Below are 125,553 nucleotides of genomic sequence, written 5' to 3' on the forward strand. Positions count from 1 at the left end.
ACAATTTGTACTTAAATTTAGGTGTGATTTCTTACTGTTCTTTTAAAATTCCTTGTCAAAAAGTATAGAAGTTGTCAAGGTGAATATCCCTTCATAGTTCAAAAAATATTTTCTTTTCTTTAGATTAACCATTTTTCTGATAATTAAAAATGGGAAAGGGAAATATACAATGAAATTTTTTAAGAGTTGAGACAATAATAATGTCTACATATAACAAAGAACAAGTCTGTTCAGAAAAGATTTTATTTGAATTACTTGTTGCCAGTAGTTCAAAGAAAGTAAAGCTGGATTAGTGTTAATGACAAAACAAATAATTTGTATTGTTTTAATCACAATGGGGTCAAAAAAAAAAACCCTCGCATTCATCTAAGATCAAAAGAGAGTTTCCAATTGAAAGTGTAGCTCAACTTTCTTCCAAGTGCCAGGAACTCAGAGCAGTGAGGTATTTTAAATTTTTAGTTCTGCCTATTGTGATCCTTTTACAAAGACTTATTGAAAATCTTTTAGAAAGTGTCATATTTAGGTGCTGAAATGTGTAATCTTATTATTACAGGCTTTGCAACACTCAAGTAACCATTTTAAGGTATGCTCTGACTTGTTAGTTACATATTTGAAATGACACCATTTGGGAGTAAATATTTAAACGATCATGGTTTTCTGCCTACTTGTGGTTTGTGTGGAAGGCATATGGGGTAGAGAATTTAGAAATGAGGTTCTGATTGTGACAGTGTATGATGTCTTGAATTTTTCTTTCCCATTCTTTCCTCCCTGAAACCTTTAGTAAGAAGTCAAAACTACTTCTTGGTAAACTTTCACTCTTTTTTTCAAAGAAAGTAGGACTTTCCAGAAAACTTTTTTTTCAGCAATCTGTATTTTGCTTCTGTTTTCTCAGATAAGGAGTCTGGGAAAAGCAGAGTCAAAATAACCAATAAAGAATAGAAAAGCAAGATATATAGGAGACAATAAGAGACCACCTAGTTAGTTAGTTGCACATGATGAGTTCAAGTAAGTATGCCTAGGTGAACTACAACTTATAATATTAAAAGAACTCTTTCTAGCTCATTTTCACATTCTATCTTCATGCACTCTATATATTAGCCAAACTACCCTATATGATAGCTCATGTACCACATTTATGCCTGTCTGTAGGTTTTCCTTCATATGCTTTCAATTCTCCTTTCTACCTCTTGGATCCAGTAGATCCTTTCAGGATTCACTAAATACTTCCTTTCATATTAGACATTTTGTGATTTTTTCCTAATTTTTAATAATATCTTCACCTGAAATGAATTTGTATTTCCTATTTATATATTTTTTGAGTACTTACCTGGGAATGTTGTTTGCCAAGGTAGAGTGTCATCCTTCAGGGTAGGACAATTTTATTTTTGTCTGAGTGGCAACACTCAGCACAGGAACTGGCTTGTAATCAGTGCTTAATAATTAATTAATAAATTGAAACCTGTAGAGTTTAGTTGAATTGAACTATGACTGTAAGTGCTCTTTGGGAGGTTATAGAGGATGAACAGGACAGTAGGATGGGGGGGAAGCAAAAGTGATCTTGATTTTCAAAAAAATGAAAAGAATGGAATTATATTATCAAATAAAAGGTCATAGATCTTCATTTTTATTCCTAGCAAAAATCTAGAACATATTATGAATATCTTGGTTAGTGTAATTTAAAAATGGAAATCATTATCCCAGAAAGCGAGAAGAGCTTCACCAGAACAGTTCATGATAGAATTACCTTTTTTTTCCCCATTTTTATTTGGATTTGGAGGCAGTTAGGTGAATAGAGCTATGGGCCTAGAGTCAGGAAGACTTGAGTTCAAATCCAGACTCAAACACTTACTAGCTATGTGCCTCTGGATGAGTCACATAACCTCTGTTTGCCTTAATCCACTAGAGAAGGAAATGGCAAACTACTCCACGATCTTTGCTAAGCAAACCCCATGGACAATAATGGGCCAAGGGGTAACAAAAAAATTAGACATAATTGAAACACTTAATTATAGCAAGAACAACAAAAGCAGGTTTAATGGAGCTAATCCGAGTCAGTTCATGAGAGAAGATTGCTAGATTTTCAGTATAAACAATTATACCTGAAAAAAAATCAAAGATCCTACTAATCAGGGTTTGATTTTTGCTCTTCTTTCTAGTTACCTAGAACTAAGAAAGTGTTAATAAGGCAGATTAAACTTAAAAGTGTGTCATGTAGACATTTCCAACCAGAGACAAAAAACCCCACATTTATTAAACTCTCATTTTGTCTTAGATATGGTGCTAAATGTTAGGGATTCTTTTTTTTAAAAAATGAGTAAGAAAGCAGCACATATAGTGGAGTAGTGAGTTAGAGGGCTATTTTGTTCTTAGGAAGTAAAAATGGAGTGAAGGAAAGATATCTGCTCTATATGGCAGGCAGATTGAGAGATGGTTTGGGTGGATGATTAGAGATGATGTGAAGCTAAATCATTCAATAAACATAGTTGGCATGTCTATATGTACTTGTTGGCATGTAGTCACTAATAAACTGGGCTGGGCCCTAGGTTTGGAAGGATTAGATTTGTTCTGGTTGACTCTAGAGAACAGTATTAAGAGCAGTGGGAAGAAGTTATAAAGAGACATATTTAGACTTGACATAAGAAAGAAAAAATCCTGTTGATTTCCAAAAGTGGAAGATGCAACCTGGTGAAATAGTGAGTTCTCACCCTAACAGAAGCACGCAAGTATAGATTGTTTAATAACTTCTCAGATAAGTTTAAAGCTAATTCTTCTTCAACTTTAGGTTTGTTTACATTGCCTCTAAGGTCCTTTATTGGTCATAAATTTTAAAATTCTTTGACAAGGATTATAGAACAAATGAAAAAATATTAAATGCTTACTATGTGCAAAGTATTGTGCTAAGCATTAAGTATACAAATAGAAAAGTAAATCTATCCCTGCTCTCAAGGAGCTGCATTTTAATAGAAGACAAAATGTTTAGGGGCTTCAACTACAAGTCATGTGGAAAGATCCAGTGGTTCTTAGGGTGTAATAGCCAAAAATTATCAGTGGAGATACAAAGATAAACAAAAAACATAGCCACTATCTTCAGGAATCTCACATTCTACAGTGGGAAAAACAACAGGGCAACAATTACGTATGTACAAGATATGTCTAGAGTAGATGGAAAGTGATCTCAAAAGGAATGCACTAATAGATGGAAACTGAGAAAGCTTTCTACAGAAGGTCAAATTGAAACCAAGTCTTGAAGGAAACCTAAGAAACCAGAAGACAGAGGGGTGGAGGGAGAACATTTAAATGCATCTTCTTTAATTCTGTATCTATTTATAAAACCACATCAGTTTCTCATGTTGGACCATTTGAAACTTCCAGGGACTCTGAGGGTTGGAGCTTCTTTCAGAAGCTAAGCCTGAAGGGGAGATGAGGGCTAAGGTCAACAACTCGTGGTGGTGATAGCGGTAGCGATGCTGGCCACTATTGTTAAAAGAGTTGTTCCTCTTCGAATAAACCAATAATAATAATGTGGTTACATGCTACATAAGGCTCTTTATGAGTAATCAAGGAAAGCTTCATGGAGGAAGTATTTTGTTTTTGTTCTTTTAGAATCTGTGCTTCCATTATTTCAGGCTATGATATATTTGTTCTTTTAAATATCATGTTACATTACTAAATCTTAATAAGATACAATACTTTCACAGACTTTTATCAAATGAACTGTTGTCTAGCCTTCCTTTATACAGTATTGGTATATTTTGAGTCTCCAGCTGAGGTACAGGCCCTATGATAATAAGACGCCAGTCCAATACTTCTTTGCAAGCTTTGGGTGGATCAATAATTTTTATGTTGATTAATTTTTTTAATCTTTGAATCAAATAGTCTCATTTATTGGAAAATTTCAAGGTGGCATCATCTTCAGATTTCATTTACTGCATGTTGTATGCAATGAAGAAACATGTAAATAGAAAGAAATCTATAACCATAGGGTCTGAGAGGGAAGTGAATTTAAGTTTATCAAACTTCCACTTCAAAAATTCTTTTTATTTCCTTTTATTGTGCCTGGGCATCCAGATAGAAAATAAAGTGTTTTGTATAGTAGGTCTCAGTCTCTAAACTGCTTCTTTAAAAATTGAATACTAAATTATTAAATATGGAGTAAAACTGCAGGTGTTTGTAGAGAATTTTCCCTCCAGTTTTTCAATGCAACATTTTTGATACTGCTGCTAGAAAATTATTATATCTTACCTCAGAGAATGCTGTCTTTCAAATATACTTAAATGTGCTATGAAACTTCTGAATTGAAAGAGAGAATTAGTCACTATAAAAACATGATATTTTATTTATAACTAAATCTACTGCCACTTGAATTATTCTCTAGTTCAGTATCACAGGGTGGAAATGGGGAGGGGGTGAAGTACTGACATTGCAAATCATTTAACTAGAAATATATGTGTACAAACAAAAATGACTTTTCTGTATGGTAAAAAGACTGTTGTAAGCTGAAGAAATATGTCATTCAATCTTTTACAATAGTATCTAAGTAACTAAGAAATGTAATACTTGAAAATTGTCTAATAAGGTAAGGTCTGACATAAAAGACAACTGTTACCCTAAAATAAAACACAACTAATTATTTAAATCGTCACTTGCTTTAACTTTAAAAAAAGTATTTAAATTTTACATGTAAATAATTGTAAAATTTCACATTCTATAAATTTTCAGTTTTTAAAAGATGTAAGTAAAAGTATACCATCCTTTCCTTGGGACTGGTTTATCATCACTGTCATTTTCTTATGTCATTTAGCACTTTCCTAAGAATTTACTTGGATCTCAATTATTTGGTTCTTGGTTCAAAATCAATATATATAAGAAATTACCTGGGTCTAGCTTATACTCTAGGTAAGTTCCAAGAAGTCTAAAATGTGAAAAGTTGATAAAGATTAGAATGACAATTCAATATAACAATAGGAGAAATGTCATCAGGTTATATATAATTAATCAACAAATGAATAATAGGAACAACAGCTACTCTTAATTTCAGGAAACAAAGTGACTTAAAGTTCCAATGAACAGGACAAGACTGACATGGAAAATGGATTTTAGACTGGATCCTGAATTATCAGAAGAAAATGAATAGGCAAAATAGAAGACAGGGCCTTTCAAGGAGGTATAAAGACTTGAGAAAAGACTCAAAGACTAATAACTGCAAGATGTGTTCAGGGAATAAGAAATAAACCAATTTGAATAGACCAGAGTATACAAAAAGGCGAGTCACTTGAGATAAAGATGAAAAGATTCATTTAAGGACAGATTTCAGAGTCTAGGAATAAAGAAAGGGAATTTTGGATTCATTTGGTCTTACGAGATGGTCATCTAATGAGGAAGCATTAGATAGTAGGAAGAAGGAACAATGTTGGGAGAGGGAGTGCAACATGATCTACATAATATTTTTGGAAGATTTATCAAGCAGTATTATTCAGGATAGATTCAAAAGGGTGGGGGGAAACTTGGGAGTCAGGCAGAAAAATAGGCTATCCAGAGAAGAGATGATAATGGATATTTTATTTTCAATTATCAACTTTTACTAAAAATATAAATAAAAATCTAACATCTAGGTTTCATTTCAAACTTTTATTCTTTTTTTAAAGTTTTTTTTTTGCAAGGCAATGGGCCAAGGTCACATGGCTAGGTAATAATTAAGTATCTGAGGTCTGATTTGAACTCAGGTCCTCCTGACTCCAGGACTAGTACTCTATCCACTGCACCACCTAGCTGCTCCTAAAATTTTATTCTTTTAGAAAAGATTGCTCCTGTCTTTCCAACATTCTATTTAATGACATCAATTTACATGAATATTACCAAATTAACCCTTATACTTCCATTCATAAATTTCAAATCACAAAGTTACATACTTATTAAAGTTAAGAACTGGAAAGGCTTTAGAAAATATTTAGACTTGCTCTCTTTTGAAGATGAAGAAAACAAAACTCAGAGGATATAAGTGACTTGGTTAAGAATACATAATTTGTTTACAGCAATATAGGACAATATTGATATAATGCTCAACTTGATAACTCAGTTGGTAGAGTGCCAACCCTGGAGTCAGGATGATCTATGTTCTAATCTGGCTCAGACCCTTGATATTTACTAACTGTGTGACCTTGGGCAAATCACTTAACCCTGCAATCAGGGTCATCTTCAGTCATCCTGATTTAAATCTGGCCAAAGGAACTAGATGGTGGGAGAAAGTGAGGCGAGTGACTTAACACAGTACCCCCTCACTAAAATCCAATTCACATGCTTGGCATCATCTCCCTGATGAAGGACAAACAGCAAAGTAGTAGCAATGCCAGGACTAAAGCAAAAGTGATCTTTTATCTCTTGGTCTAGATAATTTTTACAGCATAATACCTAAGTTCCTCTCAAAGGCTGACTTCAGTACAATGTATTACTGTTTGACACATTTGATGATGGTCATAACTGCAAAATAAAATTCATTTCTTCTAATCTTCAAATATAATCAAAATTGAATTGTTTAGATATTTCCACTCTATCCAATAAGCATTGAAAGAATTAGATGTATATTTATTTGAGATTAGAATAAAAAGGTTCAATCAAAATTTAAAATGAAAAAAAAAAAAGTATTTCTCTATTGTTTTTATGTTCCCAAAACAAAAATCAAAAATTTCCTGGAGTATTAATGGAACTGTTCCAAAATGGAGGGACAAAGAAGACAATTAATATTTTATTTAAATAATTGGACTATGAGGGCATCGTCCCCTTTTATCACACAGGCTTAGTGAGTTTCAGGGAATTCTTTTTCTCTTACTAAGAGAAATGGTGTTGGCCCAGCCAAAGCTCTAAAACATCTACATATGCTGAGATTCAGCCACTTCAGGCATCTCACAATAGAACCATTGAAACCACCACTGACTTTAAGTGGTTCTTAAGAAGGGTTTTTTTTCCCTCCCTTTAAATTAGTACTTATTTTTAAAAGCAGAGAGAGGCTTTATCTTATGGAAGGAGTTTTTTTTTAAATTTAATACTTCAACTTCAAGATGAATAATTCTTTTCTCAAAGATTGGAATTTTACATGTGACAACTTGAATAATGTGATTGGGTTTTTACATGTTTAAGTATAAGAATATGCAGTCAAAAAACTCTTGAGTAGGCTTTGCTAGCTTCTAGTTTTCCTCCGTTATTGCATGAAATTTGTTTCTGCTTTTAATTAAATGCTCTGAAGTCTGGTAAATTAGAGAACATTTAAAAAAAAAGTCTTCAGAATTGTCCAGTCAGTGCCCTAAAGGCTCTTAAAAGGATGTTTCTATAAGTATTTCAGTAACATAGCATTTTTACAGAGCTATTGAAATAGTTTTACTCAAACATTTTTAAACAATTGATGAATTCTTAAGGCCTTGAACATGGCAGGCCTGAAATAAATGTTTGGAAAATTGAATCAACTCCTAGACAACATTTCCTAGTCTCATAGTGTTAACAATTTAATCAGGAAACCTAAAATGGGATGATGAAATATGTTCTTCATTTGAATTCAGAGAACTAAGTTTGAATCTGTGTTCTGCTACTCACTTTATGTAACTTTGGACAAATCACTTCATCCCCTTTGAGACTCAATTTTTAATCTATAAAATGACTCTATTAAACTAGATGGCCTCAAAGGAGTCTTCCAGGTCAAAATCTAGGATCCTGTGAAATAGATCCAAATTTGCTTTCAAATCTCCCTCTCTTCCTGGATGAAAATGAGTGAAAGTACTTCATCTATCACTATGTAACTCATAATATTGGTCCCAGAGAAGACCAAAAGCCTACACAGAAACAACCTATAAAAAGGAAGATGAAATGGGTTTGATAGAGCATTGTATAAAAGTTTGTAGGAGACTTTTTTGGGTTTAGTTCTCTGCTATTAATCCTTCACTTTGATGAGAAATAATTCAATCATTATTCCTTTTTAAGAAAAAGCTCTCAGCTTCTTTTATACAGTAATTGACAGATTTTTATGACTTTTTTTAGACTGTAAGTATCTGCTTTAAGTGGTTAAAATAACTGGTTATGTTCATTTGAATCTAACCATTACAGAGCAAAGTGGAGTAGAAAAGCAGCCTGACTATGTTCAGTGCTGTAATGCAATTCTTGGACATAATTGATTCACACACAAGAATCACTCACAGAATATGATGACCTTTTGTTCTCTGCCCATATATGCAAAATATTAACGTAGACTTTTGGATCTGTAAAGGGACTTTGACTTCATCTAGTCTAAATCCCTCATTTTACATAGATTTTCCTATGTCAAGAGTTTATAGAATCTAGAACTGGAAGAGGTTTTAGAAGTCACCTTGTTCAGTACTTTTATTTTTCAGATGCTGAAACTGAGACCACAGACAGATTAAAAGTGTTGGCCATCACACTGAAGTAGGTGATCAGTAGGGACAGATAAGTGGTATAGTGGATAGAGTACCTGACCTGGAATCAGGAAGATCTGAGTTAAAATTCAGACTCCAGATAAATTATTTAAACCCTTTTTGCCTCAGGTCCTCATCAATAAAATGGGGGCACACTAGAGAAGGAAATGACAAACCATTAACTTTGTCTAGAAACTACATAGACAAAGTCCCTGGGGTCATGTAGAATCAGATATGACTGAACAATAGAATTTGAATCCTTGTCCTTTGACTCCAGATTCTATACCATTTATGTTTTCATACTTTTATGAATTTACTGGAAGCAACCCAGAAAAGTTTAATTTTGACTTGAGGTTTCTCCCCCTCTTCAGTTTTTCTCTACTTCCCTTTTTCCTTTTTCTATCTTTGTCCTGATCCCGCATTAAAAAGCTGATAAGATCACATAATCAAGAAGTGAATTAACATGTGAATTCTTTTTTTGACAGAAAGTCTATAATTTTATAGCTTTCTTTCAAATGGTCACAATTTGGTAATTGTATCAAAGGTTCTTTATTAGTTTATCCAGACTTATAAAATAATTTTCAGATGTTGTCCAATAGTCTGGTTTTGGTTTGTACAATTGCATAACATTAGGTGATAATGTCATTGTGGTTTTTTTTTTGTTCTGTCTACTGATAGCAATAAAATTCAATCTCTGAATTCATCATTTTATTGAAGATGAAAAATATAGAAATAAACTTCTCATATGCCTTGAACCCAGTTGTCATATTGATACATAATTTTAAAGTTAGAGCTAAAGTTAAGTTTTTTTGTTAATGCTACTATTTTTGGTGTTCAACAATGTTTAGCACAATACCTTAAACTGCAGAGAGACATACATACATATAGTCTCCCTAGTCATTCTCATAGATTGGAAAATCTTTTCCTAAACAGTTTGTGCTACTGAAATTATCAAACCCTGGGTTATTGAATTTTATTGTTTCTGATAATTGCAATTTAGCATTGCTTTTAAACCAATACCAAACATTGTTGATGATTATTTCTCTACTATATAGTTTGAGATATGGAAATAGCAATACCAGAAAATCTCAAATACCTCCTCAAGTTTTTGGTTTTTATTTTCCTTGAAAACTTTGACCTTTTGTCACCTTATATGAATTCTGCTAATTACTCCTTGTGAATTTAATTGAGAACACACTGAATCTCAAAATTAATTTGGTTAGTATCATCATTTTTATTCTGTACAAGCAATGTAGGGTTCAAAGCCCACATTGCTGGGGCTCATCAAGAGCAATAGATATTTTGCCAGTGGTTTATCATCTGTTTTCTTAGATTTTTTTTTTTGCAAGGCAATGGGGTTAAGTGGCTTGCCCAAGGCCATACAGCCAGGTAATTATTAAGTGTCTGAGGTCAGATTTGAACTCAGGTACTCCTGACTCCAGGGCCAGTGCTCTATCCACTGCGCCACCTAGCCACCCCAAACACCACCTAGCTGCCCCCAGTGGTTTATCATCTTATATCTCAATTATTTCTTAATAATCTCAGAGTTTTCACATGCCTGAATTTTTCTGATAGGAGTTCTCTTTCCATCATTTAATATTGTTTTGTTGTTATATAGAAATAACTATTTTGGTAGAGTTGATTTGCATCTCAAAAGCAGGCAGAAGAAACTGAATTAATTGATAGTCTATAAATTCTTTTAAATATACATTGATAGTTTACAAATTTTTTTAGTAGAGGAATGACATGATAGGAATTTTGCCTTAGAATGATCATTCTTAAACCTGTATTAAGGATAGAATCAGAGGTAGGATAGTAGAGGTTAAAATGAAGTACCATAAGGAGAATATTTTAACTAATCAGGCCCTTTGAGCAGTACTGGGGATAAAAGAAAGTGAGGAAAAACAAAAACAATTCCTTCTCTCAGAGTTCAGTCTAATGAGGGAGATAGCAAACTCTGTACAAGTAAGATATACCTAGGATAAATTGGGAATAATCAACAGAAGTAAGGTCCAGAATTAAGGGTAATCAAGAAGGGATTTTTGTAGAAACCAAAATGATGCTCTTGGGTTTTTCTATGATTACCTCCCTGATCTACACTGTTTTTCTTCCTCATTTCTACCTTCTGGTTTTCCTGACTTCTTTCAAACCCCAGCTACAATTCCACCTTGCATAAGAAGTCTTGCCCTGGTGCCTCCTAATTTTAGGGCCTTTTCAATGTTAATTATCCACCATTTATCCCATCTTGTTTGTACATATTTGACTGTTTTGTCCTCTGTAAGACTATGAGTTCCTTTAAGTGAATGTCTTCTACCTCTCTTTGCATCTCTAGCTCTTAGTACAGTTCCTGGTCCATAACAAGCACTTAATAAGTACCCGTGACTGACTTTCTGGCCTCTGAGGATTCTTCTAGCTCTACATCTATGTCTCAATCATTAGGAAGGAACAGGAAGTCCCTAATTGATAACTTTAGAGAGAGCCATTTAAGCAAATTGCTGGGAGCAGAAAACTGATTGCAATGGATTAAGTAAAGAGTAAGTATTATGGAAATAGAAGTATTAAAAGAAGACAACTTTTTCCCCCAGAAAATTATCAGTTAAGGCATGAAAATTTGTAGTTAGTGAAAGGATCAAGGGAAGATACTTGTGTGTTTAGACACATGAGAGGGATCACTGGAAGAGAAACAGAAAGGAAAAAGAAACAAGTTCCTATAAGAAGTAGTTACCATTGGTGCTCTTAACCTCATTCTTTAGATATGAAAAACTTGGACTCAGAAGGATTAAGTCAATTAGTACTTAATATGAGCAAAAGTTTTGTTAAGTTATAGAGAGGAAGGGGCAGCTAGGTGTGCGGTGGATAGAGCACTGGCCCTAGAGTCAGGAGTAACTGAGTTCAAATGTGACCTCAGACACTTAATAATGACCTAGCTGTGTGGCCTTGGGCAAGCCACTTAACCCCATTGCCTTGCAAAAAAAAAAAAAGGGTATAGAGAGGACCCAGGTTTGATTACATCCCATGAATATGTACTAAGTATATCAGAACAGTTTCATTATTTTCTATATTGATGTTTACAACCCTAGAACAGAGAAATTAAAACATTGAAAGTTATATATATGATAATAGAAAGAGAGATGATTTTAAAGGTTTTTGCTAGTGATACTCTAATTTGGAAGACCATGGGGACCAAGGTTGGATATGAAGGTTAGAGGGTGGGTTTAGACTAGAAAAATAAGGATTAAGGTACAGAAGGGTAAGTTGCATGTTAATGACTGATTTAGATAGAGCTTGAGATTGAATTGAAGTGGGACATTTCAAAATTATAGATCTTGGAAATGCTATACTTTTGAGAGATGATGATGTAATATGAGTATATGGCTATGGAATAGAAAAGTAGGTTAGTAGAATTGTGGTTGAAAAATTGTTTGATAACTTTTTAAAAGTGGTCATCAGCCTGAATATTAATATCCTGTAAAAATCACTATTGAAAAGAATGGTACACAAAACTTACAGTTTTCAATTTTAAAAATTTGTTTTATGTTTTATGTTTTGTGCTTTTTTACTCTCATGGGTTGTTTCCTTTTTTTGTTCTGTTTCTTCTTTCACAACTTAATTAATATGGAAATATATTTAACATAGTTATACATGTATAACCTATATTAGATTGCTTTCTATCAGGGGAGGAGGGAGGGAAAGGAGGAAGGGAAGAAAATGTGAAACACAGAAACCTTACAAAAATGATTGTTGAAATCATCTTTTCATGTCGGGGAAAAATAAATTATTTACAAATGAAAGAAAGGGATGTATGGAGAAAAAAGACTGAGTTAGGTACTGAAATCATTAGATAAATGAACTGAAGATTGGGAAACAAGAGCAACAAGGATGGGGAGAAGATGGTATAGAAATCTCTCTCCTTTATGGAGCTTACATGTTATTAGTGGGTAGTAGAACATGTTGCAAAAAGTATAAGAAAAGATTCTATGAGAGCTCAGAGATGAAAGATATTACTCTTTGTTTAGGGATATCTAGAAAAAGCTGAAGATTAAAGGTGGCATTTGAATTGGGCCTTGAGGAACAAATAAGATTTTGACAGATGGAGAATGAGAAGACCATTTAAGAAATGGAGAATTATAGCTTTTTTAAGGATTTAGAGGTGGGAAAACACAGTTTTTATCTGAGAATGAAGAATAATTCAATTCGACTGGAGTGAAGGAAAGTACTGTGACATGAAGTAGAAAAGATAGGCTTCATTATTGCAGAGGCTCTAGAGTGTTAGTCTATGATTTTATTTGGAATTTGGGACATATAGAACATTTTTGAGTGGAAAAAAAAATCACAGCTATACTCATGAAAGATTATTTTGACAGCAATGAGAATGATGACTTGAAATGGGAGGAGACTCAAGGTTCAGTAACAAATAAAGGACCCCTACAAAAATTGACTCAAGTAATAAGGAGGAACTGAATAAGGGTGTTGCCACTGGAAATGTCAAGGGATACTCGATGATTGATTAGATATTGGGAAGTTGAGGAGTCAAAGATGACACCTTCAAAATTTTAATATACCATCATTCCCATCTAATATTTCATTTAAGTTATTCTATAAATGTTATCTCATATAAAAATAATGTATAAAACTATATTCTATGAATGACTATATATGTGCTATTGTAGAAGAACAAGCAGCTCCATCTTCAGGAACTTATCAGTCAAATAAAGGACACAAAAAGCATGTCCCTTTTTGGTAGATAGGAAGCTGATAAAAGAAAGGACACTAACAAAACAAATAGGAATGCTCTGTTAACCTTCACATTTTGTTTTTGTTTTTGTTTTCAAAAGGAGTCAACTATGATCAGATAAATTGATTGTAAATCACCTCTGAGAGGAAAGTGGAAAGTCAAAGCTAAAAAAGGAGAAAAAAAGAATAGTGGAAGATGATTTTTTAAAAGCCAGTACTAGACAAATCAAGGTCTGAAGTACTGCAGCCTCAAGGTATGGGTAGATGTTATTGCAGGATCATTAAATATTATTTGTGTGGATTCTTAGAGGACATAAGTGTCTTTGGCCTAGAAAAAGGGCAAGTGTAGTGCTCATCCATAAAGAAGAAAATTAATAATTAGACTGATCAACTCAATTTGGGCAAATCAAGCTATCAATTTTCCTGACACAAAAGGAAAAAAATACCACTTCTAATAGATGCTTAAAAGAGTTGAAGACAGGTAGACTATAAATAACTAAATTGGAATGTGGTAAGATCACAGAAAATTGTTCTTGCTATGAAATCACAAGTAATAATTCGCTTTTCAATTCTCTTTTCTGTCTCTTTCACCAAGGGATCCTATTCCTTTTTAAATACTCTCATATACCAAATCCTCACCTAGGTCTTTTCTTTTGTCTTTACACTTGCTCTTCATTCTCACTTACTCAAATACCTTTAATCATCACTTCTCTGAAGATGACCTCCAAAGGAGTCTTAACCACTTTCCTGAACTCTGGCTCTGCAATTACATCTGAGTATAATGCATTTCCACTTCTATGCCTTACTGTCATCTAAAGATGTACAAAACTGAAGACATCAGAGGCTTACATAATATTACCTTCTCATTAATTTTCTTTTTTTTTTTGTTGATGGCTTGACTATCCTCTAATTAAAAAATAATAGATAGCATTATCACAGTTATTTAAACCTTGAAAAAACCCTTTTTGTGTGTTACCTTATCTGGTCTTCTCAACACTCCTATGAAATAGCTGATATTATTATCAGCCCCTCATCCACATTTCCAAGTGAGGAAATTAAGGGTGAGAAAAGTTCAGTAATTTTTGCAATCACAAAACTAGTAAATTTCTGATGCAAGATTTCAAATCAAGTCTTCCTGATTCCAAAGCTAGCACCCTATTTACTGCACCAGCCCCCTATGGTAAAATTGCCTTGGACATATTAGGTCATAAAAATAAAAGTCATTTGAATTGAAATCATTCTGCAGGCATACCTAGTCAGCACATGAAATCATAAAAAAATTAGGAGGTATCAGCCGTGATTAAGTGAAAGGTGGAAATAACTTCAGTGGTGATTAACCTTGTAATGAGAAGAATATAAATACTTAGATCAATACCATGGTATCAGCTTGGGGGGAAATTCTGAAGGAAAAAACACTACTTTAAAAGTCATTTCCAGTGAATTTATGCTCTAGGAGGTCTTAATTTTGAAGGGTTCTATTTTTTTTAACAATACAAACCCATCCTATCTAATTACAAGTAAAAATCACAATTAATATAAAACATTTACTGACAAAGTTGTATCTCTCAGACTATTTTCATGATTGTATTATTACAGGTCATCATACTTTTCAATCTAGCCTAAGTCATTACTAAGGTGGGCTAAAAGATTTTTATCTCCAGAACTCTTATTCCTCCTTGTAATGACCACCATTGTTGTGTATTATCTTGTATTTCTCCAGAAGAATAGGGCTTTCTTTCAATGCATGGGTTATCCAGATCACATTTGGCAGTAGGACTATAGTCTATGTACTACTAAATTTCAGATCTTCCCCCACCTCTGCTACTGAATTTACCTCAGGCATAGTTTTTGCTTATAGCTAGCCAAACTATCCCTGGACTTCTTCCAAAGTCTCAATTACCAGAAGTGGTAGAAGGTGTACTGGAGAATTTGAATCTTTCCATATCCATCATCCCTCATTCTCCATGGAGCGTTGCAGGGTTTTTAATTTGAAATTGGCTAGCATTATGTCTATTGAATGAGTCATAGCTTTTTATTATTCATTAGGTACCATAAATATAAACAAGTAGGCATTCATTTTTAATGAAAGATAATGTTTTGAAAGGTAATAATAGTCTTAGAAAAGACACAAGTTTGTTAATATTCTTCTAGTAAAGATTATGATACTTTTTCCTGTAGAATGTAGAATCTCCACATTTTCCCTAAATGTTGACAGAGATAAATAAGATGGCAGGAAAAATCAAAGAAGTGATGATGGAGGCAAATATGTTTTTAGACAGAGTCAGACCTCTTTTTGAAAATAATTTAATTGAAAAATACATTATTTTATCAACTTCCATTTTTGTCTGTGTTTAATTCAAGATTTCCAGTTACGTAATAATATCCAAATCCACTTTTGATCTGGACAATCTTCTGGAAAATGTGAAGCAATAGAAGAGGGAATTCTCACACCAGAATTCTCACATATGCTCCCAGATTCCCATTGTCAATGCACCCTGTTAGGCAATGAGCATGTAGATCGATAAATATCTAGCCTTTAAGGAACATTATTAATGCTGGAAACAGTGGAAGTGAAGGTATATTCAATTAAAAAACCTTTTTGAATTTAATTAAAGTGCATAAATGCATATCATTTCTGAATCACAGACATACAAAAGGAACAAGAATTCTGTATATAAAGAACACATTTAAGAAATCATATTATCTCAAATACAGGATCTTAAGTCAGAGGTGGTTGTTGTTCAGTATTTTTAGTCATTTCCAAATTTGGGGGTTTTCTTTTCAAAAATACTAATGTATTTTGTCATTTCCTTTTCTAGTTCATTTACAAAGAGGGTTAAGTGATTTGCCTAGGTTCACACAGTTGTGCAAATCTCGACCAAATCTTCACTCAAGCAGTAAATATCTGTATTACCTGAGGATAATCATTTATTCTAAGTCTCAATTTTCATTTGTAAAATGAGGGAGTTGAATTAAATGGTTTTCAGGGTCTTTTTAAAAATTTAAATTCAGGTAGTTCCAAAAGTCTTAGTGCAGTTTTAAATGATTAAAACTCAGAACTGTATTAGGATGTTGGGGATATCCTGTATATGTTCCTTATGGTAATTTAAGGGTGGTAGAGCAATAGATAAATAAATTCATTCGTTAGACACACACAATAACACATTAACCTTTTCATAGTTTTGTGAAGCATCAATGGTGAGTGTACAAGGCAGTTGTAAGGGCTCATTTTAAAATTGTTTGAAGGGCTCATTTTAAAATTGTTTTAATGGTTTATTGTTTGTTTTATTTTATTCGTAGATTTGAAATTTATAGTTATTCCATCCCATTTAGTGTATGCTCATTTTGATACAAATCTGTGATAGCATTGTTATAGAGAAGCAGTTTTCAAAATGTGGTCTGTAAATCTCTTGGAAAGTCTGAGATCCTTTCAGGGAGTATGCAAGATCAACAGTATTTTTAATAATGATATAAAGATTTTATTTGCCTGATAAAATACTATTGCATTTTATAACTATTATATATATATGCACATCTATATGAGAGGTCAAATTTTCATATTCTTCAAGCAACAGATTGAGAGTAGAGGCAGATATAAGAAACAATCTTCTATTCAGCCCAATTTTAAAGAGATTTATAAAAGCATGTAAAACAATGCCATATCATATATTTTTCTTTTGGAAATATAGCTATTTTTCATAAAATGTTATTTATGTCAACATATATTGGGTTTATTATTGTTATTTTAAAACTAATTGACAAATGATAATTTAAAATTTATGTTTTAATTTTTAACATGATTAATAGAATCCACATAAACAAAAATTCTTTGGGGTCGTTAATAATTTATAGAATGAGAAGGAATTCTCAATAATACTCAATAATATAAAGGCATTTTGAAATCAAAAAGTTTGGGAACTACTGGACTACCAAGTACCTGGTAAGGAAACTCTACCAATGAAGTTTGATAACTTCTATATAAATCATAAAGGTTTTAGTGAGCTAAATACATCCAGTATGTATCCAAGTTAGTCCTTAAACTGAGATGCATCCACCTCATTGGAAAACTGGCCTACCATCCTCTTCCAGAATATGTTTATTTTTAAGTTGTTTCTTCTTGACAAAAGTAAAATGTCTATGCACAAGTCTAAGCCCTTGAAAATCTATCTAAATTATAAAAGTGCTATAAACACAGAAAATTTTTCATACACACACTTTAAAAGTAGTGAAAACACACAAATTGAGAGAAATTTCCTCAATGGAAATTTGGTATACAAATGAATTCACATGTGGTCTCCCAGACTTCCCTCCCAAAAAAACAGGGTGATTTGTAAATGTAATTCTTATATAATTATTTTCATGAAGAAAATACAATGTGAAAAATTGTGATAGAAATGTGTCATAAATTCTTTAAGTCAACTATTGGCTATACACTTGATACTCCTTTAATGAAAAAGCAAACAACAAATAATTTTCAATGCTTCTGTCTAAAGGAAGAACACTTGATTTTCAAATGTGACATTTAGCTAAGGGTATCTGATATCACAAGAAAAATTCAAATGTCTCATATTCAGAGGTCAACCTTGGATTCCCCAGTTATTTATTCTTAACTATTCTTAATCCAGCAAAGCAGTGATTTCTTTCATTGCACATTCAGCTCCAATGCTACTTTAATTTCTAATTATGAAACTATGGATCCCTGCATACTGTTCACTTTAGGGACAAAACACAAATAAATTGCAAATCCAAAATGTCTCTGGGAATCATTTTTGATTGGAATATTTACATTAGTCAGCTGTTCATAGATCCTTAATTGCATTTTACATTTTTATATTCTAGTTTATAGTCATTCTATTTTCTAATAGTGGATTTTTTAAACATTTTTTTTAGTTTGCATTCAATTAATTTCTCTGTTTTATGCTAATCTGGCATTTGCTTTTCTCTCCATGTGATGAACAGGTGAGGCTATTATTGACCCTACTTTGTGGGATTTTTTTTATTCATGTTCCATGCAGGGGTCAAGCTAAAATAGTCAATAAATCCTTTATTTTGGAATCCCTAGATGCTTTAAAAAAAAGATGAGTTTTTGGATTTGGTGATTTCTGAAAATTAGTCCAAAATCATTGGGAATTTGCATAATAAGAGCATTTTGAGTAAATGAAATAATTAAGGAAGGATAAATAGTATTTATGACTCAAAAAGGAAAATTAGGAAGAAAAAATATTATCCCTCTTGAAAATTAAGCTTTGTTTATTCTATATATCCCACTTTACTGATGGACATCTGTAACTCCTTCATAATTTATAATCTGATAATATTTAATCCAAGACTATTTGATTCCAAAATTTGCCCTATATCTTTTATAATATATTTCCTCTCAAATAAAGTCTAGTCTAAGATTTAACACCAGGTTGAGGTAAAAACTCTAGCATGATGTGCAATGCTTTTTTGGGGGGAGTAGAGAGAGACAGAGATAGACAGACAGAATCAAAGGGAGATAGACAGAGAGAGAGAGAGAGAGAGAGAGAGAGAGAGAGAGAGAGAGAGAGAGACAGACAGACAGACAGACAGACAGACAGAGACAGAGAGACAGAGAGACAGAGAAAATTGATTTTGCTTTGCTCTGGCAAGGTGCTGATTTTGTTCCTAGCAAGTAGCAAGAAGATGAGGTGGGAATTTAGGGAGACCAAGTAACTGTAGGAGATAGAGGTGACTAGATCATCGTGAAAGGTATTTGTCAAATCTGTTTCCTCTGAATTTGAGAATAGTGAGAAATGGAGTCTATTACTGAGGAGTTATAAAGCCTTGGACAGCATAGTCCTAGTGTTGATGGTAATTTCCAATTTCTAGAAGGCATCTATCTGTATGCCTAGTTAATAGTTCAATATAATTTCCAAGGTTTCTCCACAGATGATGTGTTTGACCACAAAGAGTGGATCGTGTTGTTATGTCTAACTAGGAAGACATCTAACAGTGAAATCATATTTTGATCAAATTATCAGATATTTTTCCCTATAGAATGAAAGATAATTAAAGTTGCCATGTCACTGGAGTCCCAGTATATACCACAAAGACTACTTTCAGTAGCGGTTTTATAAGAATTTATTGATTATATGATATCTGAGCACAAGAGGAGTTTTTGCTGAAAAATGTGGTCTGAAAGCAGCTTTAGATTCAAAGTTGCAGGTAAAGTGAAAAGGTGATTATGGGATTTCCTTACTTCTTACTCATTAAAGGGCTTGAACTTACCAAGTCCAGGGGAAAAATGCAAACTGAGAAAGAACTCTACTTGCTATCTGTTAGAATACTGATGGCTAGGCAAGTAGTGTGTCTGACTTTCCACTTTTAAAATTCTGGATGAAATTTGGAAGATATTGTATAATATCGATATTTGGACATCAACTTGAAATACCAGTCAACCAGCATTGCTATTTTATTTTGGTTATCATGTATTAGTCTCATATAGAGCAGATAAATATATCTGCTAATACCTCAGTGAAATTCTACAGAGGAAATCCTATCCTTTATACATTAATCTGTTTCAATTTTCCTTTATGCTTTTCAAGAATCTATAAACATATGATTCAGTATAATCTATACTTATTTGTTGTAGGCAAAAGACAATCAGCTAATATCCATAAACAGGGTAAAACAATGAGAACCATAATTTTATAAGGTCATGTTTGCCATTCTATTTTTTACTATATTGTTTAATTTAAAAAACAGTACCTCCTAGTTTTCTTCAATTACTATGCTTAGGGCTACCTGCCAATAACAAGTGGTATGCTTGATTTTCACACCTTAGATTACCTAAAAAAAGATCAATTTACATTTTCTGGCAATTGGGGATTTACAAATTAGTTAATGTAAATGAATCATTATCTTTAGGGCAATTAGGAAGAGTTCCCCAAACTGTTCTATCAGAGCGCAGGACCATATAATACAATTTTAAGATCCTAGCATAGAGGAAGAAGGACTACCATTGGGCTTGGAGCCAAAGGACATGAATCAGAATGCTGATTCTGACAACTTGTGTGTTTGATACTGGGGATATCATCTTATTTCTCTGGGCTCAGTTTTCTCATCTGCAAAATGATAAGTCGATCCAGATGACCTTTAATATCTCTTCCAGCTCTATTGGTATCATATCTGCTCTCTCTAGATATTGATCCTAATTCTATGTGTCACATACACATACACTTCCACATCCTCATCCTATTATAGAAATGAAAAAAGCTGAAGTAAAGACTGAACAGACTTTAAGACAGAAAAAACCCCAAAAAACAACTTACACTTCACTTTGTAATTTCTGCTAGCTTTGCTCCAGTGAGATAACTCCTTTGCAAATTAATATCCCTGGCACCTTCACTTAGAATTACATTCCACTAATCACGAACCCCAGTGGGATCTATGTTAGCAGGAAGATTCAAAAAGTCATAGAACAAAAAGAGGGATGGAAGAAGGAATTAATTCTGAGGACAAAGCATGAAAAAAAGAAAACAATTACAATCTTCTTCTGCAATTCATAAGAGCATTAAAGAACTTCATTGGTGATCTTGCTTTCATTTGACAGTGAAAGAAATTGAGGCTTAGAGAGGTTAAATGACTTCTCCAATGTCAAGTTGGTAATATGAAGTAGAACTGAGATTTGAACCTATTTATTCTAACTCTAAATTCAGTGGTTTTGCCATTGACTTATTCAGTTCTAAGAGTAAAGTAACCAGAAACTACTGTGATATACAACAGTTCTTCCTTTGTATTCTATGTGTTGACAGGTTGTTTATATGAAGTAGTAAATAAATCAGACTTTATAGATTTCATGGCTTAAAGTAATTAAAATATACAGAGGAAGGTTTGTTAAGTTAAGGATAATGGCAGGGAAATTTGACCTAACAGAGGTGTATGTAAAGTATGAACATTCAATTTAGTCTACCAAAAAGTCTAGATTTCCTTTCTACTGTGTATGTATGATCAGGATGTTTTTGTTTGTTTAATACATATCAGTTTGACTACATGACATCTAAAATGACAAGGAGATAATATGATATAGTGGAACAAGCACAGCGTGAAAATCAAAGGACATGAGTTCAAATTCTGCCTTTAAAACTTGTTTTTGCTGTGAATAAGCAAGTCACTTAATAAATGAGATAGAATATTATGAACTAATTATTTTCTTTTCTTTTTTTTTTAGGTTTTTGCAAGGCAAATGGGGTTAAGTGGCTTGCCCAAGGCCACACAGCTAGGTAATTATTAAGTGTCTGAGACCGGATTTGAACCCAGGTACTCTAGGGCCGGTGCTTTATCCACTGTGCCACCTAGCTGCCCCTGAACTAATTATTTTCAACTAGATGTCCTCCAATGTCCTTTCAGTTATAGATATCAGGTCCTTTTGATCCAACATTGTCTACATTTTAAGTCTCAAATGAGATAAAATTTGTTAAGCATTTAACCTGTACTTAATAAGTCTATACTCAGTGAGTGCCTATACTTAGAGAACAGAGAGTTTACTGCAGTTTAGGTGACATATAGAGTTGTCATTTCAGTCATATGACTCTTCATGATCCCATTTGAGATTTTCTTGGTAAAGATACCAGAAAGGTTTGTCATTTCCTTCTCCAGCTCATTTTATGGATGAGGAAACTGAAGCAAACAGGGTTAAATGACTCACCCAGGATCACACAGCTAATAATTCTCTGAGGTCAGATTTGAATTCAGGTCTTCCTGACTCAAGATCCAATGTTCTAATCACTGGGTATCTAGATGCAGATGTCACTTTGACATTACTTATAAATACTTGTTCCCTTTCTCCTTCCATTCCTGTCATTGCAAAGCAAATTTCTTCTAAAAGGAGTTCATCTTTTTGTTTCATTTTTAAATGATTATTTATGATCTATAATTTTAAATATCCTAGATTTAAATAAACCTCTACCTGGTCATTCACTCTTGCTCTAACCCTGCTTGTTCTAATGGATTATAGAGTAAACTTGTCTGTTGCTATTTTTGGTACCAAACTAACATAAACCCTAGGAAATCTTAAGAGTTGGCAGAGAGAAACTTTGAAAGAGATGAGAGAGCAGAAAGCAGGTGGACGTAATCTGTTAGGGGGTGTGAACTCTGCTCACTATTGATTCAAATGTGAGCCCCACTTAAACCACTGGCAGTGTTGGTTGAAGAAGTAAAGAATCGGGTCTCTTTTCCATAGATTTCTAGTGCCTCTAGTCACACACACACACACACACACACACACACACACACACACACACACACACACACACACACAGCATTTAAAGACATACACACACATTCTTTCCAAAGTTGGCATTTCTTGAATTCCTAAACACGGGATGCCATGTCATATGCTAATTTACTTCTCTGATCTCTGCAGAAAGGATATATGGATTCCATCCAAGATTAATAACTGTACATCTGTTACTTTTACAGTGAAACAGATTTGTGATCAATAGACCTACACATGTATTTGAAATGATCAGCAGTACTGAATGGAACTAACCATGTAATTACAGAAAATGGGCCTTTTGGCAGGTTATCTATGTCTCTCAGTGATTCAATGATGTTTGACTGCTGTAAGATTATGAGTGTTCCAAAATATCCATTCTGGGGGGAAAAACGATTTTTCATATGTCCCCTGTTAATTATTCTTTTTAGAGTGCCATACTTTTCTGAGGTATCCTGCAAAGAGCCCTGAAGGCAGGATACCCATTTGAACTCCCTCAGTCACAATTTCTGTATCTGTAAAAATAAGTTGAGTTGAACTAGGTAATTTCTATTGTGTCTGCTTACTCTAAAATAATATGATTCTGTGGTTAATCGAGTAAGACAGTGGGAGAGAGGAGAACCTTAGATACAAAGATAATATTTTTGGCATAAAAGTGTTATTTTTGGACTGTTGTCCTGTAAACATGAAATTATTTGCCAAGATGACATTGTTGGGAACTTTATTTCTATGGGAGCCTCAAAAATCTCCCTTGCCTTCATATTTCGAAGGAAATGATGGGAGTGGAAAACATATATAGAAATGATGAGAACTTTAATAATGACAGATGTCAATAGGGTTTCTGGCATAGTTTTAGACATGACTGATTTAGAGGAAACATTGCCAATTATCCCTTGAGCAATTCTAGTTTGAATATTGCTCCAATACAGATATAGATATGAGACTCCAAAACAACAACAAAAGAAAATATTTCAGTCCCATAAAAAAGTAAGAAAGCTTTAATTTTTTTAATAGAGGCAATGAGGTAGAATGGTGGGTAAATTGTTGACCTTGGAATTAGAAAGACCTGAGTTCAACTCCAACCATAAATACTTATTAAGTAGGAGACCATATGAAATCACCTGATTTCTGTTTTAGTTTCCCCCCACTGTAAAATGGAGATAATAATAGCACTCACCTCAGAGGGTTATTGGTAGGAACAAATAAGATAAGACTAAAATATTTTGCACTGTGTCTGGCCTATGGAAATTAATACTTGATTTTCCCCTATAACAGTACATATAATATACTAATAATATTTTTTTGGGGGGGCTTTGCAAGGCAAGGGTGTTAAGTGGCTTACCCTCTTTATTATTAAGTGTCTGTGATCACATTTGAACTCAGGTCCTCCTGACTCCAGGGCCAGTGCTCTATCCACAATGCCAACTAGCTGTCCCCAAGCCTAATAACATTTTGCACAAGATTAGATGTAAAATTCTATGCTTGGCATTTAAGGTTCTTCACACTATACTCCTTTTTTACCTTTTTAGATTTTTTACACTTTATCTCCACATACTTTATGGGTTCTTCCTGCAATAATTCATCTAACTCATATACTGTCTTCAAGCCTTTCTACTGGCTGTTCCCCATTTCTGGAAGATTCTGTTGCCTTACCTCCATCTATTGGTTTATTAATCTTCTTCAAGACTTTTATAATTCATTCTCTCTCTCTCTCTCTCTCTCTCTCTCTCTCTCTCTCTCTATATATATATATATATATATATATATATATATATATGTTTTTTCTGGTTTCTCCAGCTCCTAATGCCTTCTATTCCCCCCCCCCCCATGACTTCAGCTTCTTTCTTTGTATATTTTCCTGTAACTAGCTATGTTGTCTCTCTCATCAGAATATATAATCCTTGACTGTAGAAAACATGTTTTTGCCCTTTTAAAATATGTAAACATAGTAAATTCTTAATAAATGCTTGTTGACTGACTGCCTATAGAGTTCTTTCCCATAGATAGAAATCCCATGATATGAAATGTGTTTATTCAGCATCCCATCAACCAGAAATCTCTATTAATCATCTCTCTCAAGTTGTTCATTCTGCATTTAACTTTTATGCAAAATTGGCAATTTCAAGTAAATAGGATCATCCTGAGGATTTAACATTTTATTTGGTTTATATAAGAAAAAGTCTTTATTGAATGACCTGATGATATGTGAGTGATTAGAACCTATTTTTCAATACCTTTTACATCGTCAGTGGGATCAGAAGTTTTGAGTTTCATAATAATCCTGAGTCCTTGAATTTTAAAATAACAGGGGTTAAAATAAGAATCCTCTGACATTATTATTATACATAAATAGTAAAATGATTACTATATGTATATGAGACAACTATTTGGATATCATAAGTAGCAAAGTATTTTCAATTTAAAATTATAGATTTTTAATTGAAGGCTTAGGACCAGCACCTCTTATGCTGGTTGGTTAGGTTTGTCTTTGGTCAATATACAAAGATCATGCCCCAAAGAGACATCAATAAAAGGCTTTAATAGAAAGTATAAAAGTAACATTTAGATTGATTCCATAGTATCTTTTATGCTGAGTATAACAAAATGTTTCTTTTTTCCTTTTCTGCAAAATAAGCTCAGCATATCCTGCTGATAGTCTCCTCATTTATATTCATCGGACTTCAGAAAATTCCTAACCTCTTCTTCCATAAGCATACAGTAAATTAACACTTTTGTTAATTTACAAGAACTTTTGCTTGTTTATTCTCCTCTTTTTTCCAGTCAAATTTTCTCTATAATTGACTTTCTACAATGTCCTCAATTAGAAGAGTCTGTCTTCATCCCATTCTTTCTTGATGTCACCTCCACTTCTGACATGGGACTTCTCCAGCTTTGGGCTCCTGAGTGATAAGAATATCTGTATCTTGTATGTACATTGTTGTTTTAATGTTGCCACTGTCATTCGAATGTGAACTTCTTGAAGAAAAATATGTCTTTGCCTTTTTTTTTTTAAAAGTCTACTGTTTAGCACAGTGCCTGGAACATATTAAATGCCTAATAAATACTTAATGATGATTGTGATGATGATTGCAATGATGATGATGATGATGATGATGGTGGTGGTTGTGGTGGTGGTGGTGGTGGTGATATCTATCCCAACCCAGACCTATCAAGCAATTTGCTCATACCATTTTCACTCCATGTCTACTTAACTGTTTTCATCTCCAACCTGTTCTCTATCAATTACCCTGGGCTCCTGTTTGAAGAGATTCCTCTAAAACTATTCTAAGACCCACCACATTGCTCTCCGATCACCTTTCATCCTATGCTACCATTATATAACCTTCCCAGTCTCTGTCTCTGATTTCCAATTCCTGCTCTAACTTTGCGAACAGCAATTAAATCACCACAATGATTCCCGGAAAGCTTGCATCAATAAATTTTTTTAAGCATGGTTTTAATTATCATTCATCTGGCTTCCCAGAAAAAAAAGCACACCCCTTCCTAACCCCTTTTTTATATGAACTTTCTTTTTCTATTAGAATATAGGTCTTAGAGGTCAGGGAGTATCTTACTTTTTTGTATTCATATCCTCTTAGCACTTATTGTGCTTTCTAGAGTGCTTACTAGAATATAATAAGCACTGAGTAATAATAAGGGCTAGTAGTTATATAGCAATTTAAGATTTGTAAAGCATTTTACACATATCTTTTGAGTTTTTATAAATAATTTTTCAATGATTCCTATGCACAGAAAAGAGTAGGATTTAAGTATCTTGGTGGAAGCACATTGTACTGCAATAAGGAGGCCAGAATTTTCATTATGTCTCTTCTCTCTAAGTAGCTGGGTGACTCTAGAAGTTATTTCTAATCTACAAACCTCAGATTCCTCACATATACAATGAACGAATTGAACTAGAGACTGGAAGTCTCTTTCAACACATTTATTCTGCAACTCTAGCCTATGTATCAAGGTTCAGGTTTAAATTTCTATGAATTTTACAAACATTTTTTATACCCCAACCCTGATTAGAGTATATTACATTCTTCCTCCTACCCTTGACTGGACTTAAAGTTTTCTTTTTTGCTTAGAATTAATCTTTAGAAGAATGATGACTTCTCATATTCCTTTTAAGTATCACTACCCTCCTTTCAGCTTAAACTGTCCAACTTTATATGTTTTTTAAAAAACCTGAGAGTGGTATTTGCTTCATAATATTTAAAAAAACAAACTATAGTTACAGAGTACCTTGTTATGAACTATATTTATATAAATTCTTCATTTCCAAGAGTTTCAAATTATATATATATATATATATATATATATATGTATATATTCAAGAAGAATAAACTCTCTACTGTCAAAATCAACTATAACAGCATAAAATCCTGATTACTGCAGGCATTCCTCCCTTGAGGATTACCTTAAATGAACTTGAGATTACCTTAAAACAATTTTCCAAGAAAATCCTCCAAATTTATTTTCCCAAATACTTCAAAACACATCTTCAAACTATACATCCTTCATGTACCTCCCTTAACATATATATATTTGGTTTCTGGGTTTTGACATTCACGTAGTCATCTGTTCACATTAAATACATAAGTTGTCTAAAACTTGCATCAATGAAGACATTAAATTGACATTGATTTGATATTGAATAAAATATTGAAGTGACAATTAGATTTTTTTTCAATGACTAGAAAGCCAGGTTAGAAGTGAAACAGGGTTTCCAATAGAATTTAGGAAAAGAACTCAAGTTTCTTAAAGTTTATGTCAGAAGAGCTAGTAAGCATTTCAGAAAATGAAATGAAGTAGAGAGGGGTGGCTAGGTGGCACAGTGCATAGAGCACTGGCCCTGGAGTCAGGAGTACCTGAGTTCAAATCCGGCCTCAGACACTTAAGAATTACCTAGCTGTGTGGCCTTGGGCAAGCCACTTAACCCCATTGCCTTGCAAAAAAAAAAAAAAGAAAAAAGAAAAAAAAGAAATGAAGTAGTCAGAATGCACAAGGAATTCCAAGTAGGATGGAGTTTGAAGATATGCTATGGAGTCAATCCCAAATCTTGGATTAGGTGCAATTAAAATATGGAATAAATTGAATCAAGGAGAATTTTTAGATATATAAAACTGTGATAAGCTAACTTTCAGAACAAAGGCCTGTTTGCTCTCAGTAGAAAATGTAAGTTCCCTATGTCGGGAATATATATGGGGGGGGGAGGTGTCACAGAGATCCTCAATGTCTAGCACATTGTCTGGCACAAAGTCTGGGCTTAAGAAATGTTTGTAAATCTAGTTGAATTGAATTTAAAAGGTATCCAATAAATAATGACCAACTTTTCCTACATTAATAAACTTTAAGTCCTAAAATCATGGCCATTACAAAGGAGCACATTGGCTTTTTTTTTCTTAACTCATTTGTAATGAACCCTTTACAGTTCCAACTACTTTCCAATAATGCTTTTGAGATATTTCTTTTTCCATGTGTAAGAACAACATTCATATATACTTCATTCCCTCTAAGGGGTTTGGGGAGGGGTTGCTTTTTTTTGCAGAAAAAATTAGAAGTAATGGAAGAAAAACTATATTGTCTGTTTATTCCAGGTGCTAAACAGTTTGGGGCCTGTTTCCAAATCATCTAGGATGAACAAGCAGCCAAAGGACTTGCAGGAGAGAGAATGAAAGGCTGCCAGCACACAAAGACTCAAAGCAAGAATATAAAAAGTCTCCCTAGCTCCAAATTTTAAATCCTAATCACATTCAGCTGGATTCCAGATCCTATTAGCTCATAAATCAGAAAGTTCTAGAAGCAAGAATGAATTCTACTGACAACTTCTGAATTTTGATATGATACCATGCCAGTTGCCATCAACAAGATTCCATTTCAAAAAGGATACTCCAGGCAGCTTTCAATTCAGTGAGAATTAATGTAATCCATTGTTTGAATTTTTTTGAGTCTTGGCTACTGCCAACTCTATGTATTGGGCAGAGCTCTGGTCCTGAAATCAAAATCTGGCCTCAGATACTTGACATTTACTAGTTGTGTGACCTTGAGCAGGTCACTTCACACTGATTTCTGTGAATCCAGGGCCATCTCCAGTTTTCCTGATTTATACCTGGCCACAGGATCCAGATGATTCCAAAAGGAGAAAGTGAGTCTAATGACTTAGCACAGCACTCCTTCACTCAAATCCAATTCATGTCAAATTCAAATATGTATCATGGCATTACCACCCTAATGTCATGGTCTTCTTTGAGAACAAAGGACAAACATCATCATCACCTATGTAATGAATTGGATAACTCTTAGAACAGTGATTTGGCAGTTTGTCTTTTCCTTCTAGGCAAGTGAAGTACCTTCAGTCATCATAAGATAAGGATGGACCAAAAAAAAAAACCATAATAATTAGAGCAAGTTCAACCAGTTTGGCTCAGTGGAAATCTTTGTTACTGCTGACTAAATGATTTGAAGTAACATTAATGTTATTGCTAGCCTGAACTTGATATTAAAAGACAGGTAGATTTAGAAGAGTCTAGTTCTTTGTTATAGAAGAATTGCATACTTAAGATAAGTAGGTTTAAACTATAGCTGGATGTTATAGTATTGCCTTCATATCCTGTTTTTCGATGACTAGACATTTACTGAAGCATTAGATTCCCATTTTTTCCTGGCTTAGTACATTTCCAAGAAAGAATATTTCATTTCCCTAATGCCATAATTCAAAATTCCTGTATAATTTTAGTGTGTATTACAGTTTTGCCAATACCAATAACAAATATTTCATTTCCCATAAAACAGATTTTGTTTTTTATGATAATGTACACAATTCTAAGATCTTCATAGGATTATAGATCTAGAACTGGAAAGAAACCTAGAGGTCATCTTGTCCAATGGTCTTACTTCACAGAAGAAGATATTGAAACTTAGGGATGTCAAATCCTAGCATTTGAACTCATGTCACTGACACAGAGCTAGGGCTCTTTATTTTGTACCACACTACTTTCCTTTTGTCAAAGGAATAAAATCAAAATATTATTAGTTTAAAATTTTAAAAGAATCTAAAATTTATGATGCTATCACCTTTTATAACTGATTCTTTCATTGAGAACTCCTAAAGAAGTCCACATGTTCCAGCAGGAATCATCAATTTAACTCAACTGACAACTGCAATACATTTTTCAGTGATGACTAAAATCAGTGTTTGTTGGAACAAACAACTAACTTTCTTCCCTTTAAAAATGCATCAGTATTAACAAAACAAAAGAAAATTAAGTCATATAACAAGCCAATAAAGAGAACACAGCAATCAGCGATTAGTTACTTTTTTCCCTTAAAGCCACAGTTCACAGAATCTATTTTTTTTTTATTAATTGTGCCATTCTCACTGCACATAGTATTTTTTTTAATGCTGCCTAGAAAGATGGAGTGGATATTATATATAGAAGAGCAGCTATGGAGTCAAGAAGCCTTGGACTCTTGTATCCCAACATAAAGATCTAAATTTGATCCTCTTCCACAATAAAGGACAACAATCAATCAATAAATCTAATGAATCTATAAAATCTAAACAAATAGATTTTAAAAGTTCTGTGTGCAGAGCCTGGTGATGCAATGATAATAATTTCCAAGGATCCTAGATCATAAATTCAAAACTAATAGAGCTCTGCAAGGGCAGTGAATTAAACCTTCTGATTTTCATTTGAGAAAACTAAGACAGTCAGAACTTAAGTGACCTAACCAGTGTTAGAAACTCTTTTTAAGAAAAGCTTTTTAATTCAGGACTTTCTGACTCTTAAGCCTATTGCTCTATGCCACCTATTTGTTTCATCTTAGGTTCATTTGTAAAAGAGTTTAATACTATATTTTAAAATTTATTTTACTTGAAACATAAAACGGAATGAACATTTCTGTATACAAAAAACCCAATATTTTAAAATTACTCATTTGACACTGTGAGTCTCTATATCACTCCACCTGCTTTTTTTTAAATATATGAAATAAATTCCATTCTGCTTTCAAAACTGTCCTATGTGTCTTTGCTTCCTTCTAAAGGACCTTCTCTTCTGGGTGCATTTGAAACAAATATTTTCAATATCTCTTTTTTCTCCACTCCCTGCCTCTTTTCAGCAACACTGTTGCCTAGTATCCAATACCTTCTTGCTCCTTTCAATATTAGTGTATTGCTTTACTTTTCCTTCCCTTTTCATCCTTCAAGTCCTCAGAACAGACCCAATATGCCCTCCCTTTCTCATTCCCACACATCAGGATCTCCTTATTTAGCTCTCTCAATAACCTTTGAAGACATGAAGAATACTCCCCCCCTCCCCTTATTAGAATGTTCGTCCCACATCATTAATAGAGCTCCTTCTAGTTTCTCAAATAAATTTACCTTCTCAGGTTTCTTAGGACTCTTTGTAATTATATTTCAAAGTTCCTACTTAGCTCTAATCTTTGCATGAAAAAAAAATACTTGAAGGTCCTCTATTCCATTAAAAATCTAATTTATTCCTTGAAGAATTTTTTTACACTTTGCAGTTTAGGTTATTCTTGGTTGTCAACTGATATCGTTGGTCTTTTGGAATACTGCATTACAAGATATCTCCTCTATTGTATGATCAAGTATTGTATAATCCTGACTATAGATCCATGGTTCTTGAACTCTTCCCCCTGCATTCTTGCAACATTTTTCTTTGACCTAGAAGATCTTGGTTGAAATTATGACATTCCTGGGACTTTTTCCTTTTGGGGTTCCAGAGGTGATTACTGGGTTTTTTCCATATTTATTTATCCCTCAATTCTTAGAGATCTGAAGATTACGATTTTAAGATTCCTCAAACTATAACCTCTAGATTTGTTTGTTTTGCATATCATGCTTTTTTAGGAAGTATAATGATTCTTAAAACTATATATCTTTGAATTATTTTCCAGATGTTTTTAATCAGATATTCATATTTTCTTCTATTTTTAATCTTAATTTTGTCCTAAATTTTCTTGTCTCATGGAGTCACAGATTTCTTTTTGATCTATTCTAATTTCCAAGGAGTCTTTTACTTGTGTAAAACCTAATCATTTCTATTCTCAATTGTTTATTGTTCTTCCTGTTTCCTAAAGCTTTACGTTCATTTCTTTATTTCTTATTTGAAATTATACATATATTCCCTTTGAGTCTCTACTTGCATTTGTTATAGTGTACTGTTTCCTTCTAGGTTAAATCTGGGGGCATTTCTGGAACTATTTTTTTAATTGTTTATATGATCTTACTTTATACATCTCTCTAGCCTTAGTTCCTGACCTGGAACATTGTGTTGAGGCCAAGTTCTGCCTCTTACTACACTTTTGAATGAAATGGGCAGTCCTGCTTGATCTTGACCTGGATCATTGGAGTTTCAGGGAAGGCATCCTCCTGAGTTTTTTGGATTCTGAGTGCTGGATCTTTAAGGTCCATTGATATCTCAGAACAGAATGCTAAGGACTTTGGAGTCCTGAAGTGTTCTGGTTTGAATATTGCCATCTATGCCTACACTAGTCACTGCCCATCATAATGAATAACTAGACCCCTACTATGGATGTGGCTTTCTTGAGAAACCTCCCTCTCTTGCTGCTCTAGAACGAAAATTGATCAGGCTATAGGTGTATAGGTATGTATGTGTATACATGTGCATCTATGTATATATATATATGTATATATATGTGTGTGTGTGTGTATATATATATATATATATATATATATATATATATATATATATATATATATATATGTCATCATGCTTGCCTATACCAGTGTTGGCTTAACTCATGGCTTACTTTCTTACTGACCATAGACTTCTATCTAGTGTAGAAAAAGTCATTTACTGTAGTTTCATATTGGGCTTTTAGATCATTATTTTTTTGTTGTTGTTGTTGTTAGAGTAAGTGTAATAGGAGTAATCTTCTTGGTCCTATTCAGATAGTCATCTTAGCTAGAAGTCTAGTCCCTTAACTTTTAATAGTGTCTTTCTTTCCTTACAATTGGACTTCTCTTATGTACTTTTCCTTCAGGAGGAAAATCTATATAGTGATTGAAACAGAACACCCCTTTACCATGCTATGAAAATTTCAGAGAATTGTATGAGGTAGCATATAAGAATGTTCTGTTGTAAACTATAATGATAAAAAAAATGAGGACATAGATATTTTTGTTATTTCTTTGAAAAATAAAGCTGTTTGTGTATTGCATTTTTTGTAGAAAAGTTCTAAGTATTGTCAGACATCATTCTATATAAACAATATTTGAGTTCCTAACATACTCTGTCTTGACTTTATCAAACATGCTCCTCTGACCAAGAAAAAGAAAACATAGGGGCAGCAAAGTGGCCTGGTGGATAGAGCACTGGCCCTGAAGTCAGAAGGACCTAACCTCAAATTCCATTTCAGTCACAATACTTACTTAACTATTTGACCTTGGGCAAGACACTTACCCCACTGCCTTGCAAAAAAAAAAGAAAAAGAAGAAAGCATCAAGGACTTTCAGACCAGGAAAGTAAAACCTATGATAAACAGGTATTCTGAGGTATAGAAAATAATCAAGGGGTTTATATGAAGAATGGTCACAAAATGTGAGAATTAGTCCTTCTGTCCACTTTAAATACTGAAAATATATTTATGAAAGAAATTTTGGGGGCACCTAGTTGGTACAGTAGATAGAGCACTGGCCCTGGAGTCAGGAGTACCTGAGTTCAAATTTGCCCTCAGATATTTAATATTTACCTAGCTGTATGAACTTGGGCAAGTCACTTAACCCCATTGGCTTAAATAAAAATTTTTAAAAAGAATTTTTTTTTTTAGTTTTTGCAAGGCAATGGGGTTAAGTGACTTGCCCAAGGCCACACAACTAGGTAGTTATTAAGTGTCTGAGGCTGGATTTGAACTCAGGTACTCCTGACTCCAGGGCCTGTGCTCTATCCATTGTGCCACCTAGCCACCCCAAGAAAGCTAGAGAATGGGCTGATTAAATTTTATTTTTAAATTATAGACTTATAGACACACTACTAAAAATTAAGAAATAGTTTCTCTCCCCCAGAAACAATAGAAGGAATAAATGTTCTTATTAAGCAAGAATTAAAGAATTAAAAAATGTAGAACTGATAGAAAGGGGATAGAATTAATGAAGAGGAAAAAAGTAAAGAAATCCTAAGAGGGAAAAAAGTATAGTTAGAAGTAATAATCAAAAGAAATCTGAGAAGAGGAGAAGGAAATTTGAACTACTCACTTTACTAAGGGGGGAAATCATGTACAAAAGGAGACGAAAAATCAGAAAATCAAATTTTTAAAACGAGTTAAAAATTAAATGAAAGTAAGATTTAAGAACTAGTAAACAGGAAAAGAAATGGGATGGTGTAAGCCTATGAAAATAAGATTGCACTACCACAGGGACAAAGTATTGACATAAAAGAAAGAGAAACACAAATTCCTAAAAAACAATTGGTGTACAGGTATATGTACACACACACACACATATATGATATATATTTATATGTATATATATTATATATAACACATGCACAAACATATATAAATACATACAAATGGAGGAATCCATAATAGCTTTAACTTTACTTTTCCCCCAATTTTAACTGTGAATGGATTCAGCAATCCAATAAAATGAGTATTACAGAATGGATACAAATTCAAATTTCTGCAATATGTTAATTACAAAATTTATGAAAAACAAAGATATACATAGAATAAAAATGAGAGACTAAACCAAAATTTCTATTCATCAAACAAATACAAACATGCAGGATTTAGAACCATGCTATCAAGCTAAGCAAAATCAAAAATTCACATACACATCACAGAAAAAAATAAAGTATATTAAACTGAAAAGAAATATAAGAACCACTTCTGTGAGACCCTTTTCTCACTATTGAATCCTTTTTTTTTTATATCCTCAATGTTTAGGAAAAGTCCCAGATCAACCATCATCCATGCTTCAAATATTACTATTACTCAGTAGTCTCTTAACTGCCCTCCTTTGGTCTTCCATATCAAAAATAAGCCTGGGCTCTAAATTCATATAGGAAAATTAACTGTTTCATGAATACGTAGATAGTAACACAATATGCATATAAGATCATCAAGTTTATCTCGCAGTTTATTTGCTGACTTCCCAAGGATGTTTTCCAGTTTGTATTTATAATGCAGAAACTTTTTACCTATCAGGTCATGAAAGATAGCAAGTTTATGACAAATAATTTTAGTCACAAGGATATATATTATTAGGTATTAAAGTAGGCACTAAATTCTTTGCAGCATGGTGATGTGTTGCATAGTTTCTATCATTTATTTGTGTAATTTTTATTAATGACTAAGACAGATTTTCTTTTGGATGACCATTCTGTAATTTCTGCTGCTGCTGATCTAGTCCAGAATTGCCATTATGGACTTCTCAATCCACAAGTAAACCTGCATAGTAGTCATTTTTATTGACATACTGTTGCCTGAGGTCATGAAGCTGTCATCCATGAAAGGCCTTTTGATTTCATTTTAGGATCTGTAATGTTGAAAAGTGTCTTTTGGAAATAAAATATTTTCTGCTACCTTTGGTAAATTCAATGGCATATATGTATTATCAACTTTTAGTGCTTGGTAAAATGATACTTGTTGCAAAACTAATTTCTTAGATGTTTATCTGTTTATGATATACTTTAAGAATATCTATCAATTCACTTCTTTCTTGACTCCCAGGTGGTACAGCCGGGAGTCAAGAAGTACTGAATTCAAATCTAGCCTCAAAAAATTTGCTAGCTATGTCACCCTGGGCATATCATCACTTAACCTCTATTTACCTCAGTTTCTTCACATATAAAATGGAGATAATGATAATTACTGTGTTACAGGATTTTTGTAAGGATCAAATATGATAACATTTTTAAAGTGCTTAACACAGTCCCTGAAATATAGTATGTATGCATTTATTTCAGAAGTCTCTCCTATTTTTGTAAGGGTTATTCTTTCAAAAGTTTAATTTGTTGATAATTCCTATATTTCATTAATTTTGTTATGATTTTTATTAGAATAATTTATAAATATATTATAATTCATTTTGAAGTTCCAACAGTATACATTAAGACTGATATCTCTTTAAATGTATTCTCATTCAATTTCCAGTAAGTCTTTATATATTCACCAATAACTTCTGCTTGGTACCTTTATGTTTGATGTGTTGTACCTTGAGATGGTCAAGGTATTTCTGGTATTGTATTTATCCACCGATTCAACAGAACCACTAGATTGAATCCCAAATACTACTTTCATTTTCTTTGGTCTACATGAACTTAACACTTACAGACTTCAAATGACATTTTGATATCATTGAAGAAACATTCCACTGGACAAAAAAGATATTTGAGGCATTCTTTGTTCAAATTATTTTATTTCTATTTCTCCTAAGAAAAATGCTTGATGTACTATTTTGCAAAAGTATTGAATTTATTTTATACATTCTATTAACTACTGGGTAGGGGGAATGCCTTTATTCATGATGGTATGAAGATAACTATTACAAATTAATCTGCTTTGATACATACTAGTATGTATACTTGCTGGTATTCTTCCCAATCAAACAAAACAATTTTCATTTCAATTCTAAGTATTACATCTTGTTTTATAAATAATTTGAGATATTGATGTTGTTTTGTTAGCTTTTGTCATTGAGAATAACTTTTGGAATTTTTATTAGAAAGATTTTTAATGATCATAAAATCATTAATTTTCCCTCCTCAGATTTTAGTAGTTACTAGATTTTTATTCCTTATTTCCTCTGATCTAGGATTAGGAATGTAGTCTTATTTTCATTTATTTGTTTGTTTGTTTACATAATTGGCCTACATTTGTCAGCAATATGGCTTAAAACTGAGGGTAGTTGGGGTGGCTAGGTGGAGCAGTGGATAGAGTACCAGTCCTGGAGTCAGGAGTACCTGAGTTCAAATGCAGCCTCAAACACTTAATAATTACCTAGCTGTGTGGCCTTGGGCAAGCCACTTAACCCCATTGCCTTACCAAAAAAACTAAAAAAACCCAAAAAACTGAGGGTAGTGGTGACAAAATTAATATCATGCTTTTTTTTTGCCTTATCAATATTTTCAATACTTTTCATTCATGGTTAATAGTTTGCCATTCTAGTGATTAAATTGTTCTGTTTGTATGCCTTGGCCTACCATAACATTAAGGGCAACTACTCATTCCACCGTCCTCCATTTCAAGCTGGTCATTGTGATGGTTTTTTTTAAGAGTTTCTAAAAATTATTTATTATTATTAGCTGAAAAATGTTAGACTTTCAGATAAGATGGCAAAGTCAAAAAGTACCAAAATGAATTGTGATGATTCTTAATAGAAGCAGTCTTGAATCTGAGGCTGACCTGTCAACTTCCTAGATCCACTGGAGTACTTTCATCACATTGGTTGGGTTTCCAAGACTATCTATAGTATTGTCAGAGCTCAATTAGCTAGTATTTCGTGATTCCTACCAGGTTTTCATAGCTACTATTAAATAGTGTTAAGAAACAGAGTCTTTGTTGTATATTACCCAGGATGGTATTGTCTTAATTTGTTACTGCTTTCATTGTCCTTCCCTGTCCACCCTAGTCCATAAATGACATGGATATTAAGTTGAATTGTGAAGAGGCTTTTATTGTTGATTAATACTAGTGTTATTCTAAATGCAATTATGTAAAGGATATGTACTATTTTGAGAAGTGCTATTTTAATTCTCAAGTAGACATACAATTTCATACTAATTATTTTTATGGAAAAGAGAAGTGTTTTCATTTGGGGTAGCTTAATACTGTATAAATCTGAACTAATACCTCTAAGATTAGAACTCAAAGTTCTAATCATAGTCATTGAGTCTTTGTGGCCTTATTTTCTAGTGCTTAGTTTGAGTATTTTTGGTACCTCATGTCTTGTATTTATGAAGCAAATAAGGACAAGATGCCTTAGATCAGAGATATCATACATGAGACCTGCAGGATGTTCATAACTGCTAAGTATGGCCTGAAGTGGATTAAATTTTAATATGGGAATATTTGACAAAATAAATAAAAATAAAATAAAGCAATGTTACATTTTAAAACTAAGTCAATATATGGGCCACAGAGATACTTTTGTATGGAATAATGGTCCTTTTTCTAGTTGAATTTGACACTACTGCACAAGACAATTGTATCATGTTTCTCTGCTATGGCTACTTTTAAATTAAATAGAATATTCCTGATTTTTGTTACTCACCAGCACCATTTATTTTTCAAGATCAGTAGTAGGAAGGAAAACACATTACTTCAGTAATAACTATTGCAGCATAACTAAAGTCTATTACTTTTCTCATAATGGAATCTTTGAATATTAAGATTAAGAAGTACTAGTATAATTTATTGTTATTGTTTTTCAGTCATTTTTTATGACTCTATTTGGGGGGTTTTCTTGGCAAAGATATTTTTGTCATCTCCTTATCTAGTTTATTTTTACAAACAAGGAACTTAAGCAAACCAGGTTAAGTGACTTGTCCAGTTTCATACACCTATTCCTGAGGCCTGGAATAATTGATAAAATTCTATATATGTATATATCATTCAATGGTGGATTTTGCTAGGCTCGGGAAATCAATCTGAGCTCTTATCTCAGAGAACTTGAAATCTAAATAAAAAAAAACAAAACAAAACAAATCCACAGCACAATACCCCTTTTTTTGTCAGAGAAGATTTATCAATGATTTAGTGTCAGAAAAATTGGCTCTAACTAGAATGTCAGTTTTGTTCATCATTGACTTTTAGTTCATGGTGTCTGTATACTTTAAGAAGATATCTAATTTGTTGTTTAAAAATGAATACTTTGAATTTAAGCATATCAAGATTAAAATAATTTTGGACTAGAAAATCATTCAATGCAACTTAACATTAGCAAAACAACAGGGAAAAGCTAACTTATTTTAACAATATTGCTTATTACCTGGGGGAAGATTTGAAAGGGAATAAAATTAATTGCACTGGTTCTTCTCATTTCTATCTGTCTCTGACCTAATCCTAAAGTTTTATCCTGGCCATTGCCAGTGTTGCTACTAATATCAATCCCCTTGCTACCTCTCTTCACTACATTTTCTATTCATCAGCTAATGCCACCATCAAGAGAATTCAGTAGACTACATTGTACTATACTGATCCCTCCTAAACCTGTAAAACATTTTTTTTTTAGCATAGTGAAGACTGCTTTGGATACAAGAAAAATTTTTTAAAGCAATTTAAAAAACTGGCTTGAACAGTGATAAATTACTGTGACCAAAAATGAACTATCAGAGAATTAGGTAGCATAGACTTGGCATCAGTAAGACCTGATTTTCAATTCTGTGTTGGACACTAGTTATATAACCTTACCTAATCACTTCTCTAAGTCTTAGTTTCATCATTTTCCTAAAATGGAAATATGAATAGGATCTATCTCACAGGGTTGTCATTGAGGATTAAAGGGGAAGGGAGAAATAACCAAAAATACTCCAATTCTAGAAAAATTTTACAATTCTATATTAAGAGGAGCACACAGAAAAGGCAGTAGTGGTCATTAAAAGCTAACATGGTTTCATCAAGAATAATTCTTGCTAGATTAGCCTCATTTCTTTCTTTTTTTCTTTTTTGACAGAGGAATGCTTCAGACATGGAGTATATCTTCAGAAAAGCATCTGACAGAATTTCTCATGTTCTACTTTTTGAGAGAAAATGGTGAAATGTGGACATGTTAGCAGAGTTTAGTAAATTTGGAAGAGGTTGAATAACTAGACACAAAGAGTAGTGATTGCTGCATTAATGCCAAAATTAGAAGAAAAAAAATTTCTAGTAGAGTATGCCAGGATTTGTTTTAAACTTTCTTTGGGTCAATATTTTTAACCCATAGTAGATTCTTACTAATGTTTCCTACTGAATGGCTGAAGATAGGGAATACATGCTTGCAACATTCAAAGATGATACTGAGGGGCAAAAATGCTGACTTTTCAGAAACAGTGCTAAATTAATATAAGCCATAGGCCTCAGTTTCTATTTCTCAAGAATCAGGTGAGCGTGAGAACCTGGATCTCCAGCTAGAAAAATCATGTCACCCTAACCATATAAGGTGTAAACAAAGATAGACTCTCCGAGGAAAACTTAGGTATGCTTTCCTCTTCATACCATCAAATATGACCAATTGACCAATTTTGTAAGGGTCAGCAGAAAAGAGGAGGGGAATGGGTTGTGGTTTTTGTGTTTTTTTTTAACCCTGCTTCAGCTTCTGTAATTTGGCTTTTCCTGCTCTCTCTCTCTCTCTCCCTCTCTCTCTCTCTCTCTCTCTCTCTCTTAGAGACTTAGGAACTGCCCTGCTTCTTGCAACAACCAAATTACATTTTGACTCTTTGCTGCCATTTTGAGAGGACTCCGAGTAGTCATTTTGGGTTAGGGTCTCAATACCCCACACAATACAAAGTTTGATGAGATATCAACACAAAGAAGGACAGCTCTTAGATACTCTTAAAATATCTCATCAGACTAGAAAATTGAGCCAAATTGAATAAGATGAAATTTAAAGGGAATAATTTGGCTTTAAAACCAACTTCACAAATATTTGATGGATAATTTTGGCTAATAGTTCATTGTGAAAAAAAAATCAAAGGAGTTTATTTAACAAGCTCAATATAAATGAACAGCATGACCTGGCAACCAAAAGGCTAATATTAACCTAGTTTGGATTGAAAGGTTTTGTTTCCCGAAAAGGGAAGTTAATACTTCACTTATTCTCTGCCCTATTAAGGCTACATCTGATGTACTGAGTTTTTGTTGTTCAGTTGTTTTTTCAGTCATGACCCCATTTGGGGTTTTCTTGGCAAAGATACAGGAGTGGTTTGCCATTTCCTTCTCCAACTCATTTTAGATTTGAGGAAACTGAGGCCAACAGGGTTAAGTGACTTGCCCAGGGTCACACAATTAGTAAGTATCTGAGACTAGTAAAATGCCTTCCTAACTCCAGTCCTAGTAATCTATCCACTGTGTCACTTAACGTCCCCTAAGTTCTGAGTACCATACTAGCAAATAGACCACTGTAAAGTGTCCCTAAACAGACAACCAGGATGGGCACATGTCATAAAAGAATTGATTGAAGGATCTTTTGCTATTTATCCTGGAGAAGAGAAGGATGATGTAAAGCTTTGTTTGACAGGTTCATCACATGAGGTTTTCAAAGGTTGCCTGACTCCAGGAGGACAGACCTAGGAGCAATAAGAAAGGAAAGAAGTACATATTAAACATTTACTATATGACTTACATATATTTTCATCTGATCCTCACAACAACCCTGGGAGGTTGGTGTTTTTCACATTTGTGGAAAATGAGGCAGGAAATTTACTTGGCCAGCATCACACAGTATGCTAAATCTCAGGCTGGATTTGAATCCAAGTATTTCTAATTCCCTCTATTCACTGTGGCTACTTCTTGCCTTTAATGTCAATTCATCTCTCTCTCTTAATTATCTCATTTGTAAAGTAAAAATATAAACTAAATGAACTCTATACCTCTCCCATTACTATTTTTCTCCTTCTGTGATACTAACTTTTCAACAAGCCAGTTGAGGCTTGATTCAAGCAAAGACATGGTAAGAATTAGGGATCCAGTAGTGAAATGGTCTACTTTGGGAGATGATGGAGTTCTCCTCAATGGAAATAACACTTGTTTGAACCATTGGAGAAAAGATTCTTGGTCAGATATGGGTTGATATAAATAGTCTTTGAGTTTTTTTCCCATTTCTTAGAATCTATTATTTTGTGAGATAAAATGAGTATAAATAAATCTATAAAGGCACCATTCAATAACAAATAAAAGAAGCAATAATGTTTGTGATTCTGTCTTGTTAGGTTCCTGCCAGACTAACTTATCCTTCCCCAGGTGAACATTGAAGAGGCAGGAGACAAGGATGGTAAGTTCTCCAAGTTCACCATTTATTAAACCAAATATAAGTGCTTAAATATCCTCCCCAGTCCCTGGTCCACTCCCCTCCCATGGCACTCTCCAATCAACCAGTAAAACAACATTCTGGTGCTAGAGGACACCAGGTGATAAAAATTTGCAGTATTCCCACACACAACAGTCCCTTATATTGCTTCATCTTTATGAGTGCTATCTCACCAGAAAAGTTCTAAACCTGCTGGATATTAATTAATACATTTGTGTGAATTTTGTGAACATCTCCAAAACTCCAGAAAATAAACCTACCAGCCTATAATTCATTAAACATGTTGCCTGGTAACTAATGAATAATGTGTATCCATTTTCTACAAGGATTTTATTTAATTCAAGGGAAAAAGGTCTAATGAAAATGTCTGACTAATATGTATACTCTTATAGAGTAGGAATTATTTCATTTTTAATATTTTCTTCCTAGCAGAATGCCTGACACATAATATGGACTTATAAATTGTGTTCAATTGACATTAGATATACAATTAGTCATCTAATTTGGGTAGCTAGTTAGCATGCTTAATAGAGTGCTAGCCTTGGAATCAGGAAGGTTCCTCTTCCTGAGTTTGATTCTGGCTATGTGACTGGACAAGTCACTTAATCCTGTTGGCCTCAGTTTTCACATCTGTAAAATAAATTCAAGCTAATAACTGGCAAACCATTCAAGTATCTTTGCCATAAAAACCCCAAATGGTGTCATGTAGAGTCAAATAGAACTGAAAAGCATGAAATACAATTAGCCAGCATATTAGAATTCATAGATTTGATTGAATCAAATTTTAAAGTTTCTACTAGGCATCAGGATTGTACTAGGCTCTAGGGATGATGCTAAGCTCTGCTATACTTGCCCCCAAGGAGTTTATGTTCTATTGGCAGGAAAGATTCTTATCTACTACCCCTAGCTCTCTGAAGACATGATAAAGACAAGAGGTTCCAAATATTTTTAATCTTTAAATTCAAATTAGGAGAGATTTTATATTGTGTGTGTGTGTGTGTATATATATATATATATATATATATATATATATATATATATATATACATATTCACATGCACACACACACATATATATCTAAAAGTGTATGTTTATGTGTTTGTTTATACATTTATACATATATATATGTGTGTGTGTGTGTGTATATATATATATATTATCATCCCCTTCCAAAATACATTCAAGTTTTGAGTTTGGGAGGTTGTAAAAGCAGGTGATGGTTGCATAAGAGAGGAATATTTGTTGAATGAGAATAAATTATTAATTTTAATTTATGATTTTGTTTCTATTTTTTCCTGTGATGAATGATGAATATATCTGTCTGTTTGATGACCATTCTTGTGACCTTTATGAACACTCTTTGCTACAATGAAGTACAGATAAAACTTGGTAAAGCTTCAAAAGGCATGCCCAGTCTAATGTTTCTAAATTATCGTGTAAAATGCAGTGTGTCATTGGAACCATGCTCCAAATTAGAGTCATCACTAGCCATTTTGGTGACTTGGAAAAGTCCTACAAATTTTTCCTGAAGCAAACAGAATAAAAATTGCCCTCAAATAAATTTCAGTATAGTGAGGTAGACAGAGGAAGAATAATGCAAGGCCACAGATGAGGAGGACACTATTTTGGAGTAAATTGAAGCAAATGGGTATATGAATGAAAAACTCACCTGAAGCATCGACTCACAAAGGATGGGGGAGGGAGGAAGGATGCATCAGATGCTATCCTAAGTTGACGATTCTCACAATGACCCTGTCAGACAGGTGTTTTAATTATCTTCATTTTAAGGCAAGAAGTTACTTGCCCAGGGTCTTACAACTAGTAACTATCTAAGACTGGATTTGAACTTAGACTCCAAAACCAGGGTTCTGTACATTTTAACACCCAACATTCTGAGTAATGGGATGGAAGCTCATCATAAGAAAAGTTCTAATTTTAATTAATTGTTCTTTCTAATTTAATGCTAGGCTCTGTATTTTTTTCTATAACTAGAGGACTTTAAGTTAGGTCAACACATTTGCAATACATCATTCTGGAACAATGCTCCATTGTGCTTTGACAATGCTATGACTGGGTGCTGCACTTCAGAACAATGTCATTGTAAGGTTTCACAACTTTGCACTAGAATTTGTTCATGATATATTAATAATCATAATAAAAAATAACTTCAGTCAAGTTATATGGTAGATTATATAATTGCACCTTTTCAAACAGTAGGTTAGTGTTGTAAAATCATCATCATATCCTCAGATTAACCTTCAGATAAAATGTTTTGTTATTTCATTTTTGATAGAATTACTATATGAAAGACAGATTGCTGTACTGGCTAACAGGAGACCTGGGCTCAAGGCGTTGCTCAGGCTATTAACTAGCTATATAACTTTATATGACACTTCATATCTCTAAGAATTATTTGCCTGATTTACCTATAAAATTTGCAGATTAGGGCATATAGGTGGCACAGTGGATAGGGCACCAGCCCTGGAGTCAGGAGTATCTGAGTTCAAATCCAGCCTCAGACACTTAATAATTACCTAGCTGTGTGGCCTTGGGCAAGCCACTTAACCCCATTGCCTTGCAAAAACCTAAAAAAAAATGCAGTTTAGATTTGATACTATCTAATTCTATTCAAAATATTTATTAAGCATCTATACTAGGTCAATAATGTGCATCCATATATACTAGGTTCCCACTATGTTCAAAGAACTATTATGTGTTCAGGATACAAAGATAAGAACAAAATGGTCCCTGCCCTCAAGGACCTTTTATTAGAAGAAATATGACATGGATACAAGGAAGGAATTATAAAGAATACAAAAGGCAACCCAAGGTAACTTCAATAGGATAAAATGCTAATAACTAGAGGGGATCAGCAGAGACCTTAATTTAGAAATGAAACATGAGGTGAACTTCAAAGAAACCTGGAATTCTAGTCCAAAATTTTATGGTTCCTATTGGCATCTAGATTGAGCAATGGACAGAGTATTGAATAGAGGAAACTCTGAGTTCAAATTCAACCTCAGATAGTTGTGTGACCCTGGACAAGTCATTTAACCCTATTGGCTTCAGTTTCCTCATCTATAAAATGAGTTGGTGTAGGAAATAGCATACCAATCCAGTATCTTTGCTAAGAAAACCCCAAATGAGGTGAAGAGATGGATGTTACTGAAATGACTCAACAATAAAATGTTTCACATGAGCACAGTCAAGTATAAATAAACTCAGTTCATCTAATTTGTCATGGCATAGCACAAGTTTCTGTTATGTAAGGATCACTGAAATTAGAGGATGAAGGACCAATACTTCATCACCCACATTTTACTGATGAGGAAACTTGCTGAAAGATCCACAGTTCACACAACTATCTGAAATAGGACCTGAACCCAGATTTACCTGTCCTGAATTATAGCATTCTACATTATATCTATGATGAAGGTCTTGGGAAATTACAGAGTAGGGAGGAAAGCATTCTAGGTTAGTCTGTATGATTTGCTCCTTTAATTATTGGCTCTAACAATATGATGTGATTTTTCTCACTAGTTATTAATTCTATAAAACTACAGGCAGATTTTGAATTGAGTGCTTTGCTATTTCCTTGTTCAGTTTGTTATACAGTAAGGAAAATAAGGCAAACAAGATTAAGTTACTTGTTTTGGGTCACCCAGTTAGTAAGTGGGTGAATTTGGACTCAGATTTTTCTAACTCCAGGCCTGGCATTCTATCCACTGTACCAATTAATAGCCCACCATGTACCACAGTTCCCTATATTTTCTATGACATTTTTTTTAAGAAAAGATGGCTCTAGGCTAGAGAAAATTCAGATTACAAACTATAGATAGATAGATAGATAGATAGATAGATAGATAGATAGTCATTTTCTTTTCTTTCGTACTGAGTGAGTTGAAGAAAGTTTTGTGAATATAAAATCAAAAGAAAGAATCAAATATGTTAAGCTGTCTTTTTTTTCTTTGTAGGCTGATTGGGTTATATTCTATCTGGAACTGGGTACCATGCAACTAACAGCACTACATGGTAGGAACAAGGTGATAGCTGACTATGATTTCACAGAAGCAGAAAAGATGGAGTCCTCTACTGTTTATATTCTTCCCAATTCACCACAGCAATCGAAAGGTAGACTGCCATGATATCAACCATTAGCAGCATGAAGAGTATTAATTAAAAGCTTTGAGTTTCTCATAGCTTTGAGAAATCTATCTGAGCATAAAACTATTCAAAGCAGCTATACATTGGCTCCCCTCTTCTGACTCAGTAAAAGGTGACAGCACATTATAAAGTCCTATCTCTGTGTGCATTGTGCCTTTCCTTACTATGGATTTCACTATGCTTCCTTGTAAACCATCAGGCAATGTTAGGGCAATTTTTCACATATTTTCCTTGTCTCTATTCCACTGAAAATAAAATTTCATCTCTGGTTCACTACCATAAGTTTTTGGCACATAGGATATTAGTGGAACAAAATGCTTTGGAGTCTCTTTGTCATCTCTCTCCCCAAGACTTTCCTGTCAAGTCAATTCCATTCTACTGAGTCTTCCTTTGGCTACTTAAAAGAGAGAGAAGAAAATGCCTATTTGTCTAAAGTAGACAAATACATAGGTCCAATGCTGATCTATATACAGAGTATGCCAGTGTCTAATTCTTTTCTATGGTAAAGAATGAGAGAAGGTAGGATTTCCCTTCCATTCCAATACTCAGTCAGGTAGTTCCCAACAATCAATGACGTTTATTGGGCTTTGGGGGTCTGTAGTTAGAGTGTTACATAGTCTCTTGTGAGCTACAATTCCATATTACTAACTTCCCCTTAGAAATTTCTACTGTGATGTTCCATAGGCATCTCAAATTCATCATTTCTTAGACAGAATTAATTTTCTTCCTCCAAAATTCTTCCCTCTCCTTCAATTTTTAATTCTATTAAGAGCACTAAGATACCTTCAATCATCAAGTTTTACAATTGCATTATATCCTTGTATTTATTTTTATATGCTTATTGTATTCTGATTAAATAAAATATAAAATAAAATACATCTTATTTGAGGATAGGTGTGATCTTATTTTTGTATTTGCATGCCTAAGACTAGCACAATGCCTATCATATAGTAGATACTTGTCAAAAGAAATTGGATTATCACTGAGGGCATTGTCAATGGACTGAACTTTGGACCTTCCCTGACTAGGTGCATATTGAGTCAAGGGGGCGGGGGAGTCATAAGTATGAGATAAGATTATATTGTAGAAAGAGTACTAGCTTATGTGGACTCCATGACTATATATATATATATATATATATATATATATATATGTATATGTATATTTGATCTTAATTTTCTCTTCTCTTTTTCTCTATAACGTTTCTCATCAATAAAATCTAAAAAGACAACATGGTATAGTGAACAGATAAAAAATCTCAGAACTAGGAAGTCCTGGTTTCAAGTACCAATTTTGGTACATATCAGTAATAAGTGACCCTGGGCAAGTCCCTTAAATTCCATTGCTTCCGTTCTCAAGGTACTAAGCTCACAATCCACAGACTAAATGCTTTATCCAAAACTCAGGAGTACAGCTGAATCAGTTTAAAATGTAATAGGGAAATGTTTAACAAAATAAATAAAAATATTTTTTAAAAAAAGCATAATATTAATTTCTGGTTTTTCCAAGTCAATAAAGAAGGATCTATTTCAATTTAAGGTTGACATCACTGTTCTATTCAGCTCTAGACCACACAGACTACATTGGCAGAAGCAATTTCTTTACCTTTGAGTTTCCTATACCAAGAAAACCACAAGTCCTATATCCTATTCCCCAGCTGCATAAAATAGAGAAGATGATCTTTAAGGTCAACTGTATCTCTACAACTTTAATACTAGGGAAGTAAAAGACTCTTACTCTTCAAGATATTTATTGCCCAGAGTTCAGTTTCATTCATCTCAAATGTTAGTACTGTTAAAGGAGTGTCATCTTTGCAGCCACTGTGAGAACCTAGCCAGCCACTGCCTTGTTTCTACTGTTAACTGTAAATCAACAAGGACCAGACATTAACATAATCCAGTATGCCTATAAATGTATACAAATATACTTATAGGTAGATACTCTATATGTACATATACATATACATATTAACATTTTTGCATCATTTTTCCTTTTTTGAAAGAGGAGAAACCCCCATTAAGCAAATGAAATATACTTTCATTAAGCAGGATTGATTTTAACCTGGGGATTTTAAGCTGAGGATTTGACTAAGGTTTATGCTCCATGACTGCTAATGTCTCTTCTAATTTCCAGATACAGTAATTCTTTCAATCTTCAAATGTGACCTTTGATACTCACTTTAACCTGATTCCACTTAAATAAAAAAAAAACTATGGAGAGAGTGGGGAAATATGGAGGAGGGAGGTTACACAAGATTTTCCTACATTGTGGATTGCTTCATGGATGGCCTTAACAATTAGAGTACTACCTTAGTCAAGGAAAGGAAACAACAAAGGAAATTTATCATTCTATTCCAATAAAAACTTCATAAGAGGTGGGAAATATTGGGCAACAAACATAACTCTCCCTGCTACTTTTGTGAATCTATTTTATTTTACATCAGAAAGATATATAGGCTATATTAAGGGGTTAGACTTCTTCCTTTAATTCTATTAGAATTTTAAAGTCAATATAAATTTATGACAATACTTTCTAAGATCATCTTTTACTTACATTCTACATGGTTAATTTTTATTTATTTTGTGTGTTGCATATTTTCTCCTCCATTAGAATGCAACCTCCTTGAATTCAAACCATGTTTATTTGTTTTTGTTTTATTTTTATGTTCTATGTATTCCAAGACTTTTGCCCAGTGAGTATAAGTAATTAATGAAAACTTGATGACTATTAACTGACAAAGTTAAGGAAAGCAGACTTGAGACTAGACACAGATTTATCCTTAACAAATCAGTGACTTCTTCATACAAAATGGCAGAGATTAGTCCATCACCAAGTCAATTTATGAAAGTTGAACCAAAAAGAACAATTCAAGCCTTACTTAATGATTGCTAAGAATTTTATAGTTTGAACTGGAAGAGACCTCAAACATCATCTAGTCTTACCCTAACAACTGAGGCCCAGAGAGTTGAAGCAGTTTGCCATGATTACATAGATAATGAATCTGTGAGAGTTGAAATTTGAACTCACATCCTGTGACCGCTAATCCACATATCTTTTCATTTCCCTATGCTGCCTCCAGTAGTTATGCTTGATTTAAGTTTTAATCACACATAACTGCTCATAGACAGTGTTAATTACTAATCAAATATTCATTTTCATGATTAATATCTCAGCTTTACCTTTTTTTATCCTGCCTTCATCTAAATACATATTTGTAAAATATCACTTTACTAATAACAGAAAAACGTTTGTCACAATCCATAAAGGGAGAATGATCTGGGGGAAAAAACACTAACATTAGAGCAACTAGACTTTTTTTACAATCTCAGACCTTCATTTATTAGTGTTTTACCTAGGAAAAATCTCTTTTACTCTCAGTTTCTTTTTTCTTTAATGGAGAGTCATACCTAGCATTATCTACATTCTAAAGTTTCAGATGAGTTAACAGATGCTACTCTGAGTTAGTATCATTGCTCTCTTATAACATCTGAATGTGGCTGTCAATCAGCTATAGGGCCTATCCACAAACCATTCTGGTTGGTCACAGGTACATTTCCAGTCTAAGATACCTCTGTTTGTTTGGCTATTCTTTAAATTACTAGGATAAGTACCCTTTTCAGCATTAGAAATTTACCTTCCCATCCCCCCAAACCCAGCTCCTTCAAGCACCCTTCACATGGAATACTATAACTATTCTGCTAGAAGAAATGCATTAGGTGTCTATTGTCAAGCAGTCAAACTTTCTCAGCTTACAACTATACATCTTCCCTCTGTATGCATATATATACCTTCAGACACACACACACACACACACACACATACACACATACATTATTTTATAGGTAAAACAATACTTGAATAAGTATTCACAATTCTTCATCTATATTCTTAATTTCTTAATCAATCTCCCTCCATTTATTAATAATCTTCTACGTTTCCAGTCCTGTGCTAGTTGCTCTGGAGAATACAAGAGACCTGAGCTCTGAGGACTCAGGATTCCTATCCTCCAGAAGCAGGTAGTCTACTTGAAAAGTTAACACTACCTACACGCATCAAGTAGAGAATAATACAAGACCATATATAGTTAGGGTCTAAATTATGTGGCGCAGACAAGGAGTGTGACAAGAATGTAGAGAAGAGAAGGATCAATGTGGAGTCCCTTAGTATTCCTTGGTAAAATTCCTGAGGGACTCTAACCTCAGATATAGAGAGAAATATCTATGTAGATAAGTGCACAGACATTGTAATGATGAAACCCTATACAATTTACTCATGAAAGTCATTGTGTAATAGAATATTCAAATCCTGTTCTATTGCTCTAATTCACTAGTCAGTTTTTTGATTGGGAAAGATTTTGCCTCAAAAGGGCTCTTTAATTCTAGAAAGGTTGAGTCACATATAAGATTAAAAATCAATCTAAGAATATACAGAAAATATACATATACAAACATTTTTATTTTTAAAGAAAGCATCTGAAATTTGGGGCAGTATTTTTCCTTAGCATTATTTATTCTTTTCACTACTATGTGGTGAATAATCAGAGTGAAAAAAAAAAGTAAAATTATTTTTAAGATCTAGTAAAATAATCTTAATAATCTAAAATAGGCAGTGAATATATGTTGAATCATCAATCCAACTGAGAAGGCAAAAGGAGAACCAAAATATATGTAGTTGAATAAATAAGGGAGGGAATGAACAGAATAATTTAACAGAGGGAAATATAGTTTAGAGAAAAAGGATATTTGAATTCAGAAGACAATAGACTTCCCTGGCAAGTGAGGAAAATAGTTGGGACTGAGAGAAAAATATAGATTTCTTTGTGAAATAGTCAAAATGACCCTGATTGAAAAAAATCAAGGGTCAGAAGGAAGAGATTGGAAGATTGTATGATGGTAGAAAGGGATATGTACAGAAAACTGAGGAAAAAACAGATTTTTCACTGAAGAATTACAAAATCAAACTATTTTTCTCTGTTCTAAACCTCTAAACAATTTATACTTAATGAACTTATGATCATTTCTAATGGACTAAAAAGTACTGAGTTTGAGTCTCATGCCTGAGATCTGTGAGGCCATAGACAACTCATTTCACCTACATCCTCTCTGGCTTTTAATTTCCCTCTCTGTGAAATAAGGAGGTTGGACTATACAATCTCTAATCTTCCTTCTCATTCTAAACTCTTTGAGCCTAATCAATAATTCAATTCAACAACATTTACTAAGTGCCTACTATGTAAAAGACACAGAGAATTACAAGACAGGGAAACAACATTGTCCTAATCAGTGGCAGCTGCTTTTGGGGAATCAAAATTTTCTGTGGACTGGGTACTCCAGCCAAAGATATTACATGCCATTTAATCAAGGGGAAGATTCATGGCTTAACTCAAGAGTCCTTGGGGCATAAAATGGTATTAAAAAAAAGAGGGAAGAGGGGGAAAATGCATTCAAATTTTAGTCATGGAAAGACAAAGATAAAATTGGATTTCTGTAAGAAATAGGATACATTCTTTTTTTTTTTTAGGTTTTTGCAAGGCAAATGGGGTTAAATGGCTTGCCCAAGGCCACACAGCTGGGTAATAATTAAGTGTCTGAGACCGTATTTGAACCCAGGTACTCCTGACTCCAAGGCCAATGCTTCATCCACTATGCTACCTAGCCGCCCCAATGCATTCTTGATTTAGCCATTGAAGGTGAGCCTTGAGGTGAAATGATCTTAAATCTTGCAGTTTTTCTGCAATAATACTTAATTACTTAATGTCCAATGCATGCAAGGCTCTCATCAATTCTCCTAGTTAAGTGTAAGAATACTTGGGTTTTCTCACACAGTGGAGCTTCTCAATGATGTGGATAAGGAAAAAGTTTTACATAGGGAGGGACAGAGAATTGCTCAATCATATCTGTTCTGTCACCCCTCCTGTTACTAGTGTATAGACACCAATTATCTGTTGTCTAGGTAGCCAGAACTTTCCGGAAATTATATGGAGGAGAATTCTACAAAGACTATATACCCAGCAGGAGGAAAGGAAATGAGATCATGTGTTGTAACAAAAGTCAGACCCAGTAAACAAGGGTTTTTGGACACAGGTGAAGACAATTTGAGGAAGGCTAGAATTGATGAATCACAGTTTTCAATGAGGAGCACTGGGAAAAAAAAAACACCAATTCTAAAAAAAAGAGATAGAGGTACAGATAATTTTGAGAATTCACAGAGGGAAGAAATGGAATAAAGTTTAGAGAACAGTTAGTAGTCCATTTTGACTGCATAAATGGGAATCCTGTGAATCAAGGCAGGAAAGATATAGATATATATATATATATGTACATATATATATATATATATATATATATATATATATATATATATATATATATTGTGGAAAGCCTTCATTGCTAAATTGGGAACCAAGAAGGTACTTACCACTAAAGGTATCTCAGTTGGTGGCTAAGAAGGTTAGAATTATGCTTTAGGTCAATTATTTTAGCAAATTTATGGAGATTAGTTTAAGAGGAGATAGACTAGAAGTAGAGAAACTAAATGGAATGAGTTTTTTTGTTTTGTTTTTTTAGGTTTTTGCAAGGCAATGGGGTTAATGGCTTGCCCAAGGCCACACAGCTAGATAATTATCAAGTGTCTGAGGCTGGATTTGAACCCAGGTACTCCTGACTCCAGGGTCGGTGCTCTTTCCACTGTGCCACCTAGCTGCCCCTAAATGGAATATTCTTATAATTGTCTAGACTAGAGTTGATTAAAGATCAGGAGGGTGGCTGTGAGTGAAGATCAGGGAATAAATATGGGAGATATTTTGTAGATAAACTTATAAGACAACAATTATTCAGATACAGAAGAGGGGGCTTGAGGAGAAAAAGGTCAGAAACAAGGGTGAGTACAAGTTTTCAATCTTGAATGAATGAAGAAGATTAGAACAGAAAAATAACATTGTCCTTAACAGAAAGGAAAATTTAGAAGAGTGGGTTTTTTGGGGGGGAAAACATGATAAGGTACATTGTAAACACATTGAGTTTGAGATACCAATGGGACAATCCAGTGGAGATGTCCAAGGCATGGTTAACTCTTCTAGATTGTAGTTCAAAAGAGAGTTTAACATGTAAATTTGGTGATATCTACTCATAGATGATGTAAGTGATACATGAGAGTTGATAAGTTCACTGGAGAAAAGACTATAGAGAGAGACAAGCAGGGCCAGCATAAAGATTTGGTAATACTTATTTAAAGGATGGAAAAACTGATGATCTTCTAGCAAAGGAGTTTGAAAAAAAGATAGTCATACCAAAAAAAAGAGGCAAATCCAGAGATAACAACACAATAAAAGCCAGGGAAAGTCAAAGTATACAAGAGGTTAATAGTTTCTACAGCTGAAGACAAAGTAAATGAATAGAAAGGGAAAGTCATCGGGTTTGGCCTTTAAAATGGGGTCAGATGTCGTATTGGAGGGGTTTGAAAGTAAATCATCTTAAGATAGTAGAGGCTGAGGTATTCAATGACTTTCTAGGATGATCCTCTCAAGAAGACAAGTTTCTATGCTGGTGTTACAAAGATTTACTTTAAGGAGAGAGAAGATGAACAGATGGGTTGGGAAGGAACTGAGTTATAGGAGATATAATATAGATCCCTAAATATGAAATGGTAGGGAAAGCAGAGAATTAAAAATCACCTTCTTGCTGCATCACCATATTGTATAATACATACATAAGTATATATACATATGATTCCTATTATAATAAATATAAACAATAGTAAATTTATATAATATTACATTTTTGCAAAATATTTTACCTTTATTTTTTCCATAAATCCTAAAATGTCTGTGAGGTAGTCTATATTTTACTTTCCTCATTACATAGATAAGGGAACTAAGGCTCTCAGAGATTAAATGATTTACAAAAGGTCAGTCAACTAGTAAGTGGCATAACTATAACTTGAACAAAGTTCTGGCCAGGAGTCAAGGTATCTTACCATTACATCAGGAAACAAAGGTAACAGCCATATAATTAAATAAGGAATATGATTTAAATTGGGGTATAATTAAATTTGTAGTATAATGAGAGACTATAATGGAGTTTTTGGTGTATTATAAAATTGTCATGGGGAAAATAAATTTCAAATGAAAATATAAGCAAAATCTCATGATTTCATACTTGCTACACTAATTCAGAACCTGAGTTAATTTTATCAGGCTAGGCTTCCTGCTATTTGTGTGGAAACAGTTTGCTAGGCAAATTGACACCATAGGGGAGTATTTTTTTTTAAACTGAGAGATAATAAATTGTCAAGATATTTGAGCATATTAATGGTTTACATGTAAATTAGGCTGCTAATTAGAAATGAATTACATTATTAAAAATAAGTCTGAAAGTCCTATAGAAAACATTTGATATCAATTCAAAATACTGTATTACTAAAATTGTATAATTTATATTTTCCATTAAATTACCTAATCTCCCAGTCAGTTGGTTCAAATGAGTATTGTTTAATTATATCCACTTGTATTAGTATCATTAGATCATAGATGTAATAGTGGAATAGGATTTAGATCTTCTAGACCAATGGTATCATATTTCAATAGAAATGGGGATCACTGATCTTATACATATAAGGATCCCTGTGGTCAAAAAATTGACTTCATTTTAAAATGTAATATTATTGATGTTTTATTGTCTTTTTATTTTTTTGCTATATATTTCCCAATTACATTTTAATCTGATTTGCACTGAGTACAGTCCAAATGATGAAGAAATTGAGGCCAAGTTTAAATGACATTTCTAAAATCACAGAAACAGAAAGGAGCAGAGGGAGGTTTTGAATCAACATCCCCTAACTCATGGTTCAATCCTCTATTCCCTAAACCATCCAGTTGGAATATATTTACAATTTACTTATTGCTTTTGAAGGACCTCACCTGGAGTCATTGCTGGCATTTGGTTTAAAACATGAGGACATTTATTTTCTTTTCCCTGGGGGTACTTTCTGTTTTGTTTTTGTTTTTTTCTTTCCAAGAGACTCAATGAAGGTGACTTCCCAGCACATCTTCATTTTCAGTTTCCTATTCTAATTGGTTTTAAGTTGGAACATCTGTGTCTCAAGGTACTTGAGTTCCTTAAACCCTCAATTATCAGGAAGTTTCTAAATTTAGCAGGTGCTGCCATTTCCTTCCATTTTGTGGGATTCTGTTTGAGAGATAAGCAGCAACTATGTGCTATGTGTGCCTTCCATTGAAATTAATAATGGTGCTTCCAATGATGTTCTTATTATGTTAGACAAGGGGACAGGGAAAGCAATAATAAGGGCTAAAGCACAGCATAGGTGCTTGTACTGGACCTGATCAAACAAGCTTAATTATGACCTTCAGATAAGGAGACCACCATTAAGCCATTGAATTATCCCAGATAAGGCCCAGTCTCAGTTACTGTCTGCAGATAAATCACAGCTCACTACAGCAGAGAAGTCAGAGCTCATTCTGCTAATCCTTCAGAGGTTTTTGATGGGCTGGTCCTCCTACTGTTTTGCATCTATTTATATTGCACTCAGAACCCCCAAATGGCCTCTGCTTATCTCAGGCTTTGGATAATGTATGCTTTTTGGTGTGTCACCCTTCCCATAGCTGTTATCAGGAATTGAGGCGGTTTAGTCCATCTGATCCTCTGAGATGCTAATCCTCCTGCTCAGTCCTACCCCAGAAGAGTTCTCCTCGATGCTCATTTGCTTTTGTTTATTTGAGGCTGCAGAGTGTGGATTTTATGATTACAGTGTAGGACAATTGTTGAGCTCCAAAATAAAATAAGCATTTAATTTGTCGAGCTGTCTCTTTTCACAAGAGTGGTTGGGTAAATTACGCTGATTCAAATGGCCAGATGGTTTCCTATCTGTTTGTCACTGATTAAATAGATCTGTAAATATTTTTATTTTCAGAGAAGGTTGGTCTCACAGACAGAATTTTCTTGAAACCCTCTAGATGGTGGGCTGCTTCTTCCCAAAGCCCTCATCCTTATTTAGACTCCAAGACATGGAATGGAATATTTTCTTCCTTGATCTGTTTCACACGGAAATATGATGGCTGTCTCAGAATTTCATTAAGACACTTTTCTATCTTTTTGCCCATTCCCTGCTGCTGTCCAAGTTTTATGAAATCTTATCTTTGAGAATTCTATGAGGTTGTTTGACTAGTATTTAAATGTATTACTTTTTAGCACTCTGAAACATTCCTAAATGAGTAACTATCAACCCCATCAAATTCTCTTGCACCTATTAGCATAATAAGATGAAAATATGCACTGTGGACCCCACCAAATGATATTTAAAAATAGGTGAATGAAAAACCAAACCACCCATGTGTCTTCTTTTTGCATCTTTCCTTCTAGGTTATATGAGGTTTTCTTGTTTGGATAGGATGAGGTCACCCCCACTTGTTGTGATCCATCTTCAATTAGCCAGAACCCTTTCTGGTGGCTTTTAATGACAGTTATGGAGATAGCAGTTTTCTTATCCTCTGAGTGATAAGGAAAGCTACAAAATTAATTTGACCTTGGGATTTCATTACACTTGATGTCACCTAATAGCATATCTATAGTTTTAATGCTTATTAAAGGCTTTCTCCTGGAGTGTTTGCCTCAAAAGAAATGAGGGAAAGGAAATATCTCTAACTTTTATGACTTTTGTAATTCTTTTTCCTTTGGGTGTACTTCAGTACAAAATATTTAGCTAGATGACTACTCAAAAAACTCCAAAAATTTTCTCTGGGAATATGACTGAGGCAGTTTGTAATCTAAAAGTAAAATGGCCTGCCTCTACAGATGCCTTCCAGCAAACAGGTAAGTTGCCTCTCCTAACAGCTTTATTTGTACACAGCTTTTTAATATGGTTTCAGAAAACTTCCTAGACTTCTTCCATTAGGGTTCAGCATCCTTTTTCTGGGTAAGTAGATCCATATCATTCCAGGAACTACTTATAATTGAATTTCAGATGTGATTTCACTAATGGTGTAGATCATAAAGATAAAAAGATTATACTGCTAGCCAGAATGCAAGTTAACTCTGAATTGTTGGTTGTGTTTATGTAACATCCATTTCTACATGAACAAGGGAATGGGATATTAGGTTTGGAAGGGAGTAAGTAATGTTGTTGGGTTTGTGTTTTTTTTTTTTGCTTGTTTAGCATATCATGTTTTTATAAAAACCATTTCCAATTTCTCTAGTCTCAACTGATTCCATTGTGAACTTCTGCACTAGTCTCACTGATATCCATCTATCTGGGAATATAACTTAGTGCTTTTGAGCCCAGGACTGCTCCAGTGAAAACACACTGCATTATTTAAGGCAAACTACAAAATTATTTCTTCCCATGAATTTGCAAGGGAATAGTGAAGGAGAAGATCTGGAGTTCTCATTTTATGACACAAATGAATCATGGTGCTTGCTCATATTCTGAAGTCTTGTTTTTTTATTTTTGAAGTAGTTGTGTTCACAATCTTGTGCCTCTTTCTTTTATATATTGAGACTTGGGAAATAGATGACATTTGCATGAAGTTGGTCTTTTGTTTCTATCCGAATATCTTCAATTTTATTTTTTTTTATTTGCACAAATCCCAGTTAGGTAGGCTCATGATTCACTGGCACAATTTTGGGTTAGATGTATCAATGATCTGGGTATCTTCTTCCTTTTTCCTAACAGTAAGGTAGGCAAAATGTCCTTGACTTGATTTTTTTTTGTCTTATGATTTCCATCAATCAAATGAGCTCCCTCCCATAGAAATTCCTTTTTAACCTATGTATATCAGCAACAGTTCTGAAGCTTTATAGCTTTAGAGACTTCTTTCAGCCACTAAACTCAATGACTTACACAGAGCCATTAGTGAGCAGAAGCAACACTTGAACCCTGGTCTTCCTGACTTCTAGTTAAGGCAACCATCAATTACTCCACACTACATATATCTTGTTTGCCTTAACAAGAAGGTAATGTTCAACTCAGAGGGTCTAGAGCTCACTCAAGTAGATATCCCATGAAGACACTAAGGAAGCAACCTGGAAATCAGAACTATGCTATGGATCCAGCTCAACCTGCATTTGCAACTTCCAAAATTTTTTTTTCTCTCTCTTTCCTATCTAGAGTTGATACTACAGAGAGTCAAGAACCATATTTGTCCTTTTTCCGAGAAGAGATGAAAAATATCACTCATATCAACTTTACCTCTCACAGACATGTAGTCTTGGACCCACTCAAGTTCTCTAGAAGATCTCAGTTTTCTAACCAAAGAAGATTTGGATTACCCATAATTTGGGAATTTTTATTCCTTTAAAAATTGACTTCTGTTCTTAGATGTACTACAAAAAAGGTTGTAGTTTCCAGTGGGAGTGATACTTTTAATTCTTAATTCTTTGGTTTGACATGGTTGTTTAAAAGCAATATCCTGCACTTAATGAATGCTCATGGTCTACTCAATCTGCTCTCCTACCTTTCTCAGATACTCTTTGATGACTCATCTCTGAGATGTGCCTGCCCAGTGGATCAGTAATTGTTTCTTCAAACATATAACTTTTTTAAGTATAAGATAGAAAAATATCTTACCTGAAATGTTGAGAATTGTAGTTGTATCAAAGGCAAGATAAGGTTGAAAGTCAGAAGATTCTGTAAAAAATGAAATGAACACTAATCTGGAAAACAGGAGATCTGAAACACAGAAGGTATTTCTAGAATATTCATTGACTCATAATAATCCTGGTTATAAATGAGTTCCTTTGCACAAGTCATTCAACCTAAGTTTCAATGTCCTCATCTGTAAAAAAAAAAAAAAATGTCAGCCCTTCCTAATTCACAATGGTATTCTAGGGTAAAATTAGATAACATAAATAAAGCACTTTGTAACCACAAAAGGTCATATAAACTATAATTAATTGTATAAGTTGTGGGACCCAGGACATGCTGATTTCTTCAAGGTTCTATTCTATATTCAAGCCATTAAAATTCATATTCAAGATTTTCTGTTTTCATGTTCTTTGTACCAAGGACACAAAGGATTAGATATTTGTTATCTACTAAGTATTTGTGACTTTTTGGGGGTTCTCTTAAGTTCATAAGGAGCTTATTGATTAATACATGTCTAATATAATAATTGTCATAAAAAGTTTGGATAGAATGGTTATGCTCATTTGAAGAAGCAAGAGTAAGGTATAGGAAATGATGACAAATAATATTTGGGAGAGGGTAGACAAAATGTCATTTCAGATGACAAGAGAAAAACTCAGTTTATCATCCAAAAAACATCCAGATGTGTGGCATTGGGTTAATATGATTTTGGGGTGACTGGTTAAAACAAATCATTTTTTGAGTGCTTTGCCACCCAGGTCAGACAGATCCAGGTATTGTAACACAAAGAAGCAGATGTTTCATATTAATTGGTTGAAACAAGGCAGGGCTTGCAGACTTTGCAAAGTCAGCACTGCCTGAGAATCCTAAGAAAGGGTTAAAATTCTAATTGCAATCTTTTATTTTAGTCAAATAGATTCTATAGAAATTTGATAGGAATGAGTCTGAAGTGGCATATTCAATGACTTAGAATTGAGTAAGCTTGTTTGTAAGTAAGTTTGTTGTTTGTGTGGTGTTTTGTGCTGTGCTCACTTTCCTCATATGAAAGATTCAGTCTTGGCCTAGATGATCTCTAAGCATTTTATGACTTCCTGACTCAGAGGAAGAATAATGCAATTGGCCAAAGTCATGGTACAAATAAGGCAAGAGTCAGTGATTGCCCCCTTTCCCTTCTGGGCCTGTTTTGTTCCCACTGGCATATTCCCAACTCTTTGAGAAGTCACAAATCCACGGCTTTGTCTAGTCAAAACCATCCACATATTAGTGTTTGCCTAGCTTAACGCCCCTATACTATAGGTAAAGCCTCCCCCTTTCCCAACTACTTACTTAAGGGGGGGAGATGCAAAAAAGAAGCTACTCAGTATCAGAACTTCCATGGAAGCTGGGTTACCTTTCAGTGGGGCCTAGATTGGAGTTCATGAAGCAAAGGGTCTGCTGTTTGTGATTTTTTTCATTCATCATACTTCTTAAGAACAAATTCGTGGAGAGTCAGAGTCTGCATGTCAGTGTTAGGAAGCAGTGCAGTGAGTTCTGCTCTATGAATTCCTCCATAAATATCTCAAAATTGCACCAGACAAAATCTTGATAAGGGAATCCAGAGAAAGACACAGCGAATCTTTTATTCATCCCAAGGCACTGTAGAGACAGAGTGGTTTCTGCACATGTGTTAAAATGGAACCAGGAACATACCACATGTCAAAGGAGATAGACTGAACACTAGATTAAGAGGTGAACCTAGACCTAAACTAGAACTCCATGATGGGGAAATGGTCATTTTTGAAACTGGCAATTTTGCCATTCTCTATTCAGGTACACATAAAAGATTCAGGTTGAATTGTGAAGGAAATATGAGCAGGGAAGTAGCATTCTTGGAGAAAAGTCCTGGGTGACATGGTAAAGGGAGGAAGTTTAAAAGCCAGCAAAAGCAGAAACAATAATAAAAGCCCAAGTTGTGTGACTCACACCCCAAGCACAAAAGAGGGTCTCACTCCTAGAATTTGGTTCAGACCACCCAGAAAGCAAGGATCCCAGACCAAAGAAAAGACTACAATTCTACCACTTTGAATCAACAGAGCTTCCCAGTTGGGTAAAAGGAGTAGAGTCCAGCAACTGCTCAACCCAAAACCCAGGTCAGGAATGTGTGAGCTCAAACCAAAGAGCAGTAGATGTTGCTCTGGAACAGATTATCTAGAGTGCTAAAAGCTTGTCCTTGAGGGCCTGATAAAAAGCACCTGCCAAGAAAGCACCAATAGGAGCAGCCTAAACTTTTATTCTAGAAGTGATACAGAGCCCAGGTTTAACATCAAGTTCAAAGTCAGAGAGTAAGGAAGAAGAATAGAAGAAAGAAAAAGAAAACAAAACATTGTAATGACTTATGGTACTCAACATAAACAGAAGAAGAACATGCGTCTCAAACATCTACAAACAATGCTCTAAAGAAAAATAAATTTAGGCACAAATACAACTAGGATACCTGAAAGAGATGAAGCAAGAGCTAAAAATCAAAGGATAAAATGTTTTTATAAATGGAATGAGATTGAGAAGAAAATAAATTCATGATACAGTGAGAAATACTAAGATGAAGTCAAAATACTGGAAAAAATAGAAGAAATGCCAGATAACATAGCAAAATAATTAACAAGGAAAATACATGGGGAGGGGGGTTAAAAAATTATCCAATTATCTGAATGCCATGACTAGAAAAAAAGAGCCTAGACATCATGCTCCAAGAAATGTTAAAAGTTTTTATAAAAATTATTTTAGAACCAGAGGGCAAAATGAAAATAGAATTCACCAGTCACTTGAAAGAAACACCAAAGGGAAAACTTCCATAAATTTCATGGACAAAATCCAGAGTCCTTTGATCAAAGAAAAATAAATTCTGCAAATAACCAGATAGAAAGAATCCAAGTCCAAAGGAGCCACTGTCAGGTTCACACATGATTTACTAACCACCACTATAAAGGAGCAGAGAACTTGGAATATGATCTTCCAGAAGACAAAGGTTATGGACTTTTAGCACAGAATAATTTATCCAGAAAAACTAACTATAATACTAAATGAAATAGAGGTCTTCCAATAATTCTTGATAGAAAAGACTAGAGCTGCTGAGAAGTTCAGAAATTGAAACACAAAAGTGGGAAAAAAAGATAAATGCAAATGGACAATGATAAACATATAAATTATTTACTTAAAAATGTGAAAAAAATGACACATGCATTATCTTTCATTGCTACCATCATCAGTGTTGATAAACAGAGGTCAATTAGACCTGGCCTGGAAGTGGTTCTAATATATTTTGGTTTTTATTAAGAAAAGAGTAGAAAGAGAGAGAGAGAAGAAATACACTGGGGTACAAGGAAAAGGGGGAAAGGAAAGGAAGTATAGGGGAAAATATCTCACATAATCAGTATATATAAATAGACATCTACACAAACAAGAAGGAGGGCATGGGGAAAGTGGTTACTTGAGCCTCAGGCTTATCTGAATTGGTCAAAAGAAAGAAGAATATAAATACAGTTGGGTACAGAAATATATTTCACTTCAGAGGGAAGAAGAGAAGAGGACACTAGAGGGTCAGGGTAGATTAAGTGAGAGGCAGTCCTAAGCAAAACAATGTACAATTGATATAATGAATAAAAAATATAAATATGAGGGAATCTGAGAGAGTGCTTATAAATTGGATAATCAAGTTATAAATATGTTGGAAAACTATCGTGCTGAACCCTTAATCAGGATTCCAGAAATCTAATGATGAAACAAGCTACCTAACTCCTAATAATGATATTTGTCCTTCATTTTCAAAGAACATGTTATCAAGGGAAGTGATATCATGACAAGACATGAATTGGATTTGAGGGTGTAGGGGAGGTTGTGCAAAGTCACCAGCCTCACTGTCTCCTCCATAGTCCACTGGGTCCAGTGGCCACATATAAATCAGGACCACTGGAGATGGCATTGGATGTGAGGTAAGCAGGGTTAAGTGACTTGCCCAAGGTCACACAACTAGTATCTGAGGATGAATTCAAACTCCTGTTCTCTTTATTCCAAGGCCAGTGCTCTATTGAGTGTCATCTAGCTGCCCTACTGAACTCCTGATACAAAAGTGAAGGATTCAAAATTCAGAATGAAATTATTATTTTCTAGAGCATGGACAAGATAGACATTCATTTTGATTGACAATACATGTTTGTGATGGGTTTTGTTTTTCTTCTATTCTCAATTGAGATGAGGAAGGATGAGGCAGGAAGGTGAAAATATAGATCTTGGTTGATTAAAACAAATAAAATATTTAAAAATAGAAAAACCTCGTGAAGATTCAAGTTTTTTAAGACAAGAACTGCTGCTCAGTGATTATAATATGCATATGGATAAAGCAGTACAATAAGCAATTAAGCACCTCCTATAAGTCAGGAACTATCCTAAGACTTGGGGGGCAGGGGAAGGGGGTACTAGAGATTGGGAGGATATGTGGAGAAAAATATATATATATATTCCCTTATCTTAGGCTTCTTAAATTTAAGAAACACAATTTATAGATAACAATGCTAAGTAAAAAGCATTTATAAAAAAAAAAGGCATAATATTTTTGAGTAGTTCCAGGAACATTAACAGCTATAGAGGGGGAAGAAGAATTCAGGAAAAATGTCCTTATCTGAGCCATTAAGGGGGCTATATAGAGAGATTCCAAAGCAGAGCCATCACATGAGATGTCATGCATCTATTTTTACTTTAGTTAAGAGAGAGGTAATTAATGAGTGTCATTCTTGTGGTAAAATTGCAAAAGGAGAACAAAGTAGTCAGATACCTCTGAGGAGAAAGAATCATTCAGGATATGTAAATTAAGTGATCTGTGAACTATTAAGCTTGAACTACCTCTCCAGCCATGGGTATTGCTTATTGAAAGAAAGGGAAGTTGCTGTAGAAATGAGTTTTCCAAGGAGTAAAGGATAAGCTGACATCTCACCATTATAGGATTTAGACTAAGATAAAAGGCACATAGTTTTGTGGGAATTGTCAAATTCGAAGGGGAATGATTGATAGATATCATGGACTTAAATACCTGTTTGGTCCACAAAATAATAATAACAACTAACATTTGGCTTTTAACATTTACAAAGCACATTTCATACATTACTTATGTCTCACAGTTCTTTGAGGAAGGTATTATTATTATCTTTAATGTAAAGATCAGAAAAATGAGTCCAAGGGAAGATAAGCCATTTGTCTAGGGTCACAAAACATATATGTGTCAGAAGCATATTTCAAACTTTGGTCCTTCCATTTCTTAGCATAGTACACTATATCTTGCCCCCACTTAGCTTACTCCAGGCAGATGATGACAAATGTAGAGTATTTTGTTAGTTGTCTCTGTGGCACTGGACTAGAAGCATCTTAGAAAAGTGTTTTCTTCCTTTCTTAATAATGTCAGGTATTTAAAATCTTATGCTTGATACTCATTAACCAGAGGAAAAAGGAGATGTTCTAAACTGGAAAATTCAATGAGAAAAAGCATCATCCTGGGGAGAAAAAAAGGACCAAAAAAGCAACAAGCAGATAGTGATTGCAATCAAATTTAGAGTCACTTCTCCTTTAATATATAGCCCTGATTACTTGAAGATTGGAGTTTGTTCTATTTTCAGGAAATCAACCCAGAAAACATACATAAAAATGATAGCATGTAACACTTATAATAAAGTTAATAACACTCTATTTGCCTGTTCTCCTTTGTGGGCTTGGATTTTTCTCACATTATATGGGAACGAAAAGATAGTTCTGTAATTAGACTTGTTTTTATTTTCAGAAAAAGAGCAATTGCAGAAGGTAAAATAGACTGAATGATGGTGAAGGAAAATTTAACTTCTAAAGATTACAGTTAATTCTGATTATGTTGTTTGTTCATTCTCTTTAAGAATAAAGTATATAGTGGCACAGTGGATAGAGCACTGGCCCTGGAGTCAGGACTACCTAAGTTCAAATTCAGCCTCAGACACTTAATAATTACCTTAGCTGTGTGGCCTTAGGCAAGCCACTTAACTCCATTACCTTGCAAAATAAACAAAAACCTAAAAAAAAATAAAAGAATAAATCATATGTTTAGAGAATTTTTCTTCAATTCTACTTGCAATCCTTGTGTTAGAGGACATTAAAAAATTCTCTCTACTCAAAAACCTTGAAGGCTACCACTAACTCCCAACCAAACTGCAAGCATGTTGGCTTTCATGTACTATATGAATATTTTGATGGAAAGAAATATAATGTCCTTTGGAATCATCTTTGAAGGCAGAGCAAGTCTCCAGGGACTAATACCTGGACCCCAAAGAACTTCATTTCCCAGAGGCTCATGCACTAGTTTCTAGAGATTGACAACTTGACCAAGACTGACAACTGACAACACCAAGAAGAAAAATATATCAACAAACATATTATAACCAACCAGTGAATTACTCAATTTCTACTCTGAGTTTATTTTAGTAAGACATTTTAGATTCTATCTAGATACATCTTTCCTATCTTCTACTTGTAGGACTTTGCATTTCTCAAGGTTTAAGATTATAGTATCATGTCAGATTCAGCTCATCCTTCATTCAGACAAGGTGCTTTTGGATCCTGATTTTGACCTTCAGCCATCCCTCCTTACTTCTTGTCCCCTCAAATTTTTATAAGTATTCTCCTATAACTTCATCCAAGTCACTGATGAGAAATTTGTAACAAAACAGTCAAACCTAGAAACCTGTGACATTTCATTAGAGACCTTCCAAGTTGACCTTGTTCCTTTTGACTACTTTTTTCTGTATATTTTTGTTTGGTTATTCAACCATTTATAAAATCCTTGAACTATACTATGATCAAGCCAACATTCCTTTTTCCTGATCAGAAGGAAATAGCAAGATTCTTTGCCAAAAATATTGCTAAGATCAATAAATACCATGTCAATAACATTCCCAAGGATATCACTTCAGCAAACCTTTAAGAAAATAGATTTGGCAAGATTTGTCCTAAAGTAAGTTTATGTTGGCTCCTTGTCTTTTTTTAAGTGTTCTCACAGACTATAGATATAATAATCTGAAAAAGAATTTCCCTGGAGCTTGATATTAAGTTCACTGGTCCACCTGGTCCACATTTTTGGAAATTAGCAGAATTGTCTATTTCTAGTCTTTACTCAGTATTTCCTCATATGTTACCCTAAGTGGATCTACTATTACATCAACATGTTATTTCAATACCCTCAAATGTATTTTCCTGGGTCTGGTGATTTGGGCTCATATGGAGTGAGGAATAATGTCATCTCCTTTCTTGGGGGTAAGTGGGAGGAGAAGGGAGCGAGGATTGATTAAGCACTTACTATTACAAATATTACCTCATATGATCCTCAGAAAAACCCTAGGTTAGAAAGCAGGTGTTGTTATTATTATCCCCATATTACAGTTGAAGAAATTGAGGTAGATAGAGATTAAGTGACTTGCCCAGCATCACACAGTTAAATTAACGTCTAAGTACAAGACCTAGTGTTCTTGACTCCAGGGACAGAACTCTGTCTAATGCATCATCTAGCTGCTTCATTCATTTTCTTTATAAAAATGTTGGTTCTGCCTTTTCTAGTTTGAAAGTCATTTATTATGATTTCAGACTGCACGTGATCATAAGACCATTTTATAAATTTTTATTCATTTTTAATTTGTGGAATAAAACAAGTATTTACATAACATAGTCTGATTTAAAAAAAATGCATGTGAATTACAAATCTATTCCTTTAAATATAAAATTAACATATGTTATTTTTTCCCTTTTTCCTTCTTTCCCCCTCTGCCTTAGAGATGACTAGCATCAAACACATGTAAATATACACATATATGTAAAATAATTCTATACATACTTCCCTTTATCAATTCTTTTTCTGGATGCAGATAGTATCATCTTTCATATGTTCTTTGTAATCAATCTGAGTATTTATATTAGTCAGAATGACTTATTTGCTCAAAGTTGTTCTTAAAACAATATTGCTGTTACTATATATAATAACATTGTCTTGGTTCTGTTCATTTTGCTCCTCATTTTATGCAAGTGTAACCATGCTTTTCTAAGATCATTGAACTCATTTTCTATATAGTACAGTAATATTCTGTCACAATCATATAGCACAATCAATTTGTTCAGTTGAAGAACTGAATTTCTAGTTCTTTGCCACCACAAAGAAAGCTGCTTTATAAATTATATATATATATATATATATATATATATATATATATTGTGTGTGTGTGTGTGTGTGTGTGTGTGTGTGTGTGTGTATGTATATACTCACCTAGTAGTGCTGTTGCTGGGTCAGAGAGTCAGATGGCAGTTAAAAACTCTTTGGACAAAATTCTAGATTGCTATCCAAAATGTTTGGATCAGTTCACAATTCCACTGACAATGAATTAATGTCTAAATTTATCTACTTCTCTTCCAACATCAAAATTAATGGAATAACTTTTCATATTCCCTTAGATACATGATCCCATTCAAACAGATAATCCTTCCTGAGGTGAAGATTAAAATTTACTGATTCTCAATCTGGGCACCAATATTCTTCCATCAATCCTCCAAAGAGCCTCCTTCCCAGTGCAATGAAAACCCTTTGTAAGCTTTCACATTTAATCTAATCTACTACAATACCAAGGCTAACCTTAATTTTTTTTTTAAATAGTACCTAGAAAATGACATTATTGGTGTAGCAAATAGACTAGGAGGAATTTTCTCTATCAGTGTATATTGACACTTTTTTCTGCAAAGTATTATCTTAAAGTCAGGCTAGGAGTAATGAGATTTGATGACTTGCTTAGGAAACACAGACTGCCCATGCCACAGATGACATTGAGCCCAGATCTTGCTTTTTTTTTTTTGGTAAACCAATTGGGTTAAGTGACTTGCCCAAAGTCACACAGCTAAGTATTAAGTGTCTGAGGTTGGATTTGAACTTAGGTTCTCCTGACTCCAGGGCTTGTTTGTGCTGCCTAGCTGCCCCAAAGCCAGATCTTCCTAACTCCAAGGTCTGCTCTCTATTCATTACTCAGTGCTGCCTCTTGTCCCTTAATCTTGAAACAGGCTATCTACCTTATTTTCTAATCATAAATCTTAAGTAAAACATATATCCACAGCACTTCTCCTGAAAGTCTTCACTGGTTATATTCAACAACCTACTTATAAGCAGTATGCTTATCATTGTTAAAGGACTATAACTATGTAGATTTAGAAGGGAAAGAGATGTTTGTAGTAAAATATCTTTATTGTACAGATGAAGAACTGATGAACAGAGAGATTGTGATTGGGTCAAGCCTAAAGTTTTCTAAATCAAGAGCCAGTGATTTTTCTACTGCTTGCTCAGAGTCATCTGCGAATTTGACTCATTAAGGGTCATATTACTCCATGATACACAGATAGAATCAGAGGGAGACTAGTCTTAACATGAAGCTTGTTTGTATTAGAATTTGAAGATGTAGGTAGAAATTGAGTCAGATTGCATCCTGCATTCCCCAGGTCTGGCACCCAGTGGGTGCTTAACACATTCCTGCATATTCAAATGAATAATCATTGGAAATTCTCCAGCCTTCTCTAGCTCCTATTCATTTCTTCCCCCCCCCCCCACACACTTTGTTTTTCCTTTTAGATTGTGAGACTGAACTTTGAGTTTTTTAAAAGACCCTGCAGTATTCTGGGCTTTAATTTCAACAGCAAAAATGTTATTCACATAAAGGAACAATTATAAGATCCAATAATCTATTTTACATTTGGATTCTGGATAGGATATCTTTTCTAATAGTGGCAAACCCTTTTGGCATGCATGTGGTGTGATGGCATGTACCTCTCTGTTTCCTGTCATATTTAATCTTGATAATTGGAGTCAGTCAATCAATAAATATTGATTAAGCACCTATCATAGACTCAGCACTGTGCTAAGTTCTGGAGGATACAAAGAAAGGCAAAAGACAGCCCCTGCTCTCAAGGACTTCACAGTCTAATGGAGGAGAAACTCTCAAATAACTATGAGCAAAAAAAGATATATAAGAATAAATATATGAGAATAATATATAAGAAAAATAAATAAATATATATAAAATAAATAAATAAGAATACAATTTATTCTTCTATATTGGAGATAATAAATAAGACAGAGGCATTCTTATTAAGGGATTGGGGAAAGGCTTCTAGGATTCAATCATTCAGAAATATCTGATTCTTTGTGACCCCATTTGAGATTTTCTTAGCAGAAATGTTGTAGTGGTTTGCCATTCCCTTCTCTGCTAGATTAAGGCAGAGTTAAGTGACTCGACCAGGGTCACATATCTAGTAAGTTTCTAAGACCCTATTCGAACCCAGATCTTCCTGACTTCAGGCCTGCATCCTATCCATTGTGCTCTTAGTTGCTATACAAAGTAAGATTTTAGTTTGGTCTTGAAGGAAACTAGGGAAGTCAGGAGGCAGGGATGAGGAGGCAGAGGTTATTGAACACATTTATCTGTCTTTACATCTGTCAAAGAAACTTGTCTGATAATAACATGCACATAGCAGAACCTGAGAAATAACCAGACTTCAATAGTTCATTTTTTTCAACCATGTCAAATGTTTTATTTTTTAAAAATAAGAAATAACTACAGTGGGATAGTATTCTTTATGATTTTAATTAAGTTTTTGACTGAGAAGCTATTTGAAAAACATATTTTCAAATGCCTGTTTATTCCCAGATCATATTTAAATTAAGGATACCCTCTGTACATACATAGAAAATTTTCAAAAGTATTTTACATGAATGAAAACATTGGCATATATTCAATATATCCTGATGGCATAGGACCAGTGAGGTGGCACAGTAGAAGAAAGATCAGAGGAAGATTTGAGTCTAAATCTCACCTCAGTTATTTTCTAGTTGGGTGATCCAGGAAAAGTCATTTAACCTGTGATTACCTCAGTTTCTTTATCTATAACATAGATAGCATGATAGCATCTACCTTCAAGGGTCTGGAATCAAGAAGATTTCAGAGTTCAAATCTGGCCTCAGCCGGATTTGGACTTGGGTGCTCCTGGCTCAAGGGCCAGTGATCTGTCTGCCACCCAACCACCCCTACTATTATTATTACTATTTTATTTCATTTTGGGTCTTTTTTTGGTTTTTGTAGGGCAATGGGGTTGGGGTGGCTTGCATGGGGTCACACAGCTGGGTGATTTTGGGGTATCTGGGGACAGATTTGGGCTCCGGTACTCCTGGCTCCAGGGCCGGTGCTCCGTCCATGGCGCCACCTGGCCATACCTACAATTATTATTATTATTGTTATTACTTTTAATTTTAATTTTAATTTTCTCTCCCTTTTATCCCTTATGCAGGTCTATATTTTCTTGGGGAGGGGGTATTATGTTTACTCTTAAACAAGAATATTTTAGTAATGTATAAAAATTATTTGTACAAAATAAGAATAAATAAATAAATAAGAAAAAATCTAGCCTCAGACTCTTACTAGTTATATGACTATAAGTAAGTCACTTAACTCCTTTTGCCTCAGTTTCTTCATCTATATAATGAGCTGGAGAAGGAAATGGCAAACTTCTTGAGTATCTTTGCCAAGTAAATGCCAAATGGGGTCACAAAGAGTCAGATGTGACTGACTGAAATGAATGAATAACAACCCAGGATTGTTGCGATGGTAAAATGTGCTCTATCCATTGTACCACCTTTCTGTCTCTGTTTACCCTTTTAAAAAAAATGTTGCTTTGATATGTCTCAAAGTCAGGAATGCTTGGATTAAAGTCCTGCCTCAAACATAAATTGACTAAGTGACCATGGGTATGTTATTCACCTATCTGTGTCCTGGGCAAATAAAACTCCATGCTGCAGAGAAGGTGCTGACCTGACATGACATGAGAATTTCCTTATCAAGAAGTTCCCTGACCAAAGACATCTTGGATCCAACACCTCTGACCTGTTATAATATTCATAGCTTTTTAGTTGTTTAGTATTTTTCCCTTTCTGAATTATATTGAAAATTGATAGCATCAAAAATGTGGTGCTTTCAGCATTTATTTTTATATGCACTTGGCCTGGGCCAGCTGTACCTCATGACTTTCTCTTCTTCACTGCCCTTTCTACTTCCTCAAAAAGCCCATCAAATGCTTAAGTGTGAAAAGTCAAATCTGATGGTTCTCTTGTCATTGATGGAAGATGAGAATAGATTGTTATGAAAATGCTGTCAAATCCATTTCATATTTCATGCATTCATCATCTTCTTTTCAGTTTCATTGATAATTGCTCTTGGGATGATCTGGCTTGGTTGAACTCATGACAAACTCTATAAACTCATTTTCCCCTCCACTGCATTTCACAGTTCTTGGGAGTGATGCTGTTTGTAATCTTTTGCCATGTCTCCTCACAATGTTTTACAAATGTCTAATTCTAAATAAGTACTGTTTTTAGCTGCCACATCTCCCCACTTAACAAGATAAACAGCTTGCTAACTCAGTTTCTGGGTTCTTTTGACTTCTCTATTTTTAGCAACTGTAAGAAAGGGTTATAATAAGAGGCAACCTAACATAGTAGCAAGACAGCTGGCCTCAGAGTCAGGACAAGATGGGTTCAACTCCTTGCTCTGACATATATTGACTATGTGACTCTTGTCTCTTCCTTCCCTTCTATACTCCTCTGAACTTTGCCATCAGACCCCAGGAATCTTATCAGATTGCAAGATCACATCAACCCTGAACATTATACTTCATCAGTACCCTCTGTCCCTGAGGATTATCCCTCTGATTGGAAAGAGTCAAAGTGGTAATGTCCTCTCACAACCACTTTTTAAAGAGGACCTAGCCATCTCATTTCCAACTAGACTGCACTCTTTTATTATGCCCCTTTTAAGATTCCTTTTATATGTTGAATACCCATTAGATAAGTTCCTGGAGGACAGTGATATCTTTCTTTTATTTTTTTCCCTCCTTTTTTGTTCTTCCTCCTCTTCTTCCTTTTATCTCTTCCCTTTCCCCCTTCTCATTTGGCTTACTTTTCCCTCCTCCCTTCCTTTTCACTTTGCCTTTCCCTTTCTTTTCCCTTTTCTTTCTTTTCCCTCTTTACTTTTCCTCTCTCCCTTGCTCTTCTTCCTTTCTCCCTTTCCTTTCCTTATTTCCTTTCCTCTTACCCCTCCTTTTCCCCTTTCTTTTTCATCTTCTTTCTCTTATCCCTCTCCTTTTTCTATATTCCCCTCTTCCCCAAGCACTTAATACATAATAAGCACTTAATAAATTACTATTAACTAACTAACCCCAGGTAAACCATAAATGTTTCAGCACCCCTGAGACTTCATATTTCAAAACAGTGGACAAAATTATTTTGATAAAGGGGGTTTAAACACCAGAGAGCTTCTTCTACCAATGAAATTAATGATATTAGAACTGAAAAGAAAATAATTTAAATTAATGTCTTTAAATTTTAATTATTTACCATTTTAGAGTATCATTACCATATTTACCATTTTAGAGTATCATTAGCTTGTTTGAATAGACCAAGTTAGAACTCATTAATTATACAGAATTTCTCATTATTAGATTTTGTTTTGTTTTGTTTGTTTTTAACTATTCTTATTTTATTGGCATTAGGTAGAGAACTCAGAGTGAAGAAATGCCCTTCATCAATTTAGCTCAGAAATGAGGTCTTCAATAGCTGCTACCTAGAGTCCTGGGAGGCTAAATGACTTGCCTAGAGTTATAGAACAATAATCTGCCAGAGGGTCTTAAGCAAGAGTAAAATTGATTATTTCCCCCTTTTTTTCCTCTCCCAAAGTGTGTATATACCCCCAAACAGGTATCTACATGTATGTATGTATGTATACCACCTAGATGAATATTTTAGCTAAATTATAAATCTGTGTACATAAAACATGCATTACATGCACATTTACATATATTTACTTATACATATGCAAATACATGGGGCAGCTAAGTGGTACAGTGGATAGAGTCCTAGCTTTGGAGTCAGGAGGATGGGAGTTTGAATCCAGCCTCAGACACTTGACACTTATTAGCTGTATGACCTTGGGCAAGACAATTAACCCTGATTGTCTCACATCCAAGGCATCTCAGGTTGTCCTGCTTCATATCTGACCACTGGACCCAGATGATTCTGGAGGAGAAAGTGAGGCTAGTGACTTAGCACAGCACTGCCTCACTCAAATCCCAATCAAGTGTTCTCTGAGAACGAAGGACAAACATCATCATACAAACATATACTTACACAAACCTTATAACATTATGGCCAATTTGTATTTTTGAAACCGTAGCTTTTTTTTAACCAAAGAAAACTTTGATGTAAATGAAAAATGACTTCTTACACAAAAGACTGAATGTTACTATGTTTCAATAGGGTAGACTAAAGCCTTTGTAGTCAAGCTGTGACTTCTCATTTTTATCCTTTCTAAAACGTTGATGTTGATTTTGACTATTGGTTTAACATGCTGATGATTGGACTATGCACTAGCAGTTCATTTAAAAAGACAACTTTAATAACTACCTGTTTCCTGTATATATAGTCAGTTTCATTTCTTGGGATCTTATCTGGTGTTCACAAGCTTGAGCACCTTCTTATTTGAAAGAAAATATTCATGGTATTACAAGTATGAGACGTGCATAGTCTATAAGCCTCAGGTATCTTTTATTTCTTAAGTCTAAATAATTCCTTTCTCCCAACATATCTTTTGCTGTACTTCCCTTTATCCTTCCCACTCTCCTACTTCAAAGTCACTGAGTATTCAAATATTTTTTTTTTACTTGACTTGATAAATATTTAGTCATTTTAGGTCTTACTGAATTTCGCTCCTTCATACTCTATGACAGAAGTTGGCACCTGAGCCTAGATTTTCTTCATGGTGGTCTTTTTCCTTATGCTCATTATGAGAACCACCTGGAGAGTAAACTCAGTGTCCCTTCAAATATTTCATTTTTGTCTTTTTTAGAATAATGAAAACAACTTCATTGTTTCCCTCACAAGGGAAAAAAAATGAAAGCTATCCCTTGTTCTAGCTGCAACTTCCTGGTTTTGTTTCAGTTTTTTATTTTGTTTTTTTACTTCTTTGTTATTACAAGGCAATGGGGTTAAGTGACTTGTCCAAGGTCATATAGTTAGGTAATTATTAAATGTCTGAAGTCATATTTGAACTCAAGTCCTCCTGACTCCAGGACCAGTACTCTATCTATTGTGCCTCCTAGCTGCCCCTATTTCAGCTCTTATAAAATAACTGGTATGAAGCCAATTCATTTGTTCTAGTCACATGTCATCTTGGTCACTGGTGAGGTAGCATATTGCAGTAGAAATTATGTTGGTTTGAGGGTTGGAGACCCTGAGTTTGACTCCTGACTCTGTTATCCATTATTTGTGTGAATTTTGACGTTATTTTTTAGAAAAGTCAACTTTTTTAAGCATTAATTTCCTCCTATTTAAGAGGTTAAACTAAATAGCTTCTAAGGAGTCTTCCAGCTTTAAATTACTGAAATTTCCCATGTATAAGATGCACCCTTTTTTGAAAAATTTGGGGTCTAAAAACTGGGGTATCTTATGCAGTGGTTGTAGATTTTTTTTTACTTGCATTTCCCACTTTTTTGTTTGTTGTCTTTGCACTCATTGTTTCTCATACTGGTATATTAGGTTACATTTTGCTACCTTCTGCCCAGAAATGGCTCAGAAAAGATTTTCATGAAGTGCTGAATTCAAGTTCAAAGTGATCCAGTTTGCAAAAGTGAATGGAAAACATGCTGCTGAATGTCAGTTTGGTCCTCCTCTAACTGAGAAAACAATCTGAGACTGGCTATGGGAAGAAGAAACCATACTTGGAAACCCCATGGCAGAAGGCCATGAGAGGCAAGTCAGCCAAATGGCCTGAGTTAGAGAGGGAATTGAAAAGATGGATTGAAGAGCAGAGGGCACGTGGAATTCCTGTGTCCACAAAAATGGTTCAGCAAGAGGCCAGAAGAATTGCTGGTCAACAAGAAGTTACTGCTTTCAAAGGAGTATACAATCGGTGCTTCAGGCTCATGAAACGGAATGGACTAAATATGTGTCCACCCACCAGACTTGGCCAGGGAGTGTGTGTGGTCAACCACAGACCAGAGCACAGACAAGAGAGCAGTCAGAGCCTCTCCTAAGGCAGTGATTTGCCATCAAACACAGATGAGGACAAGCTTGTGAATGGGAGTTTTGACAGTGATGAGGAGTTGTATGAATTTTATGATGAATAAAACTTGAGTCCAATAACTTTATATAATACTTTTTTTTCAAATTTTGGGTCTTCAAATTAAAGTGTGTCATACATGGGGGAAATATGGTAATGATCAACTATGACCATTAGATTAAAAAATATTTATCAGGAAAATTAATGCACATATATATATACACAAATATTAACATACATATATGCATACATATGCAATAAACCTATATAAGCTCCATATATATGCACACAGCACATAAATACATATGTACATATACATATATGTATTGCTTGAAGCCCACGAAAGTGAAATGACTTTGACAGGCAGCATGTGTAGTGGATCAGTGCTGGTCTTAAAATCAGAAAAATCTAGATTCAAACATTACCTCTTGGATACTTGCTATGTGATATTGTTCTATTCATTTCATTTCAATGGGCCATGATTTCTTCATCTTAGGAATATAGATTGCCTTTAAATTTCCTTCAAGTTCTCCAGGTATCATTCTGTGAATTTTCTAGCATCAGAAGTACAGGAGAGGGAAATTTAGAAAGACAGATTTGATCAGAGAGGGAAATTTCAAAGTTCAAGATTCTACAGGTGATTCATTGTAATGATGATGGTATGACCATCCCTTTGGGCAGCTGAAGCTAAAAAAAAAAAAGAGGCAGAATTTCAGCCTACCACTCTGCTACTCAACACAGACTTACTAAAGCTGATTTGGGTACTCGAAGGCCTAGATTCTTTTTAGTACCCATAGCTCTTCTTTTCATGACTCCCTGACCACACAGATATTGTAGAGGAATGAAACCCATCCTGAGTTTTTCATTATTTTCTGGGTTGCCATGGTAAAAAGATTCATCACCTAATGGCCAACCAATTGGTAATGAGCTTCTGTGTACTAAGCTAGTATGATCCTTGGACAGCAGTATGACAATGAAATTGTTCTCATAGCCTTTCAAGGTTTGTACTCTGCTGGGATAGCCTTTGAAAACTCAGCATCACTCCCTTGCCCCCTCCCCAACTTTAATGAGGAATTAGGAAAGGGCTGTTATAAGCAAGATGAGACAAATGGATATCTATATTTCTCTTTATAGGAAAACATTTCAGAAAAAAATTTATTTCAAAAGTAAACTGTCCTAACAGATGAGGCTTTCAGACTTACTCCACTATTGTCTCTATGGCTGGATAATATTATTAGTAATTTTCACATCTTTTCAGATCAGGATTAAACCAAGAGTGCAACAAACTGATAAAATTCAAATTAATTTACATTCAGCCCTACCCTAGTCCATATCTGCTCTTGCCCCTTAAGCTGCTTTCCTCATTTGTTTGATTCCCTCTTCCCCAATTAAGGTGGGAGGGGGTGGGGAGTTAGGGGAAGAGATATGTAGAAACACATATACTCTCTCTCTTTCTCTCTCTCTCTCTCTCTCTCTCTCTCTCTCTATATATATATATATATATATACATATATATATATGCATACATCTGGGTGGATGTGTATACATACATAGAAATATATATGTATACATATATACAGAAATTGGAAAAACCATATTACTAGGAATTGAGAAATAAACAGAGACAATGAATACACACCCTATACTCTTTCTGCTTGAGCAGGATTGAAAGAATGGCAGGGGTTGTTTGTTTTTGCTGTTGTAGCTGTTATTGTTTCACTTTTTTTTTTAGGCTTTGTGAGTCTCAAATAAGGGAGTGTCTGGGGTAAGGGAACTGGAAACTTTCCTCCTATCCTTCAAAGAACCATGTGGGTGACTGACTATCTGTGGGGGAAGTACACAGTCTATAAAAATCCATAGATTTCTGTCTTCCCCAGATTTACTCTATGCTGTTATTCTCTCTTCCAGGATTGAGAACCACTCACCTTACTATAGTTATGTCTGTGGTGATAGAAATATAGTAAACTTGGCATCAAAAAATCTGAGTTTGGGCAGCTAGGTGGCACCGGTCCTGGAGTCAGGAGTACCTGAGTTCAAATCCAACCTCAGACACTTAATAATTACCTAGCTGTGTGGCCTTGGGTAAGCCACTTAACCCCATTTGCTTTTCAAAAACTTTAAAAACAAATCTGAGTTCAATTTCTGCTTTACCCCTGACCAGTTATGGTCAGATAAGGCAATCAATTTGTCTGAAGCTCAATTTCCTTATCTGTAAAATTATATATAATAGTTTGTAGTATTCTTGAATCACTTTAATACTTTCAAACCATTTTGTCAATATATTCCATTCTCATGATCTCCATCTTCACTTAACTTCAGTTATCCATAGGGATGGTTATTCCATCCTTCTTAGACTGATCCACCTCCATAATCTTGAGCTCTGAGATTCCTCTCTCTGATTTCCATCCCTGCCTTCCTAAATTTCCTTCTCCTGTATTCCTAGACCTCAATTAGCCTTCATTTTCACTGACTTTCTACCTTCTCTACTTCTCTTAATTATTTCAGGGCATTACGTCTTCCCCAAACCTCATTTTCCTCCCTTACCCCTACAACTAGGTCAAATATGCACTGTCCTGCACTCACGAAGTTCTCTATTATTCCTGTCCTACCAGTCCTCAGTCCTGAATTGCTCTCACTATCTTTCTTCTCCACTCCAATTCTTAAAGTGCTTAAAACACTGCTGGAGGAAATGCAACCACAGATTCAGGTTATCTTATCTCAATTGGGTCCTCACAGCCACCCAACAATCTTTTTATTCTTTCCTGATTGCTTGTCACACCCCCTGTGGCAGCAATTCCAAACTTTTTCCTCTCTCCTTGAAACTCCTAGCCAGAGATTCTACCCTCTGTAGATAACCTATCTCCTACTTCACTAAAAACAATAACAAAAACCAAAATAAAAAGGGGAAGAGTTTTGTATTGTGCTCCTTCATCTTCCTCATTCTATACCTCAAATCCCTTAATATCTTCACTATTCTTTTTTCCAATCCCTGAAAAAGTAATAGATTATTTTTCCTGTGGAGGTCAATCTTCGTGTTTAAATTTTTGAACCTAGCCATTCCCATTTCTTTTGGAATAAAGATAATTCTCTCTGCCTCTCTATGTCTTTTGATCTCTATATCTATGTCTCTGTCCCTTTCTCTGAATCTCTGATCCCATGCCTCTTTCTCTGTTTCTTTCTCTTCCCCCAGTCTTTCCATGTTTGCCTACATAGTCAGGACTCACAAAGCCCATAAAAAAAAAATCAAATAAACAATAACAGCCACACAGAAAAACAAAAAACCCCAGCCATCTTTTCATTTAATCCTGCTCAATCAGAAAAAGTATAGGGTGAATACTCATTGTCTCTGCTTATTTCTCAACTCCTAGTTATATAGTTTTTCCAGTCCCACACTCTGCTGAAGTTGCTATTCCTAAGGTTATCAATGATTTCTTAATCTAAAGGCTTTTGTCACTTCCTTTTTAACTTTTAGGTAGTTTTCAGTGCTGCTGACTATATCTTCCTTCTGAATAATCCCATTTCCTAGTTTTGGTGACATGCTCTCCCTTGTTTACTTTTTGATTTCCTAACTTCTTTTCCTCTTTCTTCCACTCCCTCTCCTCCCTCCCTCCCTCTCTCTCTCTCTCACATACACACACAGACCATCATCATCATCATCATCTCTTTCTATGAATTCATCACTTTCTGTCTATGAATAGGTATCCTGCATATCCTCTTGTTGAACCAGACCCAATATATCAACCTGGCATCCTCCAATTTCTATCTCTAGGACTTAGCTCAGGACCTCATATCTGAAATTCTCATATCTAGAATACAATCTACACCCCTGGTCTCCTGGATCAGGATTTTATTTTCCCTTTCCAAATTACAAACAAGTTTTAATTTATAAACATAATTTATTTTCAAATTAAAATCAATGTGAAGATTTGTTTGCTCAAGCATACTGCTTATGAATGAGACTTAGGACCTGCTGCTTCCTACAGTAACTGAAAAAGGTTCCATTTTTAGAATACAGAGGAGAAAGATTTGCACTCATCTTTTGGGGAACACATAAGGAGAGAGAGTGGAGTCTCACAATTTGGAAGTTTCTGAAAGTTACCAGAGGAATTGGATATGTTCTCCAGCAGACAAGTGATGCCTCTTCCCTAAACATCACTCATTTTGCCAGATACTATCATTCCAGATGGATAATCACAAATGGATATGTTAAATCTTTGTTCCTGATGAAAAGAGTTTGAAAAAAAGGAGGACTATCAACTGTTGGTTTTTGGAAAGGTCATGCATCTAGCACCACTATTTGGGGATTTACACTGTTTCTAGCTTCATCTTCTAGGAATAGTACATGAGTTTCTGTGAATGGAATTCCTAAAAGAATAGCTAGGAAATAATTTGCAATATGTGATCCTTTTGCCCTACATATCTGTAACTCAAGTTTCCAAAAATTATTCCTTATCCCAAGGATCCAGGACTAAACATTTCTATATTCTATCTTAGAAGCAAAAGTAAAAATCACTAATTCTAAATCCAATCTCCTTCTTTCATAATGTTTGATAGAGAATTGACATACCCTCTGGCATTCATGGGCAGTTTAAAAGTGAATTCCTAGGTAGATAGGTGGCACAATGAATAAAGCACTGACCCTGGAGTCAGGAGGACCTGAGTTCAAAACCGGCCTCAGATACTTAATAATTACGTAGCTATGTGACCTTGGGCAAGTCACTTAACCTCATTCCCTTGCAACGCCCCCCATGCCAAAAAGTGTGAATTTTAGTAATATGGTACTATATCCTCATCCCATGGCAAGCATCCTTCTTCTTCCTCTTCCTCTTCTAATTCTAATGTGGCTGAAGCTCTGACTAACTAAATTATATCTTTCTCTCCCCCTCTGCCACTACTTCTGTATCATTTCCCTCTACCACAATCATAGCTCTCTCTATTCCCTAACAAAGTGCAGTGATGTTGATATCATAAACACAATGTAATCAGTGATCACAACTTATACATCAATCAGTACAAGCATTTGGTTTACTAATATATGCATTTATCACTTTACTTCTAAAGAACACTTCTCTGCCTTTTCACAGACTGCTATTCATAAGTGAAATTTTCTTCTTCCTTATCTCTTCCTTCTGGCTTTCCTGGCTTTTCAAGACATCATTTGTAGCCACTGGCTACTTGAGTTTGGTTCTGTCCATGAGGAATCATTATTCAGACTCAGGAAAGCAAGGGTGGAAATAAAACAAAATTTTTTAAAAAAGAAGTTACAACACATAGGAAGGGATAGGTAGAGAGAAAGGGAGAGAGAGAGAGAGAGAGAGAGAGAGAGAGAGAGAGAGAGAGAGAGAGAGAGAGAGAGAGAGATAAAAGCACCATTGGCCAGAGAAGACTGTGGCCCTGAGCCAGGGTCCAACCCAGGTTTTTATGTCTTGCCTCTCATCCAGAGGGCAAAGGATCAACTCCCTTCCCCTTACTGGATCTGGAATAGGCAGAAGGTAAAGCCTAAGGAGATCTGGATACAAATTTTACATTAAACAATGAATGGGGATCTCTACCCAATTTGAGCAGTCTTTAAGATAACAAATTATTTCTGTTAGAATCATAATTCTCTACTTCTAATTAATTTACATTTCCACCCAATTTCTACATTCACAATTCTCTTCATCTTTCCCCTGCATCAACATCATCCTACCTCCTATAAGAAACCTTTCTTGCCATCTCCCACCTCACCTCCTAGGCCCTTCACTGCTAAGGGTTTTCTCTTAGAAATTTTTGTTGTTGTTCAATTCTTTTCAATTATGTTTAATTCTTCATGACTTTATTTGACATTTTCTTAACCAAGGTATTATAGTAGTTTACCACTTCATTTTCTAGGTCATTTTATAGATGAGAAAATTGAGGCAAACAGGGTTTAGTGACTTGCTCAGGGTCACACAGTAAGTGTCTGAAGCCATATTTGTGCTCAGGAAGAGGAGTCTTTCTAAGTCCATGTCTAACAATCTATCTACTGAATCACCTAGTTGCCCTCCAAAATTAATACACACACACACACACACACACACACACACACACACACACACACACACACACACACTTCAAAGGGCAGGGACCATGTTTTTGTCTTTATATCCCCAACACTTTGCAAAGTGACTGGAAAATAGTAAGTGATTCCTAAATGTTAGGGTTAAATTGATAGCCCTTTGTTTACAATGGTCTACCCTGTCTTTCCATTGTACTCTTTGGAACTCTCTGGAACTCTTCTATTATTAGCAAAATTTCCTGTCTTACCTCTTTTGATTGTTATTCATCTGTATTCTGCCATTCATCAGGACCTGACTTTCCTTTATCCTTTCCAGAACTGGATGAATGTTTTCTCTTGACTCCTAATGTAATAGTTTTGGCATAATCCTTACTTGCTATAACCATTTCCAGAACCAGTCAATGCTACCATCACTTATCAGTGTTTTCTTTGAGATATATACTCAATGCCAATATAACATCTAGAACTTGGTAGTAGATATCTACTGCTTGCCTGGCTATTTTCCTTCAAGTCCTAAGGATTTCAGTAGCTGGCTGATAATCCTTCCCTCTACCTCATCCACTGCCCTTGTTAGATTTCAATATACATACTGATGTTTCCTAAAATAACTTAGTGACCCTTGACATACACTCTTCAACTACTATAGTTTACCTCTTCACTCTACTGAAATCATACACAGAGATGGTCACTGCTTTTTTCCCCCTTAACTTTATTTATTTAAGGCAAAGGGATAAAGTGACTTGACCAAGGACACACAACTAGGCAATTATTAAGTGTCTGGGATTGGATTTGAATTCAGATCCTCCCTGGTGATTATCCACTTAGTTGTCCCTAGTCACTGCTTTAAGAATATTACTTATAAATGATCTATTTTCATAATCAAAGATTTCTAAATCCTCTTTCTGATCTTAGACATTCATCATCCCATGTTTCTCTAATTCTAAGGATATTCTTTCTTCTCACTATGATTTACAGTTTCACTTCATTATTCTCCCTTCCCCACCTTGATATTATAGTTAACTTGTTAAATTTTTTGCTTTCCTGCACATCATTTGCCAAGTCCCAAACATATACCCTCAGTTCTAAAATACAGATCTTCCCCATTGAATAAACCCCAATAGTTACCTGTTGTCTCTCAACTAAAATATGCATTTTTTGTAACTTCACTGCTTGCTCCAGCCTACCTTCTCTGACTTATAACAAATTATTCCCTTTCATATTCTCTTTGAAACAGTCACACCAGCCTTCTTTTTGTTCTTAACATACTTTATCTGTCACTCTGCTTCTATCCAGGCTGTTGCCAAGTCTGAAATATATTTCTTATTCATATCAAGCTATTAGTTTTCCTAATGTCTGTCAATGCTCAATTTGAGTCTCCTACATGAAGTCTTTTCTGATCCCTGGCTGCTCCTGCTTTCTTGACAGAACTCTTTCCTTTACTGCAATTTTTTAAAAAAATATATACTTATTTATCCCTCAGGCTGCTTTGTTGATTCAGTTGGGCTGGACCACCTGCCCTATCACTGTGGTAGTGGTTGAAAGTTGGTGAGGATGAGGGGCAGTTAGGTGGCACAGTGGGGAGGCAGCTAGGTAATGCACTGGATAGGATACCAGTCCTAGAGTCAGGAGATCCTGAGTTCAAATCTGACCTCAAACTCTTAAAAATTGCCTAAATGTGTGACCTTGGACAAGTCACTTAACCCCATTGCCTTAAATAAATTTTTTTTAAAAAAAGAAAGTTGGTGGGAATGAATAGCCCCTTCTTCATACTAGTTGTTGGCCAGAATGAAGTAGTAAGGGCAGACCTCAAAGCACAACCCGTGGGCTAAAAGGTATTGACACTTCCAGGTTATGCTCATTTGCCTATTGGTGTCAGTGAGCTACTGTTGCTGCTAATGATCAAGGTAGGCCCCTTCTCTACAATGATATCTCCTCTAAATGATGACTTTGATTGCTTCATTTGAAACTGTTTTGGTTGGGGCACATTGCTATTCCCAAGGTTCATAGTCTTGGAATCCTAGGTTGTGTCTGTCAGGTCATGGAGGGGAGAGATTAGTCAGGGTGGTAGGGGTGTTTGACCCACTTGATACATACTATCTCTCATCTCTTCCTCTTTGAGCCCTGTTACCTCAATTTCATCTTCCTTTTAAATTTTCCCCTTTTTTTGAGAGCATTATCATCCTTCCTATCAACCAGGTTTATAACTATTGAGTCATCCTGGACTCCTCCCCCTTCTTTATTCCACAGTTGATCATTTGCCAAGACCTATCAATTCTACCCAAATAACATCTTTCACATTTGCCTGTTTATTTTCCCTCATATGGTTATCTGCTGGTACAACTACTTTAACAGCTTCCTAATTTTTCTATGTACTTCTAATATCTTCTGTTTTCTGTCTCCCAGCTAGCAGCCAAAATCATCTTGAAGCACAGGTTTGCCCGATTGATTCCCTTGATCAAAAGCCTGCAGGGATTTTCTTTAACCTTTCGTTTAAGATACAAACTTCTCAATGGTGGCATTTAAGGAACTCTACAATCCAGCTATAAACTATCTTTCCAATCTCATTTCCCATTCTCTTCTTCACATACCCTATATTCCAGCCAAACTGAATTACTCTTTCCCCAAATCTCAACATTCTATTCCTTGCCTGGTTGCAATTACTCTAGCCATCTTTCAAGCTTGAAATGTGCTCTCTCTTTGTCTTTCCTTTTCAAAACCGTTCTCAGACCAGATCAGGCTTCTCTTCACTCATAAAATCTTTCCTGATCTCTGTATTCTCTCTTCAATTTATCCTTTATTTTACTTATCTTGTACATACTGCATCCCCATATACCTTACTCATTAACTACTTGAGACTGGGACTGTTTTGCTTTTATTTTGTATCATTAGCTCCTACCAAAGAACTATCCAAAGAGAAATCCTCAGTATTTGCTGAATAAATGAATGCTACCAGTCTCACAGGGTTGGTGAGAGGATCAAATGAGATAATATGCATCAAATGCTATGTAACCACCAAGCTCTATAATTCATACATTAATCAACATAAAAAAAAAATCACCCACCACATTTCTCACAGACCAAGAGGGAAGCTGCAAAGATGTTTGAGATAATCACTATCCATTAGCAATTTGGAATGGACACAATACTGTCCAGTGTCCTGGATTTGGAATCAAAAGCCCAAGGTTTGTTCTAGCTCTTGTGCCCAAGTCTGGGTAAAGTACTAAACATCTCTGGTCTTTTCTCTATAATTATCTAGGTCCTTGATTAAATTCTTCTGTACCTTTTGTTTCCAAGTCTATGAAGGGAAGGGAAAAGAGAATGAGCACTTCTTAAGTGCCTACTATGTGACTATGACCATACTAAACACTTTTACAAATGTTACTATATTTGAGCCTCACAGGAACCTTGTGAATCAGTTGCTATTATTATCCTAATCTTACAACTGAGGAAATTGCTGCATTTGTCTAGGTCATACAACTAGTGAGAATTTGAGGACAGATTTCAATTCAGATCTTCCTGACTCTAGCTCTAGTGCTCAATTCATGAAGCCTACCATATGTATTTTTTTCCAATTTATTAATTTCATTCAATATTTTCCAATTACATGTTAAAAAAATTTAATATTTTTATTAAAATTTTTGAGTTCCAAATTCTTTCTCTCCCTCCCAGTTCTGCCATACTTGAAAAGACAAGCAATTCAACATCAATTATACATGCAGAGTAATGCAAAACACATTTCCATATTAATGAAGTTGTAAAAGAAAACAAAGACAAAAAAAGAAAAAAGGAAGTTAAAAAAATTCTTCAATCTGCATTCAGAGTTCACTGGGAGCATCATCAAAGTCATGTCAATTTGGTTGAAAAATGCCAGTCTTTGTGTTTCCTTGGTATTGCCATAAAAACCCAGTGTCATTGCCATGCTATAATAATTTAAGAGGGTAGGAATTTAGTGGAGGAAGTTATCATTGTAGTTATTATTATAGTATCATTAGAGGCCTAATTAATGTATATTAATTATCTCAATTATCTCTGAAATAGAGAGGAAATAGAGTGGAAAATACAGATTTTCTTCATTCTGATTTGTTTTGGCTGATAAAATTGTCCCCTGATGATCAGATGGTAGATGAGAATTATGTCAGGTGTTGTGGGGAGATGCAGGTTTGAGAATGAAAGGTTTCTGTAGATGGAGAATTGACTATATCAGTATATTATCCTTTGTGTCAAAGATGAATGAGGTGTAAGTTGACATGCCTGAAAAAAAAATACCAATCCAAAGCTTCTTTTCTTGTTTCCTTAGTTTCTTTAAGGTACTATATTACTGTTGCCAGTATATTTACTGCAGTTTAAATACAGAAAAACATGACTCCTTATGCCCATTTTGAAGTGCTCATCTAACTCTCTCAAAGCCTAGATTTTGTTTTTGAGGCAAGTTGCAGCTTACTGTTTATACAAATTATGCTTAAACTTGGAATTTGATGGAACTTCAAATTATAGTGTGAAGTTTTCAAAAATATATGTAGATACATGCTGAATGCTATATGTTTTCACAGATTACTTGGCATATTCCTAACTGTTAAAAATCCTTTAGAAAGAACTGCAGATGTTACATTTTTCTCCAGAAGATCAGTTTGGCTCTCCCTTTTGATACAGAATCATGAAAGATATCAGCACACAATATGCAATAGGATGGTATAAACCTTGGGTCAAAGAAAGGTTTGAACCTTTCTCATTAAACTTAATAATCATGGTGTTTTCCCAATGCTGCCTCTCATTTTGGGGATTCACAGATGATCAAGTATTTGATGGAGCATGAGGCCAACCTTTAATGCTCATTAGGCAGGCTGCTTTCCACCAAGCATCTACATTTATTTCTTAAAAATCAAAATCTAGGTTTAATATAGCAACAATTTGTCTACCAAGGGTCTCAGATTTAACAGTGATCAAGGTCAGCTGCTACTGGGCTCTCAGTATTTGAGAGAGAGGGGGCGGGGAGGAAAATGAAAAGAGATTAGAGAAGCGAGAAACATAACAGACTGAGAGAGGGAGTTGAGGGAGAAACAGAGGCAGCAGCAAGAAGGGAAAGGACAGATGGGAAAATCAGAGACAAAGTCAGACATAGAGAGGGGTGGGATAAAGACATACTGATAGAGAAGGGAAGAGAGAATGTGTGAGGGAAAGAGCAGAGAAAGACAAAGAAATGGAAAAGAGAAAAGCAACATGGGGAGAAATAGAGACTGGAGAGAAGAAGGGAAGGTCAGAAAGAGACAGACTAACAAATAGATTGGTGGAAGAGAGACACAGGCAGACTGACTAAGAGAGATAGAGAAAAGATAAAAAAAAGGGAATGGGGGGGAGACAAGGATAGAAATATATTCCGACAGAGATGGGGAATAGAGAGGGCGTGGGGGAGAGAGACAGAGACAGAGGAGGAGAGAATGAAGGCAGTAAGGGAATGACACAGAGATTCATAGAGATGGGAAGAGAGGGAAGAGTGGGGGAGAGCATCACAGAGACAAAGAGAGAACAGAATGGAAAAGAGTTAAAGTGGGTGTGGGAGAGAAAATCAGAGACAGACTAACAGATGGAGACTGACTGAGATAGATGGGGAAGGGGAGTGGGAGAATGAGATAGGGAAGGGGGCCGGCAAGTGGAGAGAACATGACAAGTTAGGTGCCGTCAAGTGCATGTTTTGGCAGGAATACTAAAGGGAGGTTTGTTTCTTACCATAAGAGAGCAATTATTCCTTCAGAGATGTGGCAGTTGAGACATGTCCATATCCTCAAAAAGTAACAGCCCCTGGAGATAAACTTGCTCTCATGAGGCAAGTATTTTCTCTACACTCCCTTGTTAGGTACTGTTAACTAGAGAATGAAGACTTTTATAGTTTAAAAGATAAAGCCCTTCTATAATTGTCAGTAGTTTAAAAGAATTTGGATTATTCACCTGACCCACAGCCTGTGTTGAGTGGCATCTTGAATATTTGCTGCACTTAAAAGGAAATGTTTGAATTAAGGATTGGAAACATACCTTATTTGTTACCCCATTGTGAAAAGTATGCTATGAAAAATACATGGGGAAAATCTTACTGCTGTGATTGACTAAGTTGTTGAGAGGGCAAACATTTTAATTATTGATGTAGCGTAATAGAAAGGCCCTCCATTGTCTCCCTTTGAAGCACAACAAATCTAAAAGATTTTTAGATTTCAGAATTTCCCACTCTGATTGTTTCCCACATGTGAAAACTCTTTCCTGTTGTCTGCATTTCTCAGGAAGTGGGACTAGACTAGCCTGGGGTATTACATCTCTTTGCAGTATATTTTAGTCAGACTCTGGCAGTAGACTTTGTTGTTCCATACCAAAGTTAAGGCTTTTCCTACTTCTCTTAATGCTTGACTTCAATTTGCTTAAAAGTTTCATATTCTCTTGAAAGTTTATTTTTTATTTTTTACTTGTTTATTTTTTACTATTTTTATTAATATTAGTTTCTTATATAATGAAATTGAGAGAGGAAGAATCTATGAGTAAATCAGTTTCCTAGTACTGTATATCTATATATATATATATAAAATGCTTAATGTCTAGCAAACTGTTGTAGAGGTGTATCAAATAATTTCAGTTTTTATAGTTGAATAAAACTTTTGAGATGTAAGCTTATCTTTCATAGAACACAGAAAGTTAGATGAAACATTTATCAAATGCTTACTGTGAATCAAGTACTTGTATTAAGTGTTGGGAATTCAGTTCAAGCAAAAAAAAAGTAAGGGCCCTCCTCTCAATGTGTGGGCATTCTAATGAGGGAAGACAATGCATAAAAATGAACTGGAAAGTAAGGGAAAGAGGGACAGCTGAATGAGGGTGGGGGGAATCATATGAAGAGTCGGGAGTGGAGCCAGATGAGGTATAAGCATGAATGGCATTAAAAGTTGGCACAGGCAACAAGGTGGCACAGTGGACTGGGCACTGGACCTTGAGTCAGGAAGATCTGAGTTCAAACCTAGGCTAGACATTGACTAAGTTGTTGAGAGAGCAAACATTTAATAGCTGCATGACTTTACTTGTCACTTAACCTCTGTTTGACTTGTTTCTTCCACTGTAAAATAGGAATCATAATAGCACCTATCTCAGAGTTATTGTTGGGATTTAATGAGATATTTGAGTTTTTTCAAATTTTTTAAATTGATATTTTATATTATTTTTCTAATAAAATGTTATGGAAGTTTTTCAACATTCGTCCACTTGCATATTTATGTTACACATTTTTCTACCAGCCTTCCTTCCCACCTCCTGCCCTTGGTGGTAAACAGTCTGGTAAAAGTTGTGCATACAAATTCGCATTTAACATACCTACATATTAGTCATTTTGTGTATGAGGAATTAGGATTAAGAGAAAAAAAGAAATTCATGGAATAGGAAGAAAAAATATAAGAGGAAGCTTTTAAAAAGTTGATATAGTATCCATGTAGATTCTATGGTTTCTGTTTTGTTTTATCCTCTAGATGTGGATGGAATTATCCAGAATTGGTTCCCCAGGGTTGTCCAAGATGTCTGAACTGCTTAGAGGAACTGCATCCATCATAGTTGATCAACTCACAGTGTTGTTAATATGTACAATGTTCTCTTGGTTTTGCTCCCTTTGCTCAGCATCAGTTAAATGAGATATTTGTAAAGTGATTAGTATAAAGTCTGGCACATAAATTGGAACTTATCAGTTAGAGGAGAATATAATTGGGGAGGAAGAGTCTGTAGAAAGATGCAGGGGTGGGGAGTAGTGAGGGTCAGGCAGAAATGGAAAAGTAGGGTGGGCAGTTGAGAAGGAACTTTGTGTTCAATTCCAGTGACAGAGCAGTAGGAATATGTTCTTTCTCCTCTTCGGACCTCTTCTTACTATACCAACAGGTTATTCTTGCTACTGTTGCTAGGATATCTTGGGAATACATTAAAAAAAGGCCCAACATTATATATAATATGATAGAAAATATATGAGACATTATACATACTGATATATGACATAACCTCACACTATATTATCACCTACGATGATATATAAATTTGATATATTATGTAACAATTCAATATATCATTAGAACATCCAATAATCATGTCAAAGCATGTCATGTCATATTGTATTATCATATGTCATATACTACTATATCACATCCTATTTTATTATATTGTATTATATGATATAATGTTATATATAAATATAGCATAATATATAAAATGTAATTATATAATCTAAATATATATTATATTTTATAATATGTAATTTTATGTAACATACAACATACTATATTATGTCACTCATAGGTATTATTATCTCACTTTTCTTATCTGATTCAAGAGTTCAAAAAGAAATAATCTAAGAAATTAGAATTATTTATTACCCTTTTATGTTTAGTATTCTGCAGTTTTTTCAAACAGGTGGATGAAAGGGACTGCTTTTTTGTGATTGAATAAATATTGATATGTTTGCTCATCTTCTGAAGACTAACTGAAGGCTTTCTCAGAACAGCATTCAGTAAGTATATAGGATGACAGGGTTGAATGGTTTGGTGGAAAGAGAACTGTCTCTTAAGACAGGAAGGAAAGATATAGGTCCAGGTAATGCTACTAATATGTATTGCCTATGGGACCCTAGGCAACTAGTCATGCATCCTGTCAGTAGCCCTGCAATTAATGTTATTAGTTGAAGAGAAGTTATCAATACTTTATCATCATCTCATTCTTACCTTTTCCCATGACATTCAGATTGAATAATTCCTGAAAGAAGGTACTATTATCTAAGTGATCTTTTAAATTTTATGTTTGCAGTCTATTGCATGAGTAAATAACTGCTTTTTGAAAGTGAAAAGTAAAAGCATTGAAATATAAGATTACTATAATGATTTTTATAATAATGATTATTATCATTATTATTTTATTCTTTGGTGATTGAGTATTCGTCTATGAGAAGGATACTCAACATTTAAAAATTTTAAATAAAACAACTAATTCATTTATCTTTATTTTTGATATTTACATAACACTTTAATGTTTGCAAAGTGCTTTACATATATCCAAAATCACTTTCAACATTCATTGGTCACACATTTTCCAAACACATCAAAGATCAAGATTTATATCCTAGATCTCAGCTAAATTTATCCCTCACATCTAGCACAAAGAGACTTACTACAATAGCCTTCTCACCTGTTATCCTGCCTCTGCTTCCCCTCCTCCCACCTCCCTCTTCTCTTATTCCTCTACATATATCCTAATCCTAATCCATCCTACACACAATCCTGCTAGTTTAAATCTTTTCAAAGCATCTCTTTGATCAAGTCGTTCATCTGGTCAAAAATCTATGGTGATTGTCCCAGATTAGGAGACAAAGTTGTTAAATTGTTTGAAACCTTTTCTTTCTTGTAAAAACAAGAAACAAGGACTCAATTTCTACACTACCACTCCTTCCCACCTCCCACCACCCCCAAGCTATACTTTACACTTTTCAAGTTTGTCCTTTCATAAAACCCATAACATTACCAAAAGTCCTGTAAATAAATATTGATGAGTGGAATCAGCTGAAATGCACAAGGACTATTCTCCAGTAATTGAAAGAGTTTTATATAATACCTTTTCCTAATGTGTCTCTTTGCAGCATATATTGCTGTTCTCGAATTCTTTTGGTGATTGAGCAGAAATGGTTTTGTACTTTATTTCTTTGTGAGAATTGACTTTCTTTACTTTTGAAAATGAAAAGCTCATTTCAGAAAGAAAATAAAGTCCCCTCTTTTCAGATGAAATAGTCAAAACTTACCTTATTTCAGAAAAATAGGTTAAATGACTGCTCTATACCAAAACAGATATATGTGGAAATTCAATTATTCCTTTCATTTTTAATAATATGAATATCTCAAATGAATAAAAAGTTGAGGAAGTTGCAATCTGAATTATTCATTTTAATTCTATAGATTTCTTTTTTGGTTACATTCCTGGTTATATGCAAGGCATAATGGGATAGAAAGATAAAGATGATGCAATCCTGTTCTCAAAGTCTTGCACTCTACTTTCAACTGGTATGCAAATAGGGATAGAAAGGCAGTATAGTAGAGAGAGTGCCAGACCTAGAGACAGAAAGACCTGTCTTGATGAGTGAAAATCTGACCTCAGACACTAGGTAGTTGTGTGACCCTGGGCAAATCAATTAACCCTCAGATTCCTCATCTATAAAATGAGCTGGAGAAGAAAATAGCAAACTATTCCAGTATCTTTGTCAAGATAACCCCAAATGGAGTCACAAAGAATTAGATACTACTGAAATAAAATCAGCAATAACAATTGTAAAATAGAAAACAATTGGTACAGAAAAGAGAGATTCAAACTATTGTGAGAAAATTTATAGAGGAGGAAAAATTTTTCAGCAGAAAATTTTAGCAGCTCAAAGAAAGTTTCATGAAGGAAAGAGGAATATCTGATCCTTGAAGTAAGATAAAGATTCTGAGCATTGGCAATGCTGAGGAAATTCCCTTTAGATATCAGGAATAAAACCTTTGGTGAAGTAGAATGAGGATTGAACACGAAGTCAGTAGAGGCTTGAATTTAAATCCAGTTCTTATGTGTACTTACTGGATGCTCAAGCCATGTGCTTTTGCAGTCTTTGAACCTCAGTTTTCTTATCTGTAAAACTAGGATAATAATATTTGCATTATTTATTCCTATCTGGAAATTTACTTTGTAAATATTAAAGAGCTATTTAAATATGAACAATTGTAGTTACCCCTTTTTATGACTGAACATGTGGTTCATCCAAGCAGGGAGCTTCTAGTGAAACTGTAAATTTAATATAAAATTGACAACTCCCAATGCCTCCTACAAAGTAGTCAGTCAGTCATTCAATAAGCATTTAGTAAGGGCCTTCTTACTATGTTCCTGATCCTCTTCTTAAAAAGCTCACACTCTACTAGAGGAAGACAACATGCAAACGAGAACAACAAAAGATGTATATGGGATAAATTGAAGATAGACACAGAAGCAAGGCAATATCATTAAAGGGAATTGGGAAAGGCTTCTTTTTGATTTTAGCTAGACCTTGAAGCAAGTCAGGAAAGCTAGGAAGAGGAGATGAAGAAAGAGACCCTTGTTGATGGGTGAAATTCCCCAACCTGGGAGATGGCAGGTCCTGTTCAGGCTATAGGGCTTGATCATCTAGTGTATCATGGCTGGGGAATAAGTTAAGAAAAGTAGGACAGGCTAAATTAAAAAGGGTTTTCAAAGCCAAACAAAGGAATTTACTGTCATATAATGTCATATGAAAATTAAGAAATTCAATAAATTACCTAATATCTAAGACACATTTCATGTCATGTAGACAAAACATCCAGATTTTAAATTCATTTTTAAAAATTTTTTCATCAGGATATTTGACATCTGTTTAGACACAACTTCAAATCTTGAAGGATTTGGGTGTCTTTCCTAGAAAGATATAATCAGCTTTATTTAACTATAAAACTCCCTATATAACTCACATCTCTGTCCCTTCCCACCTCTTCTTTTTTTTTCCCTTCCAGATCCCACTTTGGGCCCAATTAAATTCCCACACTATTCAGAGGCTTCCCCCAAGCCAGTGAAACATAGAGTGGAGGTTCCCTCCTGTGAGTTTATCTCACTAATCTCTACTACTACTACTTCTACTCTGGCACTTTCATAAAAACACTTGATCCTTTCTTTTCTGTGGTAGACTATCTCAGCTTTCCCTCTAAATTCTAAGATCTCTGAGGGTAGGAATCAAGCCTTGGATAGCCAAGTGAGGTTGGGAATAGAATGCTGAACTAGAGCCAGGAATACCCAAATTCAAATTTGACCTCAACTATTTGACTATCTCACCTTAGGAAGTTATTTTGCTTCTCTCTCTCTCTGTTTCCTTTATATTTGTTTTTTATAAAATGGGGATAATAATTATCACTAATTAAGGTTGCTGTGAGGACCAAATGAGATAATATTTGTAAAATACCTTGCAAAGTATTGTACAAATATTAAAAATTAGTATAACGTTATTAAAGACAGAATTCTGTGGAATTTAGTTTGAATCCTACAAATGGCACAATTGGTACAATTGGTATTGTGTGAAGCAAATCACTGAACCTCTCTAAACCTCAAGGTGAGGTTAATAATATCAGTAGTACCAATCTCACAGGAGTTACTGGAAGCTCCAATGACCCAACCTGCAGAGAGCATTGTATGCACCTTAAATTGCTGTGAATGTCAACTATTATTAACATCTCTCTCTATGCCTACCTACTTCAGAACTTTTCTGGGATAGGTACTTTGTGAAGCTGCTAAAGTGATGCAGTAGAGAGAACATTGACCTAGAATGAGGGAGACCTGAATTCAAATCCAGCTTCAGCCAATAGCTATATGACTCAGAGCAAATAATTTAACTCCTGCCTCAGTTTTCTCACTTATTAAACGGGAGTGTTAATAGTATTTATCTCTCAAAATTTCTATAAGGATAAAATGAGATAATAATTATAAAATGTTTTGAAATTAAAAACTTTCAACAATGACAAAAGAAGGGCATAGCCAGTCATTGCCACACCTCATTGACCAGGTTCTTGGAACAGCATTCCAAGTTAAACATTATTACTCTCACAGAAAACATTCAGGGTATAAAAATAGGAGTCTGCCAGAAGAACCCAAGTCATGTAGAGACAGGGGAAGGAAAAAATGATTTAGAAGGAAGCACTGAGGAAGAATGGTTGTTGAGCCAGATATTTGTCACAAAAGGGCACAACTGAAACCCCAGCTCAACGTGTCATTTACAGGGTGAGAGATCTGAGACTTAGGTAAATCTCTTAGAGACAGGCAAGAATTAAAGGTTAAGGCATGCAAGAGGTCAGAACAAGGTTGGGGGTCAGCTAAAGCCAGGAAGAACAGAAATAGCAAAGATCTCAGGCAAAGTAGCATAACAGAAGTCAGAGAGAAGATGATAATGAGAAAGAGAATATCAGAGTGACGGTGAAGCAAGTTTAAGTAAATTCTTAGGAACCAATTTATCAGATGGGCTAGCCTGGAGTTTCCAATGGGGATTAGGGTTAAACTACAGATTGCATTTATGGTAATTGAGAATAGTCTTTTAGTTAAAAAAAGAAAAGAAAGATATTTCTAGAGAATGCTACAAAAATGATTTCTTACTCAATTCGATTCCAAAGTCATTTGTTAAAAGACCTTTTATATCAAGGTACTGTTTGAATACAAAGAAAAAATTAAATCGGTTTCCAATCAACAAGCACTTGTGAAAGGCATTTAGAATAGTGGTGCTTGTGGCCCACAACACTGGCATGTTGCCTGAACCAGATTAAAATGTAATATTTTAAAAGGTAAACAATAAATCAATAGATGAAAAGTATAATAAATGTAGACAATATTAATGTGTTTTTCTAAGTTAATAGGCTCCACAGGAATTCTTATATAGAGTTGATTCTCTATTAGAGTTTGCTATTATTGGTTAGAAAGCTACAGGTGAATGATTCCTGGGTTCAAATCCGCCCCCGCCCCCATACTGACTATATTACCCAAAGTAAGACATTTAATCTCTCATTGCCTCAGAAAAAGAAATATCTTAAGACCAAAAGTGCAAACAAATCTGCATTGATAATGGGAATTTATGATGCTAAGAGAATTATAAATCTGGGCAAAATGTGTCAGGTATGATTCCAGATACCAGTCATAGAAAGACAAAAGCAAATAGTTGTTGTTTTCATGAAACTTAACATTTAATTTGGGTAAATGACATAATACATGGAAAACTAATACAAATACATAGAAAGTAATTTCAGGAAGAGAGGCACACTAATCATTAGAGGAATGAAGATAGGCCTTGTGTAGAAGACAATATTAAGAGGCAGAGGTAAGCAGGTGAGGCTTTTTGGCCATGGGAAAGCAGCTTGGGCAAAGACATGGAGATAAGAAATAAAAATCATGTTCTAGGAATAAGTCAGTTTGACAGAAACACAATTTAGGTAAGGAAAACCTACCAGGAAATAAAACCAGAAAATCAAAATCAAACCAGATTATGAAGAGTTTAAAATGACAAAGATTAATCCTTGAGACAAGAGTGAGCAACTGAAACTTCCTGAGAAACTGGGTAACACAGTCAGACCTATATTTTAGGACTATCATTTTAGCAGCTAGGTTGAGATTGTATTGAGGAGGAGGCCCTGGAGGCAAGGAGGCCACTAACTTTTCCACTGTAATTTCCTTAGGGAAGGACAGAGAAAGGCTATATTTTTGTGACAAGTTTGAGAAGGCCAAGCTATGAAATGAGTCTACTTCAGCAGAAGAAAAAGAAAAAAGAAAAAAAAAAACCAAATTGGCTTGATCTTCAATTTGTTGTGTTGCAACCTCATTCAATTTATACAAATTGACATATATCAAGGGTATACTGTGTGCAGAGCACAGTACAATGCTTTTTTTTTAAAGAGCATCAGTAATGTAAAAATAGAGATTGTAAAAGGAACATTATTTTGTAGCAGGGCAAAAATCTTGCTTTTGTTTTTTGACAAGGGAAAACAATACAATAGAGAAAGAAGTTGTCTTTAGCAAATATTGTAAGGTGCAGTAATTTGAGATTTGAACTACATGTCCCAGGAAGTTCGTTAAGATAGCCTCATCATTGGGATAAACTTCATCAGCAATCTTATTACTCCACCTCATCAATACCATCTAGGTTTCTCTGACTTGGAGGGTAGAACCATGATCTTCAAACTTCCTTTTAAGAAAAAAATCTCAACTCAAGCATTTCATTCCTCAACTGGCTACTACCTTTAGACTTCTCTGACTGACTTTTTCTTCCTGCTAACATTTCCCTTTCCTCCCTAGCATATCTCTCCTACTTTCAGTTTTCTTTTGTGTTTTGTCTTTCACCATTAGATTGCAAGCACTTTTTCTTTTCTCTTTTTTCTATATTCCTAATGCTTAGCACAGTACCTAATGCACTGAGTAAACTCTCATTACATTTTGATTATTGACTAATGGTTCAATAAAGAGCTAGACAAAAATCTTATTTTTTTATTCTTCTAAATAGACAGAAATGAATATCTTTGTGGATTGTGATCTCACAAGTTTATTAGGGATTTTTTTTTCTTCTAAGGATTTAAGTGAACTGGCAAAAATTTCATTACTAATATGTTATTTTTTTAATAGTGTCCTGCTAAAGAATTCAAATCTATATTACTTATGTCTCACTTATTTCTATGGAATTCTCTGATCTTAGATATATGGAGGTTACACTGATGTTGACTATTTAAAATCTCATCTTTAAAGCATCCTACTAATAAATCTGTGAAATAATGGTACCCTTTAATTTAGAAATAAAAACATTGATTAATAGGTTATAGACTTTGAAATTTACAAAATAAAAAGAAACTATATCAATAAAAATAATAATGTATTTATAAACTACATAAAAGTTTGCAAAATACTTTTCAAATATATTATCTCAATTTATCCTCACAAAAATATTGTAATGTAGTTTCTGTTATTCCTGTTTTAAAGATGAAGAAACTGGGGCAAATAGAAATTAAGTGTTAGGAACCTGTGGGAGCATTGTGAATTATCTTCACCTGGGGGTCCTTGAACACCAGAGTCTTATCTTACTAGGTGCCACAGGAGTGGGAGTGGATTAGAGATTGGAAAGATATTTAAGCACTGGTGGTTTGGTAAATAAATGGAGCACTTAGAGATCTTGATGGAGTACTTGTTTCCTTTATCATCCTAGTCTCCCTCCCCTCCAATGCTCACCTGGGGAAGATTGAGGGAGTCCAGAAGTGGGACTCAACATAAGAATCCAGGAAAGGGACTCAACAGTTAAGTGACTTGCTTGTGGTCACACAGTTAAGCATCTGAAGTTTTGAACTTGACTCCAGGCATAATAATCTGTCCACTGTCACCTAAATTTAATTGTGAATTTCTGTACTAGAAGTGTTATAATTCATGAGCAGATGAAACCCAAACTTAGAAATAACTTAAAAAAAATCTTAAAATTTGAATTTCTTATCATTGTCTTATATAATTGTTATTATATAAATCAATCTCCTGGATGTGTTCTTCATTCTGCATTAGTTCATACCACTCTTCCCAATTTTTTCTAAAACTATTCCATTTATCATTTATTAAAATATGATAGTATTTTAATATTCTTTCAATATAACTTTTTTCAGCCATTCCCTTAGTTTCCAAATCTTTGCTACCACAAAAAGAACTGCTATAAATGTTTGTGTACATTTGGGTTAAAGTAATGCTTTTTTACTTTATTTTTTTTCCTTTTGGATATGGCTAATGCCAGAATTTGTTTTACATGACAATACATTTTAGTAATGAGCTTTGTTTTTCCTGCATTTTCAATGTAGAGGAAGGAAAGAATTCAGAACTGAAAATAAACTTGGGGAGAAAATTCAGGATATTTTGCTTATTATTGAAGTTAAATAATTAAGATTAAATTTTCATTTTGGCAAAAATTCAGAAAGAGGTTAGAGTAATTTGGAAAGGGGACAAATGCTATAGTTATGATTAAAATGAATTATTTATGAATTATATCACAGAAGTCGATCATTCTATCATATTGTAAATAGTTTTATAGAAAAAAATAAGCTGTCTATTGAAATCATCAAGGTGCAACCAATCCTTAGCAACTGAAACCTAACTATGATAAATGAATAATAAAGTATAAATTCAGAAACAATATGTCCTGAAGGCAGCTGAAATGAAGAAAATATTGCTTTTAGCTGTGCAAAACAATTATAAAACTCAAATTATAACCAAAGTTTTAGATTACCACAGGTATATGACTGAATTTAGACTATACCTTGAATTTAGACCAATTTTCTGATACCTATTGGAACCCCAAATTATGTCCAAAATTAGATATAATTTTAAGGACCCTGAAAACTGGAACAGAATAAGAAACATTTAAGAAGAAGAATGTTTCAATGTTTGTTTATCTTTATTTAAGGAAGAGGTGATTTGACCAGCAGATAAAGTGTTTTTATCTTCTACTTATCTTACAGGATCTAGACATTGAAAAGGTTTTTGAAATCATCAAGGACTCTCCCTTTATTTTATTGATGAAGAAACTAAGTGCTATTGAAGCTAAGTGACTAAAGTAGGACCTATAGTTTTTTACTACAGGTACAAATTTTAATCCACAATGTCAATTTGCTTCATTTTCTCTCATTGCCATTGAAGAATTAGCTTTCTGATTTACAAATCGATCGTGTGTGTGTGTGTGTGTGTGTGTGTGTGTGATTGTAAGCTAATGATTTCAGCGGTTAATTATATGGGAATACCCTGACCAATGGTAATGCAGACTCTAGGGCTAGGAGAACAAATCTTATCCTTCATTACCTCTTTCAAGGGAGGACCAGAATAAAAAGATTTACCCACCTCAAAGTACAGTTTCCTTATATTTGTATAACAAATGACCATTTCAAAGTGCCTTATATACATTATTACCTCAGGCTTATGGCAAGTTATGTTAATTCTAAATAGTTTAGCAATATTTTAGTGTTTTATAGTATGTTAACAGGACCTAGATACTGTTAAATGCAAAGAAACATTTTATGTACTACTATACAGGTTGTAGATAATTCCTTATGCCTAGTAAAAAGTTTATTCTGCATCAACTGAACTCTTGTGTTCTTGCTTTTCATTGTATCAATGGTGCTTGGTATAGTGTCTGGAATATAGTAAATGCTAATAAATGATTGTTGATGATCATTATCATGTCGAAACCTAGCTATAATTTGAAAGAGTAAGAAGACTCACTCCTCCCCCTTTAGGTTTTCACATAAAACCTAAAATTTCCACTATGAATTTGGTGCTGTAAAAGACTTTGAGGTTATCTAGTCCAAACAAAATAGAACCTGAGACCCAAAGAAGGTATGAATTGCCCAAGATCACTCTGGAAATACATGACAGCTCCTGGATGCAAGAACTCAAGTTCCAGAGGAAAGCACTTAATGCAAGAGGAAAATTTCCTAGACAGCATATAATTGGAAAAAGAAAGAAGACTATTCTGCAGTTAAAAGACTAAAATTATACCATTTCAAAGCAGGCAATCTGGGTTTTAAGTCTTCTATAGTATCATCTTACCATCAGTTGAATGGAAGATGCAGGTCTCATTTGAATGAAAAATATATATTCAGTCATTCCACAAAGCACCTCTACCTTTTGGATCAATTGAATGAATGTAATGGGCTATTTGAGTATATGATGTGACCTGCATCTATTCATGCATGCTTACAAATCCTCTGTGACTTATACATTTTAGTAGCTAAAATAAAAGCTCTCCTTTTCCTGATATCCATGTTACATATGCATTAAATGGAATACTTTTATGGAAGAGAACCCTGTTCTCAAAATTTAGAGAAAAGTGTTCTAGAAACTTTCAGGTGGTTATACTCTGAAGTGAACATATAGCAAAGGCAAGGGAAAAAGAAATTAATCTTTTTAGATTTAGAGTCCAGCACCTAAGATTGAAGAACACTGATCTTGAAAACCAAGCATTCTAGGAACTGGGGAAGAGACTGGGTCATAGATGAAATTGTGAAAATGTTGCTTTGAGTCCAACCTATGTGAAAGAATTGAAAGCCTTTATAGATCCCTATCTATAAAGACTCTTAGACTGGGGTGTGATGGAATACATTAGCAACTATTTTCCTGTTAGGAAAAAAAAAAGGAAAACACACTATTAAGTTTAATCTACATTATAAAGTCTCTCAAGTCAAGACAATCAGCAAAAAATATAAATCTCTGATTTTTAGGGTTGCTGATATTCAAGGTGTAAATGCTCACATTGAAAATTTAAGGGGCAGCTAGGTGGCACAGTGGATAGAGCACCTGCCCTGGAGTCAGGAGTACCAAAGTACAAATCTGACCTCAGACACTTAATAATTATCTAGTTGTGTGGCCTTGGGCAAGCCATTTAACCCCATTTACCTTGCAAAAACCTAAAAAAAAAAACCTAGCAATTTGCTCTTGAGTTGGGTGAAGCTGGCTCTAGCACATTCCTGATTTATTCATTTGTATTACTAATTTAAAAATCACTGATTTACTAATATGTAAAAGTTGTATGTTCCCAGAAGAACATAATCTCCTTGAGGTCAGGATTTGTTTTTGCATTATTTTTCTTTTGGTTTTTGTAACTCCTGAACCTAGCACCTGAATAAGCAAATAATACAAAAATATCTGCTTTGGGTTGAATTAAAAATATCTAGCACCAGCTTAATATTTTAAGTGCCACTCCCAGAAAATAACATCTATCATCTGCTTAATATTTCAGAGTTAGTGCTGTGATTCGTTAAAAATAAGATCTATCAAAAAAAATACCTGCCAAAATAGTATTTTTTTTGTATACCATGAAATCACCTTCAGTAATAATTGCTGAGGACTGGGACTATTTTTCTTGTTTTTCAGTTTTTTTTTCTTTTGGTCTTTATATTCCCAGCACTTAGGATGGTACTTTAGAGTCTTTGAGGTTGAAAGGCTGGTGAAGCTGGTTCTATGGTTTCACTGGTGTATAAGGGAATTCCTTATTAAAAACAACACATATGGGCTGTCATTTTTGCAACATAATCTTAGAACAGGGGTTCTTTACTTTTTCTATTATGGACCATTTTTATATAAAAAATTCAGTTATAGAAAGTTTTACAAACTAAAAGGTCATGGGTCCCAGGTCATGAGTGTTGCCTGAAGGTGACTAGTCCAGAACTACAAATCTCTGTGTGTTTTGGGGAAGGGTAGGGAGAGGGATTTGAGATGGGAGGAAGACTTGTACCCAGGTCTTTTGGAATCTGAAGCTAGAAGGCACTTAATAAATGTCAGCTGAGTGAATAAAACATTTAAGGAATAATAACATTAATTCTTCTATGATACTTTAATGTTTTAAAAGAACTTTATAAAACTTCGTTACAATTTTTGTTGAACTCTCCTATTGAATTAAATCTTCATGTTATAAAGCAAAGTCAGAGATATTAGAAGCAAGTTGTTAATAAGGACAGATCCTGTAAGACACTCACCTGGACAGGTTTCATGGGTTTCCTCTCATTAGCCTGTATTTAATGACTGCCATTATTTGTAAATATTTCTATTTGTACATTTGCATTTATATTTATGTGGTATACACAAGCATGTCCTTGCTGTTTTTCCCAGTAGAATGTAAATTCTTTTGAATAGGGATTGCTTCACTCATTTTAATCCTGGTGCCTAGCAAGTGTCTGGCTCATAAGAGGTTTTTACTAAAGGCTTATTGCTGAATCAATGGACCTTCTTTTTCATACTTCCCTTAGTTATGCTCCTCCCTAAATATTTCCCTATTTATTACCAGCCTGCTAACTGCTTGCTACATGGAGGTCAGGTGAATGCCAGAGAAGTCAGGTTGACTAGAAACCTTGCCCCATTTGCTTGACTTTTGGACAGCTCCTGTTAAACTTGTCCCTTTGGAGAAAAAATATATTATGGAGCTATAAGAGCACCTTGATGCATGTCCCCAGAATTCTTATCAAAGCTGACACATCAGAAACACATTCAAACACCTTACTGGGTTGTAATAATAATATTTCTGAATACTGGCATCATAGTACTCACACTATTACCCAGATATATTGCACTTTAAGATTGTTAGGTTGATTCAGTTTTGAATCTATTCATGTCAGGAGCAGGGAGGGATGGGGGGGAGGGAGGGAGAGGAGAGAGAGAGAGAGAGAGAGAGAGAGAGAGAGAGAGAGAGAGAGAGAGAGAGAGAGAGAGAGAGAACGAATGAAATAATTTCAAAATCTTTCCTCAGTAGAAGTTATAACATCAGGAATATCCTGAAAGTAAGCTGGATCTAAAGCATAATTCAGTGGCCCAGGAGAAAAGAACTTTGAATTTCATTTATAGTTATTTCCCTGACATTCCCATGAGAAGGTTATTTTATTTCTGTGTCTTCACTTCACTTAAATATTAAATAGTAAGAATAAAAGGAAACAAGGACTGATTAATGTATGTTTTTTTCACACTCAATAAATATGGGAAGCAGGAAGCTGAGTAGTCAATACCCAACTTGACATCCTTAACCTATCTTTTGAATAATAAGAATAGGAATAATGTGTGCAATTGTTGAAGCAGTAATTGATACCTGGTAATACTTATAAAATGTTTTACAATTTGCAATTGAAAAGTTCAAATTTATAAAAATTTATAAATGCATTCATACAACTGTATGGTTATGTTCATGTAGTGCAACTCTAGCCTTAGTGATAAATTAAAGTCAAAAATTTCTTTCATTGATAGAAGTGTAAGAATGAGGAGATATCTTCTACTAATATCATATACTATTCTGCCACCAATAGAGTCAGAGAGAACTACCTTTGCTATGGAGAGTTTTGTGATGTCCAGGATCACATAGTCAGCTGCCACATCTATTAAAGAAGGATGTCTTTTTGATCAACCTATTGCCAGGCCTTACCTAACAAATGACTTGACATTTCATAAATGATTGACCTGATTATGTATGAGGAATTTCCTATGTCCTAGGTGACTGACTTGGTCAGGTATATTTAGGCAAAGAATACAAGGTAAGCAAACTGTCATCTTAGCAAAGTTCAACTAATTCATGTGTGCAAGAATAGTAAACTATATTAGTCACAGGGTCCTTGTGGTTAATAGTGGGGTGGATTGCAGTTTCATCCACCTGCAGATTGACGCTCCTTTAAATTCTGATTAGGGTACAAATCCCACTATAAGCCTGAGTCACTCTCATTTGTCTTGGAAGCTGCAAGGTTAAGGAACAGCATGATTGCATTCCTGTGAGTAATAAACTGTCTGACAATGATCCTTTGAATGCTTATGTTCCTTTTTGGTACCTACAATTTTGGAATTATGTTCTCTCAGTCTCTATCTCTCTCTGTCTTCTCTGTCTGTCTCTGTCTCTGTCTCTCTCTGTGTCTCTGTCTCTGTCTCTCTCTCCCTCTCCCTCCCTTCTCTTCCTTTTCCTCTTATTCTCCCTCCCTTCCTCCTTCTTTCTCTCTCCTTCCCTCTCTCCATTTTTTTCTCTCCTCTAAATATGAATAGATTCAAGTCTGAATCAACACTATAATCTTAAAGTGCAATTCATCTGTGTAATAGCATGAGCACTATGATGACAGAATTTAGAATTATGATTAGAGCCCAATATAATGTTTGAATCAGAGGTTGGACTTGAACAAATGTCACTCTCCCTCAGAGGCTAGCTCTCTAACCATCATGTAACATTGCTGTCAAAGGCAGTCAGCGCATTCTTTATCTTCTGTTAGTTTTCTTCCTCCTGTGATAAGTATATACCAAATTCTCCCCAATTGGTTAGTTCTCTGTCCACTACAACTACATAACACTTTTAACACTTATAAATTAACTCCAGATAATTTTTAGATGTCTGGAAATGATCAGCAATTTACTACACTCAACATATCTGGTTATGATGTAACCATAGTCCTGAATGAAGACACTAGGCAAAGGTTTATTAAATAAACCATCACATAGCTCAAAATTGACAAGAAAGGAAAAGATGAAATAGATGCTTTTAAGTTTTAAGATTACATACATTATTGAGGGGAGAAATAGAGCATCAGCACATGTATTTTTCCCATGCAGGCTCAAGGAAGATAAAAATTTTGTTAAGAAAGGAAAATAAAGTGCAGTCAGTCAAAAAACAGTTATTAAGTACCTACTCTGTACCAGGCACTGTACTACTCTCTAGGAATACTTAAAAAAAGAAGCAAAAGAAAATTCTGCCCTCAAGGAGTTTGCAATTTCATTAGGGAAACAATAAATATGAACACACACACACATATACACACAGTCAAGCTTCATAATATCCAATTATGATTTTTGCTTTCCCCTACTTCCTTATCAGTTCACTCAATATGGATTTTCAGTGAGGAAGTAGATTGACAAATTTTCTGCAAAGTATTAAGAATTTATATGACTTGGGCAGAGTCACATAGCCAGGATGCACCAATGCTGGGATTTGAGGTTGTGTCTTCCTGGGTTCCAAGATAATTCTCTATCACACCATGTTGTTTTTCTTATTTATTTCATGCTAATTAGTATGACATTTGATATCACTTTTAGGAAAAAATGTATTAAAATAATGGTTCAATCTGGTTAGTTTAGGGAATTGAGGAAAGGAAGGAGTAATTTTAGAAAGTAAGGCAATCCTGGCTGTTTCATGCTGAAGCTGTATTACTTGGAAGGACAGAAATCTCATTAAATGTGTGCCTTAATTGGCAATACTCAAACAAATACTCCTTCCTTACCTTCCTCCCTCACTTTCACCTTCTCTTCCTTCCTTTCTTTACTCCCTCCCTCTCTTCTTTCTCTCCTTTCTTTCTTTCCTTCCATTCTTCTCTCTCTCTCTCTCTCTATCTCTCTCTCTCTCTCTCTCTCTCTCTCTCCCCCTCCCTCCCTCCCTCCCTTCCTTCCTTCCTCAAAGATCTAGCAATTTCTCTCTCTCTCTCTCTCTCTCTCTCTCCTCTCTCTCTCTCTCTCTCTCTCTCTCTCTCTCTCTCTCTCTCTCTCTCTTCTTTCCCAAAGATCTAGCAAGACTAAGAATACAAATATTTTCCCTCATCCAAGACCTCATCTGTATACTTTTCCATGAACCATCTCTTGTTTCTGTGGGAAATGGCTAAATTTAGCTCAATTCACCAAAACCTTATTGTAAACTACAAATTCCATCCCCATGGAAATTGTTCAAAGGGACTTAGGATTTATAGCTGAAAGAAAAGAAGACTTGGGAGGTGGATCATGATTGTTGTCTTTAAATATGTGAAGGGCTGTCCTGGGGAAGAAAGAATAAGCTTGATAAGTTGACCTCAGAAGGTAGTACTGGAAACAATGAATGAAAATTGCAGACAGGTTTATTTTGAACTTAATTTAAGAAAAAAAATTCTACAAATCTAAAATGATTTGCTTTAGGATATAGTGGCTTTTCCTCTAACTGAAAACTTAAAACAAAAGTTGGATGAACCCTTGTCTCAGATGGTATAATGATAATTATTATCTAAGTGTAAGTTGGAGTTGATGGGATCTGAGGTACTTTCTGGTTCTAACATCATTTCCATGTTTCTGTGATTGATTAACACAAATTTGGCCTATCAAAAAATTTGTTTTACCTGAAGATTAGATTTAGAGTTAGAAAGAATCTTAGACATCATCTTATCTTTAATCTCTTATGTTAAAGATGAGGAAACTGAGGTAAAGCAATTGATTGACTTGTCCATAGTAAAAAGACCTGAATTTGAATCCTGCCTCAGAAACTTAACTAGTTATTTGAGCCTGGGCAAATAACTTAGTCTTTTTTCTCATCTGTAAAATGGAGGTAATTGTATCACTTATCCCCCAGAAACATAATGAAAATAAAAATGATATAACATTTGTAAAGCATTAATCTTAAATTGTTATATAAATATCATCATCATTATTTTCCAATACCCCACAATGGTTGAGATGAAATTTGAAAAAAAATTCCTTTAATTTCAAATCCAGTGCTCTTTTTATTTTACTCTGATGGTTGCCAAATAATTGAGCACCAAACAATTGTATCTACATGATTCTATGTCAGGTGGTAGGGAAGAAACGACTCCGAAAAATCACTAAAGTGTCAGATGATGAAGAAGTCATGATAAAGTCTGAATTACCTGTAAGATGGAGAATTTATAAGGTATATTGATTCACATCTGTAAGTCTGGCACCAAAAATGGTGAATACCTAGACAAAAAGGAGAAAGAAGGAGAGAGTGGGGGGGGGGGAGGAAGAGAGAGAGGAAGTCAGGGAGAGATAGAGACACAGAGAGAAAGAGAACCTGGAGTCAAAATTAGTGTGAAAATTAGAAACAGAGAAATCAGCCCCAAAGGGAGAACATATAATTGATATTAAAAGAAACTATGAGTCAAAATTTATGACTAACTAAATAGAAAAATGAAGCCATTCAAGTTTCAGTGTATGTGATTCAAGTCTGGGTGGGTGGTCAGAAATCAGGTCATCAGACCAAGAAATAGTTAAGATAGGAACAAAGGAAGATACTGAGACAAAACATTATTATCAAGTTAACTACTGCCTCTTTACACCTCATTATCTTTAGTCATGAGTCATTCACGAAATTTTCAGTGCCTAGTATGTGAACCATGATCTCAGAGAAAGCAAAATCATAAAATAGAACTCAGAACAATGAGTGGCAACACTCATAGTGGGTAAAAGGAGGCTATAACATACTCCCAATGAAATGAGAGCAGTGAAAGTGATATAAAGAGCAAGAAAAAGGAAATGATATTGTTTACTCATGTAACTAGGAAGAGAGACAGTGTAGTTTCAGTGCTACAACTAATAAATAATAAAAGAAGTAGTTGGAAGGGAGCCTTTATGCTAGTTGGGTTTTTTAAGGAGGAATTATGGAAAAAATAGGTATGATAATTGTACAGAACAGGTCAGGAACTATATTTGATAAAGAAATTATCCAAAATAGTGAAATATTGAATTCACCAAAATACCACTTCAAAGGCATGGATGGCACTGGTCCTGAAGATAAAAATTATTAGATGCAGCATAAATCCTATTCTCATTACACATGACTGATAGCAAGGAGGGGTATCCTAAATGTTCTAGGCTTGTGCTAGAAGAAAAACTGAGGAGGGAAAGATCATTTTCAACTGAGAACAGAACTCATATAACTAGAAAGAGGACAATTAAAATGAACCTGGAAGGAAGGGACTTCAACAGATGGATATTGGGGGAGAGGAGAGTTTAGGCATGAAGATATCCTAAGTAAAGGCAAGGAATACCAAAAGAGTTGGACAATAATGGAACAAGGGGAACAATCCACTTTGAACCTCCTACTCAAGCAGGAAGAACCCATTTCTGAATAGGGACACCCAGGAGACCTGCAGGAGAAAGTTATTTAATAAAACTGGTTGATAGGAGGGGGTTGGGGAGCAGGGAGCAGATGTCACTTCTAACAGAAGCAATTCCTAACAGGTGACCATGATAGCAAAGCAAGAATTGAACATTTCAACCCTTAATTTATATGCTACTTTAGTTTTCCACCAAAAGATACTCTAACAGACTGTACAGGTGTTCCTGGGTAAAGATGTCTGGAAAGAGGCCAGTATTTTCAAGTTAATGGGAAACGTGTGTGAGGTGGGGGTGGAGGGAGAGAAAGGAGGCACAAGGGGCAGGGAGAAACTTAAAAAGAATTACAAGTTTTACTTTGGATATAAAGTTAGGAACATTAAAGCTGGGGAAAATTGCTCTAGTATTCAAGATTTTTACCAATAGATATAGAAGATGTCATAATTGTAGTTCCTGAGCTGTCATGACCCTATTCTTACTGAAGGTGGGGATTATCTGTTTCTAATCACTGTTCTGATAAAGTGTTTTTTTCCCTATTGTAAATAAGAATGCCTCCAGGAAAGTCATTCTCTAGAGCTTTTTTTTTTTTCCAACATGAGGGTAATGCTGTGCTCTTGAAGCCTCTGCCAGAGGAATGCAAGTTTTGGCAAACTTTCCAGTGCAAGCTGCAAAATCTTTGAGTCTGGGTCCAGTGACAGACTGTGTGTCTGTCGCCTGAGAGTGAGTCTGGCTAAGTTTGGAAAGCTCATTACCAGAAGGTTGGCCACCAGATGATTTTTTTTTTTTTTTTTGCCACTGCAATTCATGAAGTAACTTCTATTAAGGTGACAGGAAAGTATAGATTAAAACAGCATGTATCTTTTGAATAATTGAATGGAACCTCTCTAAAGAATGGAACTAGGGAGGCATCTGAATTCTAGATAGCTTATATTGATATAATCCAGGAGCAATGATATCCAGGAAACTATGGGGTGTGGTCAGTGCTGATAAAAGAATCTGGGGATCTATAACATCATGGATTTGCATCTAAGTGTCCAACCCTTCATTTTTAAGATGAGTCTTAGGGAGCTTGAATACATTTTCCTAGGTCACACAACTAGAAAATGACAAAACTTAGGATGGGCCTGTCATCTCAACTTTATCAACGAATGGGAATAGAAATAAGAGAAATTAAGAATTTGGTAGAAGGTCAGAAAGGAACTTAAGGGTTAGCCAAGGGTGAATGCTTGCAGAAGGTGGCATTGACATTTCCTGACAAATGCAACCCCATGAGACAGTCATTTAACTTCTTCAGAAGTCAATTTTTTTCATCTATTAAATGAGGGAGTTGGACTTGTTAATCTCTAAGGTCTCTTTTCCAGTTCTAAATCTATGATCTCATCATCCTATAGCAGACTCAACTAAAATGTCAGTCTGATCCTAAGAACAGAAATGCTTACTTAACAAAAAGAATAGAATATTCTAAGTCAGAACATAGAAGACCTATCTCTTACCCAAAAGAAATAACTGTAATGACTGGCTAATGAGTCTACTCAAATTAAATAACCAAAGTAGAAGAAAATAGGTAAAAGGTATTAGGAATATCAATCAGATCAAAGCAACATTTATTTATTTATTAAGTGCCTCCTTTGTAACTGGAGAAAGACAACATGGTATAGTAAATAGAAACCTCCTTTTGGAATCAAGAAGGGATAGCAGTCCTGTCTGACTCAAAACAGGATGTGTGACCCTGGGTTAGTCATATAACATTTCAGGATCCCATACAATTCTCTAAGATTCCATTTATTCCAGAATGATTGTAGATCTGTATTGGTATTGGTATTGGTAGCCTCCTTAATTGAGAGTTTCAGATACTGCTAAAATCACAGATCTAGTGTGTGTGTGTGTGTGTGTGTTTGTGTGTGTGTGTGTGTATGTGTGTGTATGTGTGTGTATGTGTGTGTGTGTGAATGCATGTTGTTGTTATTCAGTCATGTGACCCTATAAGGGGTTTTCTTGGCAAAGATCATGGAATGGTTTGCCATTTCCTTCTCCAGTGGATTAAAATAAAGAGGTTAAGTGGTGGCAAGCCCGGACACACAATAGTGAGTATCTGAGGATAGGCTTGAACTCAGGTCTTTCAACTTCAGACCTAGTCCTCTATCCACTGAGCAACCTAGTTATTTCCATGTCTATATATGTCTATATATGGCTATTTATGTATGTATATGTGTGTGTCACCTATTTAGAATTTTTGTATATAATATATGCTATATACATACATACACATATCTATTATACACAGTATACATACTGCCCATAGTAGATATGTATGTGTACATAAGTACAATCCTCAGTGTATATAATGCATATACTCACATTTGAATATGCATACAGCTATAGCTATGTATCTATTTATAGATGCATACATTCATATAGTTATATACTTGGTATTGGAACTAACAAGATAAAAAATATAGTTACTGCCATCAAGATACTTTAGAGTTTAATGGAGAAGTATTAGGGATTTAGTGTAATCATAAATAAATATGCCATAAGATAGATAAGGTGATACAGAGACAGGAAGACCCGAGTTCAAATCTTGATCAAATACTAACCATATGACCTTAGGCAAATAACATAATCTGTTTGATTTAAATTTGCACAATTGTGAAATGAGGATAAATATAGGACCTTCCTTACAGAGTTTTGATGATCAAATGAGAAAATATTTTTAAAGCATTTAGTGCCTGTCATAATTAGTACTATATTAATGTTATTATCATTACTATTATTAGAAGAGAATAGGACTAGTTTCCTTCATTTTTAGATAAAGAAAAGATGAAGAAAAAGATAAGTGAAAAAATTTGCAGCTAGATGGTATAGTGGATGGAGTACTAGACCTGGAGTCAGGAAGACTCCTAATCCTGAGTTCAGATCTGATCTCAGACACTAATTGTAGAACTCTGAATGAGTCACTTAACCCTGTTGGCCCCAGCTTCCTCATCTGTAGAATGAATTGTAGAAGGAATGGATCAGGGAAAGTTTCATGCTGGAGACAGCATGTGAGCCAAGCTTTGAAGGAAAAAAAAAACAAAACAAATAAGCAAAAAAGTTTCGGCAATAATAAAGAAAAGGAAATATGTTTGAGCAATAGAGGCCAGGATATATGAAAGAACCTAAGCAAACCAGTGGAATCAAAAAAGATCTAGAAGTTCAGCTGGCTAAACATAAACTTTTGAAGGAGAATCTATGTAAAGAAAAGAGTATAAAATAAAACTTAAACAAGTAATTTGATACCAAATTATGTAGGAGCTTGGAAATTTTTTATTTGTCTTGAAGATAAAAGTGAGCCCGTCAAAGATTTTAGTAAGAGAAGGACATAGCTCTATGAATGAGGAGGAGAATTTTGCTGCCACTGTGAAGCATCTGTCAAAATCAAATTCCTTCTCTTTTGTGCCCCCTATCCCCACTTGTGTTGGATGATATCTACTGAGGAGAGAAAAGTGAGAAATCCTGTCCAAAAATGGAGTGGAATACAGAAAGATCATCAGCCAAGTGCTGATGGGCAGAAGAGAAGTGGAAATATTGAAGTGCCAAACATAGTGGAAGGCTTCTATTCCATGCCGGGAGAATCTGTACACAGAGAACTTTTAAAGGGAAAAGGGTGTTAAAGAGGAAAATCAATTAATGATTCCAATTGTGTGATATCTTCCTTACATGTAAGCAATAGTGATCTTGCCTTTATATAGAATGTTAAGATTTACAAATACCCAATTACTGTCATATACATCATCCCTTGCTTTAAATTTAAACATTTTTAAAGTATTTTGTTTTCTTGGGTTACATAGAATAATGGTTGTATGTGTTCAAAGTGCGAAGAGGCAATGTCTATACATAATGGCAGAATATTCCATTGGGGGAAAAAGTGAAAATTTAGAAAAAAATCAAATATTGTTTTATCCCTACAAAGGGAAACACTTTGCCTGATTTTTTTCTACTTTTTAATTTAATATTTGACTTATATGCATTTTAAAAATTGAATTGGGGGGGTGGCTAGGTGGCGCAGTGGATAGAGCACCGACCCTGGAGTCAAGAGTACCGGAGTTCAAATCTGGCCTCAGACACTTAATAATTACCTAGTTGTGTGGCCTTGGGCAAGCAACTTAACCCCATTTGCCTTGAAAAAATTGAATTGGCCACTTACATCTAGGAATTCATCCCAATTTTTAATCTCTTTGGGGTACAGGAATGTCAAGAATTGTTGCTACCAATTTATAAGTGAAGAAAATGAGGCATTGAAAAGTCAAGTAGGATTTTTCATCATATAAATAAACACAACTTTCTAGTATACATTCTAGAATGTTTTATATTTTGTTGCTATGAATCTAAAGAAAAAACTAGTTAATAAACATTTTTTGAGCATTCTTTGTTATCATTCAGGCAGTATTCTAGGCATTGGCACTAAATTAACAAAAATGAAACAATTTCTGCCTTCTGAGAGTTTATATTCTATTAGAAGAAATAACACGTACATGTATAAACATATATAGAGAGAAAAAATACATGCAGACTGAATACAAAGCAAACATAGGTGGTTAATTATAAGATAGTTTAGGAGAAAAGGCACTAAGATATGGAAGAATCCAAAAAGGCTTTGAGTTGAGTCCTGAAGGAAGTGAAGAATTCTATTAGGAAATGTATAGGCTGATCAGTTTCAGTCACACTTCTTTTTTCCCTAGTTTTGGATTACCCCAATATTGTTTACCATGACATCATAATCTTTTGGTATTGAATTCACATCAATGTTGCTTCCTGAAAAATATTAAAGGTTTCCTATTGATTTTAATTCACTTGGAACAAATCTCATCACAAGAAAGCCACTAGATAAAAAAAAGTTTAAGATAGTGTATACCGTTTTATCAGTATTTTTCTTTTGACAAGATTTTTCTTAAGGTTCAGATTCTATTTTTTTAAGGAAAAAAATAAGTTCCTGGATTAATGTGCAGTTGGTGATGATGTAAAGAAATGTTTTGGATTTATTATGTCTAAGAATGTATTCTGAAAACAGAGGCAACTATTGAGTTATGTTCATCTACCCACCAAATCATGGCATAACAACGGCTGTGTCTAAATGGCACCAAATGTCTTGATAGAAAGCAAAAAGTGCAGACATTACTCAGGATGTTTCTAACTATCCTAATATTTTTGTTTAATGTAGCCAACACACCAAGAATACTTCATTTTTTGCTTTTCTCATGGAAGTTGTAACATTAGAGAATAGAGCTAAAGTCTAATATTTACTGCAATAATCCTGAGCTTTAGCTTAGAGTAGTACAAAAGTAAAATAAGAGTTGAATAAAATAATCAAATGCTACTTAAAATACTGTGTGATGATGAGGATTTCTAGGAAAATTGTAATGCCTTGGTGATTCAAATTAATACTAGCTAACAAATGTCTGATTTTTAAAAAATGGATTATTTTTCAAAAAAGCACATGAATATTCAGGAAATTGTTTTGGGTTTCTATTGCTATTGTTTATTTGTTTATTTTAAAACAGAAGAACATTAGAGATGCTTCTGTGCATTAGTTTCTATACTGTCACTTATTTTCTGTGTGGTCTTCAAAGTCACTTAATCTTCTTTTGCCTCAGTTTAACCCCATGTAAAATGACATTAAATGTATTTACTTATCTCACATAAGTCCTGCAAAAATCAATCAGCCTTAAAAAAAATTCCTGATAATCTCTTGTGTGCAAAAGACACAAAGTAGCCTTATTAGGCTATGCCTGAAAGATGTCAAGCTGTAAAGATCCTCAATGGGCACAGCTGAAAGAACTTTACATGAAGAAAAACCATGTCTAGTGCAGAGTTAAACAGAGGCACTTGCTAACCTATTCACTTGTAAACCTGCAACAACATTTAGAAAACTTTAAAAGTCTTAGCCTCCAGGATTGTACCATGCTATAGAGAAGCCCACAGGGAAATATGCTCCCACTTCATGAATCCCTAACAAACCCGAAGGAACCTTCTAATATGTTCAAGTTACACAAAAACAATTTTATGGCAATAATCAACAGAGCCATGGCGATCTAGAGGGATGATCTCAACTTCCCATTTCGTGGCTGGGAAGGATTAACATAATTAAGATAAATATCCTTCCCTAGAACTTCCCCACCATTGTAGATGCTTCTAAAGCTGTATGAAAAATTGCATGATACTGACAACTGTTTCAGTTTACCTAGTTCTTTGGGGTGGGAAAAAAAAGTTTTCACACAATGGTCATCTATAAACATGCTCCAACTGAAGAAGGGACTGCTTCAGATAGCTTTACAGGCAGCTGCCTAAGCTGAAACCTGTGATTCCACAGATGGGTACATTAGCATGAAGCTGCTGTCTTAGCCCTGTCTATGACAGGACTCTTATATAATAGTGATTTGCAAGCTAAAGATTGCTCTACCACTCGAACAAAAAATGTAGCTGGAATCTCTACTTAGTCATGCCTTTTGTCCTGTGAGGTTTAGCCTATCAAGTAACCAGACCCTAAATTAGTGCACAAGTGATCTGGGAGTATAAAAAAAGCAATACTGGCATCTGCTACAGTTTCAGAGCTGATAAATAATATCATCAAAAGCAATATAGAGGGGATCACAGTGGCAGAAGACAAAGGGACAAGAACACAATCCACATCAATGGATTTTAAATGGCTCATGAGAGACAAGACTCCACCTCCATTACTGATAGAAAAAATGTTTGTTTAAATATTTATATTTATATATTTTCTATATATACATTCATGTATGTGTGTGTGTGCCTGTATCTGTTTGTGTGTTTGTGTGTGTGTGTGTGTGTGTGTGTGTGTGTGTGGCATTCTGGATAATTAGACCATACTTTCCCAGTCATCAGTGGAGTAAAGCAGGTCACTGCTTGTTCCCATGTTATTTAGCATGAAGTCTTCATCAAAATGTCTTCAATAAATCCAAAAACAGTATCAAGGTCAGCTTCCACACTGATGGGAAATTATTCAAATTGAAATGGTTACAACCCAAGACTAAAGTGAAGGGAGAGTTGTTGCACAATATTTTTTTTTTTTTACTGATGATTGTGGAAGCCTCTAAAACTGAGATGCAACAGAGTATGATTTGATTCTCTGCTGATTGTGTTAATTTTGGTCTAAAAGTTAACACCAGAAAAAAAGAGTCTCCATCAGCCCACACATCATCCATATGTAGAGCCATCAGTTACAGCAAATGGAGAAATTTTGAATGCTGTCGATAAGTTCACTTACCTTGGCAGTATCCTTGGTGAGGCTGATACACCCATTGCCAGAGTCAACTCAGCACTTGGGAGATACTAAGTTGAAAATGTTGGAGAGAAGAGATATTAGATTGATTACCAAATTAAAGCTTTACAGAACCATTGTGCAGACTTCACTTTTGTATGCTTGTTAAAAGCTTGGATAGTGTACTAGTACCATACCTGGAAACAAATTGCTTCAGTTTAATTTGTCTTAGGAAGATTCTGAAGATCACCTGGAAGGATAAGGGACAAGACACTTGAACTGCCAGGCCATTCAAACTGTACTGCAGAGAGCACAGCTCCAGTGTTCTGGTCATATTGTTTGAATGCCAAATGTGTGTTTGCCTAAAAAAACTGCATTGTCTAGAAATTACACAAGGCAAACACTCACACAAAGGTCAGAAGAAGTGATATAAGGACACTCTCAAAGTCTCTCTGAAGGACTTTGGAAGTGATTGTGAGACATGAGACACACTAACACATCAAAGACGCTAACACATCAAAGAAAGAACTGTGCTCTGTGACCAAAACAGAATTTCAGTAACTTAAAAAAAAAACTTGAGATATGCAAGTTTAGAGACATCTCGACTCCAAATGTCTATATGGATTATTTTTGTCTGATCCACCAAATTACCTCCTGAGCTTGTACTACTCTGATCAGCAAGTCAGATACACTATACCCTTACTCCAACACAATGATGCCATTTTGGTCTCCTTTGTGAGTGAAGAACAACCAACCAATATAAACATACATGTATATATGTATGTGTATGTGTGTATGTATATACATATATATATATATATATATAATGTGTGTGAATATAATGTATATTATACTTTCTTTCACACAAGCAACTTTTTTTTAAAAGGCAATGGGGGGCAGCTAGGTGGCGCAGTGGATAAAGCACTGGCCCTGGAGTCAGGAGTACCTGGGTTCAAATCTGGTCTCAGACACTTAATAAGTACTTAGCTGTGTGGCCTTGGGCAAGCCACTTAACCCCATTTGCCTCGCAAAAACTTAAAAAAAAGGCAAAGGGGCTGAGTGACTTGTTTAAGGCCACAAAGCTAGGTAATTATTAAGTGTCTGAGGCCGGATTTGAACTCAGGTCCTCCTGACTCCAGGGCCAGTGCTCAGTGCCCTATCCACTGTGCCACCTCACTGCCCTAATGAACAAGCAACTTTTAAAACACTTTAAGTTATGAGAAATAATATAGCTCTGTTATACATATATTTTCTCAAGCAAAATTATTTTTTTAAATTAAAAATTCTCTTGGGTTTTGAAAATAATTCCAAATTTGGTTATGGTGACGGAAAACAGTAGTTGTCATGGTGATTCAAATCAAATACTTCTATTTTTTCCAGAAAAGTTGTAAGGTAATTGAAAATGTTTCAGGATATTGTCATAAACTTTATAAGTGAAATTGAAATTCAAGTACCTATTAAGGTATTACTCATGTTTATTATTGTTTTATCTTTTTTTTTACTTGTGACTTCCACTTATGTAATGAGACTAATTTTAAACCTATAAAATATGTTTCTAAACACAGGAAAATAATCAAAAACCTTCCCCCCTTTTTCAAAGAGGGGAGGGGCAGAGAGAGAGAAAATATAACATCAAAAATCAAAGAGGTAGGGGCTTCTAGGTGGCGTAGTGGATAAAGCACCGGCCCTGGAGTCAGGAGTACCTGGGTTCAAATCCGGTCTCAGACACTTAATAATTACCTAGCTGTGTGGCCTTAGGCAAGCCACTTAACCCCATTTGTCTTGCAAAAAAAAAACTAAAAAAAAAATCAAAGAGGTAAATGTTTCTGAATGCGAAAGGATTTGAGACATAGGAATAAAAGACAAAATCTACACAATTACATAGAACTTCATCTTTCTTTGGACCTGAGATGAAGGACCATTGCTGGAAAACAAAAATCAAAACCTCAAGTGGCATACTACTTTTTAAATAAAATTATTACCACGTTATAACATTAGTCTAGCTAAAATTTTTAGTTCATATTGCTTTATACCACCAGATGTGGTGAAAAGTAAACATGAACCTATTTTAAAATATTTATATAAGAACAGAGTTTAGCTACTCCAAGGCTTACTTTATATTTGTTTGCCTATGTTCTTTTGTCCTACTTATTAGAATAGTTTCCCTTATACATGCAGAATGATGAAAAAACTTCAAGATGGAAATTTCACTCCAGTGACAATAGATAGTGCAGATAAGGACGATGTGGAGAGAGATCTTGTTTCCCTATAATTTTCATGAATATCTATAATGCCTTTGAAAAAGAAAAAAAATAGCCTTTGTATGGTTATAAGGTTCCAGGAAGTCAGATTGTGGATATCCTTTACTTGAAATTAACCACCAGTGAGATAGTTGGAGGAAAGAATGAGATTAAATGTAAGGAGAAAATAATAATAATTGGATATTCCCCTTTCTCTAGGTTAGATTTCTCCCCACAAGATGATGTCGGCCTTTCAGGGACAGTTAAACAATTGTTCAGTATTAGGTTATGTTATTTTTAAGAGGGTCATGTTATCACATTTAATCACTCTACCCTATTAAGTCAGTTCAATTTATTTCAAGAAGGTGGAGGGAAATTAAGAGGAAGTCCAGACATGAGAGTTCATTTTAAAGGAAATTTCTTGCATGGAAATTCCCTCTCCCTCAAAAGTCTTATCGACTAGTCTTAGAAAATGACCAGGAACCCTGAGGATAAGGGTAAACTAGAGGCTAAGGGTGGCTTACCCTTTGTCACACAGCTGGTATGTGTCAGAGTCAGGACTTGAAACAGGTATTCTAGTCTCCAAGGAGGGTCCTCTATTTTTTCCACATATAGCCTTAGTTACTTTGGGGCATTTAAAGGTTAAGTGATTTGTTCATAGTCACACATCTGGTATGTGTAAAAGACAAAGGATTTAAACTAAGACCTTCCTGGCTCCAATTCTGGCTTCCTATCCAGTAAGCCATGTTGCCCCTCATGTAGACAGATGATAAGCATGTAGATATTCATACATACAATACATACAAAACAATGCACATGTTATATTCACATACAATACATATTTAATGTGAGTATGTGTATATAATCTTTGTGTACAAATATTTGTATATTTTCATACCCTGTGAAAAAATACTAGTTTATTTTCTGTTCAATCATATATGTCCAAATTCTCATCCCATTTGTTATTTTCCCCCTGACCATCCTACCTTCCCTTGTTCTCCCTTGTGTATTCATGTTGCCTTCTAACTATAAGAATATACAATTCACTGTAGATAATTTAAATATTCTCAGTTTATGAGAATCTGGCATGTTGGTTGAAAATAGGGTGCCACGAGTTTACTGATTCCCTCTACAAAGTCTTTTTCTAGTCATAACAAAAATTAGATGTGGTAATATCAAAATTCATTGGCCATGGCAAGATCTGACTCTGCCTCATGAATGGATGAGATGGGGTAGGAAAGGTTTTAGATGGGGAGAAAAGGGAGACATAGTGTCTCAGATCTCAGTGTAAATGAATAGTGGGCAGTATTTCATTTTCTCTTGTTGTTGCTAGCATGATCCTTGCCTTCTCTCAGGAACTATCAGAGCACCCTCCTTCTGAACTCAGATATTCTCTTTGTGATATCATGGATAGGTAAAGTGAGAGGCTACTTATCTATACTACATACCTAATTTTCTACCTCCACTTCATGAAGTGGTCATAAAGAAGGGAGAACTTGAGATTCTAACAAGACAGGACTTCTTTAGATCAGTTTTTAAGAATTCCTTATTCATACCAAAGCTCTGAATTTTTTTGCTTATGATTTTTTTTAATTCATTTTTCTGAAGTCACTATCTTTGGAGTCAGTTCCAAACACCTACCTCTTGAATGATAGACTTCCTTACTTCACAGTGGCATATGCATAGCTCTGCCAGTATACTCTCCTGACTTTCACTTAGTTATAAATTGGGTCCCCAAAGGGTGGCTGTTACTCAGGTTTCAGTGGTTATTTTGAGGGTGGCTACCTTTATTATCTGTCTCATGAACACAAGCACCAACATTCTTCCATTCTTCCATTTAATAATCAGTGGACAGACAGAGTTGGCATTCACTAAGAGAATAATAGGAATATTAGATTCAAAACATTTTTCCCCCAAATCTGGGTTACACTATCCCACAAAAACACACTACATCTAATCAATAGTTTCTGGTCAATGCTCACGAAAGAAAATAAGAATTAGGCAGGATCTCAATATTCAAGAAAGCATATGCCTCTCCCATGTAATTCTCCTGAAAGTTATCATTTTCTATTCCTGTGGGAGGAGGGGTTATTTTGGGGGTGGGGGTTATCAAGAGAGGGAGAAAGGAGAGTGATTTCATTATTTGCTACACTGTAGTCTTATAGATCACAGGGTGGGACAGCTTCTTTTTCTACCACTTATGCTTTTGAACCTCTTCAGTCAATCATAAGGAGGTAGCTTCAGTCACTGGGGACTTATCCTCTGATAAGTGTTCCTTGTGTTGTCTCAGTAAAGGGGGTCAGGCACATGTCTACTTCATTGGGAGATGACCCTTTCAAAAAAATGCCCTGACTAATAACTAGAAAGTAAATAGTAGTTGTAGTAGTGGAGGTGGTAGTGATGGTAGTCATATTGTAGTAGTAGTAGTAGTAGTAGTAGTAGTAGTAGTAGTAGTAGTAGTAGTAGTAGTAGTAGAAGTAGTAATCATGACTAATCACTATTATTAAACTATCAAATTCAAGTTGATAAATACTAATTAAATTGACTAATATATGTTATAGTCATGAGGAAACCGATGTTCTGAGATGTTAAAAGACTTTACAAACTCACAAACTTAGCAGTTATCTGGTCACATTTGAACTTTAGTCTCTTGGAATGTTACAGTAAGCTATTCACCTTGTCATACTGTTTCTGAATGAAACAACATCGATAATTATCTGGTGAATTACTATAGGGAGCATTATCACCAAAGGAAAAGAGCTGTATTATCTCTTAACCTCTTTAACTATCAATTATTATAAAGACAGAATTTAAATTAATGGGAAGCAACTTGAGATCATCCGAGAGTGTGAGGACTATACAACAGAACTGTTTTCTGTTTAAAAAAGAAATAGAATATAGATCATAACTAAGGAATAATTATCAATGATAGCCTCTTTTTGAAACACCTCATTTTTATAAATACAAATATATATGTGCATAAATATGCACACTTATTATTTGTATATGTATATATACATTTACATAGCTAAATTTACATAGCTAGAGTTCAAAAACTACAGCAGAATAATGATTATATTTTATTTTGAATGAAATGATCACTTTACCAGATCAGAAAAACAGGAGTGCAGACTTGGCTCTGGTGCTCATTAACAAAATGATCTTTTAAAAATCATTTGATCTCTTTGGGTCTCAGTTTCCTCATTAATAAAATGAGAAGGTTGGATCAAACTGTCTCTAAGGCCTCTTCAATCTTGAAGTCAATCTCTTTGTATTCACTTTCCTAATCTATAAAACTAGTATGTTATGCCAGATTTTGTCTAAGATGTTGTAAACCTCTATAATAATATGATTTCAAGACATTTAATGTCAAAATTTTTTTAAGACATTTGATATATTGTCAGTCATTTTATTCCATTTCCAAATGACATGAAACCTGGGGAGAAGGGTCAGATGAGGGCTCCCATGACTGATGTAAATATTTTCATTCAGGTTGTAAATCTCTGAAATTACACTGATCCCAAAAGAATTATTGAACTAGTCCAGTCATGTTGTTTCAATTCAAGATGTCCTGTTCTAATCCTATAGCTGGCACTTCACAATGAGTCAATTCTCTGCAATAGCAAGACCAAAAGCTTTCCTTCCACAGTATGTTCAACCAAAGAAGCATCATTAGAGTTACATAAAAACAAGATTAAAAGAGTTAAATAAAATTGTACTGCCCCCTGTAGTGGTACCAAATAAGCAAAAGTAATTGATTAGAGTCATAGCACTATTAAAATTCAGAAAGCTTATACTTACATTGAGGGGACTAAAACTATTCTCCTCCTCAATCCCCAGTTCATAACCTTAGGGCTAAAACACTGAATGTGTGATAGCCATGGAACTCCAGGTGGGCTTTAAGAACAGATAAATGGTATATAGTTTAGAGCGTGGATGACATGATTTAGAGTTTATGGGATTAAGAGACCTCACAGGTTATGTGCAGCAACATCGAAGGAAGCTTGTGAAGTTAAAGGGGAAACAAAAAAGAACTTTGAACTTGAGTTTGCGCTTGACTGGAAAGCACTGAAGCGAGAACAACACAGGGGGTAATGTTGAAATGCTGGAAATACGTTACTCCCTAGTCTTGGTCCTCATATAGCTTCACGAGATCAGGAGACACAAAAATATTTAGAAAGAGAGGAGAGATATTTTTCCTCTCTGACTTTTTTTGAAAGAGTCATCTTTAAAAAAAAAAGTGTGGTTAATAACCTTGGGTAACCAGTCACATTATTATACTACTGTTGTGTTGTTGTTTTTTTTTTCTCTCCTAAACACAGATTGGAATTTGTTAAAGAAACTAAATTGAGACAGATGGGGAAGCAACTGGTAACATATAACCAATTCAAGCCAATTTGAATTGGCACCCAAAAAGTAGAATAGGATCTCAGACAATATTTGCTATAAGACCTCCAACATGTGGCAGGTACATCCTATCTTGACCAATAAACAGCTGTGCGGCAAACCATTTCACATCTCTGGATCTTCATTTCCTTCTTTATAAAATGAGATTTGGATCAAATGATCCCTGAATTCCTTTCTGACATTGTTATTCTATGCTTTTATAACTCCAATATGTGTTTCTTTAAGACAAGGTTAATAATAGCACTCTCTGGAACAAATGATAGTACAATTGGGCAATGTAGGATAATATTGCTCAAACTGATAAAGCAAGTGAAAGTCTTTTTTAAGATGAGCAAACTATATGGGGAAGAAAATAATTCCTCATAGTCTAATGAAAAGAGAAAGGAAAAAGAGAGTAGTTGCTTCATATACATACAACCATTCACTCATACATATATACATGCATATACACATACATGCATTTATATGTGAATATAGCTATAATACATTTATTATTGACAGTCATGACAATGCATAAAAATAAAAAAAATTTAAATGCTTCAAAGATTTTATAACTATGGGTAGTTTTTTCTATGTGATATTTTTTCTATGTGATATTAAAATATGATATTAATCTTAAACAACAACAACAAAAAGAAACCCTTTGTTTTTGTCCCCTATAGCCAATCTTTTGTCCCTAACTTTTGGCAAAAGTGCATTCTATGATTACATAACAAAATGATGATAATTGGATTATTTAATGATATATTGGAAAATGTTCAACACTTAGCTCTCAAAATAAAAAGTATGCATGATACACTTTGAAGTCTAATCTACATTAACATTTTCCTCATTACTTTGTCTGCATAATCAACAAAATAATGGGTCAACTTTGATTTAAAGTGCTCCTTGATTTCCTGTAAATGCTCACACTGAAAATTCAACAGCTACCTTTAATGATCATTACCTTTAACTGCAGAGGCAAGAATAAAATATTGTAGAAGTCGTGTCCTGCTTGGATCAATATTAGAAAATTTTTAGGGAGAATGTACTAACAACTTATCTTACCCAGGAATAAGCCAAGTTTGTTGTGGGGAAGGAGTGAATTCCAGGAAAGGAGCACAGCTTAGCAAAGACATGGAGGAAGGTCTTGGAAGAATGAGAACAGGGAGTAGGAAGAGGGCATTTTTATTGGAGTTCAGAATGTGTAGAAATCAGTCATATTGAAAAAGCTAAGGTTGGTTGGAGATTGTGAAGACTTTGAATCTCAAAGTGAGGAGTTCATAATTTATCCTAACAAAAACAGGGAACAATGATTCACTTTTGAATAGGAAAGATATGTGGTCAGCTCTGTGCTATGAGAAAGATTATTTTAACAGCTGTGTGGAGAATGGATTGAGAGACAGGAAGAAGAGAAAACAATTAAAACTTTACATCCATCAAACTGACCAATACGACAAAGGATGAAAATGATCAGTATTGGAGAGGATCTGGGAAAACTGGAATACCAATGAATTGTTGGTGGAGTTGTGAACTGATGCGACCATTCTGGAGAGCAATTTGGAATTATGTCCAAAGGACAATAAAACTCTTTGATCCAGCAATATCTGGGTCTGTATACCAAAGAGATCATAAAAAAGAGGGGAAAAGCACAGGTATGAAAATACTAATAACAGCTCTTTTTGTTGTGGCAAAGAATTGGAAAGTGAGGGGATATTCAACGATTGGGGAATGAACAAATTGAGGTATATGAATGTGATAGAACACTATTTTTCAATAAGAAATCAAGAGGCGTAGGAATTCAGAAAACCTTGGGAAGGCTTGAATGAACTGATGCTGCGTGAAGTGAGCAGGAGAACATTGTACATATTAACAGCAACATTGTGAGATGATAGACTATGATAGACTTAGCTCCTCTCAGCAGGTCGTAGTGATCAAAGACAATTCTAAAGGACTTGTGAGAAGTCCACATCTAGAGAAACAATTACGGAATCTGAATGCAGAACCAAACTATTTTCGATTTTTAAAATGTATTTTATGCTTCATGTTTTTTTCTTCTCATGTTATTTCACTTTTGTCCTGATTCTTCTTCCATTACATAACTAATATGGAAATATGTTTAACATAGTTATATCTGTATAAACTGTATCAGATTACTTACTGTAGAAAAATGTGGAGTTCAAAATCTTACCAAAAAATTAATGCTGAAAGCTATTTTTTTGCATGTAGTTGAGAAAATAAACTTATATTAAAAAGAAAGAAAGAAATCAATTAAGATGCTATTGCCACATTTTAGGCAAGAGGTAGTGAGTGCCTAAGATAGAATAGGGAGCATTTGAATGGAGAGAAGGCAGATATGTGAATGCTGTAGACAGGCTTGACAAGATTTGGCAAATAATTCAAATAAGTGAGGAAAAATTCAAGGATGACTATGATTCTGAAATTAAGGATAGAGATACTAAATTAACAGAAAAGAAATGTTTAGATTCCCTTCATCTTTGGATAGACATGTCTTTGACAAATCTCATTTTCTTCTTGCATGATTGGATCTGTCAATTACTCACATCTCATCAGTATAATATCCTCTGATTGGACCCTCTGACTGGAGGGCAGGACCACAGGTGCCAGGATCTCTTTTAAAAAGGGGCTCAGCAAGTCTTTTCTCCATTTTTCAGGTACACCCAACACTCTGTCTCACTCTTCCCCTTTCCCCCTACAGCTTAATTTATTTTTGTGGGTTGTCTTCCAAATAAGCACTTTTTAAGCCCATGAGGGCAAAGACTTTTTAAATTTTGATTTTTGCTTATAACCTTAGTGCTTAGCACAGTGTCTGATACATAGTAGGTGCTTAATAAATGTTGACTGACCTTCAGAGGGGATCACAATGAATTCCCTCCCCCCTCATTTTTTTTAATCGAGTTTGGAGTATATATTTTACTTTTTTGTTTACCAAGTGAAATATCATTAGCCTTGAAACTATGCTAAAACATTTCCAAATACAAGACCCGGTTATCAGAAGGCTTGTTTGTCAGTGTGCTGTTTGAAATAGAAAGAATCATTTTTTTCCATTGACATGATATTATAAATGGAGGTTTGTTTATGTTCTGTCTTTTAAAGGACTATATTACTCATGAATTAATATATTATTAATTCTGCTTAGCCTGAGCTCTGAGATAGAATGAAGGGGAAAAAAATTCAAGAAAATTTCACTTCATTTTTTTCTAAGCATAGGGTCAACCCTTGGAAAAATGTTGAAAGAGGCAAAATTTATCTTTGGCTTTCTCTCATCTTCCTTCATTCACCTTTCTCACCTTCTTGCATCCAACTCTGCAGGGCCTTAGGCATTCAATAAAGAAAATCATGTTAGACCTTCCCCATTAGTATGGCCCCATTCACCAAAATGCTTTATGGTCAAAAATGGCTTATTCTCTTTCCCCTGATCAAAACTTCTCTAAGAAAATGTTAGAAAAAAAAGCAATATGATTAAACTAATTTATACTACATTACAGAGAGAGACAGCATGTTGTAGTAGATAAGAACTAGCCTCAAATTCTGGAAAAAAAAAACTAGATTCAATTCCTAGTTGTGTGACTTTGGGCAAATCATTGATCTTTCCTGGGCCTTAGGTTCCTTATCTGTACAATGAGAGTATTGGACTACATAATCTTCATGTTCCCTTCTGGCTCTAAATCTATTATCCCAAGTCATTTTGACTCTAAGTGCCCCCAAGCAACACTCTGAAGACTAGAAGTTGCTCATCTTCATTGATAAAAACATTTCCCTTCCTCACAGAGCGTTTTCTACAGGAAATAAATCATAGATCTGGACCTACCTGCACTCCAACCATACCCTTTCCTCTCCCCCATTGATATATATATATATATATATATATATATATGATAGATATATAATATATATTATATATACACATATGACTGATATCTTCATAATTCTATCAACATTTTCTAAAAAAAGAGGCTGCTCATGATTCCGAATGGATCTCTAAGTGGTAGGATTTTAGAAATTATAATAAAATAAAAAATACAATAATATAGTCATATACATTTTGGAATAGGAAGGTTAAGTACTATTGCTAAGCAGATCAACTCTGCCTAAGATCCTGCCTCTTCATTTAGATCCCTTGATTCCACATTTTTCCTCTTTACTGTATTGGAAAGTTACACTCAGAAAACAATAGCTTATATGAAAAACACAGATTTTTCATGACTTCCTAAGACAAGTGAGAGCAAGCGGATGTTCTACCACAGGAAGCAGAGTAAAACAGAGGCAATAGTTGAATTTATGTATGATTCATTCACATGTCTAATGTTTATAAATCAGACACCTCCTTTAGTATTCATTTTTAGACTTAGGTGAATCTGGGCTGAGAATAAAAATTTCTCATCCAGGTATAAGGTATTACCTATAGAGTTCTTGAATCTCCTATCTTTATTTACTTCAGGAATTAGCCCTGGATATTTTGAATAATCATATTTAGCTTCCACAGAGAGGGATTCAGGGAACTGAGAGACCAAGGAAGAGAATGGGGTACTCTCTTGAAGCCCTAGACCCATAGAATTCACTAACATGCTTGAGGAGAACATCAAATAAAAATTAGCCGAAAGAGAATAAAACTTCCACTGAGTCATCAGAAGTGGTAGAATGATTATAATAGATCGCTAATCCTGACTCTGTGCTTTGTATTTTGCAAAGATCAGGATCATGGGAACTTAGTCCAAGGAAAATCTTCAGAAATGGCGCTATGTTCTGAGCTACACATTTTGTCATAAATGAGATTCTGAAGGGTTTTTTCCTGTGAGACCCTGGTAAAGAGCTGTATTCCTGGAAAAGACTGATTTATGCCATTTTTTTTTTCATTATGGAGTTGACAATAAAATGGTACTTAGGATAGAATTGCCCACAGGGTTGCATTAACCAGGGAGACCAAAGTACATAGTAGAGAAGCCCTTGACAAACAGCAGTTATCAACATCATCTGCTGACAGTTTAAGAGTATTGAAAAGGCAGGTACAGGTTCAGCAGTGGAGCAGTAGATAAAGTACTGGACCTGAAGTCAGAAAGACCTGAGTTCAAATCCAACTTGACATATCACTATGTGATACTGGATAAGTCAATCTCTGTCTTCATTTCCTTATCTGTAAAATAGAGATAATAATACCTTCCAGGACTGTTGTGAAGATCAAATGAAATATTAATTGTAAAATCCTTAGTACAGTGACTGGAACTTAATGGTTAATATTCATTAGCTTTTATTATTATTAAGCAAAAGTCATAAAGCCTGATTCTACTACTTGCCTGCTGTGACCTTATTCATGTAGTTCAACCTCTATGAGCATTAGTTTCCTCTTCTGTAAATTAGGATAATAATACATTACTTCACAG

At 34.6% G+C, this 125,553-nt stretch overlaps 1 long non-coding RNA gene across 1 annotated transcript; it reads right to left on the reverse strand.

Moving 5' to 3' along the window:
* Positions 1-35,580: 35,580 nt before the first annotated feature.
* Positions 35,581-119,730, reverse strand: LOC141489794 (uncharacterized). The gene is made up of 4 exons (XR_012468990.1): positions 119,567-119,730; positions 113,532-113,596; positions 58,133-58,192; positions 35,581-40,649 (listed from the first exon to the last, which is right to left on the reverse strand). It is a non-coding gene; the product is annotated as an uncharacterized LOC141489794 (long non-coding RNA).
* Between the last annotated feature and the right edge of the window lie 5,823 nt (positions 119,731-125,553).

This window comes from Macrotis lagotis, chromosome 5 (genome assembly GCF_037893015.1).
Source record: "Macrotis lagotis isolate mMagLag1 chromosome 5, bilby.v1.9.chrom.fasta, whole genome shotgun sequence".
Classification (NCBI taxonomy): Eukaryota; Metazoa; Chordata; class Mammalia; order Peramelemorphia; family Peramelidae; genus Macrotis; species Macrotis lagotis.